Below are 104,466 nucleotides of genomic sequence, written 5' to 3'. Positions count from 1 at the left end.
GAAGTACCAGAGTGGGTGGTGGGTCTCCTCCAGCCCCTCCACCCCTGGGAAAGAGAAGACCAGGCATGGTCAGTGTCCACGCTGCAGGGACCCTCCTGAGCTGTGAGACCCCCCTGCAGCCCTGGCAGAGGAACTGAGGTGACCAGCGCCATGGGGGTGTTATGAGAAGAAGACTTGGGGTCACTGCCCAGCTCTAAAGCCATGGACGTGTCCAGCAGGCCCAACTGGCCATTGTCTGAGATGGAGGAACCTCCAAAATCCTTTCTTTCTCCCCAAAGACTACAGAAAAGCTGGGGAGATAGCTCTCACCCAGAAGATCTTTCTCAAGTCTTGCTCCTTTCCAGACAAGAGCTTTCCTGTGTCACGAGGACATCCCCGTGGTAAAGGACACATCCGATCTCAGAACCTACGGGAAAGATGTAAATTGTGGGACACAAATTGTGGGACATCCAACTGTTTTTTGAAGTCCTAATAAAGGTCATGGGTAAATTCACCTCCTGCTCCGTCCTACTGCACCTGGTCCAATGGTCTCCAACAACCCTGGTGCCAGGGATGGTGGGATGCCCTGGGAATAAGGAGCAGCTTTTCCTGGATCCAGCTTAGCTAGAACCCAAATTTCACCTCGTCGGGGCCCCAAGAGCAGGCAGGGATGTAAAAATATAAGGGCTATAAAGCCAACAGCAGCTTTGGGGCTCTCCTGGAAGCTCTCGCTCAACACGTGCGGGGGGATGGACCTCCACGGTCCTGAGATGTCAGCTTGGGATGAGAGACAAAGACCATGGAACCGAAGCAGGAGAACAGGGCCCTGGGCCAGCAGCTCCGCTCCCGGCTACATCTGGTCTTGCGAGAGAAGCTAAAAAACATCTGGAGAGGAACAGAGCGGCGCTAATTGGTTTCGTTAATAAAAACTATCTTGGCGTGGTGGCAGCAGCTGGATGGGTGATGGGGCTCGGGGGGGTCTGGACAGGCAGGTTTTGGGGGGTTTGGCTGGATAAGGCAGGACAAGGGGGTGACGAGAACCATGTGGATGAAAGCGTGTCCCTCCCAAAAGCCCCTGCACCCCTGTGGCTTGTGACATTTTAAGCCCCAAGGAGAGGAGGACACGACCACTCCCCTTCCCGAAACTGCCAGCAGAAAAGGGAGCATAAAATCGTGAGGAAAGAGGGATTTTCAAGCAGGGATGGTTCTTGTTTACCACTAAACCACCTTCATGGAAAACTGGAATTCGGTCTAAATAGCACAAACTGGAATTCAATCTAAACAGCACAAAACCCAGCATTTTAAGGTTGATTTTTACTAGTTAAATAAAACTATCCCAAATTAGTTGCATGCATATGTATATAAATGTTACTTAAACAAGTTTTGCTTATTACATTGATTAATTAAAGGAGTATTCACAGTGAGAGAAGTGAACTGATTGCTCCTGGTTTCCACATTTGCCCAGATTTTAGGACCAGCAGAGCTCATCCCTCCATCCCTTAGTTTCAGTTACAAAATAGAAGAGGAAGGCAAATTTTCTGGCCTTCTCAGTTCCACATAAACAACTCACTTGACTGACTTAACCAAATAACACAAAAAAGAGGATAATCTGCTGTTTGCACCTGGAGAGGAAGCCACTGATGTCAAAAGCAGTTTCAGCCACCCCAGTTCCGCTCGGCCACTGTCTTAGCCCAGGGTTTGGGCTTCGTTTAAAATGCCAGAAGCAAATGAATATTTCTGTAGTGTTCGTGTTTCATTTTAAATGCAACCCGCTGCCATGGGCAGGGACATCTGCACCAGCTCAGGTTGCTCAGAGCCCCGTCCAGCCTGGCCTGGGATGTCTCCAGGGATGGTTCAGCCACCACCTCTCTGGCCAACCTGGGCCAGGCTCTCACCACCCTCAGGGACAACAATTCCTTCCTCATGTCCAGCCTCAATCTCCCTCCTTTATTTTCAAAACATCACCCCTTGTCCTGTCGCAACAGGCCCTGCTCAAAAGTCTGTCCCCATCTTTCTTTTAAGTGCAGAAAGGCCACAATAAGGCCTCCCCAGAGCCTTCTCTGCTCCAAGAAAGTTGCTTCACTTGTTTAGATGCTGCTGGTGATGCTCAGGGTGAGGCGGGTGGACCCAGGACCACCCTGAAGAGAACTGAGTTTTGGGTTGTTTTGTTCCTTTGAAAAGGAACTTGGAAATTACACAGTGTCACGTTGCTTTGCAAGATGCTGTTTTGGGTGGCAAACACAGGCATTTGAGAGCTAGAAACATGCCGGGCTGATACTTGAGAGCTGCTTATGCAACTGTAATCGTGCCAGCGGCGTGTTTGCCCGGCCCAGCGTTCCGCAGTCACGCTCTGCCTTCCCCATGACGCTTCTGCCTTGTTTAATGCCGCGAGATGATCGGGGACAAACCAAGTCTCCAAGTCTGGATCGTCCTGGCACCTCCATGCTTGGCTGCAACATAAAAAAGAATGTTGATTTAGCATCATGTTTTGAGTAATAGAGCTAGAGAGGCAGCAAGCGATGGGCAGGACGCGGGTGCAAGGGGCTGTACCGATCTGCAGCGTCTGAGCATCATCATTATGAGGCAGCAGAACGTGTGCTGGGCTGGGGTGCCTGCTGCTCTGCTCGTCTCTGACAAATATTGACATATTTAAACACAATCTGGAGCAGAAAAACACACCCAGATGTTGCTGGCTATTGGGTGACGGGATACCTGATAGCTGCAGGACCCACTGTTCCCTTTTCTCTAGGGACTGACATTTATTCGGTGACACCACCATGTGCAAACACCCGGGTGCTTCTCGGAACAGATCACGCTCTTCCTGGCATGTTTATTAACCAGCTCTTGCACCCTCTGCTCCAGCCAACCTGGGGATGATGCTGCTTCATGGAAACCGGAGCCACGGGGGCACCGTAAACCCAGTGCCCGGGGTGCCAAACCACCCCCCCGACCAGGGAACAGTCCCCAAACCCTGGACAAAGCGCCAAAACAGGGCAGTTTGGGGCAATCGGTGCCTTACGGGGAGTAAAAGTCCTTTAAGACCCTCCTGGCGTTGCCCATTCCAGGTTCCGCCTTGTTTTGCTCAACAGCAGGGATGGGAGCGCTGTGACCCCTGCTCGTCCCCATCTTTGTGTCAAAAATAGAGGAACAAGAGCCAGGACCAAAGGAAACGGCCTCACGTTGCACCAGGGGAGGTTGAGGTTGGATCTTGGGAACAATTTCTTCCCCAAAGGGCTGTGGGGCATTGGAACAGGCTGCCCAGGGCAGTGCTGGAGTCACCATCCCTGGAGGGGTTGGACAGACGGACATGAGGTTCTCAGGGACATGGGGCAGTGATGGGATTGGAATAACGGTTGGACTTGATGATCTTGAGGGGCTCTTCTCTTCCAACCAAAACAACTCCATGATTCTATGATCTCCTCTTCCCCATCTCCTCTACCTCCTTCCCACATCAGCCCTCTGTTTAATCCAGAGATATTTCACATTTGCACCTCAGAGAAGAGCAGGAACATCCTCCTAACCAGCTCTTCTCACAGCCTTGTCCAGCTGAGGACGTGACAAACCTCCCAGCTTGCTGGCATCTGGGTTTGCACTGGTCAGGCTGGTACCCGAACAACCACGAGCTCTTGGTCACCTCTGGCAAACCAGCTCACTGAAGCTATTTACTGAACTTATGAAGTGTTGATAGCATGAAAGAAATTAAATGGAAAAATAGGATCCATCTGACAACATCCAGCTTTATCCCCACTAACAATAAAGGGGAAAACATCCCAAAATTCTCCCGAACTGGGCAGTCAGCCCCGTTAACTGGGACAAGGCTGCAGAGACAGGCAGGACAATCGGGTGGATTTTTGACCCGCTGTGGCAAATTCCTGTCCCTGATTTGGGACAGGTCTTCAAATGATGATAAAACCTTCATTTGTAATAAACAGCAGAATATGGTGAAATCATTCAACACCTATTTCAACCTCAAGCAAACAACCTCCCCAACCTTTCCATCTATGTATAAATGACTACAATTAGGTAGCACCATTGCGAACACTCGTGCATTTATGCACGGAGAAGATACAGAGATGTTGTTGTGATCATGAACACATACATACATTTTAAACAGACCCCTTCCTATATAAGGGGTGGCTCAGCCGAGATGAAAGGAGGAAACATTCCCCGTCAAGCAACACCTGAGCAACACACCGGGCAGAAATGGCTCCAGGTACTTTTCTTTATTTCGGTTTTTAAAGGATTGCCAGTGAGGCTGCACATGCAGGGTGATGGGAGATGAGGATGGGGTGCTGCTGCGGTGGGTTATACACACTCAGCGCCAGCCCTAAATTAAAACGCGGCAATTTGTAAATCAATGAAATCAATGAAAAAGAATACTGTTCCGTACAGACTGACTTTAATTCATGAATTAACTTAGCCAGTCTTTAACCAAAACTGGGCAAGGAGAGGGTGGAGAACATGAAGAACAAGGTCAAGCCACAGTTATAATAGTTACTATTAACAAAAACGTTGGCAGGGATATTAAAACTCATATTCAAAGCTTAAGGCGGGGATCAGGATGATGTCTAACGCATACGGCCAAGTCCTACAGGCTCCAGGGCATTCCTCCACTGAAAGGTATTGCTCTGAGATTAACTTTGTGGTCTCCAAGCACAGACGGACAGTTGTGTGAGTTAGATACCACGGGTTGAAAACCTTTAGACTTGACAAAGATCACCAAATTCTACAGGTGTGTCCCAGAGAGAAAAAAGCAGCCTATCACAGCACCGGTAACGTCAGATGAGGTTCTCAGGGACACTTTTTAGTGGTGGACTTGGCAGTGTTGGGTTAACAGTTGGACTGGATGATCTTAAAGGTCATTTCCAACCAAAATGATTCTATAAATCTCCGATTCTATCAACTCCCATCCCAGACAGCCGGTTTCACGCCAGCAGCATGGTGTAAACCAAGGCCAACGTGAGGTACTGGCAGGAGCTCACCTGGTCCTCACCATCCCCTGCTTGCTCACGCGATGAAGAGGGCACATGCTCTCCTCATGAGGGCAAGGCCTTTGGAAAAACAGGAGTATTTGAGGCAAAAACACAGGGACACATTCTAGTTTTCATGGAGGAACAATGACCCTTCAGCCAGGAAGATGCTGCTTGGAACATTGGGAGCAGTATGAGCCTCGAGGACACGTCTAGTGAAAGGGGACAGGGTTTTATTTGACTTTGTGGAATCAAAGGAGACGTTCGGGAAGGTCAGAAGGGGCTGGGAGTCAACTCCCAGGTGCCACCTCTGTTCTCAGCACGGTCCCCAAGGACCGCGAACACCTTTCCTCTCCACTTTGCCGCAGGGTCGTGGTTTTCTCCTCTCTTCATCGCCGTGGTGGCTTTGGGGCTGCAGTGGCCCCAAGAAGCTGCCACCTTCCCGGCCATGCCCCTCTCCAACCTGTTTGCCAACGCCGTGCTGAGGGCTCAGCACCTTCACCTCCTGGCTGCCGAGACGTACAAAGAGTTCGTAAGTGTTGTGGCCTCTGGGCAGCTCCTCCGCGCTAGCTTGAGGGTTTCGGGACCGCACGTCGGCTTCCCACCCACTAGAATTTCCTACAAACGGAGACTTTTCAACTCTTGGTGTCTTCTCCATCAGCTCTTGCTGAGAGGAAAGGATATCAATAGGATGGGACCTGGAGCTTGTCTCCATCTCACAGCTCTCTGACCCTGCACACATCTGCTCCTTGGGCAAACCCAACCCAGGTGTGGTTTGGGTCCAGCTTAGCACCTTGGCTTAGCAAGAGGAAGAATTTTAGGTCCAGTTGCTACTGTGAACACAAATGAACTCCTGCTCCTCCCTGCCAACCCTGTACAGAGACACCTTACGTCTTACATTAATTTCTTGCAAAAATTAACTATTCAGGACAGCTTGGGAAAGCGTCTATGGTCTTTTTGCTGCACACGGGCAGCAGATCTGAGTGTATTTGTGATGTCTCCACAGGAACGCACCTATATTCCAGAGGACCAGCGACACACCAATAAAAACTCTCAGGCATTTTGTTACTCAGAAACCATCCCTGCGCCCACGGGGAAGGATGATGCCCAGCAGAAATCGGTAAGTTCTCTCCCCCTGTTTGAAGAGCCCAGCTGTGCTGTGCTACAGAACAGAGGGTTTCCACCTGTGAGCACTTCAGTGCTTCCTGAGGTGTCATTCCTGCTCTGCCTTCTCACTATTTAAACCCTGCACGAAGAAAGAGAGAGTCTTCTTAGGCTGTACAACTATTGCCTGCACGGGATAGATGGTCGGGTGGTTCTCCTCAGCTTGCAAACTTGTCTTTATCTGTTGAAGCTGGAAGAGCGGTGGCACATCTTTGGGTCACCTCCAGGCTATTTGGAGGGAGAAGGTAACTTTCTTCTTCCCTTAATTTCAGGACATGGAGCTCCTTCGGTTTTCACTGGTTCTCATCCAGTCCTGGCTGAGCCCGGTGCAATACCTAAGCAAGGTGTTCACAAACAACCTGGTTTTTGGCACCTCAGACAGAGTGTATGAAAAACTAAAGGACCTAGAAGAAGGAATCCAAGCTCTGATGAGGGTAAGTTGCAGGATGTAGCACGACTATAAAATACCAGAGATCTCCTAGACACTGGGCACTCAGCTCTTGGGGTCTTCCAAAGACCATGAGAAATCTCCCCACCTTCTACTCTGGTAGCCTGTGGACTTTGATTACCTTAAAATAATGAGATCATGACCCCCCTCCCCATTGCACATATGTTACATTACTGGGGAGTGTAAGAAAACACATAACGAATGTTAATAGCACTGTCCTAACGACCAGGAAGATCACAGTAGGCCAGACCCAAAGTATTTCCAAGCCCAGCACCAAACAATACTCAATGAATTAAAGCTGCCGTACAAACAGCAACATAAGGATGTTTGCTGCATCTTTGTGCAAATACTTTAATGTGGAGTAAATTTTAAGAAGTTTGCAACCTGGCTTCAAGGGCTCACAGTATTTTATAAAAATAACACATGTAAGTCTGTGTACAGATGGAAGCCTGTGCTCTGATATTTCTCTCTTACAGCACCCAGGCAGCTAAGAGCTGGAGCGAGATCTTTGTCAAGGGTCACTCTTAATTTTTGTTTTGTTATTTTAAATGAAATTTTTTATTGTCTGCTGGAATCCCTTTTCAGTTATGCGTACTCTATAACTAAGTCGATCTGCCAGCATCATGTAGTTGGAGCTCTGAGACCTGTATCTATGAGAAATGAGGCTGGACAATTATTTACATCTTCTAACAGCTAAATAACTCTGAAAGTCAGGCTCTGAGACTAAACAGAGGTCTTCTGTCTGGCACTTCAGCTGGAGTGAGTAGGTATATGTCAGGACCACTTCCAGATTTTGCTCTCCATTTGAAATGTGCTTGGGAAGCAGTACACAGAAACCAGATGAATAATCACATTTCACCCGTTTATTACACTGTTTTCTTAACCAAAACTGTCCTGTTTACTGTGCCAGCTGGTGAGCAAAGGAGGGGTGGCAGATTGCAGATCTCTCAGCTCCAGATGCACGCAGCTTGGGTCTGGGTTAGAGCTTTGTTCTCCGGGAAGGTGGCAGAAAATAGAGAATTAATCGCACCGTTCCCCCTCTCCTTGGCTAGAGTAGCTACAGAGAGACCCTGCAAATTTTTGCCCTATTTTAAGACCCCCAAAGACACACTCCCTCCCTCCCTGCAGCCTTGTGCCCAGCTCCCTTCTCACTGGCAGCAATTTGTGCTGCATAATTACCCATCCCCGGAAGGGTTTAAAAGATGTGGAGATGAGGTTTTTGGGGACGTGGTTCAGTGCCAGTTAATGGTTGAACTCAATGATCTTGAGGGTCTCTTCCAGCCGAAATGATTCGATGATTCCTGTATAGACATAAACTCAAAAGTACCTTTGAAAAACAATTAAAGGTGGGGAAAACCCCAACCTCCTCTATAACTAGATGGCAGCCCTGGTAATGTGTTCCTTGGAGGATGCTCATCCCCAACCTCTCTCCATCCTCTCGCAGGAGCTGGAGGACCGGAGCCCGCGGGGTCCCCAGATCCTCAAACCCACCTATGACAAATTTGACATCCACCTGCGCAACGAGGACGCCCTGCTGAAGAACTACGGCTTGCTCGCCTGCTTCAAGAAGGACCTGCACAAGGTGGAGACCTACCTAAAGGTGATGAAGTGCCGGCGCTACGGAGAGGGAAACTGCACCGTTTGACACCGGGGATGGGTCCCCGGCCACCCCGGCCCCTCCTTGGCCATGGATGCCCCGCTCCTTGTAAAGAAAATTGGAGAATAAACCTGCTACCTACTGATGGGGCTCTGGGTTTTGGGGGGTTGTGGGGACAGGAAACCATGGGGGACAGGAGGGACAAGCTGCTGCCTGGGTGGGTGTAGGGCTGGGGGTGGATTTGGGGCTGGGAGTTGTGGATTTGGGGCTAGGAGGTGGATTTGGGACTGGGGGTTGCGGATATGGGGCTGGGAGGTGGATTTGGGACTGGTGGTGTTGGATTTGGGGCTAGAAGGGGTAGATTTGGGGCAGATTTGGGACTGTGGCTCGTGGATTTGGGGCTGATTTGAGACTGGGAGTTGCAGATTTGGGGCTGGAGGGGGTGAATTCAGGGCTGGAAGAGTGGATTTAAGGTGGATTTGGGACTGGGGGTCACAAATATGGGGCTGAGGGTTGGATTTGAGGCTGGAGGGAGTACATTTGGGGTGGATTTGGGACTGAGGGTTGTGGATTTGGGACTGAAGGGTGAATTTGGGGCTAGAAGGGGTGGATTTGGGGTGAATTTGGGACAGGTAGTCATGGATTCGGGGCTGGAAGGGGTGGGTTTGGGCCAGATTTAGGATTGGGGGTTGCGGATTTGGTACTGGAGGGGGTGGATTTGGGGCTGGGAGTTGTGGATTTTGGACAGATTTGGGACTAGGGGTCACAGATATGGGGCTGGAAGGGGTGGATTTGGGGCAGATTTAGGGCTGGAGGGGGTGAATTTGGGGCTGAGGGTTGCAGATTTTGGGCTGGAGGCTGGATTTCAGGCCGGATTTGAGGCTGGAGGGGCTACATTTGGGGCAGATTTGAGACTGAGAGTTGTGGATTTTGGATGGATTTGGGACTAGGCGTCGCAGATATGGAGCTGGAAGGGGTGGATTTAGGGCTGGAGGGGGTGAATTTGGGGCTGAGGATTGTAGATTTGGGGCTGGAGGGGGTGGATTCGGGGCGGATTTGGGGCTGGGTCTTGCAGATTTGTGGGTGGAGGCTGCATTTGGGGCTGGAGGGGCTACATTTGGGGCAGGTTTGGGACTGGGGGTTGTGGATTTGAGTCAGATTTGCAACTGGGGGATGTGGATTTGGGGCTGGGGGGCACGTTTAGATTTGGGATTTGGGGCTGGGGGATGTGGATTTGGGGCTGGGGGGCACGTTTAGATTTGGGATTTGGGGCTGGGAGATGTGGATTTGGGGCTGGGGGGCACGTTTAGATTTGGGGTTTGGGGCTGGGGGGCACGTTTAGATTTGGGATTTGGGGCTGGGGGGCACGTTTAGATTTGGGATTTGGGGCTGGGGGATGTGGATTTGGGGCTGGGGGGCACGTTTAGATTTGGGATTTGGGGCTGGGAGATGTGGATTTGGGGCTGGGGGGCACGTTTAGATTTGGGATTTGGGGCTGGGGGATGTGGATTTGGGGCTGGGGGGCACGTTTAGATTTGGGATTTGGGGCTGGGAGATGTGGATTTGGGGCTGGGGGGCACGTTTAGATTTGGGATTTGGGGCTGGGGGATGGGGATTTGGGGCTGGGGGGCACGTTTAGATTTGGGATTTGGGGCTGGGGGATGTGGATTTGGGGCTGGGGGGCACGTTTAGATTTGGGATTTGGGACTGGGGGGGGTGTGGATTTGGGGACTTGAGAGTGGATTTGGCCTCGGAGGGTGCATTTCGGGTGACTTTCTCCTCACAGCCCTGACTCGGGCCCGCTCCCCGCCAGGCCGGGGGCGGGCGCAGGGCGGGCCGGGGGCGGGCGCGGGCGGGGCGGGCAGCACAGGCCGTTCTCCCCGGCATGGCGGAGCTGCTGGAGTTCCGGGTGCCCGCGGGGAGGGACCGGACTCTGCTGGTCTGGGGGCTGGAGCCGGCGCCGGGCCTGGAGGTGAGGAGAGGCCTCGGGCTGGGCCTGGGGAGCGCGGCCCGGGTCCCCCGCCCGGGGCCGGGGAATGGGGACCGGGATCCCCTACGATCCCTTTCCTGCTCTGGAGCTGAGTCCCCATCCCCTCCATCTCTATTGATGGCTTCACCTACGTGCTAATAATATATTTTTAATCCCCTCCCCCCCCTTTTTTTTTTAATTTTTTATTTTAAAAATCTATTTTTAGTGTATTTGTCTCCAGGGCGTGCTGGGTGCAGGGCAACCCCGAGGGGTTTTGGGCCACCCCGGGGTGATTTCTGTCCTTGTGCCACGGCCGGTTTTATCGTCCGTACAACAAAACTGCAAAGAGACCAGGGCAAGGTGGAAGAGGAAAGAAAAAAACCTGGTTTTTAGTGCCACTGTTCCACTGGAAGCTTCGCCCATGCAAAGCGGGGTGGCGGAAAGCGAGATGCGGTTTAGGGTGAGGATAATGTGGGGGACGGAATTTCCCACATCTTTGCTCTCCTGGGGATGAGAGGCTGGATGATAATGGAGATGAGGCGTCCTCAGGGCCAGGTTGAGCTTATTTTGCAGGAGACAGACTCCAGCCTCACCGCTTCTTCCAGGGCTTATTTCCATTAAACTACATTAAAAACTTCCCTCGTTTCCTGGGTGATTAGTTCCTGCGAGTAGTCCTCTCTCTGTCGCTCTTGCTGAGCCCCTGGAACACCTGCAGATATTTGAAAATAACCTTTTTTTCTTTTGTTGTTTTGTTTTTGGTTTTGTTTTTTTTCCTCAGCATTCCCTTTTTTCGGCGTTTTCCAAATTTGGGCTGCTCTACGCGGTGCGGGCGCACAGGAACGCGGCCGTGGCCGGGCCCGGCTATTACGCCATTGTCAAGTTTTATTCCGCCGGAGACGCCGGCAGAGCCCAACGCGCCTGCAACGGGCAAAGGCTGTTCCAGAAATCTCCCCTGAAGGTGAGCGAACGGCCCCAGGGCTGGAACTCGCAGGACTCAGCACTGTGGAATCACGTTAAACACTTGTCGATCTCAGTGATGCTTCCCGTGCAAAAAGCTTCCTAATTTGTGGCCGGGTGTTGCCACCGTGGTGACATCCCACACCGCTGGCTCCCAGGTGGCATTTAAGCAGGAAAATCGCAGCATCGCTCTTCTGGAATAATTTGCAGGGCCTGTTCCTGCGTAAAAAAATACTTAACATATCTCAGAAGCCTGGCTAACCACAGTTATTCGTTCCTGGACAGGTTTGTGTTTGCACCAAGCAGAAAGGGTTTCAGCAGCACTTCCTTGCTCTCAACAGCAACAAGTGCCAGGAGTTGGCCAACCACTACCTTGGCTTTAACAGCTGGTCCAGCCGCATCATTGCGGTAAGGGACACTTTGTATTCATCCGTCATCCTTCCCCTCATCCTCTTCTTAATTAGAGCAGTTGGTCGGATAAGAACTATCCTCAAATCAGCAAATAATTGGCGGCTACAGGAGCTGCGTTTTGGACCGCAGATGGGGGTATTTTGAAAGCATGGGGGGAGAAGATTTGCTATGGGCGAGGGCACTGGCTTGGATTCGATTAAAGCAGCGCCAGGGCTTGACAGTAATCGTGTGCTGGACGTGTCTGAGATGACTGAGATTCCCAGAGGTTGAGGACTAGGAGGTATTTTTAAAATAGGGTCAAAGCAGTAAATATCGCTGCTCTGCCTCCACCATGTGCTACTGCCTTGCAGTCACAGCTGTGTGGAAAAGGTCTGTGCTATATGGTGCACCTAGGTGGTCATGACATCCCCTTCCTATTTAATCAGAATTAATCATCTGTGGTGTTCCCAACAGCTGCAGAACGTATCTGGCTTTGATGGTGAGAATGAGGAGCTGGGAGAGACATTGCAGAAGCGAGCAGTGAAATACCTGTGTGCTGTGGAGGTGACGCTGCCCAACCATGGTATACGCACCAGGGGAGTCGCTCTCGGTGAGGCCGATGTAGAAAACGGTGAAGGTGCGTTTTGGATGCAGCTGGAGGTCTCTCGACACTGGCGAATCTTGTGTTTGCACTGTTTGTGTGTCCGATAAAGGATTTAGCTGGGGGCAAGGATCCATGTGAGGCCTTGTGAGCTGCTGTGCAATGCAGCAAGGGATCCTGAGCGTGCCTCTTCTGTCCCTGCTTCACACCGGTCTCACTTTCCAACCCTCTGTTCCCTCCCTCTCGCTTGCAGCATTATTTATTCCCAACAGTAGCTGTTTTGGGTGCGAACACGCCGTGTGATGTTCACACTGTGTCTGTGGCAGAGCTGAGGTGCCCGCGGGCTCAGCGCTGCCCTGGCACGGCTGAGGATCGTGTGCTGCCCTGGGCTGGCACGCAAAGCCCCTGTGAGGTGCTGCCAGCGACTCCAAAACACGAGCAGCGCTCTGACCGGATCCAGCAGGCTGCAGTTGGTTACATTCCCAAACGCGATGCAGCTGGTGTGCTGAGATCCCACCTGCAGCTCTGGGGTCCTCAGCACAGGACAGACATGGACCTGCTGCAGAGGGGCCAGAGGAGCCACAGAAATGATCCAAGGCTGGAACAGCTCTGCTGGGAGGACAGGCCGAGAGAGTTGGGGTGTTCAGCTGGAGAAGGCTCCAGGGAGACCTTAGTATGGCCTTTTCGTACTTAAAAGGGGCCAAGAAGAAAGATGGGGACAGACTTTTGAGCAGGGCCTGTTGTGACAGGACAAGGGGTGATGGTTTGGAACTAAAGGAGGGAGATTGAGGCTGGACATGAGGAAGGAATTGTTGGCCCTGAGGGTGGTGAGAGCCTGGCCCAGGTTGGCCAGAGAGGTGGTGGCTGAACCATCCCTGGAGACATCCCAGGCCAGGCTGGACGGGGCTCTGAGCAACCTGAGCTGGTGCAGATGTCCCTGCTCATGGCAGGGGGGGCACTGGGGGAGCTGGGAAGGGCCCTTCAACACAAACTATTCCATGATTCTATATGCAAAGTGTCATCTCAATAACATGCTGCTTGCTGTGCTCAGATCCTCTGGAGTTTGTCACAGCCACAAGAAGAGCTCAGAAACTCGCAGCTGGGAGGGCTTTGTCTAACGCCTTTCAGAAGATACTCATCATAATCTTAGGTAAGGCCTATTTTTGTATTAAATGTTGCAGTAACGATATTATAACTTTCATGATAATTGAACCTTTCTTGGGATTAATTTGGGCTTGGAGGGCATTGAGCAAAATTAAACTTGCATTGTGGTTTGTAACAATTAACAGAGCAGCTCCACCCCATGAGCCATGTGAGTGAAAGGAAAGTCTGACAGGAGGTCATTTTTTTTTTTTTTTTAAATGATAAATAAGTCATCGAAACTCCAAATTCCAAGAGTGTAAATGCTGGCAGGGAGAAATTTTTAACCCTCCATGTGCAGCCGAACAGGATCTGGGGGTCGTTCTGGTTCCAGGGGGAACATGAACTGAATCGCAGCACTTTGCCCGTTCCCGTCCTGGTTCCAAGGACCAGGTGCCCTCACTGTTGCGTCTGGTGTTGCATCTTCAGAGCTATTATCTCCTTTTGTCCCATCTGGAGCTTAGGGTTGGTTTACTGTCAGTACACACAGTAGTAATTAACTGTGTTTCTGGTTGTTTGTTCTGTTTCAGAGAACGGGAAAGTGGCTGTGGAATATAATTCCACGCTAGAGGAGCTCACAGACTCCTTAACAGAAGAGGAACTGAAGGGGCTTGTTCAGGTAAAACTAGTGGATATTTAGCTTTTGCACGGGACCTAATGTCATATCTAGAGATCAGAGATACAGCTTTTAACTGTTACAAGCATCTGACACCCTCCTTTTGTGCAGCAATTAATTACCTCGACTGAAATCCCAGGAACTACAGGGTGTTTCCCAAAGTTGGACCCAATTTGAAATCACTATATCAAACCACCTGTGCATGAAACTCTTACAGTCCGTACAGCAGGTGGAGAGAACATTTGTAAAAAGGTTACTAAGACTTGATGACTCATTAAACCATTTGTAAATTTTTGTGTAATTGTCACGTGTTGGGTCCATCTTTTTGAAACATCCTGTTTTATGTCTGGGAATTGTACAGCACGCTAAGGTTTTAAAACTCCTACTTTTTGGGGTATCTTTGTGCAGAAATGTATGTGTATTTTAACACAGGAAAGTGAGCAGTTTGGATACAGGACTGTTATGGTGCAGGTTGACAAGTCTGACGAGTGACAGTGTCCAGGGCTGTTCTTTATAAAATCTGTGAGAGTGAAATCTTGGTAAAGTCAGAGTAGGTTAAAGAAAATGCTTTTTTAAGTAAGTTCTTAAATAAATCAAACTTCCCATCTAGAAATGCACCTCATAAACTTAACCTTACCCAGAGGGAATGGTTGTTTAAAGCTTTGGTGAAATCTCTGCAGGTAATTGTGCGATGGCATGCACTGAACAAAAATACCCAGGTACAATAGTAAAACTTTAATCATCGTGTTCAATGAAATGAGTCTTGCATCCCAGCTTTTGCACGCAGGAGGTGCTGAGCAGAGGATTTTCATCTCAATTTGAAAGCACTGCTGCTTACCAGGGTTGATCACCGATCTGATGGTATTTTGGAAGCGAGCGTCGCTCTCACATGATGCATCAGCGCTGCGCAGCGTCGAACTCCTGGAGGAACTGTCTAAGGAACCTTGTGACACGCTATTCCGTGCGATGGCACTGAGTCATCTGCTGTCCACGGGCAGATCTTCCTTTCTTACCGAAGAGCAGCAGTAAAATAGGAGTATTTTGGTGTGTGAAGTAACTAATGCCCATCAGATTTATTTTTTTTTTTTTTTAGCAGTTGAGAGGTTGGAATTCCTGCTGGTTTCTTCTATGTGTTTTCCTCTATACAGCCCCTTCTATCTGACCTCTTTTAAACCTGACCCAGCATGCAATGACCACAAGAGAAGTGAGCAGCAAAGTCAAACAGAAAGCCTGCAGCTTCTCAAACCTCGGTTTCACCACAAGACTCATCCCTCCCCTCCCCTGCCATCCTGCTTCCCTTGTGATGCTGCGTGGGAGGTAATTCTGCGCTGTCTGTCCACGAGGCACCTTCCAGGCTGATGGGAGGAGGAACAGACAGGAATTCTTCGCTGGGAGGAGAGGTGCTGGGCGTCCTTTTGGTTCATTGCTTTGTGATGTCGGTCACTCTTTCCAAAACAGAAAAGTTCCCAAGTTGGTAAATTCCAGGGAGGCCGTCTCTTGTACACCATAAAAATACCTTGTTTTCAGGTGCAGAGGCAAGAAGCTAAAATATGTTGTAGAGAAAGAAATTTACTCCTGGTTTCTCTTCTCAGGTCAATGAATTGTCCTTGGAACAATTTGACTTTGAAGGAGAAGAGGTTTTGTCTGATCTCAGTTTCAATGACGAGCTCCCTAGCCGGGAGATGCCATCTAATTAGTTCAGCTCCGTCTTCACGTCGTTTCCAAAAGTTCCACGGTGTTTGATTAGGAATGAAAACCTAACACTGTGAAATGACATGTGCGTCATATCCAATGTTTTCTTTTTCTCCAAATACGTAGCAGCACAAGAAATGGGCAATAAAGCTGGTGTTACTAAAATTAAGCCCAAAAATGTATGCTGGTTTTGGAGAGGAAGTGTTTTCCTGTCAACTTATCCAGGTCAGCTATATATGGAAGCCAGCTTGGCTGCACCATTATTATTTAGACAGGATAACAGATGCATATAAAACTTATAGAAAAATCAAAGGAACGAGCCCTCCCTGCAAGAACCTGCAGTTCTGGTTCGCTCTGATGTGGAGGAGAAAGCCAGAGACTGTGGACGAATTGTTTTACCACCAGGAGTAGCTGTGATGCCGACCCAGAAAAAGATCATCTCTCAAAGTGAGATTTATTTTAAAGAAATAAGCTTAAGTCTTGTAAGAACGTGTTGTGCCACATGGTCTGAACATCAGCTACAAGTAGTTGGGGCATCACGATGTAAAGCAGAGATTCTTTTTAAAAGGTTTTTTTATTAAATTAAGTATAATGTTGTAAGTCTTGTGTGATGAATGAATCTCGGAGGCAGCACAAGCAATGGGAAAGGGCATCAGGCTCCCCAAATCATGACGGTATGGGGTGGGGGGCAAATGCTTATTTCATAATGAAGCTCCGCTCAGATTTTTTGACCTCTGTCTTTGGAAAAAAAAGGTGATTGAAAAAATGGTAGAGCTCAAGGAAGAGCCGCAGGAATGATTTGAGATCTCTTGTGAAATGAGAGAAATGTGGCCTGTTTAATTTAAGAAAAAAAGAGACAAAAGGGGGTGATTTGCTCCAGCAGAAGATGCCTGATGCTGGGTGAGTTTTTTGACTGAGAAGGCGAAAGTGAAACAAGGTCCAGTGGCTGGACGCTGAATTTAGAGAAAAGCAAGTGGGAAGCAAGATGCTGCGTTTCACAAGGGGAATGCTGAAGGGAGGGAGCGTCCATCCGTGGGGTGCGGTAATGACCTTGCAGACAGAGATTGTATTTATCACAGAATCATTTTGGTTGGAAAACACTGAAAATATATTGAGTCCGACCATTAACCCACCCCTGGCACTGCCCCATGTCCCTGAGAACCTCATGTCCGTCTGTCCAGCCCCTCCAGGGATGGTGACTCCAGCACTGCCCTGGGCAGCCTGTTCCAATGCCCCACAGCCCTTTGGGGAAGAAATTGTTCCCCAGATCCAACCTCAACCTCCCCTGGCGCAACTTGAGGCCGTTTCCTCTGGTCCTGGCGCTTGTTCCTGGGGAGCAGAGCCCGACCCCCCCTGGCTCCAAGCTCCTTTCGGGCAGGTCAGAGATCAGAAGGTCTCCCCTCAGCTCCTGTTCTCCAGCTGAACCCCCAGCTCCCTCAGCCGCTCCCATCACACTCGTGCTCCGATAATTCTGTCACACGTTCTCTTGAAGCCGCGGATCTCGCTCCCCACCGTGCTGAGGCCTGTGCCCGGCCCGGGCCTGCGGCTCCCCCGTTGCCCAGCGACCCCCGGCCCTGCTCCGCCATGGGGCCGCCCCGGCCCGGCCACCCGCTCCTGCTGCTGCTGCTGGTGTCCGTCCCCTGCCCGGGGCAGCCCGGGGCACCCTGCCCGCTGCCCTGTCACTGCCACCAGCACCTGCTGGACTGCAGCCATGCCGCCCTGGCCAGCGTGCCCCCAGCCACCCGCCGCCAGGCCCTCTTGGTCCTGTGAGTGCTGCCGTGGTCCGCCCCACCAGACCCCTCCGTCTTTCCCCCCTTGGCTTTTTATTCCTGGAAAGCCTTCCCAGGACAGCCCAGTGGTAAAGCCAGGCCGGCCACGCTGTTGTAACTTCTTGCGTTTCCACCTCGGCAGCCAAATCTGCAGGGAGATGGGTTGTCCTGAGGGCTGACTGCGTCAATCGTTTCTTTGCAGAGATTTCACTGGCAACTCCATTTCTTCCATTGAAAAACAAGCGTGGAGGGAATACCCGTGGGCTGAGTACTTGTAAGTATCTTTCAGCGTTTTAAATGCGAGGAGTTCAGCGTTTGCAACCCTTTTCATGTGGTTTTTGAGACAGGGGTATGAAGAGCACAAGTACTCACACAAACCATTTGCATCTGAATTCACAGCTGAGCTGCTCAGCAAGGACGGGCAGGAATTCTTGGGGCTTCCTGGGGTGGAAAATTGCCCCCAGCTGTGTCCCTTCCACCCCACGGGACCATCCCTGTGCCTATTTAATCAATCATCAGGCTACAGTTAACTTCAGCAGCCCAGGAGCAAGTGCCCGCTTCTGCAGCAAGTATCATAGAATCATTTCAGTTGGAAGAAACCCTCAGGATCATCAAGTCCAACCATAACCCAACTCCAGCACTACCCCACGTCCCTAAAAACCTTGTCTAAACGCCTTTTAAACCCCTCCAGGGATGGTGACTCCACCACTGCCCTGGGCAGCCTGTTCTACGTAGTGATGTTCTCTACTCAAAGAGGTGTTTTAGTAAAGCTACTGTGGGATATTTTCCCCTGAAAATCCCTTTTTCCCCTGGTGTAAGAGTAAATGTCCGTTTGTCTCATTCCAGAGTCCTCCAGGACAACGATCTGCGGGCGGTGAAGAGGCGTTCGCTGGAGGGTCTGCTCCTGCTGAAGCACCTGTAGGTACCATCCCCTGCCCACCTTTTTGGACTCCTGCTGCTCACCCTCCCCTTTCATATAAATGTGCTTTATTCCTCCTCGGTTTCAGGCTCTAGCCCGAGCAGAGCAGAGTGTCTTGCAACAGCAATAGCACCTGGTGGGATGATTCCCGTACGGGCACGGCACAGCTTTCGTTTCCCCAAATCAAACGGCGAGGAGGAGGCTGCTGCCCTTTCCCACAGATATTAGATGACTTTTAGTCAACCCCAAGCTACCAGTGACCTCCCACACCCTTGGAGATTGGTTCCATTTAGCTGAGGACTGATATTTTTGAGTTAGAACCACCTAGAACAAAGCAATTGTTGCGGTGTAGGCAGAGCCCCACATTACTGATCACTCTTGAAATCTTGGCCAGACTGAGGTTGGGACGTCTCTGCTTCAACCTCCAGCTCCGAGCAGGGTTAACCTTAAAGCTAGCACAGTTATTTTTATTTTTTTTAATTAAAAAGTCAATGAGGTTTCTCAGAGCCGTACTCAGCTGAGTCCTCCCTCTTCCTGGGGGAGAAACAAATGTACATCTTTGCCCACGCAATGTCATAGAGCCGAAGTGCTTGCTGCGATTTCATAACACTGGAAGGGAGCAGAAGAGCATGAGGGTGTTTTTCTCCTTGTTTTTCACATATTTTGGGGTTTCCTGTGTGGTGCAGGCAAAGGAAGTGCGAAACAAGAAGAGCAAAATCTTGCCGTGTTCTCTGTCCTCTCCTTGGCCACTGTAATGGTTTCTTATCTTAAAGACTAAGAGGCAGAAATAAATCCTGCCATGGAGGCTCAGAGCTTTAGCGCCCAGAGCCCAGACTACCTGAGCCCCGGAGGAGACGCGGGTACAATCATTTCTCAACACAAACCTCAAGTCAGAGGTGAAAATACCACTTGTGTGAAAAAGCTGACGGCAAGGGAAGCCCTGGCTTAGAACCGCCTCGCGAGGGTCACGTTTTGGGTCCCGTTCCTCTGTTATTAGCGCAGCCGAAATGAGGACAGCGAGGTGTGTCACAAAATGTATTTGTACATCATTGCAAGTGTCTCAGCTCCATCACCGTCATTTATTGAATGTGGCCCTTACACGCTTGCATTTTGCCTGCAAACAGGGAGGTTTTGTATTTTCTAGTACTTGTGTTGGCTTGAAAAGAGCCAAGTCCAGCGTGGTCTTGGCCCTTCTGGAGCCGCTCCTGTGATGAGCCAGGCCTAAGGCTGCTTTAAGATGGGGAATGGTGGAAAACAAAGTAGTGGCAGTGCCGGAGCCCACTGCCCACAGTAGGAACCATCTCCTCTAATTTTAGATGCCTAATAATTGCCCAGGATACAGCTAATTGGTTGGGCTCTCTTATTTTCCATAGGGAGGAACAGACACTTCACATTTGCCCCAACGATCTTGGGAACCTGTCTAAGGAGGGGATGAATCACTCCCCAGAAATATTTCTCTCGCTCTTTGCTGCAGAACAAGCCTGGGCAGCTCATTCAGGCTGAGACAACGAACTTTTTGATTTCTAAACCTCAGCCAGGTGAATCCTGTAGCAACTGAGTGTGTACAGACATCTCACAGCAGAGCTGTGCAGGAAAGTGCCGTTTAGGTACCACCTCCCTTGTGCCCTTTCCAGACTTCCCCGATCTTGATTTTACATCTTTAATAGAGTCCTTTTAACATAATTTTTTCACCAAACATAGTCCAGGAGAGAGGGATTAGGAGACTAATGCCTTTATCATCACACGTGTGGTTACCAACCCATCCCTAAGCCCTCAAACAAGAGGCGCTGCTCAGGTTTTTCTGGCTGACTTCACCTGTCAGAGGGAAAATCAAGCGCTAAAATAATTCTGGTGGGATCAGAGCTAGAAAAAGGAAAATCAGAGATGAAAGCCAGCTGCATCGGGAGGGTTATCACAGGTTACACACCACTGCAAGCTGATATCAGATATAAACACGGTGTGAAATCAGAGCCGTGTAATATATATGCTGCCAGTGTCAAAGCAAATGAAAGTAAACATGACGGTGCAAACGTAATTAACATTTCGTGTTCTAATTTTAACAGGGATCTATCTTGCAATAAAATCCTGGCGATTGAGGAACGTGCTTTTGAGCCACTTCCTTTTTTGCAGCTTATGTGAGTTATTAAAGTTTCTTTCTAGTGTCTTTACTGATGTCTGTTTGCATTTATAACCCCCTAATATTTTTTTTTTTTTTGCACTAGAAAATGTTCCTGTTATTTTTAGAACAATGACTAAATTTCTCCTGTTAAAAGACTGATCAATGCAGATGGGGTGACCCGCAAAAGGATGAGAGATCATGGCGCGGTTGTCCAAACCCAGCCATAATAGAAGCCATTTCTTCAAGACTCCTTGTATCCCGGAGCAGAAATAGATTAAGCACACGTGCACTTCATTTCCTCTCCTTGACAGGTTAAAAAAAAAAAAAAAAAAAAGAGAAAATAGCGTTTTCCTCCCTATTTTACCTTGGATTTGCATATTTCCTACAAATCAATACGGCTTCGCTCCGGCTTCCTGTAGGACAGAGCTGATTCATTTTTGCGATTTTTCTTTTTTTTTCCCCAGAAACCTGGGTGGGAATCTCATCACGCAGATCCGGAACGGCACTTTCCAGGCATGGCACGGGATGCAGTTTTTACAAAAGTTGTAAGTGCGACGAGGTCTAAGGGCAGATCAGTAAGAGCAGAGTGATCGGGGTATGAGATGTGACCCAGCTTTCTAGGCAAAAATTTCATTTTTCATATTGGAATTTAAAATTAAAGGGTCTCAAAAGCATCCACGAAAAGGGAACTTTGTTCTTTTGGTGTCTAAGAAAACATGACTTAATCCGTAGATCCTATCCAGGGATAGGATCACCGTTTCCATCTGGACCTGAAATAAGTGTTAAGCCAGGGCGTTTTGCCCACCAAGGGTTTATATACATAAGGAAAAGCCCATGGTCTCCCTCTTCTCCGGAAAAGTGCAATACTTCTCACATTATACACCAAATAAGGTGGCAGAATAAATGATGAACGACAATTCCCGTAGGACTGGGCCACAGCTTTGCCTGGCCGAATGCAGTAATGGAGTAAAAGCTTATAGACAGTGGAAATGTAACAAAATATGGAAGATAAGACGCCAAAATAACCTCAAAGTCCTGGCAGAGGGAAGCGAAGAGAAGGTGTGAGCTGAGGAAGAAAGCGAGAAATGATGTGTTTTCCCCAAAAAGCACTTCTGGGCTTTTGCTCTTTTAGCTGGAGATAATCAGGACCTGCTGGATTTTGTGAACTGGCCCATGAGCAGCTGTTCCTGCCTCCAGCCTTCATCCCAAGCCCTTCCTCACGCGCGTAGAACGAGCCAATTTTTTTATCTTTGGGCTGAAATTTCCTATGTTTGTTCTCCACTTGAAAGGAAATTCTTTGGGGAGGTTTGAGCAAAAATCGTTCAGCCAAATCCACACCTACCATCCATAAAAGTGTGCTGGATCCTTACCAGCCATAAACCTCTTTACACCGCTCATACAGCAGAGAGGAGCCTGGAAAAGGGGATTTCAGTGAAATTCTGCATCAGCTCCAACAGGCACAACTCAATTTGGGCCTCTCTGATATTCAAAAGATAGAAATGTGAAGCCTGGCAAAGAGGAAAAGCTCGATCACAGAAACACTTTGCAATGATCTAGTGGGAATTCACTTTGATTTAGCTGTGTTTACACAATTCAGGGATCACTGGGGGTTTTTTTTATTCTACAGTAAGCATTTTAACCATCTCCCATTTCTCCAGTGCCTGTTGCATAGGGCCAGTTGATCTTGGCTTTCCAAACTCGTGAGTCTATAGAAGAGAACATGTGGACAGGCCGTCCCCATGTGTCCTCCCCGTCGCCCACTTCCAGTGATGTGTTGCTTTTGGTGGGTTTTTTTCAGGATCCTCAGCCAAAACCCCCTGTCCATTATTGCTGACACATCGTTCTTCAAGCTGCCTTCAGTCAAATACCTGTAAGTATTGACACTTTTTTTTTACCAGATTAATATTGATCTTTGTCTCTTGAGTGCCCTGCTGTGCGGAAAGCAGACATCCAGCAGCAAATCTCACTCTTCTCCCAGCTTTATTCTGCTAGAGACACGAATAACCCAGCAGAGGCCGAGCAATTCTGGTGGGTCCCCAGTTGCAAAGCGGCCAAGGAGCTGGGACACAAACTTTAAAAAATCAGAGGCCATCCCAGCTTTTTGCAGAGATCCTCCCTGCTCGCAGCCCCGCTGTTCCACAGATCCCGTTTGCCTTCCGCTTGGCGTATTTTCTCTTTTCACTGGTATAATCTCTCCTTCCAAGGTCCCAATGGACTCTGTGAGAAGTGTCTCCCATCAAAGATTGGAGCTGCACTCGTGGGGGAGCAGGAGGAGAGGTTTGAGCTGCGGAACCCTCTCTGTTTGCATCCATCTCCCACAAGATCTGCAGGATCCCCTCCTGATTCAGACCCCGTGGTTAGGAGCAATAAAGCAGAAAAGCGATATGTTTTTTAACCGTTTCTGTTTGATCAGGCAGAAGTGAATCTCTCTGTGAACACCACAATCACCGGGGCGCTGGGCTTGTTCTCAGAGCAGAGCTCTGGAAATGCCGCCTACAAATTTGATGCGGTTTTTCCAATCCTTTCAGAGACCTGGGTGCTACACAAGTGACTGAGCAGACGTTGCTCACGCTCCTCCTGACAACAATCCGCTTGGAAACACTGTGAGTACACAAGGACTCTGTCCCAGCAGATCATAATTGCTGAAACAAGGGGTCTGCTTGGGAAATGAATCCACCTGCCATTAAATCAAAATAACCCCAGGAAGCTTAAGGTTTGCTATTTACTTTTGAGAACCTCCCAAACTCACCTGCTAAGAACACAGAATTTCACCTTTTCAATGACACGTTCCAGGTGTTTCAAAGGGAAGTTCTAAATCAGAGCGGAGTACGTTTCTGTTTGAAATTGTATTTTGGGACTAGTTCCATTTTCAAAGGTAAAATCAACATTTTGATGCCAATAGAGAAGCTTATCTTCTACCCGAAACCTCTCTTAGAAATTAGAAGAACATATTTGTCTGTTGGGATTGGGCATGAGGGGAAGTTTTCCAGAGCTGTAGAAGAAATCCAAGCAAAACCGTGATGCGTTATCTTCGTATTACCCGAGTTGGACTCAGAAATATGGATTTAGATGCTGTGTTTTTCTCCAATAACTTCTTATCTTTAGCAAACTGCCCAGTGAGATGGTCTGCTGCCTCTGCCAGGAGAAACCCACCACCGCAACGCCGTGCAGGACCATCAACTTCCAGTGCGAGAGCCTGTGCAGCACCAGTGCTCCCCAGTGCGGTAGGCTTCCCCATGGTATCGATGTAGGCGTTAAATCTGCCCCGTTTCCTCTAGCTTTAGGAGATTCTGTAGCACACTGGGGTCAATTTTGGGCCACTCACACCAAAAAAGGCCTTGAGGTGCTGGAGCGAGTTGAGAGAAGGGAATGGAGCTGGGGAAGGGGCTGGAGCACAAGTGTGATGGGAGCGGCTGAGGGAGCTGGGGGTTCAGCTGGAGAACAGGAGCTGAGGGGAGACCTTCTGATCTCTGACCTGCCTGAAAGGAGCTTGGAGCCAGGGGGGGTCGGGCTCTGCTCCCCAGGAACAAGCGCCAGGACCAGAGGAAACGGCCTCAAGTTGCGCCAGGGGAGGTTGAGGTTGGATCTGGGGAACAATTTCTTCCCCAAAGGGCTGTGGGGCATTGGAACAGGCTGCCCAGGGCAGTGCTGGAGTCACCATCCCTGGAGGGGTTGGACAGACGGACATGAGGTTCTCAGGGACATGGGGCAGTGCCAGGGCTGGGGGAACGGTTGGACTCCATGATCTTTATGGTCTCTTCCAATGAAAATGATTTTATAACTCCATTTTGTGGGGGTTCTCAGGCAGCGTTGGCCACTTTGATGGCCTCAGTCCAGTCTCGTGGCTCCAGGCCAGTCCCAGGGACACTAAATCTGGGCAAAATCTCTAGAGGAGCTTGATCCATGTGAGGCCTCTAAATGAGCCCAAAGGGCAGCGCAGGCAGCTCAGGTGAGACCCGGGAGGGCTCAGTCTGTGCTCCCCGAGGCACAAACAGTTCCCCTTTGAGCGCATGACTTGGCAAAAACAAGGGTTGAAAAGTCACCCGTGATTACACGTATCTTCTGTGTCAAATACTATCTTGAGAAGAAATAGGTTGCTGGGCTAAACAAACACACGAGCTTCCAATGCACACAGCGCATCTAGCCAAGGAAATCACAAATGCCGGCGACTGTTCCCAAGCGCTGGAAGCTCATAAACCCCCCCAAATTTCCCCTGACAACCTCTGGATCCTTTTCAGTGCCACCAGACCTTGGCTAGTGACAGCTCAGCAACAAGAGGGGTCCCAGACATGGAACCGAGCACGGATGCCCCCAGGCAGGCTCTACAGAAACTTCCTGTTCTGCACAGTGTGTTGGAGGGGGGCTGGGTTATAAAGGCTCCAAAAATTGCCCAGGTGACCTCAAAAAATCACCTGGTCTCTCTGCCACTCCGCTCCCCACATGTAGGAGAGAGGACGGGACCCCCCGTCTCCTTTGCAGGATGTTAGGTGAACCCCAAGCATCGTTATTCTCTCATTAGCGCAAGCAACGCACCGTCCTGCTCGATCTTTGCATGGGGTAAATATCGTCCTGTTGGAAGCAGAGACGAGCTGGGCTTCTGCAAATAGGTACGGGAAGGTTTCCAAGGTCCCCAAGTAATTCCTTTTCAAACTGGACGTGGACAAGCAAGCCTGACCTTGTTGTGAGTCTTGGGAAAACTGCTAAGCCATTTGGGGCTAGATACTCAAAGGTATTTATGTGTCCAATTTCCTGTCGTTTTAACGTGAAAAAAGGCCCAAATACCTTTGTAATCTGTAAATATTCTTGACCGTGTCGCCCTGCCTCTGGCGTTAAGCTATCTGCAAAGCAGGGTTAGAGATAAGGGGTGTTTGCAGCCTTGGTGTAGGACTCCTGACTTATCTGACCTCTGCAGACTCAGCGTGCGCCCTCCGGGTGCCGGGACAGGAGCTCCCTGTGCTGTTTGCATCGTTTTGGGTCAAATTCCCCCATTTTCCACTTCTCCTAGGCCTGGGTGATGGGAGCTGCATCCATCAGCAAACAGTTCTGTGTTATCAGGGGCTCGCTCTGATGGGAGATTGTTGCAGACAACCCAGAGGTGATTTAATGTGAAATATCCCAGGTTTTCCGGACCACAGGGAGAAGGGCTGGTTGGGAAAACTGATCAGGGACAAACACCGTGTCTTTGGGTAGTTCTGATTTCCAGGCTCACTCCAAGTTTCAAAGCCTCATGGTGATTTTAGCAACTCGGCGCTGGCTCATATCGAGCTGTGGGAAACGCTCCGACAGCAAATCCGTCCCCTCAGGATGTTTCCCACCAATCCAAACAGAGCCCTGGGAGACACCAGAAAAGAAACATCTCTCTGCTCTGCCCCGATGAGATCATCTGATTGATTTAACATGACTTTTCCCGTCTGTAACACATCCACTGCTCCGTTCACACACTCGCTTGTCTTTCAGACGAGCGCCTGCTGCTCGGGGTAAACCCCCAACCCTGTATTTTGGCAGAAAGCTTCTCATGATGCCGAGTCACTCATCTGCTCTCTTGGTGTTTTACAGCTCACACGGATCCTCTGACAGAGACACAAGGAGCAATAATGGAAGCGGCACGATACAGAAAACCGACCACCAGCACGGTGTTAAACCTCAAGCCCAAGGAGCCTTCGCTCGGAGACCATAAAACCGTAACGCTTGCGGTCATCCTGAGCCTGACCGGCACTGACGGTGATCTCAGTAACCCGAATAATCACATTTCCAGAACAAATTCACACTCCCCTCAGCACCTATCCAGGCAGGGAGGCAAAAACAGTGAGGAGCTGATGCTGCACATGGAGTGTACCAGGGAAACTGATAGAAGGAAACTCTATTTTCTAGCAAAGGCGCTTGTGGTCGAGCTCGAGAAGAGGCTGCACCAGGCTAAAAGCGTTGGGACTGTAAAAACCACCATCTCAGCCCTGCCAGCACCTGCCAGGCTGAAGGATGAGGTAAAGGGAGAGAGAAGCACAGGACGGTTGCAAAAGCGGCGTGATTTAAATTTGAACCCAGCAGCGTTAAAGCCCTGGGAAGCAGCTGGCAGGTTCAACCCCACTGACAATGTCACCATCTCCAGACGCGGCAAAATATCCACAGCTCCAAAACATTCCCTTTTACGCTTCTCAGCAGCAGCCTCTAATTTGCCCAGGCCTTTTAAGATTCAAGATTATTTAGATACTGTGGAACAGACCAAGAAAACTCACGGGACAGAGGATGTGGGGGGTGTAGAAGATGCCGAGGAAGCACCATCTCCAAGGCAGGATGATGTTTGGACTTACAGGAAGCACAAGCAGGGGGATAGTAAATATCTGAATCAAAGTAATCTGCTTTTCTCCAAGCCATTTCGCAACGTGAATCTGGAGGAAGAGCCCACACCAATAGAAAGTAAAGCAGAGCAGGGACTAAACAGAAACGAGCATTTTTTTGATAACCTGTTTGTTAACAAGGACCCCCGCACTGCAAGCAGCAGGCCAGAGGATGCGGCTGAAGAAGAGGGTTCCTCTCTAAGGGAGCATTTACCCACCGCCCCTCGAACCACAGAAACACACCAGAAACAACAAAACAAAGGATCCAGTTTCCCCAATAACCCAGGGAGCTCCGCCGGCCCAGACGACGCGCTGGTTCAAGGAGACCTCTTTGAAGCCAAGGTCAATCACCACCTACGCTGGCTCATCACCGACGAAGCCCTGCGGGTGTTCATCGCCCGCATGGTGCGAGCGCTGGGGATGGACTGCAGCGTCCCCAAGCTCCAGCCGGCCTGCGCAAAGCTGCTCGCCAAGTTGGAGCTGCTTGTGAAGCTGCTCAGTGAGAGGCAGGACAAGCAGGGAGCCTCGGGTCTTGTGGGCCAGTGTCTCCGGGAAGGGAATGTCTCCAGTGGAACGGGCCGAGCTGGGCACACGGGCAGGAAAACCTCAGCGAAGGTAGGAGAGATGCTGGGCATTGCTGGATAGAAGCATTTTGGTTGGGAAAGCCCCTCAATATCATCAAGTCCAACCATTCCCCCAGCCCCATCACTGCCCCATGTCCCTGAGAACCTCATGTCCGTCTGTCCAACCCCTCCAGGGATGGTGACTGCACCACTGCCCTGGGCAGCCTGTTCCAATGCCCCACAGCCCTTTGGGGAAGAAATTGTTCCCCAGATCCAACCTCAACCTCCCCTGGTGCAACTTGAGGCCGTTTCCTCTGGTCCTGGTGCTTGTTCCTGGGGAGCAGAGCCCGACCCCCCCTGGCTCCCAGCTCCTTTCAGGCAGGTCAGAGATCAGAAGGTCTCCCCTCAGCTCCTGTTCTCCAGCTGAACCCCCAGCTCCCTCAGCCGCTCCCATCACACTTGTGCTCCAGCCCCTCACCAGCTCCGTTCCCTTCTCTCAACTCGCTCCAGCACCTCAAGGCCTTTCTTGTTGTGAGGGGCCCAAAACTGACCCCAGGATTCGAGGTGCAATGCGTCCTTCTGGACAACAGGGAGTGGAAGGAGTAACCTTCTCCCCTCCTGATTTTCTCTCCTTTTCTCCCTGCAGAAAGCACAGTACACCTCCAGCGACAGACTGCTGTTAGCAATAGCGGTGTCTGTCACCATCGTGATTAATCTGATGCTGATGTGTCTCGTCGAGGTAAGGTGATAACTCGTTTGACAGACAGCTGTCAGTCACGATGGAGCGCACAGGGGGAGGGCAGTGCCTCCCAGCACAATTTTTGAGCCCTGGGATGCTGATGTGAATGCCCGTGGGTATCACAGGAGATATTTTTCCAACCTTGGAGCTTGTCACGACATCCACACAGCTCAGCATGGGTTCAAGCCCACTGCGGGACTTGTCCAGATATCTGTCGTGACCTCTCCGCAGGTTTTTGAGCAGGGCTGTGGCTCCTTCTCATCCCAGCCTCTCCAACCAGCCCATCCCCGAGGTTTATTCCTAACCCTGTAGTCACCCCCCAGGTTCTTCTCCTGACCCTTATCTGCTCTGCTCGCACCTATTACTTTCAGCCACGCAGGAATTTCCCTGCGACCTTCCCTCATCCCAAAACTGAGTCTTTTTGCAAGGTGCAAAACAGCCCCATGTGGGTCAGAGCAGCGCCAGCATTCCCAGAGGGTTCCAGCCTCCCTTTGGGGCCTTTCTTGGTAAAAAGAAAAGCTTTTATTCCTTTAAAAGCCAACCTGCATGTGTCAGGGGTTAAACAGGAGGGGAGTACCCTGCAAAGCAGATAAGAAAGGCAGACAGAAACATTGCTGAGATTAGGAGAGCTCTGGGAGTTCAGGTCATTCCGGAGGCAAGAAAAAGTAAGGAGTTGGGAAGGGAGGATGAGGTCTTTCTATAAATGTGACTGCTGGCACAGACTTGCACGTGTATATAACGGGCTTGGTTGGAGGAAGAATCTTTTGGCCTCCTTTGTATGGAGGACAAAATCTTGATTTTAAGAGTGTCTCTCTCTCTCCTTCACCAGGTTTACTCCCAAAAACATCCAGCTGCTTCCTGCCCCCAAAGCACCAGCAAATTGCGACCAAAATGGTAATTACTCCCAGCGCTGAGCCACGAACAATCTTTATTCAGAACAGCACCTAATCCCGAGCCCCCCAGCCACACGGGCGCTGGCGGCCAAACTCACCGGTTCATGGTTAAAACACATAGATTTTATAAGAGCCCCAGAAAAGGGACCCCAAAGCATGAGTGAGCAGCATCATCGTACGCTCACATTTTCATGCCAGTGATGCTGATAGAATCATAGAGTCATAAAATCATTTTGGTTGGAAAAGACCCTCAAGATCATCGAGTCCAACCGTTATCCCAACCCCATCACTGCCCCATGTCCCTGAGAACCTCATCTCCGTCTGCCCAACCCCTCCAGGGATGGTGACTCCAGCACTGCCCTGGGCAGCCTGTTCCAATGCCCCACAGCCCTTTGGGGAAGAAATTGCTCCCAAGATCCAACCTCAACCTCCCCTGGCGCAACCTGAGGCCATTTCCTTTGGCCATGCAAAACTCTTCTCTGGTGACACCTCTGCCCTGTTTGTCCCCAGAGGGGATGATGAAGCGCTCGCTCCAGGCCTCTCCAGGTGCATTTCACACCCAGGACTCATTCCTGGTCACCTCAGCCAGCGCCGTCACCTCCTTTGAGGCTCCTCATCTTCCTTAGGGTCACCTGAAATGTCACTCCTGGCAGGCAGAGGCTCCTGCTCTTGCTTTTGGACCAGGAATTCTGGGGTGATGATGCGCAAAAGCCATTTTTCTCCCCCTTTAACCCGCTAAATCCCTGTATTTTGCAGTGCTGTAAATGCCCCTTGCCCAACTCCTCCAGCAACAGGGAGCAGGAATCTTCCTGCCCATGACCACCAGCTGCCTTCACATTTTGTCTTTCTTTTCCTTTTTATTTTTCCCAGGTTCTTTCAAAAACTCCTGCCATGGAGACGGGGCAAGAACAAGGAGGATGTGAGAGAGCAGGTAAAGCAGGGAGCATGTGCCGGGGCTCTGCCCTCAAACCGCATCCCTGGCTCTTCCTCACCCTCAAACCTTCGCTTTCCAGGGCTCGCCTGTGTTGGATCCGAGCAAAACCAAACCCCAGTGGCTCAGAGACCTGTACCTGCCCCTTGATCCCCAGCAGCTCAAATCCATCACCGAGCTGTACGATGGAGACATCTCAGACGAGGAGGAGATGTTCAACAAGTTTGAGCTGAAGTAAGTGGGATGGCGATGATGCCCGCGCTTATTTTTTAGCTTTTGTTCTGATGTAGGAACTGCTGAGGCTTTCCTTGGATCTTATTTCCTTGGATCTTATTTCCTTGGATCTTATTTCCTTGGATCTTTTTTTCCTTGGATACTTTTTCCTTGTCTGTTATTTCCTTGCTTTTATTTCCTCTGACGTTATTTCCTCGGACGGCTTTTCCTTAGATATTATTTCCTCAGATGTTATTTCCTTGGATACTTTTTTCTTGGCCATTACATCCTTGAATATTATTTTACTGGAAGTTACTTCATTGGCTGTTATTTCCGTGGTTGTTATTGCCTTGGCTATTTCCTTGGATGTTGTTTCCTTGCTGTTATTTCCTTGGATACTTTTTCCTTGACTGTTACTTCCTTGGATATTATTTCCTTTGAAGTTATTTCCTGGGTGTTATTTCCTTGAAAATTATTTCTTTCGCTGTTATTTCCTTGGATACTACTTCTTTGCATTCTTTTTCCTTGGTTATTTCCTTGGATGTTGTTTCCTTGTTGTTATTTCCTTGGCTGTTATTTCCTTAGATAATGTTTCTGTGGGTACTTTTTCCTTGGCTGTTATTTCCTTGGCTATTTTCTTGGATGTTATTTCCTTGGCTATTTTCTTGGATGTTATTTCCTTGGCTGTTATTTCCTTACTGTTATTTCCTTGGCTGTTATTCCCTTGCTGTGATTTCAGCTGGATGCCCACAGCACCCTGGAAAAGCTGCGACCCTGGGGAAATGCCATTACCCGCAGACCTGATTCCTCATCCTTCTACCTCCAGCGCACCCCAAGAGCTGCAGCTCTGGTCCCACTTCACGGCAGAGGATGCTCCAGGTGGCCACGTGGTCAGGGTACCCCAAAACTCACCTTGGTGGGACGGGGAGCCCTTGTAGGGCTGGGTGCAGCTCCAGGTGCTCAGAGCCACAAACACGCAGCCTCCCTGGGTGCATGGGACACGCTGCTGCGGGAGGGACATTTCCACGGGGGACATGTGGGCTGGAGGCTGCAGGATTCAAGCGAGGGGCTGCTGGGGGCTTTGTGGGGTCCCTGCACACCCCAGGATTGTGTAAAGGTGTCATTTGTTCAATGGCGGGGAAGAGCTTCTGAAATTACCATTAAAACTTGCAGGTTTTTCACCTAGAGCATCCTGCGAGCGAAGTGTGCATGCGTGTGTCTGGGGCTGTGCACACTTGTGTCTGGGGCTGTGCATGTGTGCACATGCGTATGGCGGCAATGGGGGGGACATGAACAGGCGGTGGGAATGAGGCTCTTCTGGCGGCGTGAGCACCCATTCCTGCCTGCACTCATGGCCCTGTCAGCAGCACCACCCGTGAGGGCGTGCACACACCTGAGCACACGTGTGCAATACTTGTGTGCATGTAAAGAGGTGGCCCTGCCAGTGCTTGTGTCTGTGCGTGTCTGCACCATGTGTGGGCACAGGCATGCTGACTTGTGCATGTGTTATGCATGTTTGCTGCCATGTGTGTGCATGTGTGTGCTCATATATCTGCTTGTGGGTGTGCACATGGGTGTACGCGCGTGTGTGTATGAGTGCATGTGCGCACGTGTGCTTGATGTATGTGCGTGTGTGTGTCCATGTATGTGCATGTGTGTCCATGGGTATATGTGCATGCATGTGTGCATATGCATGACCGCGTGTGTGTGTGCGCATGTGCTTGCATGTGCATACGTGTGCATTTGTGTCCATGTGCGCGCACCTGTGTGCACATGGGTGTATGTGTGTGTGTGCATGCACACACGTATGCATGCATGTGTGCGTGTCCATGACTGCATGTGCACACACGTGCTTTCATGTGTAAATGTGTGGCTTTATGTGTGCATGTGTCTATGTATGCACGGGGCAGATGGGTGCACATGTATGTCCATGTGTGTGCATGTGTCTATGTGTGCACAGGGGCACACGTGTGCATGCATGTGTGCACGTGCATGCACGTGTCCATGCGTGCACATGCACGACCGCATGTCAATGATTGCAGATGTATTTGCATGTGTGTGCAGGTGCACGTTTGTGCACGTGTGTATTCATGTGCATGTGTGTGCCTGCACGTGTGCCTGTGCATTACCACGTCTCCATGTGTATGCACGTGTTTCCATGTGTGTGCTTATGTGTGCACATGGATGTATGTGCGTGTGCATGTGTGTCCATGCATGCACGTGTCCATGCCTGCACATGCATGACTGCATGTGAGTGTGTGCGCATGCGCTTCCATGTGTGTGCACATGCACATTTGTGCACGTGTGTCCATGTGCATGTGTGTGCATGCACGTGTGCACGTGCATTACCGCATGTGTCCATGTGTGTGCATGTGTGTCTATGCATGCACATGCCCATGCATGCACATGCCCATGCATGCACATGCACGGCTGCCTGTGAATGTGTGCAGATGTACTTGTATGTTTGTGCACGAGTGTCCATGCACATGAACATGTGCATTACCGCATGTGTGCACGTGTTTCCACGTGTGTCCTTGTGCGCGCACGTGGATGTATGTGCAAGTGTGTGCGTGTGCACACGTGCACGTGCGCGCTTGTGCAAGATTGTGCACGTGTTTACGGGCACGTGCACACACGCGCGCGGCGCTTCCCGCCCCCTTGGCCCCGCCCCGCTGCCCGGGGTGGGCGTGGCCACTCGGCCCCGCCCCGCTGCGCGCTGACGTCAGGAGGGGCGGGGCGTGCGCGCTCCCGGCAAGGCCGGCACTTCCGGGTTCCCCGAGCGGAGGCGCGGAGCCGGTGAGCGGGGGGGGGGACAGGGGGACACGGGGGGGCGGGGTCGGAGGGCACGGACAGGGGGTGCTGGGGGGTGTTGGGGTGCTGGGGGCGGTCAGAAAGGGGGTGCGGGGGGTGCGAGAGGGTGGGGGGGCGTCAAACAGGGGGTGCGGGGGGGGGGTTCATGGGGTGCAAGGGGGGGGTGCAGATGAGGTGATGGGGGCGTCAGAAAGGCGGGGCAGGGGGTGCAGGGTGACGGGGGGCCAAGGGGTGCAGGGTGGGGGGCCCATGGGGTGCTGGGCTTCGTGGGGTGCAGATGGGGTGCGGGGTGATGGGGGGGCCAGGAAGGGGGGGCAAACGGCGGGTGCAGGTTGACTGGGGAGTCAGGGGGTGCAGGGTGGGGGGGTCCATGGGCTACTGGGTGATGCGGTTCATGGGGTGCACACGCGGGGTGCAGGGTGCTGTAAACAAGGGGTGCCCCCCCCCGCACCCCAAATAAGGGCTCTGCCTGCACCGCCCAGCGAGGAGGGGGGGCCAGGGGCTTGTCCATCCCCACCCAAACCCCCCCAGATCTGCCGCTGTGACCCCCACACTGCCCCAGCGCTGCCCTTGGCCTTGACGCTCCCCACGCTGGGGGTCAGACCCGCTCCCTCCCATGGGGGGGTCACAGGTGTCTGGTCCTCAATCCACCCCCCCCGCTGCCAACATCCCAGCACACGCAGGATCTTTACAATTTTCTCCAGTTTTTCGGGTGTTATTTTCCCTATAAATGACATTTTCTCGCTTAAAACGAGCGGTTCCAAACAAGCCCTGGGAAATTTTTGTGTCCGGCGGAAAACAGAGTTTAAAAAGCCAATTTCTTGTTGTCTTAATTCCAGCGACCCCCAGTTCCTCCCGTGGATGGATGTGTCACCTGGCCTGTGTCACCCGGCCACCGAGTCACCCTGGAACCTCCAGCGCTGGGAATCCGAAGTGACACCAAATTCAGGAGTGTAAATACGGGATCATTTTGCCGCACGCACTGGGGGTTTCACAACTTTGCCCTTGAACGGTGGATCCATCGGCTGCGACGCCGGGAAAAACCAACCGCGGCTTCACCTGTGAACTGCAGCTTGGTGCAGGAACAGGCAACAGGCTGAAAGAAATTCTCATTTTTTGAGTGTTTAAGAAACAATTGGGCCGTCGAGGGCAGCGCTGGGAGCTCGGTGGCTCCTGGGCCTCCTGTTCGGGCAGGAGCTGGAGGGTTTCAGTGGCGACTCATCTCCATCCAGCAGCAGGTTTGTCAGCGGAGACGAGGTTCTCAGTGACACGGGTTAGCGCCAGCATTGGGTTACGGTTGGACTCGACCTTGAGGGTGTTTTCCAACCAAAATGATTCTATGAGGACGTTTCCGCAGGGAAGAGGGTGGCGCGTTGTCCCTCTCCCTTACACAATGATCCCCATCCCTTACGCGATGCCCATGAGAAGTATTTCCTAATCATCTTATTGCCAAATTATACTTGCTGAAAGGGGTTTTATCCTGCAGTGAGGCCGTGCCAGCTGCTTTTTTGACTCCCCAGCTGCCTCCTCTTGAGCTTGGCTTGTGTTTTAAGCCTGGCTGGGTGCTCACGGGTTGTCCCCACACCGGCCCTCAGACACACGGTCCCGTCACAGCCCCGTGTCCCCGCAGTGACGGGTGCAGCCCTCGTGCTTGGAAAATGACGGGCTCCGCGTCCTGGCCTTGAGTCACCCACTCGCGCCGCCGTCCCAGGCTGTTGTTTTCCACCCCCGAAGTGCCGGCGCTCAAGCTGCTGTTTATTTATAACTCAGGGAGCGTCGCTGGTTTGAGAGACCCAAGAGCCGAGCGCCGGGACGGGGTCTGTGCCTCTCGAGGCTCGATTCGAACAAGCTGTTCCCAAAGAGCTGGGCTGTTCCACGGCAGTTTGGTAAATAAACAGCTCAGCTCTCGCACCAGTGACTCTCTTCCTCGGTAGGTTTAACCGCGCCAACTCACTGGCTGGTTTTCTTTCTCACTTGTTTTATTTTCTTTGTTTTACTCTGTTGCGCTCTGCCTGCATCGCCCCCAGGGCGCTGAATGCTGGGAAATGATGTGGGTTTGGTATTTTAGGTTGGTTTTTTTTTTCTGCTGTCGATGTGCTTTGCTCTGTGTTTGCACATCCATCCTGTCTCTTATCCTTTCAAGATGACAAGGAACAGCTGTGATTTTCCAGGATCTGCCCCTCTGATTCCTTCTGGAGCCGCCTCACCTGGCACCAGCACTGCTGGTCCCGTTTCCCCGTGTTTCACCCAAGATTTGTGTTCGGTGAAACCCACCTCGGAGCCAGTTTGTCGCACTCACTATTCAGGAAAATGCTGTCCCAGCAGAAGCGCTGCTGGGGCAAACTGGTTGGACTGGTCTCGGTGGGAGCAGAGAGTCCCGTGGCAAAGGTGGTGGGTGCCCTTGGCGTCTCACCCTCCGGCGATGCTGGTTTTTGGGGGAATTCCGCTGATTTAGTAAAACCTGGTCGAGGTCTTTGCAAAAACACCGCTGTCACCTTTTTGACCGGCTTGGGGACACTGAGGTGACCGACACTGAGCGCACGGGCTGTGGGTAAAGTCCTGGAGCTGGAATACCCACCCTGAAATGCCACCATGTACCCACAGCATTTCTCCCACCCTTGGGTCTCTGTCCCCAGCTCCTGCACCCCAAATTTGTCCTGGGTGGGATGTGCTGCTTGTTTTGGTGTGTGTGGAGGAGGCAACAGGGAAAGGGACAGAGCCCCGAGGAGCCTGATGCTGCCTGAACCTGGCCAGAGATGGGGACTGTGCTCCTGTCCCTTAAGTGTCCCCTTGCTCCCCCAAGACCCCCAGCAGCACCTCGAGCCTTTGAGCCAGAGGTTCACGACCCTGTAATGCGCTCCCCCATTTCTGTGTTGCAACCTGGAGGGAGGAAATCTTATGACAAGTCGGGGGAAACCAGTTTCCTTTGCTGTGAAATGGTCTGTGAACTCTGGAAACGCTCAGGATCGATCCAGGGGTTGTCTCCAAAGAGCTCTTGACCTGCCGTGCCGAGCAGGGACGTGCACGGGATGCTCCGGGTCGCTCCAGGTTTAGGATGCTCTGGATTCAGGCTGCTCTGGGTCTGGGATGCTCCAGATTTCAGATGCTCCAGGTTTAGGCTGTTCTGGGTCTGGGATGTTCCAGGTTTAGGCTGCTCTGGGTCTGGGATACTCCAGATTTGGGATGCTCTGGGTTTAGGCTGCTTCAGGTCTGGTATGCTCTAGATTTGGGATGCTCCAGGTCTGGGATCTTCCAGATTCAGGCTGCTCCGGGTCTGCGATGTTCAAGATTTGGGCTGCTCCAGGTTTAGACTGGTTCAGGTCTGGGCTCTTCTGGATTTGGGATGCTCTGGGTTTAGGCTGTTCCAGGTTTAGGCTGGTTCAGATTTGGGATGCTCTGGATTTGGGCTGCTCTGGGTTTCAGCTGCTCTGGATTCAGGCTGCTCTGGGTCTGGGATGTTCCAGATTTGGGATGCTCTGGGTCTGGGATGTTCCAGATTTGGGCTGTTCCAGGTTTAGGCTGGTTCAGATTTGGGATGCTCTGGATTTGGGCTGCTCTGGGTTTCAGCTGCTCTGGGTCTGGGATGTTCCAGATTTGGGCTGTTCCAGGTTTAGGCTGGTTCAGATTTGGGATGCTCTGGATTTGGGCTGCTCTGGGTTTCAGCTGCTCTGGATTCAGGCTGCTCTGGGTCTGGGATGTTCCAGATTTGGGATGGTCTGGGTTTAGGCTGCTCTGGGTCTGGGATGTTCTAGATTTGGGATGATCTGGGTTTAGGCTGGTTCAGGCCTGGGATGTTCCAGATTCAGGCTGCTCCAGGTCTGGGCTGCTCTGGATTTGGGCCACCGTTGCCTTCCAGACTGGTTGTGGATGTGTAGGAGCTGATCTGCAAACCGTGTTCTGCCGGCTTGTGGTGCAGGGAGAGGGGCAGATTGAGGCCGTCAGCTCCGCTTGGGGGGAATCTGTGCCATTTTAGTGATGTCTTGGAAATAAAATCTGAAGTATCGATGCCACACCAAGCCCCTTGTCTGCCATGGCCGTCCCCAAACTCTGGGCTCTGTCCTTCTCCGCGTGGGTGGCAAAGCCACAACAAGGGTTTCCAGCTCAAGGGAATAAATTTCTTTTCCAACCTCTCACATCCTGAGGAAGCTTTAGGGCGGCAGCTGGTGCTGGAGCGTCTCTCAGACCCTTTTCAGCCCCAGGACACGATGTGTTTGAGCCGCACGACCGACGTTTTGCTGACAGCCACGTGCTTTGCTGACAGAGCCTCCGGGTACAGCTGGGTTTGGGCAGACAGCTCCGAAGAACAGGGCAGGAGGCCAGAAGTCAGAAGCCAAAGGTCTGTTGTTGTCTGCAAAATGTTGTCATGGCCGTGATGACCCCGGCAAAGCTGCCGCTGCCCCTTCGGCTCCGGTTCTACCGGGGTTTCCCAGCATGAGGATGCTTCTCACTCTCTGAACTGCCTGAAAGGAGCTTGGAGTCAGGGGGGGTCGGGCTCTGCTCCCCAGGAACAAGCACCAGGACCAGAGGAAACGGCCTCAAGTTGCACCAGGGGAGGTTGAGGTTGGATCTGGGGAACAATTTCTTCCCCAAAGGGCTGTGGGGCATTGGAACAGGCTGCCCAGGGCAGTGCTGGAGTCACCATCCCTGGAGGGGTTGGACAGACGGACATGAGGTTCTCAGGGACATGTGGCAGTGGTGGGGGGTGGGTAATGGTTGGACTTGATGGTCTTGAGGGTCTTTTCCAACCAAAATGGTTCTATGACATGGATTTTTCTCCCTCCCACCAAAAGCAGCTGCACCAGAGCAGCTCTGTGGTCCCAGACCTGGGGTTCATCCTCCGCTGAATGGAGCAACTGGAAACCTGATGGAGAACCTGTGTCCTTGGTTTAGGTTGGACATGAGGAAAAGGTTCTTCACCCAGAGGGTGCTGGACACTGGAACAGGCTCCCCGAGGTGTCACGGCCCCAACCTGACGGTGTTCAAGAAGAGACTGGACAACATCCTCAGACACACGGTGTGACCTGTGTGATGTCCTGTGCAGGGACAGGAGTTGGACTCCATGATCCCTGTGGGTGCCATTCATGCAGTTTTGGATGCTGTCGCTCGGGTTCACTGGCCAAACCTGCACGTTTGGTTGCCCGTGCTGGCGCTGGGCGTTGCAGGTGACAATGGGCACAGAAGCAACACAGTCCTGGCTCTGCGAGCATCGCCACTGGTGCAACCAGCCCGGCGTCTCGCCCGGGGCTAGGGCTGCCTGCGGGCAGCTCGCAAGGCTTAATTACACCCTCTCGCAAGGCTTAATTACTCCCTCTCGGTCTCTTGGCCACGCTCTGTTTTGCCTGAAACTCTCCCGGTCCCCACAAGCGCCGCACGTCGTGTCGCGCCGGGCTCGGTCCCGGCGTGAACCGGCCCGTGAGCTCTTGCACAACGTCTCAGTGCAGGATCCGCGACGCCGGGTGCTCCTCTGGCGCTTGGGAACCAAACGGGTGCTCAGACCTGCTCCTGCTCCTTGTCCCACAGGTGATATGTGAAGGCAGCGCCCGACGCGGGGAGCGGCGGCAGCCGAGATGCATTCGAGCCACGCCGGTGACCCCAAGGAAGCCATCCAGGTGAGCGAGACACCCCCAAATAGCTCCAGTTACCCCCCAGTGCTGCTCCAGTTACCAATGGGGACGTGGCAGGACTCGACAGCGCTGCCAGCTGGGATGGGGATGGTTTAAATGGTTCTGGCAAAGAGGATCCATGATGCGTGGGGAGGATTAAAGTAAACGGGGTGACCCTGAGTTAAATCCCACCAGACTTTACCGTGGGCTTTGTCCCTCGTGGCCAAACCCTGCGTGGGGCGTTGAACCCCAGTACCAGGTGAAGGATCATTCCTGCTCAGTATTTGTGCTTTTTTTGCCAGTTTTGGGAGTCTAAACATGTTTAACAAGCCGAGTTCAAACCTAGCGCTTCAAGCTGCGTGTTTTAATTCATCCCACGGCAGAATGAATTCACGCGTGACAGATAAAATCGTTTGCGCTCTTTAATCCTGTTCGCCCACCCTTGCTGCTTGTGCCAGCGGATCCACGGGGAAATCAACTTCTGCTGCAAGGAATGTCCCCAAATATAGGCAGACACGTCCCCAAATACAGGCAGGGACAAAGTACACACACCTCTGGCTCTTGTCCTTGAACCTGAAAAAAATGATGCTGAAAAAGATATTCTGAGCTGGAAATTTAACCTGGGTTTGAGTCGAAATCTGCCCCATCCCAGTAGCAGCGACTGGTGCTGTTCAGCGTTTGCCTCAAGCGCTGCGGGATTGCAACCGAAACATGAATTGTTTGAGGGGTTCCCGGCAGAATTTGCAGCATTTGCTAAACGCCTCCTGGGAAGTGCAACTTTCATTTTAAATCAGGTTTGATTGAGACATCCGGGCTCAGCTGTGGTAGAAAAAAAACCCACTCCACCAACGTAAAATTGTTAAATTCACTGAATTTGCTCCTTTCGCTGGTGTGAGAAAGAGGGAGACAAAGGTGCCGGAGGGGAAAATTCCCGTGTTCCAGCTCCAAAGCAGCAGCTACACCCCAAATGTCCGTCCAAAACCACCTTTTTTGGGGGACGGCTCATCCCAGCAGCGCCGGTGGGTTAACAGACGAGCGAGATCGATGACTTTGATTTCTGCCGTGGGACTCGTTAGTGGATCACACGCTGCTCGGCCTAATCTGCATGAGTTCAAGTGGAATCGCAGCCCTAATTACATGTTACCTCCTTTCAGATCCTCATTTCTCACCCGCGCTTATTTAATCCTATTTTTTCCCCTCATTTCTGTGTCTCCCTATCCTCTCCAGCGATTTGGTGTCTGCAGAGGAAGCACCGCGTGCTCTAAAGGTGCCCCCAGCAAGCTGGTGGGCTCTGAAACACACACTAAAATTGCGTAAATAACTTATTTTTAAATAAAAAAAGCAGCCAGGTGAACTGGGATGCCCAGAATGTGAGTCCCCGGCTTGACCAGTTCAGCCCGTGGATGACGCAGGAATCGCGCGGCGCTTCGCTCTGGACGAGCCTTGCGGTTTTTCGAGCCCTTTTCGGTGAAATCTTTCCTGCTATTTATATTTCTATGTATTTTTAATAACCCAAGCGTGTACCTCCTGCCTTGCAGCTGATCAAGAAGCAGCTGGTGCGGGCCGTCAAGGCGCTGCAGAAGCGGTACGCGAGCTCCGACGCCGCGGTCACCAGCGACGACGGGGACGCCAACGCGCTGTGCAGCGCCCTGGAAGCCGCTCTCGTGCACGGGCTGAAGGCGAAGCACGTCAAGGCCGAGAGCGGTGGGAAAGGGAAGAAAACGGGGGGACGGGGACCTCTCCCCCAGCCGGTTTTCTGGGGGCTGCTGAAGAGCATCACCCATCGGTGAGTGGTCGGCCCTGCGTAAAAGGCGTTGGCGTGTGCAGATTTATCCCCTTGTTGGCGCAAAAGCCGCAGAATTCAGGGAATTGTAGAATCATAGAATCGTTTTGGTTGGAAAGGACCTTTAAGAACATCGAGTCCAACCGTTCCCCCAGCCCTGGCACTGCCCCATGTCCCTGAGAACCTCATCTCCGTCTGTCCAACCCCTCCAGGGATGGTGACTCCAGCACTGCCCTGGGCAGCCTGTTCCAATGCCCCACAGCCCTTTGGGGAAGAAATTGTTCCCCAGATCCAACTTCAACCTCCCCTGGCGCAACTTGAGGCCGTTTCCTCTGGTCCTGGCACTTGTTCCTGGGGAGCAGAGCCCGACCCCCCCTGGCTCCAAGCTCCTTTCAGGCAGTGAGAGATACCAGATAGATATCAGATAGATTAGATATTGGATAGATACATAGATAGATGGATAGATACATAGATAACAGCTCGATCAGATAGCAATAGATATCAGACAGGAATGGTGACCAGGACGATGGCTGGATGGAAAGATAATTCATCCTGTGTGCGAGGGGTCAGGTGCCGCTTAGGTGTAAACCAATGTCTCCAAACCATTAAGGAATAAAATGCTGCAGCTGGCTTAGGGTACAGCCCTTTTTTATTTATTTTTGGGTGTATATGAGGATTCCGTGTCCTCCCGGTGACCACACTGCCCTATGGCAGCGGTGGCTTTGCTCTCTCTCTCCTGACCTGGGGATTCTTTGCCTCAGTTTCCCCATGTCCCAACCAGGATGAGCATCATCACTACAAGCTTTGCGGAGGTCTCGCCTGGGTAAGAATCATTATTTGTTGGGGATTTTCTGCGCTGCTCCCCAAGCAGAGTCCTCCCGCGCTAAATAACAACCCCTCACAAACAGTTTTGAAAACCAGCTCCATCACCGACTCTTCAATTATGAAAGAGCGGATGAAAATAACTCCTTCACGTGCTACAGGGGATATTTTTATGCCCTTTGAAGGTTTTTTTTCTTCTGGTTTGAGAGACAGATTAAAAAAAAGTTAACAAAACTTTGACTCTGTTTTTTGTAGCGTCTGCGGTGCTGGGTCCAGGGAGGATTAGGAAGCGTGGGGTCGCTCTTGGATTTTGGGGCAGAATGGTTGCAATCAGGAAGCTGAGACTTCTTGAGGAGCTCAACCTCACCCCATCTTTTTGGTTTGGGGCTGCCGCAGCAGTTTTCACTGTGTTTTGGCTGATTTTAAAACGTGAAGCGAGGATTTAACCACACATTTGTCACCAAGGAGCATCCAGCCCGAGCATGTCCCCGTGTGGGGACAGCGGGAATTTCCCCCTCTGTGTCCTTGGTCCAGGGTGAGCGATGCCTGGGACATCAGAGAGAAAATCAGAGAATTGTTTTGGTTGGAAAAGACCTTGAAGATCATCCAGTCCAACCATAACCCAGCACCACCAAGTCCTCCACTAAACCAGGTCCCCAAGAACCTGGTTGGAAAAGCCCCTCAAGCTCATGGAGTCCAACCATTCCCCCACCCCTGGCACTGCCCCATGTCCCTGAGAACCTCATCTACACCTCCAGCCAGAGAGACCAGACAACCAGTGGTCATTACCCATATATTTAGCTTTGGGGCATTCAGGAGCTCTTTTTTCTCCATGAGAAACCACATTTTCCATGGAGAAGAGACATTTTCCACAGCTATTTTTCACCCAACTCCTAAACTCCCCGCGGCACTTCATGATGGAACATCCGCCCCTGTGATGGACCGAAAATGGAGCCGCTCATATCCTATTCTGTTATTTTTTTATTTTTTCCCCCAGAAATACCGTCTCGGAGCTGGAGCAGCTCATCTTTATCAACACGGACGTGGGGCGGTGCCGAGCGTGGCTGCGGCTGGCGCTGAACGATGGGCTGGTGGAGTGTTACCTAAAGCTGCTGCTGCAGGACCGGGCTCGCCTGCCCGAGTATTACCAGGCGACCGCTCTGCTCTTGGACGCCGAAGAGTGCGAGTTCCTCCTCAGCTACCTGCAGGGCTTAACGTCCTTAACCTTCCAGCTTTCCTACAAATCGGCCGTGTTGAACGAGTGGACGGTCACCCCGCTGTCCCTGTCGGGTCTGTGTCCCGTTTGGGAGCAGCCGGAGCCCCCGGCGTCCGAACCGCGCAGGAAAGCGTCGCTGGGTTCCGCGTCCCAGTCGTCGGAGTCGGACGAGGTCGAGATCCGACCCTCTGCTCTCCCCATCGGCAGAGCCGGCGGCAAAGCCAAGCTCACGGCATCCTCGCTGAGCCTCAACACCACCAGTTCGTCCCAGCTCTCCTCCAGTTTGGGCTCTGACAGCGTCCCCCCGCATCCCTGCGACTCCGACCTGGGCACGGCCACCAACGTGGACCTGGACAGGTCGCTGCAAGAGTGAGTCTTTTCCCACATCTCCGTTTCAAAGGGGTTTCTAACCCTCTCATGGCCTCTTTTTTTATTTTCTCTCTATGACTAGGAAGGTTTTCTTCCCATTTTTTCTTTAATAAGCTGGGTTTTTTTCCCCTGAAACGCGGCACACTGGGACTCTGCTGCCACAACAAATGAGCTCCTGGCCACTGAAATGCGTGTCCGTCCTCTTTACTGGGGCAAACATGTCAAAAAAATGCTGCTCCCCGCTCTCAGGAATGTCACATCTCCCTGGCATACGCTGGGGGATGCTCCGGGGCTTTCTGCAGAGGGACAGAAATGAGTTTGGTCACAGGAAAAGGTTGTAATTTGCAGCTTCGGCGGATAATTTAGAGCAGGGAGGTCGTTAGTTTGTCATCCCTGTGATTTATTTCTGCCGAACACCCAGCGCAAAGGTTTCCAGTGGGTTATATAAGCTCTGAGTAATCGGTAAATATTTTCCCTGCCACCTTTTAAGTCTGGCTCTGAAGGAGCCTGACCTGGGGGTGCTGGCGGAGGCACCTTCTTCCCAATAAGGGTCTTCAAGAGGGTTTAGAGCTGCGGTTTGATCCTCCCCATCGATAACGTTGTCACCTCCTTCTGGGATTTTGCATCTTAAAACAATCCTGGAAGAACCCGCCTTGATGGGATTAAACTCATGACGGAAAGACGTCGTTTTGAATTTTAATCTTGGGTTTAGTTCAGCCTCACCAGGGCATGGGAACAGCATCTGGTCTGGCCGGGTTCCGCTAATAATTGCTCATTAACAGGCATGAAAACATTGGAAATTTGGCACAGGGTCCGTGGCTGGATGTGTGTCCAGGGGCTGGGGGGAGCTCCCAGCGCCTTCCCTGCGTTAGGAGCAAATTAAACCCCATTTACATGCATAATTAGGAAACTCATCCTTTGCAGGCAGGCTCCTTGCCCGCAGTGGGGTCGGCTGCTGCGCAGGGCACAAATCACACGATTTTCTGCTTGTCGCAGGGATTTTTGCAGCTGCAAGGCGCTGCCAGCCCGCAGGAGACACACAGCGGCACCGAGCCTCTTTTTGGGTGGTTATAATTGGCAATAACTGGGTTGTTTTGGTTTTTGATAGGTTCTGCTTAACGTAGCTGCGTTCAAACGGATCGCTTTTCTGTTTCCAGGGTGTTGTCTGAGTTCAGCAAAGCCAAACCGAGCCTGGATGTCCCGGAGGGAGAGCAGGTGCAAAATGTGCTGGGCTGCTCCCCACGGCCACCCGTCTGCCCCCCAGCACCAGCCCCCGCAGCTCCTCCTCAGCACCCGCCTCCCGACACCGCTCAGACGGGTGACACGGTGACAACCAGCGAAGGGGACGGGGACGCAGCACCGCAAGGCAGCGGCACAGCCGGGGTTTCGGCCCCACGGCGCAGCGCTCCTGGCAGGGGAGAGAGAGACAGAGGTGGCACAGCCGGCACCGGCGAGGGGAGCCCGGGGGTGCGCAGCCCCACGGCCGAATATCTCCTGTCCCCGCTGCTGGGGTGTCCGGTGGGTGCTGCAGCTCGAGCGTTGTCGGCACTGGGGAGGCCAAACCGTGAATCCTGGGGGCAGTTCTGGCCCCTCACGCCAAGAAAGGCGTTGAGGTGCTGGAGCGAGTTGAGAGAAGGGAACGGAGCTGGTGAGGGGCTGGAGCACAAGGGTGATGGGAGCGGCTGAGGGAGCTGGGGGTTCAGCTGGAGAACAGGAGCTGAGGGGAGACCTTCTGATCTCTGACCTGCCTGAAAGGAGCTTGGAGCCAGGGGGGGTCGGGCTCTGCTCCCCAGGAACAAGCGCCAGGACCAGAGGAAACGGCCTCAAGTTGCACCAGGGGAGGCTGAGGTTGGATCTGGGGAACAATTTCTTCCCCCAAGGGCTGTGGGGCATTGGAACAGGCTGCCCAGGGCAGTGCTGGAGTCACCATCCCTGGAGGGGTTGGACAGACGGACATGAGGTTCTCAGGACATGGGGCAGTGCCAGGGCTGGGGAACGGTTGGACTCGATGATCCTGAGCACCTCTTCCAACCAAACTGCTTTGATTATTCTATGATCTCTGTTTTTATGCTTCCTGACCATCAGATCTAATAGAAAAGGAAAATAAAGCTGGTGACAGCTTCTGAGCAGGCACCAGTTTCTCCAAACTCAGCAAGTTGAGTGTAAGTGCTGCTCCCCACTCCACTCACTTTCCTGGACCCTCTGGAGCTGTGTCCATGCAGCGACCCTTTGAGAAATTGGGTCAAAGTCAATATTTTCCTGGTGAAGAGGCACCAAGGCTTTTGAAACCCCAGCTGACATGCCAGGTGTTCCTCACCAAGAGCCGCAGCAACAGGAAGGTTTTGGTTTTGTTAACAATATCCGGCGAGCGATGAGCTCTTGCACAAATCTGACTTTAGGCTGTGTGCAAACCGATGAAACGACCTGAGAGTCGCGACTTTTCTTTGTTCGTGGTCCGTGTGAGAGGACGGAAAAGTGTTGACTGGTTGAGAAACAAGAGTTTTCCAAGGGAAAAATATTCCCAGGGCAGGATGGCATTCCCTGGCGCTTAGGCCAGCTTAAACAGCAGCGGATTTCCCCTCCTGCCGACGAGGAGATAATCCACCTGCTTTCGCTTTTAGGAAACTCTTTGACCAGCCCTGTCTTCTGCCTAATTTATTACTGACTTTTCCATCTTGGTTCCCATCCTGGTTCCCATCGTTTCCATCCTGGTGAGCTCAGGATATCCTTCGTACCCCACTAAGCTGTTTCTCTTTTTGCTCCCTGCTCCTTTCAGCTCCCAGTTATCCCGCTTCCGTTGCTTCCTCGTGGCACTGGGCCAGTTTGACCTAATCTATGTATAACATACGGTGTCAACAGGAAATTCCCCCCCTGTGCTTTTGCATGACTCACAGAGCGACCTGCATTCCTGGGCTGGGAGCTGTAAGCCACCCGTGAGCCTCTGGTCATGGCTCTTCTGCTGTCATTTCGCTTGTTGTTCACAATAAAAGGCTCCGGGGAAGCAGGGGAGGGTGGTGGAGAGGGGGGACGCAGCCCTGGAAGGATGCGCTGGGTCTGGGGGAGCTGCTCCCTTTTGCTGAGCTGGGCCGTGTTTTGCTCCCAGTGTTTGTTCGAGGACCTTGTCCCAGATCTTCGCCCTGTTCTTGTTGCCAGAAAAACTCCTGGGGTGGTTAGCAGCCGTGTTTGCTTTTGGCTTAACGAGCTTTCTTCTGCTTGTGGGTCTCATCCCTTCCTGATATAGGGAGACAAATATTTTCTTGGCCTTTTTGGCTGTATAGATCAGGCCTGGTGTTTGTAGCATCTCCTCGTAAGCCACAGGTCCCTGTTTCATCCCAGACATCTCCTCCGAACCTCTTCTTGTGTCTGTTCTTCCTGGAATAAGGTGTTGCTGCTCTGGATGAGCTCGTACCCTTCCCCAGGCTCTGTCAGAAAAACTTCATGGACCAAAGATCTTGTGTGTGGTTACTACGGGGCACGTGCTCTCCCTCTGAGCCCCTCAATGATTTTAGGGGGAGAGAGCTGGTCAGGTTTGGAATTTAGAATCATATTGGGTCATTTTGGTTGGAAAAGACCCTCAAGATCATTGAGTACAAGTATAACCCAGCCCTGGCACTGCCCCGTGTCCCTGAGAACCTCATGTCCGTCTGTCCAACCCCTCCAGGGATGGTGACTCCAGCACTGCCCTGGGCAGCCTGTTCCAATGCCCCACAGCCCTTTGGGGAAGAAATTGTTCCCCAGATCCAACCTCAACCTCCCCTGGCGCAACTTGAGGCCGTTTCCTCTGGTCCTGGCGCTTGTTCCTGGGGAGCAGAGCCCGACCCCAGTCCCCCAGAGCATTCCCTGCTGGGAGGGACCAGGGGACATCAACATGGGGACATCCAGAGTCACCACCTGGGATTCTGCCCCTGTGGAGGGGCCATCACTGAACACCACAGGGTGTTCAATAAATTCAATAACCTATATATTTGTTATTCTTCTTTTTAACAGAAAAGAAAGAGCTGGATCTCTGAAGATGATTTCTACAGACCTTCTCTGGGAGATGGCAGCGAACGCACGGCCACCGTCAACGGCTTCGGGCCGGAGGGGGCTGGCGAGGGGCTGGCCCCGGGACTCATCAGCGCCCTGGATTTGGAAAGGCTGTCGGTGCCGTCCTCGGAGAGCGGGCAGCCCAAAATGTCACCGGAACGGGAACGAAAGGGCTTCAGCGTTGTGCATCGCCGGCAGATGGGTATGAGCTCTCCTGCTTTTGTTTGGCGTCTGCACTGGGTGGTGCTCAGCGGCTGGGAGGATGTTTTGGGCGATGGGTTGTTTGAAATTTTGGGTGATGGGCTGTTTGGGGTTTTGGGCGATGGGCTGTTTGGGGTTTTGGGCAATGGGCTGTTTGGGGTTTTGGGCGATGGGCTGTTTGGGGTTTTGGGTGATGGGCTGTTTGGGGTTTTGGGTGATGGGCTCTTTGGGGTTTTGGGTGATGGGCTCTTTGGGGTTTTGGGTGATGGGCTCTTTGGGATTTTGGGTGACGGGCTGTTTGGGGTTTTGGCTGTCTGGGCAGCAGCTGTTTGCCGTCGCTGTGTTGGTGGCAGCACAAAAAGCGGCACAAGGCAGCGGGGCCGCGTCCCTTGGTGTCACCGAGCCCACAGTGGTTTTGGTGGGAAGCATTTTAGGAGGAGATGAGGTTTGCTGGGGTGTCGCTGTCCCCGCATCAGTGTCCGCTCTGCGGGAAACGTTTCTTTTCTGCCATCCCACTCCATCTCAGCCTCAAAACCCAAACGCAGCTGGCCAGGTGATGGAGACCAAGGTCCTGCCCCATCCCACTGTCCACCAGGACCGGCTCGCAAAGCCACGATGCCTCTGGTTGCGCTGTTGGCTTTTCTTCCTCTACCAGCTCCTGCTTTTTCGGTGATACCGAGACATCTGCATTTTTACCCCAGGTCTGTCCAACCCCTTCCGCGGGCTCCTGAAGCTGGGCAGCTTGGAGCGCCGCGGAGCCATGGGGATCTGGAAGGAGTTTTCCTGCGAGCTGTCGCCCCTGGAGCTGCGGCTCTTTCTGGACCACGAGGATCGCATCTGCGTGGAGAGCTACTCCCTGCTGCGGTGCGAGTCGCTGGCGCTGACACACTCGGACGGCCGCTTCGAGCTGGTTTTCCTGGGGAAGAAGCTGTACCTGCGGGCTCCGTCGCGGGACGAGGCTGAGGACTGGCTGGACAGGATCCGCGAGGCGCTGCACAAGTGCCGCCCGCAGCTGGAGGAGGAGGAGTGGGAGACGCTGGAGTATCCAGAAGATGGTGGTGATGTCCAGAGTGACTCCACCGCTCTCCCCCAGTACAGCGACGCACCTGGGAATGGCTTGGACTGGGCTCCAACTCACGAACCGGAGCTGGACGCGATAAAAGAGGCTGTTCTGTACGTGGACGTAGACAAAACCTGGGTCCCTTTTGTTTTTTCGCTGTCTCTGGAAACTTTGAAGTGCTTTAAAGTCAGGAACAATGACAAAATTTTAAGCAACAGTTACGGTATAGAGACCATCCAGGACATCGTTCCGGACACGAGCCTCGGGGGACCCGCGTTCTTCAAGGTGATCACCTCCAAAGCCGTCCTGAAGCTGCAGGCGGAGAACGCGGCGGAGGCGGCTTCGTGGAGGGAGCTGGTCCGGGCGGTGCTCATGTCCTACCTGGAGAGCGCTGAGGAGGCCCTGACGCTGGGGGGCAGCTTGGACGGACAATCCCAGGTCGTCCTGAAGAACATCGTGAAGGAAAATGGCTTCTTGTTGCAATACCTGGTGGCCATCCCCGTGGAGAAGGGGCTGGACTCGCAGAGCTTCATCTGCGCAGGTATAGAGAATCATAGAATAGAATCATTAGAGTTGGAAAAGGCCCTTAAGATGAGTCCAACCGTTCCCCCAACCCCATCACAGCCCCATGTCCCTGAGAACCTCATGTCCGTCTGTCCAACCCCTCCAGGGATGGTGACTCCAGCACTGCCCTGGGCAGCCTGTTCCAATGCCCACAGCCCTTTGGGGAAGAAATTGTTCCCCAGATCCAACCTCAACCTCCCCTGGCGCAACTTGAGGCCGTTTCCTCTGCTCCTGGCGCTTGTTCCTGGGGAGCAGAGCCCGACCCCCCCTGGCTCCAAGCTCCTTTCAGGCAGGTCAGAGATCAGAAGGTCTCCCCTCAGCTCCTGTTCTCCAGCTGAACCCCCAGCTCCCTCAGCCGCTCCCATCACACTTGTGCTCCAGCCCCTCACCAGCTCCGTTCCCTTCTCTCAACTCGCTCCAGCACCTCAAGGCCTTTCTTGGCGTGAGGGGCCCAGAACTGCCCCCAGGATCCGCGCTTTGGCCTCCCCAGAGCCCAGCACAGGACGGTCACTGCCCTGGGCCTGCTGGCCACACCAGTGCTGGCACCAGCCAGGATCCTGTGGCCTCTTGGCCCCCTGGGCCCACGCTGGCTCATGTTCAGCCGCTGTCACCAACACCCCCAGGTCCTTTTCCAGCCGCTCTTCCCCAAGCCTGGAGCGTTCATGGGGTTGTTGTGACCCAAGCACAGGGCCCAGCACTTGGCTTGTCCAAAACCCCAGGAGGACGGTGTCGCATTCCTTCAGCTTAACGAGGTGACATCCAATTAACGAGACGCCCTGAGTCCCGCCAGCCCATTGCAGACCAGTTGTTTCCCCATCCTAAACCCCTTGGTGGGGCTTCACCTCCCAAATCAGCATCTTTGGGGGGGTCTCTGTGCACGGGGCGAGTCCCCCCACACCAAATCCCCATCCTACCCCAGCACTGGTCCAACTGGGCCACTACCAGGCTCCAGTTTAAGATACTTATGGCATAAACAGCTGGATCTTGGCTTGAAGGCCAAGAGGGACGTTGGATGGACCATCCTGCAGCCCCAACCTGCAGGATAACGCGGTCAATGGCCAACGCTGGTTTTCCGGTAGCGCAGCACACAGGCGAGTATCGCAATGGGTGTGACGAGCTGATTTTGCAAAACGTTCGTTTCGCCTTCCCCCGACGCCTCTCGGCACGCGGGGCGACGCTGGTTTAAATACAACAGTGCTTGCTGACCTCCGTGCAAGTTATAATTTGCTCTTTATAAGTTAATTAAACTTCACATTTCTCTCCTACTTCAATTATATTTCTTGTACCCTCCAGCAGGTTTATTATTTTATCTCTCTTCTTTTTTTTTTTTATACCTGTTTTTTTCCGCTCTGTTTGGGCTCTGTCCTGCGTCTTCCACCCGCCAACAAATGGAAGCAACAAACCAAAAAGACAAATTCCCAGTTTTTACTTGTAGTTTTTCTTCGGGGGCTGCCTCCCTGCTTTCACCTCTCTCCCAGCCTGAAACAGGAGAAGTTTCCTTATGTGTCAGGGCATAATGAGCAATAAAAGCTTTTTTAATTATTCAGAGAGCAACTCTTGACCTTGATGAATATTTTTGGGGATGCACTCCAGCTATCCCAAAGGCCAAAGGATGGGATGGCAAAGCCGAGCTGGTTCCTCCTGGGTTACCCATCGCTATAATAAAGGATTTTTTTGGCTTAATCCATCCTGACTTCATCCCTTGCAGATGTTGTTTTGGTGCTCTGTGTCATCAGCAGGAAAAAAATAAGGCTGAGTGAAGGGAAAATGGGGAAAATCTACAGGAGGAGGTGATGGGGCAGGCAGGTGGAATTTAAGTTCTTCTCTAAACCACTGAGATGTTTCCAGAATTCACTTTTTCTAAAAAAAAACCCACAAACAACTGAACCACTTGGTGGATTAAAGTGGGTTCAGGGATAATCCAGATTTTTTTATGGAGGAAAAAATGAAGTGGCTCCTGTTGGTCCATCGTGGCCTTAAACCCACAGGGAAGGGGCTTGGGGCCTCTCACCAAATGTCCTGCAAGTGCATTAACTGATCTCAAATACTTCCAAAAACTTCTTTTTCCATTCCTCCCTCCCAAAAGCTTTCCCCCCCTGTCCTGACGGTGCCAGGTCCCCTCTCATCACCTCCTCCCTGCTCCCCGCAGGCTGCTCCAGGCAGATCGGCTTCTCCTTCGGCAAAGCCAAGCTCTGCGCCTTCTCCGGCCTCTACTACTGCGACAGCTGCCACCGGGACGAGGAGACGGTGATTCCCTCGCGCCTCATCCACAACTGGGACCTGGCAAAACGAGGGGTGAGTCTGGGCAGGGAGACGCTCCTGCATCTGCCTTGCGCTTCCTGAACGTCCATCTGGACGTTTCCACCGTTGTCAGAGGTGGAGGTGTCATAGAATCACAGGACAGTTTGTGTTGAAGGGCCCTTCCCAGCTGCCCCAGTGCCCCCCCTGCCATGAGCAGGGACATCTGCACCAGCTCAGGTTGCTCAGAGCCCCGTCCAGCCTGGCCTGGGATGTCTCCAGGGATGGTTCAGCCACCACCTCTCTGGCCAACCTGGGCCAGGCTCTCACCACCCGCAGGGCCAACAATTCCTTCCTCATGTCCAGCCTGAACCTCCCTCCTTTAGTTTCAAACCATCACCCCTTGTCCTGTCGCAACAGGCCCTGCTCAAAAGTCTGTCCCAATATTTCTTATCAGCCCCTTTTAAGCCCAGAAAGGCTGCACTAAGGTCTCCCCGGAGCTTCTCTTCTCCAGCTGAACACCCCAACTCTCCCAGCCTGTCCTCCCAGCAGAGCTGGTCCAGCCTCGGGTCATTTCTGGGGCTCCTCTGGCCCCTCTCCAGCAGGTCCGTGTCTGTCCCGACTCCAGAGCTCGATGCTGGGGATGCAGCCCAGGTCGACATTCTGAGCTGCAAGCGCATGTTGCCGGATGATGTCCAGCTTTTCACTCCCCATCACCCCCAAATCCTTCCCCGCAGGGCTGCTCTCCATCCCTCCATCCCCAGCCTGGATTGAAACCAGGCATTGCTCCAACCCACGTGCAGGACCTTGCGCTTGGCCTCGTTGAACCCCATGGGGTTCACATTCACTTCTCGAGCTTCTCCAGCTCTCTCCGTCCACCCCACACCTCCCTCCGAGCCTCTCTGGGTCTGTGCCCACCTCTCGCCTCTCCCCGCCCCAGGTTTGCCGGCAGGCTTTGAAATTCCTCACCCAGATCCGTAACCAGCCCCTGATCGACCTGAAGCTGGTCAACGAGAGCCTCTACGACCACGTGGAGAGGATGGGACGGATCCGCCGGAGCAGGGAACAGCTGAAGCTGCTGGGAGATTATCTCGTCATGTGCCGCAGCGGCGCCCTGAAGGAGCTGAGCAAGCGGTGAGGTCCCTCTCGGGGTGACGTGACCCTTGTGCCCCCCTGTTTGCACCCCGATGGTCCCCTGGTCCCCCTCACGCTCGCCTTAGGAGCAGGGAGCGGTGCTGCCAAGGTGTAGGCTGGTTTTTAGCTCCATGTCATCTGCTGTTTGAGATGTGGCTCAGGAAACACCTTCCTGCCTGAGGAGCTTCTGGCTGGACAGGAAACACCTGGGAAAATAGATGAGAAATTTATTATTTTCTTTTTTCCCCCCTTTGAAATGCTCTCGCACCGTTTCCACCGGCAGGATTTGGGATATGCGACACGATGCGAAAATCAAGTTTGCACTGATTTTCTTCATCATCCAGGCTCCTCCTGGCTCCGCAGCGGTTGGAGATGTGGTGGAAATCGTCAAGCGCCTTCCTCTCTGTGCTTCTTTGCAGGCTTGATCACAGGCACTACCTCCTGGAGTGTCCCCACAAGTACAGCGTCGCTGATCTGAGGCAGGTGAGAGCTTTTTGTGGGGTTTTGCTGACGAAAACATCCCAGTTTCTGTCTGGGAAGACGCCACGTCGAGTGTGGCACTTCCTCAGCAGAAGGTTTCAAACAGTTTTGTTTTCATTTCTCCTTGCGCCCGTCCATCACGTGCACTCTGCAATCTTGCACATCGGCTTAAAAGCAAATATTTCCCTTTATTTTAATTTACCCAAATAATTGGCATAGGCCTATACCCTCTGAGAATGATGGAGATCATGCAAGATAAATTTTCCCCTCGACTTAAGCCAGGAGTGCTGCTAATTTATCTCTGTACAAACTCTTTACCTATTACAAATAACATTGGAGGTGATGGATGGCTGGATTTCACCTCGACTCCAGATCCAGGAGCCCCGTCCCAGCAGGTTGTGGGTGCTGGTGCTCTCTGGGGTCCCATTGTGACCCAGACACATGGTTTGTGGGTGGTTTTTGGAGGACAACCTTGACTTCATGCAGCAGCACGAAGAGCGGGCGTAACGTGGATTTTACACGGTGCAAACCCGTCAGGAGACGGCTCGGCGCCTGCCTGACATCCCTCTAACCCCGCAGATCGCCGACGGCGTCTTTGAGACCTTCCTGCAGTCCCTGCTCCAGTTCGCGTCCCACCACGTCTACAACTGCGACCTCTGCACCCAGCGAGGCTTCATCTGCCAGATCTGCAACAGCAGCGACATCATTTTTCCCTTCGAGTTCGACACCACCGCCAGGTGAGCGACAGCTCCGTCACGTCCTGCTGCTGTGATGTCACCAAGCGAGGTGGCTTTGCACCGTGACCATGACCTTGCTGTCAGCCCATCCCCCTGTGCTGGGCACTGGGGAGGCCAAACCTCGAATCCTGGGGGCAGTTTTGGGCCCCTCACGCCAAGAAAGGCCTTGAGGTGCTGGAGCGAGTTGAGAGAAGGGAACGGAGCTGGTGAGGGGCTGGAGCACAAGTGTGATGGGAGCGGCTGAGGGAGCTGGGGGTTCAGCTGGAGAACAGGAGCTGAGGGGAGACCTTCTGATCTCTGACCTGCCTGAAAGGAGCTTGGAGCCAGGGGGTGTCGGGCTCTGCTCCCCAGGAACAAGCGCCAGGAGCAGAGGAAACGGCCTCAAGTTGCGCCAGGGGAGGTTGAGGTTGGATCTGGGGAACAAATTCTTCCCCAAAGGGCTGTGGGGCATTGGAAGAGGCTGCCCAGGGCAGTGCTGGAGTCACCATCCCTGGAGGGGTTGGACAGACGGACATGAGGTTCTCAGGGACATGGGGCAGTGCCAGGGCTGGGGGAACGGTTGGACTCGGTGATCTTGAGGGGCTTTTCCAACCAAAACGATTCTGTGATTCTGTGTCACGGTCCCTTCCCGGCACACTGCTGGGCGTTTCTCCACTCCCCTCTCCGCTCATCCTGTGGAAAATTAAGGTATTGGGTGATATTCACACATGGATTGTGCCCCAGGTTATTTGCACTTAAGGGCATTTTAAGAAATCACGCAGCTGACCCGCTGGCATGTGGCTGGGCTGCATTTGCTGCCTCCGGCGAGGTGGGGGCTCATGACCGGGTGGGGGGAAAAAAATGAGCTGGGCCTTGGTAGGACGGACTTTTCTCCTGTTGACTCACCATAAGCCGTGCCCGCCCGTTGCAGCGCGGGTGTCTCCTCCCCGCCGGCCCCGCGCCAGGGATCGGTTCTGCCTGTTTACATTCCTGCGGCGCTGAGCCAGAGCTGGGAGGTCTCGGCTGGGTGCCGACTCGAAGGCAACGCCATCCCACCCACCCGTCCCCTTCCCGATGTCCCCGTGCGGTGTCCCTGCCACGTGCGGGGTCTCAAGGGGGGTCTCAAGGCAAGCGGAGGGTCCTGAGCTGCATCCCGGCCCCGCCGGCGATGACTCCCCCCCGTTTGGTGTCTCAGCTTTGCTTTGCTCTCACGCTGCCGCTGCTCTGCGAGGTGCAAACCTCAAAGCTCTCCCTCTTTCCTCTGCGAAACGCCGGCAGCTGCCGCAGGGCTCCTTCCGGAGCTGCTGCTCTGCTCTGAGCTGGCTGGAGGGGGAGGTTTTGCTCGAGTAGTTACTGCTGCTGCGAGCAAGGTTTGGCTTAGAATCATCAAACCGTTTGTTGAAGGGCCCTTCCCAGCTCCCCCAGTGCCCCCCCTGCCATGAGCAGGGACATCTGCACCAGCTCAGGTTGCTCAGAGCCCCGTCCAGCCTGGCCTGGGATGTCTCCAGGGATGGTTCAGCCACCACCTCTCTGGCCAACCTGGGCCAGGCTCTCACCACCCTCAGGGCAACAATTCCTGCCCCATGTCCAGCCTGACTTGAGCCGACTCTCACTGGGGCCCCGGCTCTTTACTCAGCGAGCATTGGAGGAAACAAAGACAAGGAAATGTCCCCAGGTCTGGTTTGGTGGGGAGAAGTTCATTCTCTTCGCTCTGATGTTACCAACAGGGTGGGGTGTTTTATTTGATTTTTTTAAATTTTTTTTTTTTTTTTTTTTTTTGCCTTGGTTTCTTCTAGGTGCAGCGAATGCAAAACCGTCTTCCACCGGGACTGCCACGCCGGCGCCAAGTCGTGTCCCCGCTGCGAGCGCCGGCGCAGGTACCAGCGGAGGCTGGAGGTGGAGGCCAGCGCCGAGCCGGGCCTGTAGCAGCCAGGGACTGACCTTGACCCTGACCTTGACACCGACCTTCGCTTCTCGTCTGAGGGGAAGGTGCCGGCGGGAGGTGCCGAGACCCCCCTTGCACAGGGGCTGATCCTGCGCCTGGCCCCAGGGACGGGGTGCTGGGGGATGCGGTGTGGGTGCCCCTGCCCCTCCATGGGTGCCCCTGTCCCACCCAGGGACCCTCTGCCCAGCAAGAGGGGGCTGGAAGGGTCTGTCCCCCCACTCACACTAACCCAGTACCGCTGGGGATGCTCCCAGTCGCCCTCCCAGTGGAAACCCAGCGGGTGTGAATCAGGATTTCTAGTCAGGGGCGTGGATAACTGACACTGATTAAAGCTCTAGTTTTTTAGGACGTTTGCTACTGAAAAAAGGTATTTTTTTATGTGGGGGTTTTGCACAAGGTGGCCTGCTCCGGGCGGGAGGTGACGGCAGCCGCACAGGGAGGGGACAAAGTGACATTTGTGCCTTTAGGGACCTTGTGTGCCCCGGGGGGACCCGAGCACCCCCTGCTCGGAGAGTCCACCCGTCACCGTGGCCTCTGGGAAGAGAGGGGAGAGACGCACCAGGCTGCGCCTCCCCACCTGCTGCTTTTAGTCCTCAGAAGAAATTTTATTTTCCTTTCACCCTTTCCCATGCAAAAAAATAATTAAAGTTGATTTAATGACAAGCCAAGCCGTCTTCAGGGTTTGTTTCTCTGCATCGGGTGCTGAGTTGCAGGTCCAGCCTGATGCTGCATTTCCGTGGGAGGAGGGTTGGGGACCGGGATCGTGCTCGTCCTCCATCCCCATTGTACATCCGCAATTCCCCCTGCCCATCCCCTGGGGTCTTTTGGGGTGCTCAGGGGACCCTTCTCCATTTTCTCTGCCCCATTTTCCTTCCCATCCACTCCCCACCACCATCAGTATCTCCAGTTGTTCTTTTCCCCGGTGCCGGGAGGGTTTGGGGTGCACCCACCAGCATAGGGACACCGGTGGGACTCTGGGGGCTGGAGAGGACAAAAGCCAGGACAGTGCAGCTCCCATGGGACCCCCCTAAATGGGGGTCCCATCCCGCTGCTCGGGGAGGCCGTGCCGGATCCGGCAGCGGCGTAAATCCCGGCTCAGCCGTGGGGCTGGGCCCTTCCTGCGGCAGGAACCTCCCGAGGAGCCGTTTCCTCGCCCAGGCTGCAGCGGGTCCCCTCTGTCCCCTCCGCCATCGTCCTGTCCCTTCCCTCCCACCCTAAGGGGAGGAAACCAGCCGGGTCCCCCCCGTCCCCCTCCTGCAGCCGGGAGCCGGGCACCCAACACTCCGCAGAGCCCGGCCCCGTCTTTGGCGGAGGCGTCGGCAGGAAACCGGGGCGAGTCGGGACCAGCCCGGCGCGGGCACGAGCCAGAGCCGCGCACACCCCACCGCCCCCGCCTGCACCCCAGCGCCGGCCGGAGGTGAGATCTGGGGGCTCGGTGGCTTTGGGGGCTCTGGGGCTTGGGGCTCGGTGGCTTTGGTGGCTTGGGGACGACGGGCAAGGATGGTGGCGGTGACCCCAGGGTGGGTTTGGGTTATTTGTGGAGCTGCCGCACGGGGCTGGGGCTCAACGGGGACCCCTCGACTTGTGTCTCTCGGTGTCCCCGCACACCCCAAGAGAGGTCGGGAGCTGCCGTCACCCTCTCCCCACCCCGTGTCCCGCAGGCGGAGGCGCCGGGGCAGCCATGGAGGCGGCGGAGGAGGCGTTGGTGCTGGTGGAGTACGGCTTCGAGTACCGGGCCAAGGACGGGACCTTGGTGTCCATCAAACCCAACGAGCGCTACGTCCTGCTCAAGAGAACCAACCACCACTGGTGGCACGTCAAGAGGAGCGGGGACACGCGGCCCTTCTACATCCCTGCCCAGTACGTGAAGGAGCTGCCCCCCATGGCCACCCCGGCCCCGCTCGAGCCCCCGCCGCCGGGACACGCCGGGACGGATCCAGACACGTTCGTCCCGCAGCAGCCGCCGGCCTACGAGTATCGGTTCATCGGCACCGCCGAGACGGAGGAGACGGCCGGGGGGTGCGTGGTGCCACGGGGGGACCCGGTGGCCCGAAGGGACGTGGCGCCCAGGAGAGACTCAATGTCCCCAGGGGACCTGGCACCCCGGAGGGAATCGGTACCCAGGAGGGACTTGGCACCCAGAAGAGACTCAGTGTCCCCAAGAGACCCAGCACCCTGGAGAGACTCAGTGTCCCCAAGGGACTCGGCACCCCGGAGAGACTCCACGCCGGTCCTCAGCTCTTTTCAGGTCCCCCCACGGCTGACCCCCCACCCCGCCGAGCCCGTGCGCCCCTCGCACTCCCTGGATGACCTGGCACGGGTGACACCGCGCGGTGCCACCGCTATGGGGTTGCGCAGGGACCCCCCCGGACACGCTCGCCCGCTCGGCAAGAGCCGCTCCGAGACCCTCCACGGCCCCGGCAGGGATGGCGACAGGGACAGGGACACGGCCAGGAGGTGGCCGGTGTCCGGTCATGCGGCTCAGGTACGGTGACATCCCCGGTGCTGTCCCCAAAGGCAGCGCTCGGGGGAGTGAGGGGTGGGGGGGCAAGATGCCTGTGTCCCCTGGCTATTCAGTGTCCTATGTCCCCCTGCGGCATGATGTGCTGGCACAGGGTGGGGTGGCACCCAGGGGCTCCCCAGCAGCACTGCCACCCCCAGGACCCCCATGTCCCTAAACCAAGGGGCAACCCCCCCACCCCAATACAGGTTTATCAGCAATTGACACCTCAGGGGAGTGGGGAGCGACCCCCCCACTGGGCACCCACCCCAAGAACCTGCCCTGCACTGTGCCTCAGTTTCCCCACTCCCAGGGGCACCCGGGCGCAGGGCTCTCCCAGCCCCCCGCTCTGTCCCCACAGCCGCGTCCCCCTGGGGTGCAGAGCCCCATTGTCCCCAGGGGGGGTTCAGTGCCACCCAGGGGTCTTTGAGGGGGGTCCCACACCCCGTCCCGATGCTGTTTCTGGGGCGAAAAGGGCAGAAAGGGGTTAACAGGGCGCGAGCGGCTCCTCCCCGCCGGGGCGGGTGTCACACCTGGGCGCAGCACCCCGAGCCGGAGCTGGGTGCTGGGGGCACCCGGCCCCCACCGCCCCAAAACCGCGGTCACCCCACACCTGTAAGTAGCGAGGGGCCCTTCCCAGCGCCCCCCACACTGCACCCCTCTGGTTTTGGGGCACCCAAGGGTGGGGGGTGCCCCCGGGGTGCTCACCAGGTGCAGTGGGACCAGGGGGTCACGGCGGGGGGGCGGGTCCGGTGTCTTTGCTCACGCACACACCCCCACGCACCCCCAGCACCTCTTTTCGGGGTGACCCCGGGCACCCGCAGCACCCTGAGCCCCCACGTCCCCCACTCGGAGGGGGTTCGGGGGCAGCCGTGCTGCCCGGGGGGGTTTTGCTGGAGGAAAGGGGGCGTTGGGGGCGGGCAGCCAGGGTTTAAATCCCATTTTACACCCCGTTGTACACCCCATTTTACACCCCATTTTACACCCCATTGTACACCCCATTTTACACCCCATTTTATACCCCATTTTGCGCCCCATTTTGCGCCCTGCAGCCCCAGCCATGCCGGGTGAACCCCTGTTGACCTTTGCACCCCCAAGGCCACCGTCTGCCCCCCAGCGGGGGACACAGTGATGTCCCCAACCCCAGTGCTGTCCCCCTCCCCAACCTAAACCCAACCAGCACCAAAACCAGCCGGTGCCGGCACCGCCGCGGCCGCCTGGGCCCGACCACCATGTGCACCCACCGGGACGGGGTGACCCCGGTGCTGAGGGGACACAGCCACCCCCCCGGTTTGTCCCCACGCCACGGCCATTGGAGTGACACGATGGCGGATGGGCCACCCTAATTCTGGGGGACATTTCCCCGTGTGTCCCTGTGCTGGTCCCCGTGCGATTCCTGCTCGCTCGGCCTTGTCTTCGCCGGGGTGACAGGGTGATGGGTGGTGGGTGACGCCGTGGCGGCTGCCGGGGTGACAACAACCCCAAAAAAAGCCAATTCCGCCCCAACGGCCGGGCCCGGCGGCGGCTCTTCCGCTCCTGAACCCCGGCAGGAAGCGGCGCTGGGCCCGGCACAGGCGCCATCGGCGTCGCCACAGCCCCTCGCTGTCCCCACCGGCTGTGTCCCCCCACGGCGTCCCCCAGGATGGGTGACAGGGTGGCGGGGGCTCGGCAGCGGTCCCGTAGCCGGGTGTCGCGGCTGCTGCGGTTAGGGAAGGTAGGCAGCACCCATGGGTGCACCCAGCCGGGTTGGGGGGAGTGTTGTGGGATGACCCCCCTCCCTTTCCGAGCCACCCCCCGAGTTTCCCTGGGTGTCCACACTGTGGAGGTGGCACCAGCGGGTGACACGAGGCCCGTCCCAAAGCAGTGACGGGCACCCGTCCCCACCAAGGGAGAGAAACCCGAGGGGGTGCACCCATGGTGGGGAGGGAGGGGCTGGGGGGGCTCGGTCGCCCATTGTCACCCCCTTGTCCCCAAGCTGATGGTGGCCTCTTGTACTGGGTTTCCAGCCCCACTCGCCACAGCACGGGGGGGCTCTAAGGAGGGGGTTGATGGGGTGTCCATGGGGACACCTGATCTGCTGTCCCCCTCCGCTCCAGGGTGTCCCCAAGGACACTCAACCCCTTGTCCCCTCCCCAGGGTGACAGGCAGGGCTGGGTTGGGAAACTTTGTCCCCGCGGCCGTTGGAGGCTGGAGGGAGGATCAAAGGGTGGCAGGAAGGGACACCCCCCCGCTGCCACCACCCGCGGGCGCTTGGTCGCAGGGGACACGTCCCCCCGCCCCCAGCAGCCCCATGGATGGGGGGGCAGCCAGGTGGCCGCACTTTGGGTGCTCCGGGTGTTGTTTTGGGGTGCAGTGGTGGGGCTGTGGGTCTCAGGCCTGTTCAACCACGGCGCTGGGGTGCTCGGGGGGTGGCTGTGGGTGCTCGGGGAGGGTGGGGGGCTGTGGGTGCTGGCGATGATGTGGGGCGGAGGCTGGGGGTGCGGGTGATGGGGGTGTTGGTGATGTCCCAGGGGTGCTGATGTTGAGGGTGCTGATGTGTGGGTGCAGACGATGCGGGTGCAAGCGCTGAGGATGCTGATGCCAAAAGTTGGGGTGCAGATGATGTGGATGCAAGTTCTGGGGTGCTGATGCCAACGTTTGGGGTGCAGACCATGCGGGTGCAGATGATGTGGGTGCAAGTGCTGGGTGCTGATGCTGTGGGTGCAGATGATGTGGCTGAGGACCATGTGGGTACAGATGATGTGGGTGCAAGTGCTGGGGTGCAGATGCTGATGGTTGGGGTGCAGATGATGTGTGTGCAAGTGCTGGGTGCAGATGCTGATGGTTGGGGTGCAGATGATGTGGACGCAAGTTCTCGGGTGCTGATGCCAACGTTTGGGGTGCAGACCATGCGGGTGCAGATGATGTGGGTGCAAGTGCTGGGTGCTGATGCTGTGGGTGCAGATGATGCGGCTGAGGACCATGTGGGTACAGATGATGTGGGTGCAAGTGCTGGGTGCAGATGCTGATGGTTGGGGTGCAGATGCTGATGGTTGGGGTGCAGATGATGTGGGTGCAAGTGCTGGGTGCAGATGCTGATGGTTGGGGTGCAGATGATGTGTGTGCAAGTGCTGGGGTGCGGATGCTGATGGTTGGGGTGCAGATGCTGATGGCTGGGGTGCAGATGCTGATGGCTGGGGTGCAGATGATGTGTGTGCAAGTGCTGGGGTGCGGATGCTGATGCCAAAGCCCTGGGTGCAGCTCCTGGGGGTGCAGGCACAGCAGATGCCGTGGGTACCAGTGCTGACACTGGGGACCACGACACCCCAAGCCCAAAGTATCTCTCCATGCCCAGACTGGACTCTTACCCCACTGCCAGCTGGGTGCCCCCTGCCCCATGGCGGGCTGTGGGTGCCCTTCTCCACTCTCCCAGCCATTGACACCCCGTTGCTCTCAGGAGGTGCCTGGGCAGGATGGACACCCCAGGATCGCCATCCCCAGCACCCACTGCCAACCACAGCACCCGAGTGACCCACCCGTGTCCCCCCAGGCGCGGAAGGAGCCGGAGGAGCCGCCTGCCCCCATCTACCTCAACATTCAGGAGCTGCAGGAAGAAGCCGCGGCCGCTGGCTCGGCCCCGGAGGAGCCCGGCAGCTCCGTATCGGACTGGGAAACCCACACGGACACGGAGAGCGGACATTTGTTTTATTATAACCCGGTGACGGGCGAGACCACGTGGGACTGTCCCTTTGGGCAGGCAGAAGATGGAGTGAGTCCCGCCGCCTCTCCCGCCTCCTCGCTCGCCCACAGCCCGGAGTTTCCTGCGTGGGAGCAGCACGTGGACGAAGGCAGCGGACAGGCCTTTTTCTATAATTCGGTAACAGGTGAGACGTCGTGGGACCCCCCCCAGGCAGGAGACGGAGGCAGCCCCCAGGATATGTACCCTGGGGTGACGCGGTACGGTCCCATGGAGCAGAGGGTGAGCACCCGGCGAGGCCTGGGGGTGAGGGTGGTGGTGGATATGGGGATGGGGATGGAGATGATGGAGATGATGGGGATGGAGATGGAGATGGAGATGGAGATGGAAGTATTGGAGGTGGCAATGAGGGTGGAGATGGAGAAGGGAGATGGAGAATGGGGATGGAGAATGGAGATAGATGGAGGAGATGGAGATGGAGATGGATGAGAAGGAGAAGGAGAAAGAGGAGAAGAAGAAGGAGAAGAAGGAGAAGGAGAAGGAGAAGGGGGATGGAAATTATGGAAATGATGGAGATGATGGAGATGATGGCAATGGCGATGGAGATGGAGATGATGGAGATGAGGGTGGGAACGGAGACAGAGATGGGGATGGAGGTGGAGAGGCATATGCAGATGGAGACAGCCCCCATCTGGGCTGGCCATGGCTTGGGGGGTACGGATGCTCTTGGTGGGGCACAAGATCTTGACCTGGGTCTTCTCTCCAGCCACCCACTCCAGAAACAGACTATCCCGACCTGTCTCCAGATGAGCTGGAGGGTTATCCCGAGGAGGACTACTCGCCCGTGGGCTCCTACGATCAGGGGGCCGCTGTCTGTCTGTCCCCGAGGCACCCTGAGGAGCTGAGCTCCCCCCCGGGCTGGTACGGACATGGCCAAGTGTTCTACCCAGAGAACTTCACCTCCGACACGGTACGGGGATGGGATGGGATGGGATGGGATGGGATGGGAATAGAGGTGGAGATGGGGATATGGATGGGGACAGGGATGGGCCTAGAGATATAGGGATGGGGATAGAGTGAATAATAGGGATAGGGACAGAGATGGGGACAGAGATTGGGATGGGGACAGGGATAAGTCTAGGGACAGAGATAGATGTGGACAAGAATGGGGACTGAGATTGGGATAGGGACAGTGAAAGGGATGGGAACAAGTCTGGGGATGAGTATAGGGACAGGGGTAGCAATGGGGACAGAGCTAGGGACAGGGATGGGGACAGGGGCAATGATGGGGACAGGAAAAAGGACAGGGACAGTGATAGGGATGGGAATAAGGTTGGGGATGAGGATGGGATAGGGACAGGGGCATCTGCCAGGGGACAAGCACCCTCCTGGGGCCACCGCAGCCGAGGGCAGGGGCTGGGGGTGCGGTGGGCACCCAGCCCAGCACCCATGGGACACAGGCACCCCCAGCATCACCCGCTGCCCCCCAGGGCCCCTCGAGTGGCCGTCACCAGCGTGCCAGCAGCGGCTCCAGCCAGGACAGCGGATCCCTCGCCTGGCACAGCCCCGTGTCACCGGCCCCCCGGGAGGAGAAGGTGAGTGTCCCGGGGGGGTGGGCAACTCCAAGAGGGGCAGGGGACAAATGTGACACCCCCCCCCGGCTTTCCCTTCCAGTTGAAAAGCCTCGAAAAAGCCGGGGTGCTCAACCGGACCAAGACAGCGGATAGAGGGAAGCGGCTCCGGTGAGTGTGTCCCGGTGTCCCCCGGGGTTGGAGGGGCTAAGGGCTGGGCTGTCCCCCCATGTGACACCCCCTGTCCCCTCCAGGAAGAACTGGAGCTCCTCCTGGACGGTGCTGGAGGGAGGGATCCTCACCTTCTTCAGGGACTCCAAGCACTCGGCTGCCGGCGCCTTGGTGAGAGCCCAACGGCCTCAGAGGGGGCAGCACCCATGGGAGGGGGCAGCACCCATGGGAGGGGCCAGAACCTGCGGGATGGGGCCAGCATGCATGGGATGGGGCCAGGACCCATGGGGAGGAGACCAGAACCTGCGGGATGGGGCCAGTACCCATGGGAGGGGGCCAGCACCCATAGATTAGCGTCAAGACCCCTGGGAGGGGGCCAGAACCTGCAGGATGGGGCCAGCACACATGGGACAGGGATAACATCCATGGGACGGGGCCAGCACCCGTGGGACGAGGCTGACACCCATGGGAGGGGGCCAGAAGTTGCGGGATAGGGCCAGCATCCATGGGAGGGGGCCAGCACCCATGGGACAAGGCTGGCACCCATGGGAGGGGGCCAGAAGCTGCGGGATGGGGCCAGCACCCACAGGATAGGGCCAGCATCCATGAGAGGGGGCCAGCACCCATGGGACAAGGCCAGCACCCACAGCATAGGGCCAGCACCCATAAGACAGGGCCAGCACCCACAGGATGGGGCCAGCACCCATGGGACAGGGCCAGCACCCACAGGATGGGGCCAGCACCCATAAGACAGGGCCAGCACCCACAGCATAGGGCCAGCACCCATAAGACAGGGCCAGCACCCACAGGATGGGGCCAGCACCCACAGGATGGGGCCAGCACCCATGGGACGGGGCCAGCACCCATGGGAGAGGACTCACACCCACGGGATGGGGCCAGCACCTGTAGGATGAGGCCAGCACCCACAGGACAGACCCAGCACCCATGGGAGGGTCCCAGACCCCCCAGCCCCAGGCTGGGTCACCTCGAGCCAGCCCATGTGCTCACACCTCCCCCCGCACACAAGGACCCCCTGCAGGAGCTGGGCCAGGGTTGTGGTGACCCCCCCCTGCACACGGAGCTTGTTGGGGCGAGCGGGGAGGAAGCAGCACCCAACACAGGCCCCCCAGCACCCACCGCCGGATGCAGAAGCCGCCGTGGGTCTTGCAACACCCTGCGGTGACAGAGAGGGGACAGACACACACCCTGGGGGGGGGACACACCGCTGGGACACTGGTGCAGGGCTCTTCCTGGGGGGCCCTTCTGGAAACCCCCTTAATGAGGCCAAAGCCCCCCAAACGCAAGGGGCTGAGGCTCGTCCCCTGTGACAACCCCCAGGGACTGTCCCCTCCCTGGGGACAGGGGCAGCCACCCACATTAATGCTGCTCCCACGTGGGGATGTCACCAAGGGGGACCCCAAAGCTGAAGACCCCCAGGGTCGGTGCTGGGACTGTCCCAGGAGGTGACAGTGGACCTGGTTGTCCCCAAGCTGGTGGCCACAACACCCACCCCATGTCACCAGCACCACATCCTGCTCCTGCAGAGAGCCCCTGGTGCCAGGGGAGGGGACAGAGCTGTCCCCCAGGGGACAAATGCCACTCCTAAAAGCCTGCAGCTCCCACTCAGAGCAGGACCCCAGTGTCCCTGTCCCCTCTGGCTGCGTGCCAGCGGTGTCACCTTCACACCCTTGTTCCCTCAGCGTCACCCCAGCACCCTGAGCACCCCCGAGCACACGGTGGAGCTGCGCGGGGCCACCCTGGCCTGGGCCACCAAGGACAAGTCCAGCAAGAAGCACGTCCTGGAGGTGAGCCCGGTGACAGTGGGAGGGACAGCGGTGACATCGGTCACCCACCAGCATCCCTGTGTGGCCATGGGTTGGTGGCACTGCCAGCGCCCTCCCAGTTCATCCCACCAGTGGTGGAGGGGACGTGCTGGGCTTGGTGGCAGTGGGGACGGTGTCCCCAGGGTGGGAGCAAAGGGACACGCTGCTGGCCATTGTCCCTTTCCTACAGGCAGGGACACGTCCCCAAGGGATGTCCCCACACCTGGAGGGGTTTTTCCTCTTGGGCTTCGCACAGGGAGGAGGTTCCCAGCTACCTCAGCAAATAGTTGGGGTCATCGGTGCGATGAGTTGGGTGCCGTTCTCAGCCATAACCCAGCCCCCAAAACTGGGGGGATAGTGACCAAGCGCAGGCAGCACCATGTCCCTGCCTGGCCCTGCCTGTCCTGCCTGTCCCCACCCGACCCTGCCACTGTCCCCGCAGCTGCGGACGCGGGACGGCTCCGAGTTCCTCCTGCAGCACGACACGGAGCAGATCATCACCGCCTGGCACAAGGCCATCGCCGACAGCATCGGCAGGATGGTGAGCACCTGCCACCCCGCCCCGTGTCACCCTGGGGATGGTCACAGGGGTCTCACGCTGTCCCTTCCCCAGGGCGCCGATGTTCTCGGCAAGGAGGACGCAGAGAACGGGGCAGAATTCGGCTCCCGGGAGAAGCTGGGGGGCAGCGAGGAGAAGCGGGCAGGTGAGGGGGGACACCCCGGCACGGGGACGGACACCGGGGTGGCACAGGGATGGACACTGTGGTGACACAGTGATGGGCACTGTGGTGGCACCAGCAAAGACATGCATTGGGCCCTCGGGTGACACTGGCACCACTGCGGTGGCCACCCCGTGGTGTCCCGACCTCCTTGGGACGCCGGTGACATGTCCCCTGTCCCCGGCAGCCATGGGCAGCACCAGCGGCGACAGCGACTCCAGCAAAGTCCGGACCAAACTGCGCAAGTTCCTGCAGAGGCGGCCGACGCTGCAGTCCCTGCGTGAGAGGGGCTACATCAAGGGTGGGTGCTGGGGGGGCTGAGCCCCCTCGGGGTGTCCCCAGGGTGCAGGGTGGCTGGGGACAGCGGGGGATGGAGCGGGGACAGCGGGTTGGGGGACAAAACCCAACCCCAGGCCCAATGTCATGGTGATGGGACATGCCTAAGCCCACCCCTTATGGGACCGGACCTTTCTGTGATGTCCCCAACACCGTCGCTGCCACCGGGGTGTCATTTTGATGTCACCCAGCTGTGCTCAAGCCTCTGTTGTTTTGGTTTGGTTTTTTTTCCAGATCAGATTTTCGGCTGCTCGCTGCAGGCGCTGTGCGAGCGGGAGCGGGGGACGGTGCCACGCTTCGTCCTGCTCTGCATCCAGAGCGTGGAGAGGAGAGGTACCCGGGCTGGGGACAGGGACAGGGACAGCCCAGGGGGCACCTCCATGGTGACACCTCCATGGTGACACCCTGGGGACAGCCAAAATTCCATTGCTGGGTTTGTCCTGGAAGCCCAGTGTTGGCTGCTGCAGGCACCGGCACAGCCATATCAGTCACTGTCACCACGGGCATCTCCCAGGGGACAGTGGGGACATGTGGGGACCCAGAGCTGGTGGCTGGTGTCACATCAAAGGGTGACTTCAACCCCATCTCCACTGTCCTCTGCCAGGGCTGGACATCGACGGGCTGTACCGGGTCAGCGGCAACCTGGCCACCATCCAGAAACTGCGCTACAAAGTGGAGCACGGTAGGGTCACCCGCAGTGACAACAGGGGACAAGTGGGATATAATCCCCCCCGGGTGACAGGGGTTTGCCCAAGGAGGGAGGGACAAGGACCCTCACCCGTCCCTGGGGCACTGGGACCTGCCTGAGATACTGCCCCGGCCCCACAGACGAGCACCTGGACCTAGATGACGGGCGCTGGGAGGATGTCCACGTTGTCACCGGGGCGCTGAAGCTCTTCTTCCGCGAGCTGCCGGAGCCACTCGTCCCCTTCAGCCACTTCGACAAGTTCATCGCTGCCATCAGTGAGGGACGGGGACAGGGATGGGATGGGATGGGACAGATTGGATGGGACAAACAGCATGGGACAGGACAGGACATGGCAGACAGGACAGGATGGGACATGATAGGACAGATTTTGACAGGATGGGACATGATGGGACAGACATTGACAGGACAGGATGAGACTGGATGGGACTTGGTGGGACAGATGGGATGAAACAGGGCAGATGGGATGGGATGGGATGGGATGGGATGGGATGCGATGGGATGGGATGGGACGGGACAGAGCAGACAGGGTGGGACAGGACAAAATGGGACATGATGGGACAGACGTTGACAGGGCAGGATGAGACTGGATGGGACTTGATGGGACAGATGGGATGAAACAGGACAGATGGGGTGGGAAGAGATGGGATGGGATGGAATGGGATGGGATGGGGACAGGGATGCGGATACATGTCCCAGCTGTGGGTCCCAGCACCCACCGTGTTGTCCCCCCCTCGCAGAGATGCAGGACCCGACCCGGCGGGGCCGCTGCGTCCGTGACCTCGTGTTCTCCCTCCCGCCCGCCCACCACGACACCATGAAGGTCCTTTTCCGCCACCTCTGCAGGTGACACCCGTCTCACCCCCCACCAAACCCAACCCAGGACAGGAGCTGGGTTTGGGGACATGCCAGGTGACGCCGTCCCTCGTCCCCGCAGGGTGATCGAGCACAAGGAGGAGAACCGCATGTCGGTGCAGAGTGTCGCCATCGTCTTCGGCCCCACGCTGCTGCGCCCGGCCACCGAGGAGGGGACCATGGCCATGCACATGGTGTTCCAGAACCAGGTGGTGGAGCACATCCTGCACCAGTACGGCTACATCTTCCCCGACGGATAAACGCCCCTGGGGACACACGAGGGGACAAGCCCCGGGCTGGGGGACATGAAGGAGCAGCGTCTCGGGAAAGGACTTGGCCACGTGTCACCTCGGACTGGGGGTGGTGGCAATCGTGGGCTTGATGAAGGGCACCGTGGTGGCTCCGGGATGTGACTCAAGGTGGGGTGACAGGGCTGGGGACACCACGAGCGCCCCGTCCTCCGCTGCCGCCCACTCTGGATCTGCAGAGGTTGAGCCCCAGGGGGTGCGTGGGGTTTGGGGGTGTCCCGTCAATCAAAAAGGGACATTGGAGCCCTGCGGTCCCCAGCTCGCTGGTGGCACAGACACGGTGTCCCCAGCTGAGGGACTGGAGGTGCCCACAGGGACGGTGCCACCGGTGAGGTGGGCAGGGTGACACCGGGCTGTGCCGTGGGGACATTGTCCGTCAGGAACCCACCGACATGTCCCCAAATAAAGAGCCCATTCAGCCGCAAGGACGAGGTGTCGCTGGCAGGGATATGGGGACACCCCTGGGGACACCAGCGGCACAGTGGGTGCCAGTGGGACACGAGCCCCCATCGCCTGGAGTCACCACTCTGGGTTGGGGACACTTTGAGTCATGATGGAGATGATTTGGGACACAAGTGGGGCAGTATGGGACAATAAGAGACACAACTGAGATGCTTTGGGACGTGACACGGACACTAAAGGCCATGGCAGGGACAGGAGGAGGATGCTTTGGGACACAGTGGTGACACTTTGGGGCACAACAGGGACAGGTCAGCGTATGACGGGGGTTTGGGACAGGGTGGGGATGGCTGGGATGTGGAGGGGACACTTTAGGATGTGGCAGGGACACTTTGGGACACAACAAGGGCACTTTGGGGTGCAGTGGGGACATTTTGGGGCACAAGAGGACACTCTGGGATACAAGGGGACACAATGGGGACAGGATGGAGACCCTCGGGGGTACAGTGGGGACACTTTGGGATGTCAGGGGATGCTTTGAGGATGCAGCGGGGACACTTTGGGACAGGAGGGGACATGACAGGGACACTTTGGGGTACAGTGGGGACATTTTAGGGCACAAGGGGACACTTTGGGGTGCAATGGGATGCTTGGGAGGGGCACTGGGGGGCACTTTGGGACAAGGGGACACAATGGGGACAAGGACAGAGGCCCTTTGGGATACAGTGAGGACACTTTGGAGCACAAGGGGACACTTTGGGGTGCCAGGGGATGCTTTGGGGGGGGAAGCGGTGGCACTTTGGGACAGGAGGGGACACGACAGGGACACTTGGGGATGCACTGGGGACATTTTGGGGCATAAAAGGGCACTTTAGGGTACAGTGGGGACATTTTGGGGCACAAGGGGACACTTTGGGGTGCAATGGGATGCTGTGGGGGGCACTTTGGGATAAGGGGACAGGACGGAGACCCTTGCGGGTACAGTGGGGCCATTTTGGGGCACAAAGGGGACACTTTGGGGTGACGGGATGCTTTGGAGGTGCGACGAGGGGACACGACGGGACACTTCGGGCTGCAGCGGGGACATTGCGGGGCACAAGGGGACACTTCGGGACACTTGGGGATGCTCCGGGGGTGCAGCGAAGGGACTTCGGGACACAAGGGGACACTTGGGGACGCCGTGGGGACCCTGCCGGGGCGGGGGCGGGGCCGGCCGGGGGGGGGCGGGGGCAGATCCCGGCCAGGGCCCCCCTGCCCGCCCCCTGCCCGCCCCCCGGCCCCCCCGCTCCGCGCCCCCTCCCCGGATCCATCTTGTGCGCGGCGGCCGCGGCTCCAGGTGCGGGGGTGGCGGGGGGGCCGGGCGGGGGGGGGCAGGGGACCGAGGAACGTGGGGGGTCCCGGGCCGGGGAGGGGGGGGCGGGGGGGGTCGCTCCGCCCCGTCCCACGCAGGAACCCGCCGGGGAGCGCGACGGGGCGGGAGGGGCCACGAGAGTCACCCCCCCGCCCCCGCGATATTTCCCCCCCCGGGGCTGCGCGGGATCCCCGGCAGCGACCCCCCCGCTTCGAGACCCCTGGAGCGACCCCCCGCGGCACCCACAGGGTCGCCCCCCCCCCCCCCCAGGATCCCCCCTCCCCAGACCCCCGGGAGCGACCCCCCCTTCCCCCCCCCGCCCCCCCCGCGGCCTTACGGGACCCCCGGAGCCGTGCGGGACCCCCAGGGTCACCCCCACCCTCCCAGGGTCGGACGGGACCCCCCAGCGATCCCGATCCCAACCCGCCCCTTTGGACCCCCGGGAGCGCCCCCCCCCGAGCCGTGCGGGACCCCCAAAGCGACCCCCCCCCCCCACGAGGGACCCCATAGGTTCCGTGTGTGTGTGTCCCCAAGCGGGGCTGTGCAGGACCCAGGGATCGTATCAGACCCCCCAGCAGTGACCCCCCCAGACCCTCACTGGGCTCCCCCAGTTCCCCTCCAGGCCCCCCCCAGCTTTACCCCCTCCCAGGGCCCCCTCAGAAGCGACTCGCCCCCCCGCCCCAAACCCTGGCAGGCCCCCCACCCCATTTCCTGCTGTTGCCCAGGACCCCCCCAATGCTCAGCACTGCACAGACAGGATCCAACCCCAACCCCACCAGGGGCAGTGACCCCCCCACAAGGCTGTGCCCCCCCGCCACGACGCCCCCCAAGACCAGACACCAAGGGGTTACAGCTCGGGATGGGTTTTGGTGCCCAAAATCCCTCTTAAGGCATTAAGCACAGAGGGAAAAGGGGGGGGGGGACAGGGCCACTGTGTCCCAACCCCCCCACTTCGCTCTCCCCAGCCCTGTGTCGCGGGGGGGGGACGGGAACAAGTGCACCCAGCCTGGGAGTTGAAGCCAAATCACTAAACCTGGCTTAAAATTCAATGGGATTTAGTGGAGGGGGAAAGGTGGGGCTGGAGGGTTTGGGGGGCACATCAGGCACCCCCCACATTGGGGGGGCCCAGGCATTAGTCAGGGTGTAAAGGTCGGGCGCCGGCGGTGTTTGCGCGCGTGGTACGGAAGTGGCACCGTCCCCGTGTCCCCGTGTCCCCGGCTCTGGCGGTGGCTCCCGGCTGGCAGCAGGTAGGGAGGGCAGGGCTGGGTGCCCCCCACCCACCAGAATGGGCTGTCCCCCCAGCAGCCCCCCGGGGTGGGCACCCGCAGGGGACACGCTGGCTGTCCCATGCGGTGACACGGGGGTCGCGGCCGGCTCTGTCCTGGGCTGGTGTCCCCTGGGCCTGGCACGGCCGGTGTCCTGCTCCCCGTGGGAATGGGGACAGTGTTGCTGGGGGGGTGGCTCAGGGGTTCCCCACTGCCCCAAAGGGACAGGCGCTGGGGGTTCCCATAGGGACGGGGCTCTGGGGGTCCCCATGGCCCCATAGGGATCAAGCTCTGGGGGTCCGTATACCCCCATAGGCACAGGGCTCTGGGGGTCCCCATAGAGACAGGGTTCTCAGGCTCCCCACAGTGTGGCTCTGGGGGTCCCCATGGCCTCACAGGGATCAGGCTTTGGGGATCGCCACTGCCCCATAGGGACAGGGTCTGGGGTCCCCATAGGGACGGGGCTCTGAGGATCCCTATAGCCCCATAGGGATCAGGCTTTGGGGGTCCCCACTGCCCCATAGGGACAGTGTTCTGGGGGTCCTAAAGCCCCATAGGGATCAGGCTTTGGGGGTCCCCACTGCCCCATAGGGACAGGGCTCTGGGGGTCCCTATAGTCCCATAGGGATCAGGCTTTGGGGTCCCCACTGCCCCATAGGGACAGGGTCTGGGGGTCCCCACTGCCCCACACAGCCCAGACCTCGCTCTCCTGCTCCCAGGCCCATGTCACCATGTCAGGTTGGGGACAGCCCCCCACGTACCACGGCCAAATCCTGTTCCACCCCACTCCCAGCATCACCCCTTCCTGTCCCCTCCCAGGGCAGGGACCCATCTGTGGGTGACACCGGGTGACACCGGGTCCTGACCAGGCGTTTTGGGGTGCATGGAGGTGGGGGGCGGGAGCATCCGTGGGGTTCCCAACCCCTCCCCAGTCCCCCCATCACCGCAGACCCCGTCGCGCTGAGATGTCACCGGACGCCTGAGTCACCCCCCCCGGCGGGGACCAGCCATGGAGACCGTTGTCATCGTGGCCATCGGGGTGCTGGCCACCATCTTCTTGGCGTCCTTCGTGGCGCTGGTGGTGGTGTGCCGGCAGCGGTACTGCCACCCCGGCGACCTCCGGCACCACTATGACACCAAGTGAGTGTCCCCGCAGGGGTGGCATCGCCCCCGTCACCCCCGCCGGGTGAGGGGGGTCGGGGAGGGACCCCAAACCCCGTGGGCTGAGGATGATGCTGGGGACACCTCCAGCATCCTTGAGGGGACAATAGTGGGGCCACGTCCAGCATCATCGGGGTGTTGGGAGGGTTGGGGGGAGCCTGAGGGGGTGGCCCTGTCCCCAGGGTTGTCCCCATGTCCCCAACAGACCCATCGTGGACCTGATGGGCACCACGGAGACGCCGTCGGAGCCCTCGGAGCTGGAGCTGGACGACGTGGTCATCACCAACCCCCACATCGAGGCCATCCTGGAGAACGAGGACTGGGTCGAGGACGCCTCGTGAGTGTGTCCCCCCCCCGGCGTGTCCCATGTGCCCCCCATCACTGCTGGGCACCCCCGTGCAGTGCCAGCCCCCCCCAGGTGGTGAAGATTTGGGGGTCACCAAACCCAAGAAGGGTTGGTCCTCAAGGCAACCCCTGGGTGGGAATGTCCCCAAGGGTCTGGGGGACATGTGGCACTGGGCAGGGGGGTGGGGGGACACAGCGGGGGTGAGGATGGGAGGGGGGCACCCAGATTCACACCCTCCTTCCCCCCCGCAGGGGTCTGGTGTCCCACTGCATCGCCATCCTGAAGGTGAGTCCAGGGGGTGGCACTGGTGGCACTAGTGGCACTGGTGTCATCAAGCGCTCACCCTGGTCCCCCTCCCATTGTCCCCCCCACCCCTCAGATCTGCCACACGCTGACGGAGAAGCTGGTGGCCATGACCATGGGCTCAGGTGCCCGCGTGAAGTCCCCGGCCAGCCTGGGGGACATCATCGTGGTGGCCAAACGCATCAGCCCCAGGTGACGGGGGGGGTCCCAGGGCTCTGCGGGGGTGTCACCGCGGTGTCCCCCGGGCTTAACGCCATCCCCACCGGCAGGGTGGACGATGTGGTGAGATCCATGTACCCACCGCTGGACCCCAAACTGCTGGACGCCAGGTGACAGCGGCAGGACGGGCAGGGACACTCCCTGGGTGGGGGGACATGCAGGGGGGGACACAACACAAGTGCCACCCCATGCCACATAGCTGGGGACAACCACTGCGGGGTCACCCAGCGGGATGAGAGGGAGAGGGACCTGCACACCCGTGTGCTGCAGACGGGGAAACTGAGGCACGAGCCACACTCCCAGTGTCAAAGCCACCATCTCATCTGGGGGGGGGCCAGCAGAGGCGGGGAGCGAAGGGACAGCAGTGCCACCTAGCTGGGGACAAACACTGTGGGGTGACACAGTGGGATGGGTTGGGGGGACCTCTACACCCCTACAGAGCAGATGGGGAAACCGAGGCACGAGCTATGTGTCCTGGTGGCAAAGCCACCATCTCACCGGGGCGGGGCAAAGTGACACCAGTGCCACTTAGCTGGGGGGGATCTGCACACCCGTGTGCTGCAGGTGGGGAAACTGAGGCACGCTCCCGGTGTCAAAGCCACCGCCTCCCCCGGGGGGGTACACAGTACAGGGGGGGCAAAGTGACACCAGTGCCACTTAGCTGGGGACAACCACTGTGGGGTGACCGAGCAGGACAAGGCGGGGGGGAGCTGCACACCCGTGTGCTGCAGGTGGGGAAACTGAGGCACGCTCCGGGTGTCGAACCCACCGCCTCCCCCGGGGGGTTCCCCCGCACAGGGCGGGAGGTGACGAGTCCCCCGTGTCCCCGCAGGGCCACGGCGCTGCTGCTGTCGGTCAGTCACCTGGTGCTGGTGACCCGCAGCGCCTGCCGCCAGCCCGCGGCCCGGCACTGGGTCGAGCGCTCGCTGGCGGCGGCCGAGGAGCACATGGCCGTGCTGCGCCAGGCCGCCATGGCCGCCGAGCCCGAGCGGCCGCTGGCCACCGCCGAGGCCTTGCGGCAGGAGCAGTCGGCCATCTGAGACCCCCTGTCACCCCCCCGATGGCAATAAACCCCTTGGTGCGGGGGGGTGTCCCCCCCAAACACGGCGGTGTCTGGGGATGGCCTGCTCTGGTGGTTTATGGCGCCAGAGGGGGTTTGGGGGCGGAATTTTGGGGGTATGAGGGAGTTGGGGGGTGGGGGGGGTTAGGGGGGCTGGAGGGGATTTGGGAAGAGGTTGGGAGTTTGGAGGGGGGGGGTTGGAGGGGATTTGGGGGGCTTGGGGGTTTGGCAACAGGTTTCGGGGAGGTTTGGGAGGATTTGGGAAGAGTTTGGGGGGGATGGAGAGGATTTTGGGGGGGCTTGGGGGTTTGGCAACAGGTTTAGGGGAGGTTTGGGGGGATTTGGGAAGAGTTTGGGGGGGACGGAGAGGATTTTGGGGGTCTTGGGGGTTTGGCAACAGGTTTAGGGGAGGTTTGGGGGGATTTGGGAAGAGTTTGGGGGGGATGGAGAGGATTTTGGGGGGGCTTGGGGGTTTGGCAACAGGTTTAGGGGAGGTTTGGGGGGATTTGGGAAGAGTTTGGGGGGGGTTGGAGGGGATTTGGGGGGGTTTGGCAAGGGGTGTCAGAGTTGACAGGAGGGTTGAGGGGTCTTGGGGGTTCGGCAGAGGGTTTTGGGGGGATTGAGGGAGGATGGGGGGTTAGAGGGGCTTGGGGGGTGTGGGAGCTTAGGGGGGGTGTTGAAGTGGATTTGGGGGTTTGGCAAGGGGTTTAGGGGAGGTTTGGGGGGGATCGAGGGAGGATGGGGGGTTTGGGGGTTGTGGGAGTTGAGGGAGGGGTTTAGGGGGATTTGGGGGGAGGTTGGGGGGTTGAGGGGATTTGGGGGTGCTTGGGGGTTTGGCAGAGGTTTTAGGGGAAGTTGGGGGATTGAGGGAGGCTGGGGGGGTTCGAGGGGATTTGGGGGGGCTTTAGGGTTTGGCAAATGGCTTAGGAGAGGTTTGGGGGGGGATTGAGGGAGGCGGGAGTGAGGAGTTTGGGCGGAAGGTGGGAGTTTGGGGGGATTGGAGAGGGTTTGGAGGGTCTTGGGGGTTTGGGAAGGGGTTTGGGGGGGATTGAGGGAGGATGGGGGGGCTTGGGGGGGTGTGGGAGTTTGGGGGGTTGGCAGGGGGTTTAGGGGAGGTTTGAGATGGACTTTGAGGGAGTTGAAGCAGAATGGGGGAGGCTGGAGGTGCATGGGGGGAGGTTGGGAGTTTGGGAGGGTTGAAGGGGGTTTTGTGGGGGGCTTGGGGGTTCAGCAGAGGATTTGGGGGGATTGAGGGAGAATGGGGGGCTTGGATGGGCTTGGGGGGTGGGGGTTTTGGGGTGTTTGGAGGGGATTTGAGGGTTCGGCAAGGGGTTTAGTGGAGGTTCGGGGGGATTGGAGGACTTGGGGAAGTTGGGAGTGGGGGGGGTTGGAGGGGTCTTCGGGTCTTCCCCCTTTTAGGGGGATTCGGAGGAGCTGGGGGGGGTTAGGGGACTGGAGGGGAGTTTGAAGGGGATTTGGGGGTGTGGCAGGGAGTTCAGGGGAGGTTTGGGGGGGTTGAACAAGGATGGGGGGGTGGAGGTGCTTGCGGGGGGGAGGTTGGGAGTTTGGGGGGGGACTGTGGGGGCTTGGGGGGGGCTCGGGGGGGCTGGGGGGGGCTCGGGGGTGCTCCCCGCCCCAGCAGCGAGGCCCCGGGTGGGGGCACAGGGCCCAGCCCACCGTGGTGCAAGGCCCCGTGCCTCGGCCGGGGGTCCCGCCCCGCTGGGGCCGCTCGGGGTGCGGGCCGGGCCGGGGGGGGCGCGGGGCGACCCCCGCGCAGGGGCCGGAGCGACTGGGTGGGGGGGGTGGTCATGTGACCCGCGTCACATGGCGAGGGGGGCGGGATGAGCGGTCGGGGAAGGGGCGGAGCGTCCCGCCCCCTCCAGCGCCTCCCTCCAATGGGAGCGGGGCAGGCGGGGTAGTGAGCCAATGGGGGGAAAGGGGTGGGGCTTACGGCCCGCCGGCTCCGCGACCCCAGCGGCGGGTTCGGGACCGGGAGCGGGACCGGGCGGGGATCGGGAGCGGGTACGGGCCGGGGGTGGTGGGATCGGGGGGAACCGGGACCCGGCGGTGTGCTGGGGGTACTGGGAGCCCCTGGGGACACTGGAGCTGGGGGCACTGGGAGAACTGGGATTTATTCCCTACGGGTACTGGAGGGCACTGGGGGTCCCGGGGGGGGCGCACTGGGAATACTGGGGGTCCCGGGGGAGGCTGGGAGGGGATCCCGAGGGTACTGGGAGTCACAGGGGGTACTGGGAATACTGGGATTCCCTGGGGGGGCACTGGGAGTCATGGGGAACACGGGGGCCGGGCCCTGCGTGTCCCTGCAGAGCCCCTGGGGGGGTCCGAGCCCTCCCCGGGGGGTTCCGGGGTGTGGGGGGGACAGTACGGTGGCACCAGGGGACCGGGCCCCCCAGCCCGGGGTCCCAGGTGGGGTCCCGGGGGCCGTTTCCCCCCCCCCCGGCACATCCCGGCGGTGGGGGGGGGGGGGCGGGGCTGTGGATCTGCCTCAGTTTCCCCCACGGGTGGGAGCTGGGGGGGGGACACAGGGGGAGCAGCACCCCCCGGGCTCCGAGTGGTTCAGACACCCGTGGGGCGGGGGGGGGTCACAGCACGCGGGGAAAGGGAAGTGAAAGTGATTGTGGAAGCGGGCGGGGGGGGGAAGGGCACGCGGCGGGGGGGACTCAGGAGTGGGGTGCAGGGCAGCCCTTAGCACCCATGGGTGCTGGCCGGGGGGGCTGCCCCCCTGCCCCCCCAACAGTGGTGCTGGCTTCCTGCGCCGCAGGGAGATGGTATCGGGGTGCTGCGGGCGGCGGTTGGGGTGCCAGCCACCGCAGTGGCCCCCCCGGCACGTGTGGGTGCACCCTTGGGGTGGGGGGGGCCCTGGGCGGCAAGGGGGAGCGGGGTCTTTCCCAGCACCCCGGCGAAAGGGGAAGCGAGAGCTGAGCTTGGGGGGTGGTGCCGGGACAGGGACCTTCCCCCCGCCTCGGTGAGTGGGGAAACTGAGGCACGGCGGGGGGGTCGCCGCCCACAGGTGCCCCCGGTGCCATGAGGACCCTCGTGCCGCTGTGGCTGGCGCTGGCCGGAGCCGGCGCGTTGCTGCGATGTCCCGACGGGCAGCCGTGCCCCACCACCCCGGTGAGTGCCCGGGAGCCGGGGGGGGACAGGGGGGCGTCCTCATCCGTGGTTAAACCCCCCGTGTGTCCCCCCCAGGTCCTGCCCGCCAGCAGTGCTGCAGCGTGCCGGGACGGTGCACCCTGCTGCGCAGTGCCAGAGGTGAGCCCGCCCGCCGTGCCTCAGTTTCCCCACCCTCTATTTGCCATTTTTTGGGTGCTTTTCCCCCAACCTCTCCCCCGCTTTCTCTCCCCCCAGGATGTCCCCTGCGCCAGCGGCCACCGCTGTTGTCCCCGAGGATCCCGCTGCAGCGCTGATGGCGAATCCTGCATCACGTCCACAGGTACGAGGGGCTCACACATGGGTGGGGGGACACGGGTGGACCTGAGGAGGGGGACACAGGGGTTCCTCACCCCATCCCCGCTTTCCGCAGCCCCCCGTGCTGTCCCCTGCCCTGACGGACAGTCCGAGTGTCCTGACAATGCCACCTGTTGCGTGACAACCAGCGGCGCCTGGGGGTGCTGCCCCATGCCCCAGGTAAAGCAGGGGGACATGGGGACATTGTGGGGGGCCAGTGGCACCTGGGGGTGCTGCCCCATGCCCCAGGTAAAGCAGGGGGACATGGGGACATTGTGGGGGGCCAGTGGCACCTGGGGGTGTTGCCCCATGCCCCAGGTACAGTGGGGGCACACGGGGACGTTGTGGGGGGGACACCCACTGTGACAAGCGGGTCTGGCCCCCGCAGGCCTTGTGCTGCGCTGACAAGGTGCACTGCTGTCCCCATGCCACCATCTGTGACCTGGCCCACGGGCGCTGCCTGTCACCCGCCGGTGACACCCCCCTGGGCACCACGTTCCCTGCCTGGAAGCGCCAGCCCCCGCCAGCAGGTAAGGGGTGTCCCCATCCAGGTGCTGGGGTGTCCCTGGCTGTCCCCACGGAGAGGACACGGCAGTGGGGAGGGGGCTCGGTGACACTGTGTGTGTGTGTCCCCCTGCAGTGACGCTGCGCCAGGTGCTGTGTCCCGACGGCCGCTCCGCGTGTCCCGACGGTGCCACCTGCTGCGAGATGCCCTCGGGGCAGTACGGCTGCTGTCCCCTGCAGAATGTGAGTGCTGCCCCCCCCAAACCAAACACCCTGTACTGGGCACCCCAAACTAGCCACCCTGTACTGGGCACCCCAAACCAACCACCCTGTACTGGGCACCCCAAACCAGACACCTCATAGTGGGCACCCCAAACTGGCTACCCTGTACTGGGCACCCCAAACCAGCCACATTGTGCTGCGCACCCCAAAACAGCCCCCCCATACTTGGTACCCCAAACCAAGCACCCTGTACAGGGCACCCCACAACAGGAACCTCATAGTGGGCACCCCAAACTGGCCACCCTGTACTGGGCACCCCAAACCAGCCACCTCGTGCTGGGCATCCCAAAACAGCCCCCCCCCATACTGGGTAACCCAAACCAGCCAGCCTGTCCTGGGCTCCCCAAACCAACCAGTCCGTACTGGGCACCCTGTCCTGGCACGCCATGTTGGGTACCGTGAGCTGAGCACCCCATGCCAGGCACCCAGCGCCAGACCCGCCCCCCCATACTGGGCATCCCACAGCCCATACTGAGCACCCCACACCGTGCTCCCCACACCAGGCACCCTGTCCTGGCACCCCATGTGGGGCACCCTGCACTGAGCACCCCATGTTGGGCACTCTGAGCTGGGCACGCCACACCAGGCACCCTGTATGGCAGCCCATACTGAGCACCCCATGTTGGGCACCCCACACTGAGCATCCCATGTTGGGTACCCTGAGCTGGGTACCCCATGCCAGGTACCCTGTGTGGCATCCCACACTGAGCACCCCATGTTGGGTACCCTGACCTGGGCACCCCACACCCACAGCCCAAACAGAGCACCCCACATTGAGCACCCAGTACCAGACCTCCCATACCAGGCACCCCACACCCCTAGCCCAAACTGACCCCCCCATGTTGGGTACCCCAAGCTGGGTACCCCATGCCAGGTACCCTGTGTGGCAGCCCATACTGTGCACCCCATGTTGGGTATCCTGACCTGGGCACCCCACACCCACAGCCCAAACAGAGCACCCCACATTGAGCACGCAGGACCAGACACCCCCCCCATACCAGGCACCCCGTGTTGGGCACCCAGTACCAGAACCCCCATACTGGGCACCCCACACCCCCAGCCCAAACTGAGCACCCCATGTTGGGTACCCTGAGCTGGGCACCCCATGCCAGGTACCGTGTGTGGCAGCCCATGCTGAGCACCCCAAACTGAGCACCCCATGTTGGGCACCCAGTACCAGACCCTCCCCATACCAGGCACCCGACACCCCCAGCCCAAACTGAGCACCCCACATCGAGCACCCAGTACCAGACCCCCCCCCATACTGGGCACCCCACACCCCCACCCTGAACAGCCCCCTGTGCCAGGCTCCCCATGCCATGCACCCCATACCGGGCACCCCACACTGACAGCCCCTCCACCCCTGTCACCGCTGCCCCCCCGGGCAGGCAGGGGTCGGTGGGCAGTGACACGGGTGTCCCTTGTCCCCAGGCCGTGTGCTGCGCGGACGGGCAGCACTGCTGTCCCCAGGGCACTGCCTGCGACCTGGAGCGCTCCACCTGCATCTCCGCACAGCCCCCGCTGTCACCCCGAGGTGAGGACCCCCCCGGGGGGCGGCCACCCCCTGTCCCAGCCCCGGAGCGGGGGGACGTGCCAGCTCTGAGTTGTCCCCTTGTGTCCCCAGCTCGTGACGTGCGGTGTGACGACGAGACGAGCTGTCCCGACGGGAGCACGTGCTGCCGGCTCAGCTCGGGGGCCTGGGGGTGCTGCCCGCTGGAGGAGGTGGGGGGGGACAGGGGTGGGGGGTCCCCTGTGCCCCTCGGGACAGGCGGGTGTCCCCTGTCCCCCAGGAGGGACAGGGAGGGCTCCCACCCCCGCTACAATGTCCTGCGGGGATGGGGCGGTGACCGGCCCCTCCAGTCAGGTCCCCTCTGCTAACTGGGCCCAGTTTGGGGATCCAGGGGGCAGGTGATGAAGGAGCACAAGGCCACCAGGGACCTTTGCGTGGGGGACAAGAATGATGAGGGGGGGTCCCCATTCTCCCCCATAAAGGTTGGATGGAGCCAGGCTGGGATAGGGAGGGGACAGGGGACAGTGGTGCTGGAACTGGGTGGGTGGGGGCACAGTTTGTCCCCTGGCGGTCCCCAGGTGTGTAGCTGGGGGGGGGTCAGCCCGGGCTCATCCTCTCCCTTTTTGCCCCCCACCAGGCTGTCTGCTGCCCCGACCACGTGCACTGCTGTCCCCATGGCTACACGTGTGACACGGGGACAGGCAGCTGCCTGCAGGCCGGGGGGCCCCCCCGGCCCTGGGTGCAGAAGACCCCGGCGCGGGCCCGGGGGGGGGACGTGCAGTGTGACGACGAGACGAGCTGTCCCGACGGGAACACCTGCTGCCGGCTCAGCTCGGGGGCCTGGGGGTGCTGCCCGCTGGAGGAGGTGGGGGGCCAGGGGTCCCCAAATGGGGACAAGGACACCCCGGTGGGGTGGGGGGCTGGGGCACCCGAGGGTGCTGGGCTGGGCTGTGACCAGGGCGGGGGCTGAGGTGTCGTTGCGGGGGACTTGGCCCAAGGGACCCCAAGCAGCTGGAGCCCTGGACTTGGGGACATGGGGACATTCAGCCAGGCACTGCCACCTCCTGTCCCCAGGGACAGAGCCACCCCTGTGTCCCCCCAGGCTGGGGCAGGTGTCCCCTCTGCCCTGGGTGGGCTGAGGATCAATGTCCCCTGTCCCTCGCAAGGGACAAGGCCAGGCCAAGGGCTCCCGATGTGCCATGGGGGTGGCACTGGGCTCGTTTACTGGTCCCCCAGTCAGACCCACTCTACTAACTGGGACCAGTTTGGGGCTTCGGTGCGGGGAGGCGGAGAAGGGGGATGAAGCCACTGAGTGCTTGGGGACATCACTGTGTCCGGCTGGGGGGTGACAAGGGTGCTGGGAGTCCCCATGTCCCCCCACCCACACAGAACGGAGCCAGGCTGGGATGGGGGGACAGGGGACAAGGTTGGGGGCTGGAGCTGGGCAGGTGGGGCCGCAGTTTGTCCCCTGGGGGGGTCAGCCCAAACTCATCCTCTCCCTTTTTGCCCCCCCAGGCCGTCTGCTGCCCCGACCACGTGCACTGCTGTCCCCATGGCTACACGTGTGACACGGGGACAGGCAGCTGCCTGCAGGCCGGGGGGCCCCCCCGGCCCTGGGTGCAGAAGACCCCGGCGCGGGCCCGGGGGGGGGACGTGCAGTGTGACGACGAGACGAGCTGTCCCGACGGGAACACCTGCTGCCGGCTCAGCTCGGGGGCCTGGGGGTGCTGCCCGCTGGAGCAGGTTTGGGGGGACGGGGGGGCTGTGCCAGGGCACAAGGGGTTGGGATGGGATGGGGGGTTGAGGCAGAGCAGGGCTGGGGGGGACAGGGACATGGGACAGGGACATGGGACAGGCATATGGGACACCTCCATCGCTGTGCCCCCCCCCACCATGGGGGTTCTGCAGGTACCTTGGGGACAGGGTTTGTCATGGTCCCTTGGGGTTGGGGGGGGAACGACATGGGACACATCCATCAGTGCGCCCCCGCCACCTCCATCACCCCCCCACGACCACATGGGGGTTCTTGGGGCACCTTGGGGACAGGGTTTGTCACTGTCTCTTGGGGCTGGGGGGCGACAGGGACATGGGACACATCCATCACTGCCCCCCCACCTCCAGCAATCCCCCCCCAACCCCATGGGGGTTCTTGGGACACCTTGGGTACAGGGTTTGTCATGGTCCCTTGGGGCTGGGGGGGGACACGGGGACATGGGACACATCCATCACTGCCCCCCCACTTCCATCACTGCCCCCTCGCCCTTCCCATGGGGGTTCTTGGGGACAGGATCTGGCACAGTCACTTAGGGCTGGGGGGGGGGCGGTTCATGTGGCTGGAGCCGCCAGGATGGCACCCGGACACCTGGGTCCCTCTCTGACCCCAGCCTCCCACCGTGTGCCCCCCCCAGGCCATCTGCTGCCGGGACCACCAGCACTGCTGCCCCCGCGGCTACACCTGCAACGTGGCCGCCCAGAGCTGCGAGAAGCTGCTGGCCCCCACCCCGCTGCTGCCAGCACCCACATCTGCGCCCCGGGCACCCGCACCCCCCCACCGCGCACCTGCTGCCCGCCCTGCCCGGCTGCGAGCCCCCGGCACTGCCGTGGGTGCCGCCGTGCCCTGCGATGCCACCCACTCCTGCCAGGGTGGCCAGCGGTGCTGCCGGGGCCGGGGGGGCTCCTGGGGGTGCTGCCCCTTTGCCCAGGTTAGTGGCGGGGGGACAGGGTGGGGGTGTGGGTGCCATCACCTCCTGGTCCCCCCTCTTACACTGTATCTCTCCGCAGGGCTCCTGCTGCTCAGACGGCTGGCACTGCTGCCCAGGGGGGTCCCGCTGCACTGGGGGGGGCTGGGGGTGCAGCCCCCAGCGCTGGGACCAGCCCCCACCCCGCAGGGTGCTGCTCTGATGGCCCTGGAGACCCCCACCCCAATAAAAGGTTTCCAGGACAAACCGCGGCCCCTGGCTCCTTGTTGGGTGGGGAAACTGAGGCACAAAGCAGGGGCGGGGGGGGGTGTTATCTTTTTTTTTTTTTTTTTAATATATTAATGCCATCTAACGAACAGGCAGCAGCTCCCTGCAGTGCCTGGGGTGGGGGGGTCCCCATGTTCCCCCCCACTGTCAACCTGGCCCCGCTGGCCCCTCTTCCTCGCCATGTAGAAAATGTTTAGAAACACAATTAAAATCCAAGGTGGGGGGCACACGAGGTTGTGGGGGGGGACAGGGACCCCCCCATCGGCTCCTATGGCAGCTTGGAGGCACCGCTGGCCCGGGGGGCACTGCCGCCCCCCCCCGTCCTGCAGGGACACAAGTGGACAGGAGGTGAATGGCAATGCCATAGCAAGGGGACACAACGGGGACACGACATCAGGACCCCAGGTGGCAGAGCCCGGTGACACAGGGTGGGGGGGGTGACACAGTCCCTGAGTTGGGGTCCCAAGCATATATGGACACAGGTGACCTGGGGAGAGGCTTGTCCCTCTGTCCCCTCCCTGGAAGGGCGGTGGGGACGGGCTGGGGACAAGGAACAGGGGGACAGCGGCGGGATGGGATGGGATGGGATGGGATGGGATGGGATGGGATGGGATGGGACGGGATGGGACAGTGGCAGGACAGGATATTACCAGTGTACCCCTCCAATCCCGCCACCCCCCCGGGGTCCCACAGCTCCCCCCACCCCCTGGGACATGTCCCTCCCCCAGGGCAAGAGGCAGGACACAGTGGGGAGGGTCTGGGGACATGGGACAGGAACAGGGTGACAGTGGCTGGATGGGACAATAGTGGGCTGGGGCAATGGCAGGACCCCCACCCCGGGGTCCCACGGCTCCCCCCACCCCCTGGGACGTGTCGCCCCCCCCAGGGCCAGATGCAGGACACGGGGGAGGGGATGGGGACAAGGGACAGCGGTGGGATGGGGTGGCAGGACAGGATGACATTACCAGTGTACCCCCCCCCAATCCCGCCACCCCCCCGGGTCCCACAACTCCCCCCACCCCTGGGACGTGTCCCCCCCCCAGGACCAGAGGCAGGACACAGCGGGGAGGGGCTGTGACAAGGGACAAGGGCAGCGGCTGGCTGGGACGATGTTGGGCTGTGACCATGGCAGGACCCCCCCAGGACATATCCCACCCCCCCGCCACTGTCACAGGTGTGTCCCCCCCCCCGCACTCACTTGACGTTAAAAACCATGAGCGGCCGCTCCTCCCGCTTCTGCCAGGGGCTTTTCCTGTCGCCCCCCTCGTCCCCCCCGTCGCCCCCCTCGGCCAGCGCCTCCTCCTCGGGGCTGGTCAGGGAGTCGTGGGGGGGTTCGCTGGCGCTGCTCCTCCCGCTGCCCCCCCCGCGCCTCCCCCCGCTCCCCCCTTCCAGCAAAGGGGCCAGCGAGTTGTCCTCGGGGGAGGCGACAGGAATCGGGGCGGGGGGGGGGCGGCTCCCTCCTCCATCCTCCCCCCTCCCGCAGCGCCCCGGGGGAGGCGGTGGGGGGGCGGCCCCCTCTCCCCCCCGCCTTGCAGATCGATGTAGGAATGTCGGACCTGGGAGGAGCGGCCGTCCAGGGAGACGAACCAAGCGCGGGGCGGGGGGGGCCCCCCCAATTCTAAGAGCTGCTGCCCCGCCAGCGCCTGCAGCTCCCCGTTGAGCTGAGCCACCGCCGACCCGTCCAGCAGCACCGGGATGGCCACCGAGCCGCTCACCGCGGGGGGGGCACGCCCCCCCCCCCAGTTTTCCCCTTCCTCAAACGCTTGCCCAGCGGCGGATTGGGCCGGGGGGGCCGTCGTGGCTCCCGTGGGAGCGGGTCCCCCCGCGTCGTTTTCGGGGGGAGCCTCCGGTTCGCCGGGGGCCAAGCGCATGTAGCGGGCGGGGATGAGGAGGGTGGGCATCACCCCCCGGTACACGTCGTCCCCCCCCCCGCACAGGAGGAGGGGACCCGGGGGGGCCAGCGAGGGTGGGCGGGGGGGGGGCTCGGGGAGCGGGGGCTCGGTTGGAAAACGGGAGAAAACCGGGGGGGAAGGGGGGCGGGGGGCGGAAAAGCGGGGGTCCCCCGGGGGGGCTCGTCGGGGGGTTGCAGCCCGTCCACCGAGCGGGCGGCCCTGAGGCCGAAGGCTTCGCGGGGGGGGCCATAGTCCTCGGTGGGGGGCGGCTGGCGGCGGCGGGGGGCCAGGGTGGCGGCGGGGGGGCGGGGGCCGGCGCGGAGCTGGGGGGGGGGCCGGGGGTTGTTGGAAGAAATCCGGGCGGGCGGTGGGGAGGTCCCGGCTGGAGGGGGGTAAACTGGGGGTGGGCAGGTCGGTGTCCCCCCCCGAGGACGCCGTCTCCAGGTGGCTGCCACCGCACAGCAGGTCCAGCTGGGACACCGAGGTCGCCTGGTCGCGGCGGGTGGGGTCCAGCGGCCCCCCCGGTAGCGGCAGCTTGCGGTGCTGCGCCCGCGGCTTCAGGCACCGCCGCCTGCGGGGAGATGGGGGGGTCACCCCAAGGCGGGACTGGGGGGTCCTGTGGTCCCCCCACCCCATCGCTTGCCTGCTGGAGGGTGCTAGAGGAGGGGGCTGCGGGGCAGGGGAGGGTGGTCCCCCGTAAAGCAGCTATAGGGCATCCCGGGTGACAGAGGGAGGTGAGACCCCCCACCCCTCAAAACCGGCTATAGGGCTCCTGGGGGTGCTGGGGTGTGGTGCCCCCCCCCCCCCACTCAAAACCAGCTATAGGGCACCCAGGGGTGCTGGGGTGTGGGATCCCCCCACCCTAAAGCAGCCTTAGGGCACCCAGAGTGTCAGAGGGAGGTGCCCTCTCCCTCCCCTTCAAAACCAGCTATAGGGCTCCTAGGGGTGCTGGGGTGTGGGGTTCCCCCCCCTTAAGCAGCTATAGGGGACCCACAGTGCCAGGAGGAGGTGTGACCCCCCCCTCAAAACCAGCTATAGGGCTCCTGGGGGTGCTGGGGTGTGGGGTTCCCCCATCTGAAGCAGCTATAGGGGACCCAGGGGTGCTGGGGTGTGGTGCCCCCCCCACTCCAAAGCAGCTATAAGGCACCCAGAGTGCCGGAGGGAGGTGCCCCCCCCCTCAAAACCAGTTATAGGGCCCCTGGGGGTGCTGGGAAGTGATGCCCCCCCTAACTCTAAAGGGCACCCAGGGGTGCTGGGGTGTGGTGCACCCCCCCAAAAAAAGCCAGCTAGAGGATGCCCAGGGGTGCCAGGAGGGTGGTGCCCCCCCCATAGCCAGCTCTAGGGCACCCGTGGGTGCCAGGGGGTGGGGGGTCTCCCTATAGGCAGTGGGGGGGGGTGCCAGGCAGCCAGTATCTACCCCATAGGCAGCCACCGGGCATCTGGGGGTGCCAGGGGGTGACTCCCCCCCATAACCAGGTATAGGGCACCCAGGGGTGCCAGGGAATGCTGCCCCCTCTCCAAAGCTATAGGGCACCCAAGGGATCCAGGCAGGCAGTGTCCCCCCCATAACCAGCTGTAGGATGCCCAGGGTGCCAGGTGAGTGTGTATGTCCCCTGTCCCCCCCAGCCGTGCTCAGGACCCCAGGGTGTGGGGGGGGCACTGACCTGCAGTAGTAGATGAGGAGGCAGAGGAGGATGAGGACGAGCAGGGCCAGCGCGCCCAGGATGGTGAGGAGGAAGATGGTGTGGTAGGTGGTGATGTCCGTCACGCCCGCTGCCATGGCCACCAGCCCTGGGGGACAGCGGGATCAGAGGTGACACGGGGACCCCCCCATGAGAGCACCCCAGGGGCTGGGTGTCCTTCACACCCCCCAAACCCACCCCCAGGACAGCCCATCCCCAGGGACACAGGGACAGGGGGGGACACCCATGGGTGTCACCCTACCTGTGCTGGGCGAGGGCAGAGCCGCTGCCCAGTATCCCAACTGGGAGGAGACGAATGTCCAGTAGAGCTGCTGGCCCTCCTTACGGATCAGCCCCGTCCCGTTCCGCACCCACAGCCCTGCAGGGAGACATGTGTGTCCCCCCCAAAACATCTGTCCGCCTGTCCCCCGCAGCGGGCTGAGACCCCCCAAACTCATCACCCCCCAAACTCATCACCCCCCCACTGCCACCCCCAAACTCATCACCCCCCAAACTCATCACCCCCCCACTGCCACCCCCAAACTCATCACCCCCCAAACTCATCACCCCCCCACTGCCACCCCCAAACTCATCACCCCCCAAACTCATCACCCCCCCCCTGCCACCCCCAAACTCATCACCCCCCAAACTCATCACCCCCCCGCTGCCACCCCCAAACTCATCACCCCCCAAACTCATCACCCCCCCCCTGCCACCCCCAAACTCATCACCCCCCAAACTCATCACCCCCACCGCTGCCCCCCCGCAGCAGCCGTGCCCCCCGCTCTGTCACCCCCCCCCAACCAGTGCTCACCACTTTTGGGGTCAAACCTCCAGGCTGGCACGCTGGTGACCCCCACAGCCCCGGCGTCGGGGGACAGAGGGACAGACAGATGGACGGGGCCGGCCAGCGGCACCTCGGTCCCGTTGCCGGTGAAGAGGTGGACGCTGAGAGCCGCCACCGGCGCCAGCTCCAGCCAGCTGGCATTGGCTGCGGGGACAAGTGACGGTGACATACGCATGGGGGTGACCTCTTGGGGTGTCCCCCATTGCGTCCCCCCATGTCCCCCCATACCGCTGCTGTCCTCGGCGCCCAGGAAGGCGGGGAAGGCGCGGGCCAGGCTGGGGCCGGTGGCGGCGGTGAGGGACGCGGCGAGCTGGCTGTACGTGGAGCTGCGGGGCAGGCGGGCTGCCCGGCGCGGGAACTGCGCCCACGGCTGCCCACGGCCACCTGCGCATGGGGACGCGGTGGGTGGCGGCACCCAAGGGTGCTGGTGTCACCCCCCCGCCTCTCGCCGTCGCTCACCTGGGGAGCCCAGGAGGATCTGGACCAGGTCCTCGTAGAGGATGAGGGTGGCGGGACGCTCGGGGAGCAGGTAGAGGCTGACGGAGGCGTAGACTGCAAAGGGGGAACCCCAAAAACACATCCCCCCCCGTGCCCTGAGTTGTGGGAGGGGCTGGGAAGGAGGGGGGTGCTGGTGGGGAGGGGGGGGGATGCGCACAGCAAAGCCCAATGGTGGGGACAGCGGCGGGGGGACCCCGTGCACACCCCCATCCTTGCACAGCCCGTGCACGTCCCCTGTCCTTTGTTCCCCAGTCCCTGTGTGCCACCGCACCTGGTCCCGGCAGAACCCCTGCACCCCCATCCTTGTGCACACCCCGATATTTGCACCCCCCCCCTTTGCACACCCCCTGCTCCCCACAAACATCCCCAGCCCCCTGCCAGTGCATGCACCCCCATCCCTGTGCACCCCCCAATCCCTACACCTACATCCCTGCACCCCCCCATCCCTGCACCCCCATCCCTGTACCCCCAATCCCTGCACCCCCAATCCCTGCACCCCCTCATCCCTGCACCCCCATCCCTGTGCACCCCCATCCCTGCACCCACATCCCTGCACCCCACATCCCTGCACCCCCATCCTTGCACCCCCTCATCCCTGCACCCCCATCCCTGCACCCCCATCCCTGCACCCACATCCCTGCACCCCACATCCCTGTGCACCCCCATCCCTGCACCCCCATCCCTGTACCCCCCATCCCTGCACCCCCAATCCCTGCACCCCCTCATCCCTGCACCCCCATCCTTGCACCCCCTCATCCCTGCACCCCCATCCCTGTGCACCCCCATCCCTGCACCCCCATCCCTGTACCCCCCATCCCTGCACCCCCAATCCCTGCACCCCCTCATCCCTGCACCCCCATCCTTGCACCCCCCTCATCCCTGCACCCCCATCCCTGTGCACCCCCATCCCTGCACCCACATCCCTGCACCCCACATCCCTGCACCCCCATCCTTGCACGTCCCCCCCAGCTGAGCCCTCCCACGTGTCCCACCCCCCCAGCAAGGTGACCCCATCGACGCCACCTCGCGCTCCCCCCGCGCCCCGCCATGGCCCCGGGGACAAGGGCTGGCGCCCAGCCCAGGGTGCAGGGCTCACCAGTAAGGGCTTGGGGTCCCCCAGTAAGAGGTTGACGTTCCCCCATCAAGCCTTGGAGGCCCCCAGTAAGGGATTGTGTCCCCCCATAAGGGCTCAGGTTCCTCAGTAAGGGGTTGGGGACCCTCAGAAGGGATTGTACCACCCCCATAAGGGTTCAGGGTCCCCCAGTAAGGGACTGGGACCCCCATAAGGACTCAGACCCCCCAGTAAGGGATTGTGTCCCCCCAAAAGGGCTCAGGGTGTCCCAGTAAGGGGTTGGGGTCCCCCACAAGGGCTGGGGGTCCCCGTCACTCACGCGGCAGCTTGTTGACACGCCAGGGGACGGAGGCGGTGACGTAGCCGCGGCGGGCGGCGGTGACAAGGACCCAGGTGCCCAGGCGGTAGGGGACGGGCAGGACGCCAGTGCCCTCGTGGTCGGTGGTGGTGGCCGCCAGCGAGCTGCGGTGGCCAAAGACCTCCAGGGTGGCCTGGGCCAGCGGGGCCAGCGTCCCGCTCTCCAGCACCTGCACCTTCAGCAGCACCTCTGCGGGGACAGGGGGACACGTGGGTGAGGACACGGGGCAACCCCCATGATGATGGGCACCCCAGAGTGTCCTGGGGATGGTGTGGGGGCACCATTGCAGCAGGTGGTGGGACCCATCTCAGTGGGTCATGGGCACCATCCCAGTAGGTGGTGGGACCCATCCTAGAGGGTCACGGGCACCATCCCAACAGGTGGTAGGACCCATCCTAGAGGGTCACGGGCACCATCCTGGTGGGTCAGGGGCACCAACCCAGCAGGGTGGTGGGACCCATCCCAGAGGGTCATGGGCACCATCCTGAAAGATCATGGGCACCATCCCAGCAGGACGTGGGACACAACTCAGCAGAATAGTGGGACTCATCCTAGTGGGTCATTGCCACCACCCTGGAGGATCATGGGCACCATCCCAGTAGGTGGTGGGACCCATCCTAGAGGGTCACAGGCACCATCCCAACAGGTGGTGGGACCCATCCCAGTGGGTCATGGGCACCATCTCAGCAGGGTGGTGGGACCTATCCCAGAGGGTCACGGCCACCATCCTGGATGATCAAGGCCACCAGCCCAACAGGTGGTAGGACCCATCCTAGAGGGTCACAGGCACCATCGTAGTGGCTCAGGGGCACCAACCCAGCAGGGTGGTGGGACCCATCCCAGTGGGTCATGGGCACCACCCTGGTGGGTCATGGGCACCATCCCAGTAGGTGGTGGGACCCATCCCAGTGGGTCACGGGCACCATCCTGGAGGATCACAGGTACCATCCCAGCAGGATGCGGGACCCAATTCAGGAGGGTGCTGGGGCCCATCCTGGTGGTTCATGGCCAGCATCCCAGCAGGGTGGTAAGACCCAGCTCAGCAGAATAGTGGGACCCATCCAGAGGGTCACAGGCACCACCCCAGTAAGGTGACAGGTCCCACCCCAGCAGGACAGTGGGCTCTCCGCCCTGGGGGGCAGCATTGTCCTTGTGCCCCTCTCTGTGCCCCCCTGAAGCAAGTTGGGGGGTTATTGCTCCGGGGTGCTGTGCCCATGCAGGTGGGTGCACCCGGTTGTGTGTCCCCCTCCAGCAAGGGTACAGCCAGGGCTGTCCCCCACAGGGTGCAACTCACACATGTCACGAGTTCAGGGGGTCTCCACCCCAATGGCCCCCACCAGCAGCACAAGGACAGGTCCCCCAGCCCAGTCCCCGACGCAGGGCAGGGGTGGGCACAGCTGGGGGGTCACCCCACCCCTCCCACGTCCCCGGCCCCCCCGTGCCGGCGCCATCCTGCGCATGAGCCCGCAGCCCTTGGCAGCCGGCCCGGCTCGGGCGCCGTCACCCTGGCAACGACCTCCTTCATCCCGCGGCCCCAGGCGCTTTCGGGACCCTGTGTCCCCCCCCGGGCAGCGTCCTGCGCCCCAAAATGTCCCCACCCCACCGGGCAACCCAACCCACGCCCCCCCAGCCCAGCCCAGTCCAGATGTGGCGATGGGCGAGGGGAGGAATTTGCAGCAGCTGTTTTGGTGACGCGCTGGGGGGTCAGGTACAGCAGGGGGGGTGGAACTAGGGGGTGTGACCCCACATAGTGGGGACAGCCGGCACCCGCGGGGCAGGAATGTCCCCACGGCCACATGCCGGCCACCCACAGCTGCAGGGGACAGCTGGCACCAACGGCCACCCCCAGTGTCCTCTGGGCGGGGAGGAAGATGCCACACCCCAGGGAGGGGGGCACAGCCTCCCCACTATGGCCAAGGGGTCCCCAACTGGTGACACGGCCACCACAGGGCACGCTGGCACCCCTCTGGCTTCCCAGTATGACCCCACAGCTCCACAATGGGGCGGCGGGGGGTGCCAGGCCCTGGGGGGGTGTTGGGACCCAGGCGTCCGGCCCTGCGCCCCGTCACCGCTGTCACCCATGGGGACGGGTGACGCCAGCCGGAGAGCTGAGCTGGCACGGGCAGGACAGGGCCACGGCTGTGCCAGGGTCAGGACCCACCCTCACCCCATTGCCTCCCCCGGCCCCCCCAGCACTGCCGGGAGGGTTTGGGGTCCGGGTGGGGGGTCACAGGGAGCCATGGGGACCCCAAAGTGGGACTCTGCCCACCCTGCCGGCAGAGGTGCTGCAATGGGGTGACCCCCCCACCCCACCCAGGATGCCACCCCTCCACCATCCTGCACCTCTGGGTGCTGCCCAGGACCCCCACCCTCCTGTACACCCCAGCCTGGGACCCCCACCCACCACGTTGCACCCCCTGGCACTGCCCAGCATCCCCCCACACCATCCTGCACCCCCCAGGTCTGCTCAGGACACCCCACCCACCATCATGCACCCCATGGCCTGGGACCCCCACCCGCCCTCCTGCACACCCAAGCTCTGTCTAGGACCCCCACCCATCACCCTGCACCCCATGGCCTGGGACCCACACCCACCATCCTGCACCCCCAAGCTCTGTCCATGACCCCCACCCACCCAGCTTCATCTCCTGGCACTGCCAAGGACCCCCCCACACCCTCCCGCACCCCCGAGCTCTGTCTAGGACCCCCACCCACCACCCTGCACCCCATGGCCTGGGACCCACACCTATCATGTTGCACCCCCTGGCACTGCCCAGGACCCCCACCCACCATCCTGCACCCCCAGACTCTGTTCAGGACCCCCACCCACCACCCTGCACCCCATGGCCTGGGACCCCCACCCCCCACCCTGCACCCCCAAGCTCTTGCCCAGGGCCCCCACCCACCCAATTGCACCCTCTGGCATTACCAAGGATCCCCACACACCCCCTCCTGCACCCCCAGGACCCCCCACCCAGCACCCTATAGCCGCCGATAGCCAGAACCGCCCGGGGCGGGGGGAGATGGACGGACAGACGCGGCGGGGGGCGGGGGGGCGCGGTGGGGGGAGCCGGACAGACAGCCGGAGAGGGATGGACAGCCGGGGGGGCCCGTCCCCGGCGGGATGGGGGGGATGGAGAGGGTCGGGGCGGGTCGGGGCGGGGGCGGCCACCTCCCCCCCGCCGCCCCCGCACACAAAGGCCGCTCTCACCGTGCGCTCCCGGTTCCGCCGCGCCCCGCGCCCGCCGCCCGCCCGCGGCCACCAGCGCCAGCAGCAGCGGCAGCGGCGGCAGGAGGCGGCGGGGCCGCATGGTCGCTCCGCCGCCGTTACCCCGCCATGCCCGGCCCGCCCGGCCCGGCCCGCTCCGCCCGCCGCCGCCGCCGCCGCGGGGACCGGGCTCCACCTGCCGGAGCCGCCGGGCACGGCCGCCCGCCCCGCCCCGCCCCGGCCCCCCAGCGCCGGGACCGCCCCGGACCCCCGGACCCACCCCCGGGACCGCCCCGAGCGCCGGGACCGGGAGTCGGTACCGGCATCCCCGGGCTGACCCCGGGACGGGCACCGGCATCCCGGCACTGACTCCAGTGCCGGCATCGACCCCGTGTACCCACCTCCGAGCCCCGGGACTGGGATTCGGTACCGACATCGGCATCCCGGGACTGACCCCGGTACCGACCCCGGTACCGGCAGCCACAGCCCGGTACCGGCACGCACAGCCCGGGACCGGCACCGGCATCCTGGCACTGACCCCAGTGCCGGCATCGACCCCGTGTACCCACCTCCAGGACCACCCCGAGCCCCGGGACTGGGATTCGGTACCGGCACCGGCATCCCAGGACTGAGCCCTGGACCGGCATCGATCTCTTGTACCCACCTCCGGGACCGCCCCGAGCCCGGGGACCGGGACTGACCCCGGTCCTGGTACCGACCCCGTGTACTCACAGCCGGTACCACCCCAAGCCTCGGGACCAGGACTTGGTACTAGCACCGGCATCCGGGGGTTGATCCCAGTACCAGCATCCCCCGCCTGTACCCATCTCTGGGACCCCCCTGAGCAACGGGACCGGGACTTGGGACCGGCACTGACCCCGGTGTCCCCTCCGTATCAGCACCGGCAGGGCTGGTGCAAAGGCACACGGGGTCCCCAAAAGGCACACGGGGTCCCCAAAAGGCACCCCCTGTCCCTATTCTCCCCCAATGTCACCCCACAGGAACCACCACAGTGCCAGGCAGAGATTTATTGTCCAGGGGCAGCAGTGGGGGGCAGGACCTCACGGGCACCCAGGGGTGCTGAGGACATGGGTGCTGTGTCCTATGGGCACCCAGGGGTGCTGGGGACATGGGGGTGATGGGGACATGGGTCCTGTGTCCCATGGGCACCCAGGGGTGCTGGGGGACATGCGGACTGGGACAGGGGACATGCCATGGGGTGGGGGCGCAGGGGGGCCCCGGGGTACCCCACTAGCCCTGGGCACCCTCTGGCTCCTGCGCCTGGCTGGGTGTCAGCTCCTGCATGTCCTCCTCGGTGGGTGGCCGCGTCCTCTTGAAGAAACCCATCTGGGGAGGGACACGGTGACAGCCCGGCCGCAGGGGACACCACAGCATCACCCCAGGGGACATCACGGCATCACCCCAGGCGCTGCCCCCCATGCCGCACCCGCAGCCCCCACCCCCAGGGCTGGATCTCCCATTTCATGAGTCCCTCCAGTGCCACTGGGGTCCCACCACTGTGGCAGGTGTCACTGGTGTCCCCAGTGTCCCGCTGCCATCCACTCACCTTCCACATGAGGAGGATGAGGAGGGTGAGGAGCAGGAGCCCGGCGAGGGCCCCCAGCACCACCCACCGCACCGGCACAGCCCCCTCGCCACCGGGAGTGGCGCGTACCACCTCGGTGACAGCCTGCCGAGGGACAGGTGGGTGACACCGCTGCCACCACAGCCTGTCCCCGTGTCCCCTGTGCCCGTGCCAGCCCTACCGTGGCCTCCCCGGCGGGCAGGACGCGGGGCCGCACATGGTACGGCATGGCCGAGGTGTTGAACCAGGCGTGCGACTGGATGAGGAACTGCTGCAGGAGGTGCTCCGGCTGGGGACGGACATGGGGACATGCGGGGACACGTTGGGGACATGTGGGGATGTGGCATCAAGGGTGCTGGCAGCCAACGGGGCACTCATCGCTCTGCACCTGGCGTCCCCGTGGCTGCTCCCCATAGGTGCCCAGGGACCAGCATGCAGGAGAGGGACACGGTGGGGACACCCTGGGGACACAGCGCCACACCCGTGTCCCCAAGAGGGGACAGTACCTGCTGCAGGGTGTCCATCCAGAGCAGGGCGCGGACGCTCACCAGCACCCGCTGGTCCTTGGCCAGGGTGGGCACCTGGCAGGTGACACCCACACACGGGGTGTTGCTGCAGCCCTGCGGGACACCTGGGTGTCACCGTGACCCCCACCCCAGCACCCTGGGGGGACACCCGCGGCGCCCGCACCCGTCCTGGGCTGCAGGTCCCCAGGAGCACCCGCTCACCACGGCCACGGGCTCCTCCAGCTCCGCCACCTCCCTGCGCTCCCGCCCGCGGGTGCCATTGCTGGGTGCTGCGCCCGTGGGCCGCGGCATCTCCAGCTGGAAGGAGATAAAGTGGGGGGACATCACTGTGACACCCACCCAGCACCCACTGGGGGGTGCAGGTGCCCCGGCAGCACCCTACCTGCTCGGCGTTGAGGCCGGGGGGGTCTGTGCAGCTCACCCCCCCCTCGGTGTCCAGCTCCAGCAGGTAGAGCAGGATGCGGCCACCCAGCTGGCTGGGGACAGTGAGGCGCAGGGTGACCCCGCTGACGGTGCTGGGACCCTTGTTGTGGAGCTGCGGGAGGACAGTGAGGTGACAGCGGGGGGGGACACAAGGGGACAGTCACTAGGGCACCCATGGGTGCAGCACCCTACCTGGTAGACGTGCTCCACTTTGATGCCGTGGTCCTCGGGGCGCCGGCTGCCCTCTGCCCTGTGCCAGCTCGCGGGCAGCACCGTGGTGGCAGGAAGGGACGTGCTGGCAGGAGAAGGGGTGTCAGTGTCCCCCTGTGTCCCCCCCAGTCCCGTGTCCCCCCAGACCCTCACCCTCGCAGCTCCATCTCCGCCTGCGCCTCCACGGGCACCGTCACCGATGTGTTGGCGGGGCTGGGGCTGTTCTTGCTGCGGGGACACCAAGGGGTGAGTTTGGGGACACGCTGAGGCCACCAAGTTCTCAAGAGTGGGCAGGGGACAGGGGGTTGTCACAGCGTCACCTCCACAGCTGGAGCTGGAAGGTGATGGTGTCACCCACGTCCTCCAGCCCGGACACGCTCAGCTCCATGTCCACGGTGACCTGGGGGGACGGTGGGGAGGGGGCAGGTGACCGGCCAACACCAGCCCTGCTGCCGGGGTGATGGGCCTGGGGGGACACCCCACCCCCCTTACCCGGGCCCCCGCTTTCATGGGGTTCCCCAGCTCGCACAGCACCACCTGGCTCCCGTTCTCCTTGCGGGGGTTGCAGCTCAGCTTCTCCTGTCCCTGCAGGGTGGGGACACAGCGGCGGGGACACATCAGGGACCCCAACATTCACCAGCCACCCTGGGGACCTGCATGGTCCAAGGGCAGAGCGTGAGCCCCCACCCCTGGCACCCCCAGACACCCACCACCCTTGGGCACCCACATGAAGGGTGACGGTCGCCAAGGGCAGGGCATGAGCCCCCCATCCTGGGCACCCCTGGGACCCCCCTGCCAGGTACCCACACGAAGGGTGACAGTCACCAAGGGTGAACCCCCCATCCTGGAACCCACCCCCAGCCACCAGCGTGAAAGGTGACGGCCACCAAGGATAGGGTGTGACACCCCCACCCCAGCACCCCTGGCACCCACCACCCTTGGGCACCCACATGCAGGGTGACAGCCACCAAAGACAGGGCATGAACCGCTCCCTCTTGCCCCCCCCCAGCCACCCACATGCAGGGTGACGGCCACCGAGGGCAGAGTGTGACGCCCCCCACCCCTGGCACCCCCTGGCACCCACCACCCTTGGGCATCCACATGATGAGTGGTGGGCACCAAGGGCAGGATGTGACCCCCCATCCTGGACACCCCCTGGCACCCTCCACCCTTGGGCGCCCACATGATGAGTGGTGGGCACCAAGGGCAGGATGTGACCCCTCATCCTGGACACCCCCTGGCACCCTCCACCCTTGGGCGCCCACATGAACAGTGATGGTCACCAATGGCAGGGCATCCCCATCCTGGGACCAACCCCCCCGGCCACCCACATGAAAGGTGACGGCCACCAAGGGCAGAGTGTGAGCCCCCCCACCCCTGACACCCGTGGCACCCACCACCCTTGAGCACCTACATGACGACTGATGGGCACCAAGGGCAGGATGTGACCCCCCCACCCCTGGCACCCCCTGGCACCCACCACCCTTGGGCACCCACATGCAGGGTGATGGCCACCAAGGGCAGAGTGTGAGCCCCCACCCCCAGCACCCCATGGCACCCATCGTCACTGGGCACCCACGTGCAGGGTGACGGGCACCCACATGCAGGGTGACAGTCACCCAGGGCAGGTTGTGACCCCCCTCATCCCCAGCACCCCCTGGCCCCCACCACCCTTGGGCACCCGCATGCAGGGTGACAGCCCCCCAGAGCAGATGTGCCCCCCGGCACCCACCAGGATGCTGCTGCGCGCCGCCTGGTAGTGGGTGCCGGGGGGCAGCTGCACCCGCAGCTCGGTCTCGAAGGCGCCTTCGCCCGTGTTGCCGGCGACCATGCGCAGCCCCAGCGCGGCCTCCGCCCCCATCAGCAGGGCTCTGCTGGGCCTGGGGGGACACGGGGACACGGTTGGCACCCCGGGGGGCAGCGGGGACCCCCGCTCGCCCAGGTGGGTGCTCACGTGTGGGCGGCCAGGTGGAGGTCGGGGACGCAGAGGTTGTCATCGCCGCAGTCCTCCAGGATGATGTGGGTCTGGGGGGCGCAGGGGGGGACAGGGAGACAGTGTGGGAGGGGTGGGATGGGGAGGCGTTGGGGACAATGGGAGGTACAGAGGGGACATTGGGGGGAGGGACTGGGGACAGCAGGGAGGGACAGATCCCAGGGGGAGATGGGGGACAGTGCGGGGTACAGAGGGGACATCCTGGGGAGGAACTGGGGACAACAAGGGGTACTGGGGGGACATTCCAGGGAGAGATTTGGGACAGTGGGGTGTACAGAGGGGACATCGTGGGGAGGGATTGGGGACAGTGGGAGGTACTGGGGGGACATTCCAGGGAGGGATTGGGGGCAACAGGGCATACCGGGGGGACGTCCCAGTGGGACAGGGGGAGATACTGTGGGGACATCCTGGGGAGGGATTGGGGACAACAGGGGGTACTGGGGGGACATCCCAGGGAGGGATTTGGGACAACAGGGTGTACTGAGGGGACATCCCAGAGGGGTACTGGGGACAGTGGGAGATACTGGGGTGACATCCTGGGGAGGGACTGGGGACAGTGCGAGGTACTGGGGGGACACGCTGGAGAGGGATTGGGGGCGGGAGTGGGGCACAGAGGGGACATCCCAGGGAGGGACTGGTGACAGCAGCTGGTATTGTGGGGACATCCCAAGGAGGGAACAGGGACAATGGGGGGACATCCCGGCGAGGGGTTGGGGACAGCAGGGTGAGTAGGGGACACATCCCAGGGCAGGACTGGAGGGACAACCTGAGGGAGGGAGCAGTGACAGGGAGGGAGATGGGGGGGACATCGCGCAGGGACACTGGGGACAGCGAGGAGGGCACGGGCTGTGTCCCAGGGAGGGGCTGGGGACACTGGGGACAGGTTGGGGACCGGAGCACAGCGGTGGCAGCAGGTGCCCCAGGTGTGGGGATGAGCCCAGCCCAGGTCACCGCAGCGATGTCCCCAGCTCAGCCGTGTCACCTACCTGTGCCTGCACCAGGGTGTCCCCGTAGAGCACCAGCCCCGGGGACCCCCCCGGGGGGGACAGTGACAGCCGCAGGCTCAGGGCCACCGGGCTCAGCTTGTCCTTGAACTCGGCCTCGGCCTGGGGACACCCGCGGGCAGAGCACAACGCTGTCCCCAGCCCTGGCCCCATCCTGGCTGGAGATGCCACTGTCCCCAGCCCTGTCCCCCCACCCACTTGGCTGGGGACACTACTGTTCCCATCTCTGTCCCCAGCCTGGCTGGGGACACCACTGTGCTCATCTGTGTCCCCCACCCTCTTGGGCTGGGGACACTATTGTCCCCATCCTTGTCCCCCTGCCAGTTGGGGATGCCACTGTCTCCATCCTGGCTGGAGATGCCAGCTGTCCCCATCTCTGTCCCCCACCCTCCCACGGATGCCACTGTCCCCATCTCTGTCCCCATCCCCACTGGGGAGTCCGCTGTCCCCACCCCTGTCCCCCACCCTCCCGGGGCCGGGGACCCCGCTGTCCCCACCGTGCCAGCCCACGCTCTCCCCGTCCCCGTACCCGCAGGAAGGCGGTGAGGTTGTGGCACTGGGGGGGTGTCCCCGGCGCCAGCGCCAGTGTCCCCTGCCACACCGGCTGGTGGCCCCGCAGCAGCAGGACCCGCCGGGACAATTTGGGCTTCAGCCGGTCCAGCTGCAGCTCCGCATCGAGGCCTGGCAGGGGACAGCGGGCGGGGGGGACACATGGCATCGGTGCCACCCCTGGTGCCACCCCTGGTCCCCCCGGGTGACACTGGCACTCACGGATGCTCGGCGGGAGGCGCTGGCCCGTCACACTGACACACAGCACCACGGGGAAGCTGCGGTGGGGACAGCACCCAGGGGTGCTCAGGGACCTGCTGCCACCCCAGGGCGATGTCCCCACACCGGTGGTGTCCCCACGGTGGTGTCCCCACGGCGGTATCCCCACACCGGTGGTGTCCCCACAGTAGTGTCCCCACACCGGTGGTGTCCCCACGGTGGTGTCCCCACGGCAGTGTCCCCACACTGGTGGTGTCCCCATGGTGGTGTCCCCACAGTGGTGTCCCCACAGTGGTGTCCCCACACCGGTGGTGTCCCCACAGCAGTGTCCCCACGGCAGTGTCCCCACAGTGGTGTCCCCACAGCAGTGTCCCCACGGCAGTGTCCCCACAGTGGTGTCCCCACACCGGTGGTGTCCCCACAGCAGTGTCCCCACGGCAGTGTCCCCACAGTGGTGTCCCCACAGCAGTGTCCCCACGGCAGTGTCCCCACAGTGGTGTCCCCACACCGGTGGTGTCCCCACAGCAGTGTCCCCACGGCAGTGTCCCCACAGTGGTGTCCCCACAGCGGTGTCCCCACCCCACGGCTCACCAGCTGACGCGGGTGCCGGAGCCGGGCAGGACACACGCCAGGATCTCGGGGTTCAGCCCATCGGGGACACTCAGCTGAGTCCGGGCCACCACCACAGGCTGTCCCCTGCGGGTGACAGAGCTGAGGTGCCAGGGGACCCGGGCAGGGACACCCGTGCTGCCACCAGAGCCAGCGGGACGGTCACTCACCGGTACACGGCCACCTTGGCCGCCCCGTACGCCCCCACCAGCAGATCTGCGGGGACAAGGACAAGCAGGGGGTGGGTGACAGGGCGGGTGGCGCTGGGGTGACACGGGGGTGACACGGGGGTGGCCGTACCCGGGTAGCCGTTGCCGTCCAGGTCGGTGGCCCCGCGCAGGGCGAAGCCGAAGGCGGCGGGGCCGGGGAAGGGGCTGCCCAGGCGCTGGGTGGGCAGCGGGGACAGCCCCTCGCTCTGCCCGCGGAAGATGAGGACCTGCCCGCCGCCACCGTCACCCCCCAGCGGGGCACCCACCGCCACGTCTGGGGACACACGGGGACATCAGCACCCAGCGGGTGCCGTATTCCAGCACCACAAGCCACCCAGCTGCTCCTGCCTCAGTTTCCCCAGGGCTTTAGACCAAGCACCAGGGGGTCTGGCACCTCCCCTGGCACAGCCCCCCCACCCCGGCGCCACCGTCACCCCCCAGCGGGGCACCCACCGTCACGTCTGGGGACACACGGGGACATGAGCGCCCAGTGGGTGCCACATCCCGGCACTGCCACCCACCCAGATACTCCTGCCTCGGTTTCCCCAATGGTTTAGACCAAGCACTGGGGGCTCTGGCACGTCCCCTGCCACAGCCCCCCCTCTCCACTGCCACCGTCACCCCCCAGGGGAATACCCACCACCACGTCTGGGGACACGAGCACCCACTAGTTGCCCCATCCCAGCACTGCCACCCAGCTGGGTGCTCCTGCCTCAGTTTCCCCGATGGTTTATCCAGACCAGGGGTGTCCCTGACACCAGCCCCCCCCGTGCCACCCCGGTGTTACCGCCGTAGCCGTCCTTGTCCAGGTCCCCCAGGCTGGCGATGGCGGCGGCGAAGCGGCCGTAGGGGTGGGTGCCCGTCAGGGTCTGGGGGGGCCCGGCCAGGGGCCGCTGTCCCCCCCCCAGGTAGAGGTAGAGACGCCCCAGCTCACTGCGCTGCCCGTCGGGGCACCGGGCCAGGTACAGGGGGGCACCCACCAGCACGTCGTCCTGCCTGCAGGGGCAGGTTCGGGGACTTGGTGGCACCCAGGGGTGTGCTGCGGGGGGGCAGCACCCTAGGGTGCCCCCAGGAGGGACGGGTTGGGGGGGACAGTCCCGGCTCTCACCCGTCCCCGTTGACATCGGCCACGGCCACCGTGTGCCCGAAGTACGATGCCACCTGCAAAGGGTGGGGGGTGGCACCGGGGGGGCAGCGCGGGGTGCGGTGGGTGGGGAGAGGGGGCAGTTGGGTGCTGGGGGGGACGGTGGGTGCTGGGGGCGCGGGGGTGCTCTGGGGTGGGGGTGCAGGGGCGCTGTGGGGCACTGGGGGGGCAACTGGGTGCTGTGGGGTGACAGGGCACTGGGCAGGGTGACAGTGGCAGCAGGGAGCCATGGGGTGCTGGGAGGGGGCAGTGGGCTGGGGGGCACTGGGGGGGTGCAGGGTGTGGGGCGGGGTGCCATGGGGTGCCGGTGTGGGGGGTACCTGCTCGCTGGCCATTCCCCGCAGCCGGCGCATGGTCACCCCCACGCTGAAAATCTCCACCTGCCCAGAGCAGCGTCAGGTCCCGTCCCCGTCCCCATCCCGGGGTGTCACCCCGGGGGGCCCGACCACAGCGGTGTCCCCAACACCCAGCACCCCCGCACAGCCAGCGGGTGCCACTCACCTCGCCCCTCGTGTTGCTCTTGTTGGGGACCCCCACCACGTACTCTGCGGGGGACAAAGGTCCTGAGTGCCCCAATGTGGCACTGGGGGGACATGAGGACACTGGGGTGGGCACAGGGACGCCCCTGGCACTGGGGTGGGCAGGGGGACATGGGGATGGACAGCACTCCTGCGCTGGCACAACCCCTGTCCCCAAGCCCTTGGGAGGGGACCCCGGAGCCCAGGGGTGCCTGAGACCTGTCCCCCCCAAGTGGCCCTGGTCCCCCTGCCCGTCTGGCCGTACCTTTGGTTTTGGGATCATCATCAAACTCGCCCACGGCCACCGCGTACCCTGCAGGGAGACGGGCCCCGGTGATCCCCGCTGTGCCCCCCCGGCAGGAGCCCCCGTGGGGCTGGGCTGCCCCCCTGCCCCCTGCTCACCCCGGTACCCGTCCTTGTAGTCCCCAGACACCGGCTGCCCCGTGGGGCGTCCCGGGGCCCCCGGCCACAGCAGGGACTGGCCGCGGAAGCGGGTCAGGATGGCATCGAGCTCCACCGAGTACAGCAGCCCTGGGGACAGCGGGGGGGCACCGGCGCTCACGGGGTGGGCACCTGCTGGCCCCCACCTCGGGCTGCCAGTGCCGCTGCGGGGGCACCTACAGGGTGTCCCGTGCTGGGTGTCCCCTCCGCGCTGTGCCCACCCAAAGTGAGGACCCGGGCGGTGGGACTCACCCATGAAGTAGTAACCGCCGGGGGCACCCAGCACCAGCCGGCCGTCCTGCGGGAAGAGCGGGTGTCAGCACCACCCCGGGGCACCCTCTCCACGGCACCCCCACCCTGGGACACCCCCTCCGTGGCACCCCCACCCCAGCATCCATCCCCCACCCTGGTATCCCCCTCGCCAGCATCCTCCACCCCAACACACTCATCCAGCATCCCCCTCCGTGGCACCCCCACCCTGGTATCCCCCACCCCAGCATCTCCCATCCCAGCGTCTCCCACCCTGACACCCTCATCCAGCAGCCCCCTCTATGGCACCCCCACCTTGGGGCATCCCCCACCCCAGCATTTCCCACCCCAACACCCCCATCCAGCATCCTCCACCCTGGCATCTCCCACCCCGCTTTCTCCCACCCCGGCACCCCCACCACAGAATCTCCCACCCTGGCATCCCCCACCCTGGCACCCCCATCCAACATCCCCCTCCCTGGCACCCCCACCTGAGCCCCCCCCATCAGCATCCCCACCCGGGTACCACCCCGGCCGCACCCTCTGCATCCCCACGGGCATCCCCGGGGGCACCCACCCCCCAGCACCCATCTCACCGGGGTGACGGCCGCGCTGAACCCGATCTCGCAGTAGCGCTTGTCGTATGCTGCGGGCGCAGGGCAGGGTCAGCCCGGGCAGGGTGGGGGGCACCCACCACCGCCCCCCCCCAGACTCACAGTAGTTGCTCTCGCGGTAGGTGCTGGCCATGATCTGGTCGCGACAGGGCGAGTACCAGGCGATGCGCTGCAGCCCGGGGGCACCCACGAAACAGGCGCCCGTCGGGGTGCGGAAAGCCTCGTCCTGGCCCTCCATGGCGTTCCAGTGCTGCAGGGGGGCGCAGGCCTGGCCACGGGGACAGGGACAGGGTGGGTGCCCACCCTGCTGCCACCCAAGGGTGCCCGCCCACTGGGTGCACCCACCACCAGTTTGCCGTCCCAGCTGGTGACGGTCGCCCCCAGCCACTGGTGCGACTTGTAGGTGTGGAGCTCCAAGGAGTGTTGGGTCTCGGTCTCGTCTCCTGGGGGGGTGGGAGAGGGGCAGCGTGTGGGGCCGGTGACCCCCCCGCACCCACCCAGCAGCCCACGGCACCCACGTACCCGCAGTGTCCATGGGGAGGGGGTGGCAGGGGGTGTCTCCGGGGGGCCAGGAGCAGAGGAAGACGGCGCCGGGCTGAGCCACCCCGGGCTGGGAGGTGTTGGCGCGGGGAGCCCCCACCACCACGCTGGGCCTGGGGGGCAGAGCGGGTGTCGGGGGGCGTACGGGTGTCAGGGTGGGGGTATGGGTGCCACGTCTGGTCCCAGCACCCCCCTGTCCCCTACCTGCCCTCCATCATGTGGAAATCCAGGGCGAAGCCAAAATAGCTGCCGGGGGGTCCCTCGTACACGGTAGGGGGATCCTGAAGGAGCCCCAGGGTGGGGGCCAAGCGCAGCCCCCCCAGGAGCAGCAGGGACAAGGCAGCAGCCTCCATGGTCACCCTGAAATGTGGCCACCAGCCCTGGCACAGCCCGGCCCGGCGTGTCCCCCGCTTATCTCAGGGGACGCAGCTGGGGACGGGGATGGGGACACAGGAAGGGCCCCCCCGCAGGCACAACCGCTCCTGCCAGGGAGCCAAGGGGGTGCGGGGGGGGACGTGCAGCTTTTGGCCGAGGGACAGAGGTGACTGGCCCGGCTGGCAGAGCTGGGGGGGGGCAGGAGGTGACAGTGCCACCGGGGGTCACAGCGAGGGGCTGCGGGGGGACACAGTGTGGCGGGAGGTGACACAAGAGCCTGTGCCCCCCACCGAATCCAGCCCCATATCTGGGGGTGCAGGCGGCTGTGGCCTGGCCAGCGGAAACACAGCGGGGAGGGGGGGGCAGCCACAGGGAGGGGGGGCCCGGCCGTTGTCCCCAAGGTCCCCTGGGCAGGCGGGGTGGGGGACGCCTGGGTCTCGGCAGTGTGGCCACCAAACTGTCCCCCCTTCCCAGGGCAGGGACACCCCAAAACACGCCCTGGGGAGGGACGGGGGGGCCGGCGAGCAGCAGCGTCTGCAGGGACACGGTTGTGGAGGGGGGACAGTGCCAGGGCAGGGGACAGTGCCAGGGGAGGTGACAGTGCCAGCATGGGGGGACAGTGAACAAGGGGGCTCCGTGTCTTCAGGAGAACAAGGGCCCCTCTGATGTCACATCGTGTCCCTGATACCTGCCACAAAACCCAAGTGTCCCCTTGAGCTTAACCCACTTGGGGTTAATTGAAAGGAGCTTAATTAAGGCAACTCAAGCTGCCAGGGGCTCTTCTCACCCCCCTGCAGTTGGGGACATGGGGAGGGACAGGAGCATCTCGCTGCGAACTGGCGCCCCCCTGCAGAAATGGGCTCTTCATCCTTTTTTATTATATTTTTAAATATTTGATAAGTTCTTTCAGCTCCTCTGAAGAAATAGGATGGGGCCCAGGCAAACAGCTGCAGGTGGGACCCAGGGGGGGTCCCTGCAGTGTCCAAGGGGCACTTTGGTCCCCAGGAGGGGACACACGGGCCCTTGGGAGCGGCTGGAAGGTGGATTTGCCCAAAGCTGGGGCTGAGCCCAGCCTGTGGGGCTCTGGGCAGGGCTTAAGCTGAGCCCAGGCTGTGGGGCTCTGGGCAGGGTTTAGCTGAGCCCAGCTGTGGGGCTCTGAGCAGGGTTTAGCTGAGCCCAGCTATGGGGCTCTGAGCCAGGTTTAAGCTGAGCCCAGCTGTGGGGCTCTG

The 104,466-nt window shown here is 59.7% G+C and overlaps 9 protein-coding genes across 20 annotated transcripts; 7 read left to right on the top strand and 2 right to left on the bottom strand.

The window, feature by feature from the left end:
- The first annotated feature begins 5,397 nt into the window (after nt 1-5,397).
- On the top strand, nt 5,398-8,206 carry GH1 (growth hormone 1). The gene is made up of 4 exons (XM_065651221.1): nt 5,398-5,481; nt 5,956-6,069; nt 6,386-6,547; nt 8,006-8,206. Exons 1-4 carry the CDS (start codon nt 5,398-5,400, stop codon nt 8,204-8,206), a joined length of 561 nt encoding a protein of 186 aa, XP_065507293.1.
- A 1,831-nt stretch (nt 8,207-10,037) lies between these two features.
- Nucleotides 10,038-17,542, top strand: RDM1 (RAD52 motif containing 1). 8 transcript variants are annotated; one of them, XR_010607519.1, is made up of 8 exons: nt 10,038-10,130; nt 10,906-11,085; nt 11,370-11,492; nt 11,949-12,111; nt 13,127-13,225; nt 13,746-13,834; nt 14,619-14,875; nt 14,980-15,516. XR_010607519.1 is itself a non-coding variant. In XM_065651279.1 (7 exons), exons 1-7 carry the CDS (start codon nt 10,044-10,046, stop codon nt 17,525-17,527), a joined length of 774 nt encoding a protein of 257 aa, XP_065507351.1. In that variant the 5' UTR covers nt 10,038-10,043; the 3' UTR covers nt 17,528-17,542. The 8 variants fall into 8 exon arrangements, 7 of the variants coding, with proteins under 7 accessions (XP_065507351.1, XP_065507346.1, XP_065507352.1 ...); XM_065651279.1 differs by lacking the exons at nt 14,619-14,875; nt 14,980-15,516 and adding an exon at nt 17,495-17,542; XM_065651274.1 differs by lacking the exon at nt 14,619-14,875 and having other exon boundaries at nt 15,424-16,123.
- A 3-nt stretch (nt 17,543-17,545) lies between these two features.
- LOC135998154 (leucine-rich repeat-containing protein 37A2-like) lies at nt 17,546-31,788 on the top strand. Its single transcript, XM_065651273.1, has 13 exons — nt 17,546-17,566; nt 18,139-18,210; nt 20,275-20,346; nt 20,795-20,875; nt 22,129-22,200; nt 22,859-22,933; nt 23,436-23,554; nt 25,887-27,280; nt 27,875-27,967; nt 28,797-28,861; nt 29,731-29,791; nt 29,874-30,025; nt 30,744-31,788. The coding sequence occupies exons 4-13, from the start codon at nt 20,856-20,858 to the stop codon at nt 30,940-30,942; spliced, it is 2,250 nt and encodes a 749-aa protein (XP_065507345.1). The 5' UTR covers nt 17,546-17,566; nt 18,139-18,210; nt 20,275-20,346; nt 20,795-20,855; the 3' UTR covers nt 30,943-31,788.
- A 916-nt stretch (nt 31,789-32,704) lies between these two features.
- On the top strand, nt 32,705-55,631 carry PLEKHM1 (pleckstrin homology and RUN domain containing M1). Of its 2 annotated transcripts, XM_065650838.1 has the most exons (14): nt 32,705-32,800; nt 33,655-34,053; nt 34,586-34,745; nt 38,336-38,424; nt 39,957-40,204; nt 42,021-42,608; nt 43,766-44,126; nt 46,596-46,836; nt 47,537-48,436; nt 50,609-50,754; nt 51,638-51,831; nt 52,251-52,314; nt 52,891-53,048; nt 54,824-55,631. In XM_065650838.1, exons 4-14 carry the CDS (start codon nt 38,383-38,385, stop codon nt 54,951-54,953), a joined length of 3,072 nt encoding a protein of 1,023 aa, XP_065506910.1. In that variant the 5' UTR covers nt 32,705-32,800; nt 33,655-34,053; nt 34,586-34,745; nt 38,336-38,382; the 3' UTR covers nt 54,954-55,631. The 2 variants fall into 2 exon arrangements, with proteins under 2 accessions (XP_065506910.1, XP_065506911.1); XM_065650839.1 differs by lacking the exon at nt 34,586-34,745.
- Nucleotides 55,632-56,185: 554 nt separating this feature from the next.
- ARHGAP27 (Rho GTPase activating protein 27) lies at nt 56,186-68,033 on the top strand. Of its 2 annotated transcripts, XM_065650840.1 has the most exons (16): nt 56,186-56,389; nt 56,634-57,457; nt 61,002-61,430; nt 61,915-62,118; nt 62,639-62,743; nt 62,823-62,890; nt 62,974-63,061; nt 64,591-64,695; nt 65,156-65,254; nt 65,327-65,417; nt 65,620-65,733; nt 66,003-66,101; nt 66,373-66,450; nt 66,597-66,731; nt 67,215-67,320; nt 67,412-68,033. In XM_065650840.1, the coding sequence occupies exons 2-16, from the start codon at nt 56,654-56,656 to the stop codon at nt 67,587-67,589; spliced, it is 2,703 nt and encodes a 900-aa protein (XP_065506912.1). In that variant the 5' UTR covers nt 56,186-56,389; nt 56,634-56,653; the 3' UTR covers nt 67,590-68,033. The 2 variants fall into 2 exon arrangements, with proteins under 2 accessions (XP_065506912.1, XP_065506913.1); XM_065650841.1 differs by lacking the exon at nt 66,003-66,101.
- Nucleotides 68,034-69,316: 1,283 nt separating this feature from the next.
- Nucleotides 69,317-73,785, top strand: TMEM98 (transmembrane protein 98). Of its 2 annotated transcripts, none has more exons than XM_065651258.1 (7): nt 69,317-69,372; nt 71,602-71,792; nt 72,019-72,150; nt 72,411-72,444; nt 72,539-72,654; nt 72,732-72,791; nt 73,514-73,785. In XM_065651258.1, exons 2-7 carry the CDS (start codon nt 71,662-71,664, stop codon nt 73,719-73,721), a joined length of 681 nt encoding a protein of 226 aa, XP_065507330.1. In that variant the 5' UTR covers nt 69,317-69,372; nt 71,602-71,661; the 3' UTR covers nt 73,722-73,785. The 2 variants fall into 2 exon arrangements, with proteins under 2 accessions (XP_065507330.1, XP_065507329.1); XM_065651257.1 differs by lacking the exon at nt 69,317-69,372 and adding an exon at nt 70,522-70,634.
- Nucleotides 73,778-82,455, top strand: GRN (granulin precursor). 2 transcript variants are annotated; one of them, XM_065651255.1, is made up of 13 exons: nt 73,778-73,857; nt 76,773-76,876; nt 76,952-77,014; nt 77,111-77,195; nt 77,286-77,389; nt 77,598-77,739; nt 77,850-77,956; nt 79,427-79,529; nt 79,620-79,717; nt 80,143-80,370; nt 81,021-81,248; nt 81,914-82,207; nt 82,287-82,455. In XM_065651255.1, the coding sequence occupies exons 1-13, from the start codon at nt 73,821-73,823 to the stop codon at nt 82,404-82,406; spliced, it is 1,713 nt and encodes a 570-aa protein (XP_065507327.1). In that variant the 5' UTR covers nt 73,778-73,820; the 3' UTR covers nt 82,407-82,455. The 2 variants fall into 2 exon arrangements, with proteins under 2 accessions (XP_065507327.1, XP_065507328.1); XM_065651256.1 differs by lacking the exon at nt 73,778-73,857 and adding an exon at nt 75,701-75,763.
- Nucleotides 82,456-82,552: 97 nt separating this feature from the next.
- On the bottom strand, nt 82,553-92,171 carry FAM171A2 (family with sequence similarity 171 member A2). The gene is given in 12 exon segments (XM_065651175.1): nt 82,553-82,794; nt 83,670-83,944; nt 83,947-84,516; nt 84,519-84,686; nt 84,688-84,934; nt 86,028-86,154; nt 86,308-86,424; nt 86,860-87,036; nt 87,121-87,276; nt 87,352-87,444; nt 88,782-89,009; nt 92,032-92,171. Coding segments are annotated over 12 exon segments (2,313 nt in total). The 5' UTR covers nt 92,132-92,171; the 3' UTR covers nt 82,553-82,739.
- Nucleotides 92,172-93,051: 880 nt separating this feature from the next.
- Nucleotides 93,052-103,215, bottom strand: ITGA2B (integrin subunit alpha 2b). The gene is made up of 30 exons (XM_065651176.1): nt 103,067-103,215; nt 102,845-102,975; nt 102,668-102,765; nt 102,425-102,590; nt 102,305-102,354; nt 101,712-101,757; nt 101,421-101,549; nt 101,284-101,331; nt 101,002-101,045; nt 100,821-100,880; nt 100,465-100,517; nt 100,144-100,352; nt 99,448-99,630; nt 99,318-99,363; nt 99,130-99,234; nt 98,542-98,597; nt 98,300-98,451; nt 97,753-97,872; nt 96,728-96,798; nt 96,506-96,653; nt 95,266-95,358; nt 95,094-95,173; nt 94,927-95,001; nt 94,756-94,858; nt 94,523-94,675; nt 94,342-94,437; nt 94,120-94,233; nt 93,795-93,902; nt 93,596-93,718; nt 93,052-93,375 (listed from the first exon to the last, which is right to left on the bottom strand). Exons 1-30 carry the CDS (start codon nt 103,213-103,215, stop codon nt 93,280-93,282), a joined length of 3,105 nt encoding a protein of 1,034 aa, XP_065507248.1. The 3' UTR covers nt 93,052-93,279.
- Nucleotides 103,216-104,466: the final 1,251 nt, after the last annotated feature.

Source organism: Caloenas nicobarica, chromosome 24, assembly GCF_036013445.1.
Source record: "Caloenas nicobarica isolate bCalNic1 chromosome 24, bCalNic1.hap1, whole genome shotgun sequence".
NCBI classification, from domain to species: domain Eukaryota; kingdom Metazoa; phylum Chordata; class Aves; order Columbiformes; family Columbidae; genus Caloenas; species Caloenas nicobarica.
The sequence above is the reverse complement of the archived record's forward strand: the minus strand, read 5'-3'. Positions and strand labels throughout refer to the sequence as shown.

Coding starts and splice junctions, on each gene's coding strand:
- LOC135998154 (XM_065651273.1), top strand. CDS start 20,856: ATGCAGTTTTTACAAAAGTT. Junction 20,876..22,128: donor ATGCAGTTTTTACAAAAGTT/GTAAGTGCGACG, acceptor GGTTTTTTTCAG/GATCCTCAGCCAAAACCCCC. Junction 29,792..29,873: donor AGGAGGATGTGAGAGAGCAG/GTAAAGCAGGGA, acceptor TTCGCTTTCCAG/GGCTCGCCTGTGTTGGATCC.
- GRN (XM_065651255.1), top strand. CDS start 73,821: ATGGCGCCAGAGGGGGTTTGGGGGCGGAATTTTGGGG. Junction 77,015..77,110: donor CCTGCTGCGCAGTGCCAGAG/GTGAGCCCGCCC, acceptor CTCTCCCCCCAG/GATGTCCCCTGCGCCAGCGG. Junction 81,249..81,913: donor GGTGCTGCCCGCTGGAGCAG/GTTTGGGGGGAC, acceptor TGCCCCCCCCAG/GCCATCTGCTGCCGGGACCA.
- GH1 (XM_065651221.1), top strand. CDS start 5,398: ATGCCCCTCTCCAACCTGTTTGCCAACGCCGTGCTGAGGGCTCAGCAC. Junction 6,070..6,385: donor ATGATGCCCAGCAGAAATCG/GTAAGTTCTCTC, acceptor CCTTAATTTCAG/GACATGGAGCTCCTTCGGTT. Junction 6,548..8,005: donor GAATCCAAGCTCTGATGAGG/GTAAGTTGCAGG, acceptor ATCCTCTCGCAG/GAGCTGGAGGACCGGAGCCC.
- ARHGAP27 (XM_065650840.1), top strand. CDS start 56,654: ATGGAGGCGGCGGAGGAGGCGTTGGTGCTGGTGGAGTACGGCTTCGAG. Junction 57,458..61,001: donor TGTCCGGTCATGCGGCTCAG/GTACGGTGACAT, acceptor GTGTCCCCCCAG/GCGCGGAAGGAGCCGGAGGA. Junction 67,321..67,411: donor CTTTTCCGCCACCTCTGCAG/GTGACACCCGTC, acceptor TCGTCCCCGCAG/GGTGATCGAGCACAAGGAGG.
- RDM1 (XM_065651274.1), top strand. CDS start 10,044: ATGGCGGAGCTGCTGGAGTTCCGGGTGCCCGCGGGGAGGGACCGGACT. Junction 11,493..11,948: donor GGTCCAGCCGCATCATTGCG/GTAAGGGACACT, acceptor TGTTCCCAACAG/CTGCAGAACGTATCTGGCTT. Junction 13,226..13,745: donor GATACTCATCATAATCTTAG/GTAAGGCCTATT, acceptor GTTCTGTTTCAG/AGAACGGGAAAGTGGCTGTG.
- PLEKHM1 (XM_065650839.1), top strand. CDS start 38,383: ATGCATTCGAGCCACGCCGGTGACCCCAAGGAAGCCATCCAG. Junction 44,127..46,595: donor CCCCGCTGCTGGGGTGTCCG/GTGGGTGCTGCA, acceptor TCTTTTTAACAG/AAAAGAAAGAGCTGGATCTC. Junction 46,837..47,536: donor TGTGCATCGCCGGCAGATGG/GTATGAGCTCTC, acceptor TTTTTACCCCAG/GTCTGTCCAACCCCTTCCGC.
- ITGA2B (XM_065651176.1), bottom strand. CDS start 103,215: ATGGAGGCTGCTGCCTTGTCCCTGCTGCTCCTGGGGGGGCTGCGCTTG. Junction 101,758..102,304: donor TCAGCGCGGCCGTCACCCCG/GTGAGATGGGTG, acceptor CTCTTCCCGCAG/GACGGCCGGCTGGTGCTGGG. Junction 94,234..94,341: donor TGGAGGAGCCCGTGGCCGTG/GTGAGCGGGTGC, acceptor GGTGTCCCGCAG/GGCTGCAGCAACACCCCGTG.
- TMEM98 (XM_065651258.1), top strand. CDS start 71,662: ATGGAGACCGTTGTCATCGTGGCCATCGGGGTGCTGGCCACCATCTTC. Junction 71,793..72,018: donor CGGCACCACTATGACACCAA/GTGAGTGTCCCC, acceptor TGTCCCCAACAG/ACCCATCGTGGACCTGATGG. Junction 72,792..73,513: donor CCCAAACTGCTGGACGCCAG/GTGACAGCGGCA, acceptor GTGTCCCCGCAG/GGCCACGGCGCTGCTGCTGT.